Source organism: Phocoena phocoena, chromosome 17, assembly GCF_963924675.1.
Source record: "Phocoena phocoena chromosome 17, mPhoPho1.1, whole genome shotgun sequence".
Classification (NCBI taxonomy): Eukaryota; Metazoa; Chordata; class Mammalia; order Artiodactyla; family Phocoenidae; genus Phocoena; species Phocoena phocoena.
The window spans coordinates 64988931-65132797 of record NC_089235.1 but is presented as its reverse complement, the minus strand read 5'-3'; the positions used below and the strand labels follow the sequence as shown (position 1 = coordinate 65132797).

At 41.0% G+C, this 143867-nt stretch overlaps 4 protein-coding genes and 1 non-coding gene across 5 annotated transcripts in view; 3 read left to right on the top strand and 2 right to left on the bottom strand.

Annotated features, from left to right (window-relative positions):
* Positions 1-46663, top strand: part of ATAD2 (ATPase family AAA domain containing 2) — a 71156-nt gene extending 24493 nt beyond the window's left edge. Inside the window, exons 9-29 of the mRNA XM_065895228.1 lie at positions 6071-6188; positions 13342-13449; positions 15985-16093; positions 16331-16446; positions 20297-20471; positions 21346-21434; positions 25869-26028; positions 26898-26988; positions 28038-28352; positions 28696-28828; positions 29177-29363; positions 30436-30621; positions 36946-37081; positions 38227-38423; positions 38962-39121; positions 41095-41217; positions 41340-41483; positions 42661-43053; positions 44719-44852; positions 45690-45818; positions 46619-46663. Coding sequence (XP_065751300.1) covers positions 6071-6188; positions 13342-13449; positions 15985-16093; positions 16331-16446; positions 20297-20471; positions 21346-21434; positions 25869-26028; positions 26898-26988; positions 28038-28352; positions 28696-28828; positions 29177-29363; positions 30436-30621; positions 36946-37081; positions 38227-38423; positions 38962-39121; positions 41095-41217; positions 41340-41483; positions 42661-43053; positions 44719-44852; positions 45690-45818; positions 46619-46663 — 3248 coding nt within the window. The remainder of the gene's footprint in view (positions 1-6070; positions 6189-13341; positions 13450-15984; positions 16094-16330; positions 16447-20296; positions 20472-21345; positions 21435-25868; positions 26029-26897; positions 26989-28037; positions 28353-28695; positions 28829-29176; positions 29364-30435; positions 30622-36945; positions 37082-38226; positions 38424-38961; positions 39122-41094; positions 41218-41339; positions 41484-42660; positions 43054-44718; positions 44853-45689; positions 45819-46618) is intronic.
* A 19870-nt stretch (positions 46664-66533) lies between these two features.
* On the top strand, positions 66534-91241 carry ZHX1 (zinc fingers and homeoboxes 1). Its single transcript, XM_065895516.1, has 4 exons — positions 66534-66589; positions 74571-74687; positions 84264-87113; positions 89646-91241. The coding sequence occupies exon 3, from the start codon at positions 84489-84491 to the stop codon at positions 87108-87110; it is 2622 nt and encodes an 873-aa protein (XP_065751588.1). The 5' UTR covers positions 66534-66589; positions 74571-74687; positions 84264-84488; the 3' UTR covers positions 87111-87113; positions 89646-91241.
* Positions 91242-104066: 12825 nt separating this feature from the next.
* On the top strand, positions 104067-128316 carry C17H8orf76 (chromosome 17 C8orf76 homolog). The gene is made up of 6 exons (XM_065895620.1): positions 104067-104621; positions 107585-107680; positions 108393-108536; positions 112975-113432; positions 123752-123884; positions 127998-128316. Exons 1-6 carry the CDS (start codon positions 104400-104402, stop codon positions 128193-128195), a joined length of 1251 nt encoding a protein of 416 aa, XP_065751692.1. The 5' UTR covers positions 104067-104399; the 3' UTR covers positions 128196-128316.
* An 11161-nt stretch (positions 128317-139477) lies between these two features.
* On the bottom strand, positions 139478-139550 carry TRNAE-CUC (transfer RNA glutamic acid (anticodon CUC)). Its single transcript has one exon. It is a non-coding gene; the product is annotated as a tRNA-Glu (tRNA).
* A 2956-nt stretch (positions 139551-142506) lies between these two features.
* FAM83A (family with sequence similarity 83 member A) overlaps positions 142507-143867 on the bottom strand; it is a 21465-nt gene continuing 20104 nt past the window's right edge. The window contains exon 4 of the mRNA XM_065895621.1: positions 142507-143041. Within this exon, the coding sequence (XP_065751693.1) occupies positions 142507-143041 (535 nt within the window). The remainder of the gene's footprint in view (positions 143042-143867) is intronic.

Below are 143867 nucleotides of genomic sequence, written 5' to 3'. Positions count from 1 at the left end.
TCCATTTTGAGCTTATTTTTGTGTATGGTGTTAGGGAGTGATCTAATCTCATACTTCTACATGTACCTGTCCAGTTTTCCCAGCACCACTTATTGAGGAGGCTGTCTTTTCTCCACTGTATATTCCTGCCACCTTTATCAAAGATAAGGTGTCCATATGTGCATGGGTTTATCTCTGGGCTTTCTATCCTGTTCCATTGATCTATCTTTCTGTTTTTGTGCCAGTACCATACTGTCTTGATTACTGTAGCTTTGTAGTATAGTCTGAAGTCAGGGAGCCTGATTCCTCCAGCTCCGTTTTTCATTCTCAAGATTCCTTTGAAAAAAAACAGATTGCTTTGGCTATTTGGGGTCTTTTGTGTTTCCATACAAATTGTGAAATTTTTTGTTCTAGTTCTGTGAAAAATGCCAGTGGTAGTTTGATAGGGATTGCATTGAATCTATCGATTGCTTTGGGTAGTAGAGTCATTTTCACAATGTTGATTCTTCCAATCCAAGAACATGGTGTATCTCTCCATCTATTTGTATCGTCTTTAATTTCTTTCATCAGTGTCTTATAATTTTCTGCATACAGGTCTTTTGTCTCCTTAGATAGATTTATTCCTAGATATTTTATTCTTTTGTTGCAATGGTAAATGGGAGTGTTTTCTTGATTTCACTTTCAGATTTTTCATCATTAGTGTATAGGAATGCCAGAGATTTCTGTGCATTAATTTTGTATCCTGCTACTTTACCAAATTCATTGATTAGCTCTAGCAGTTTTCTGGTAGCATCTTTAGGATTCTCTATGTATAGTATCATGTCATCTGCAAACAGTGAAAGCATTAATTCTTCTTTTCCGATTTGGATTCCTTTTATTTCCTTGTCTTCTCTGGTTGCTGGGGCTACAACTTCCAAAACTATGCTGAATAAGAGTGGTGAGAGTGGGCAACCTTGTCTTGTTCCTGATCTTAGTGGAAATGCTTTCAGTTTTTCACCATTGAGGACGATGTTGGCTGTGGGTTTCTCATATATGGCCTTTATTATGTTGAGGAAAGTTCCCTCTATGCCTACTTTCTGCAGGGTTTTTATCATAAATGGGTGATGAATTTTGTCGAAAGCTTTCTCTGCATCTATCGAGATGATAATATGGTTTTTCTCCTTCAGTTTGTTAATATGGTATATCATGTTGATTGATTTGCGTATATTGAAGAATCCTTGCATTCCTGGAGTAAACCCCACTTGATCATGGTGTATGATCCCTTTAATGTGCTGTTGCATTCTGTTTGCTAGTATTTTGTTGAGGATTTTTGCATCTATGTTGATCAGTGATATTGGCCTATAGTTTTCTTTCTTTGTGACATCCTTGTCTGGTTTTGGTATCAGGGTGATGGTGGTCTCGTAGAATGAGTTTGGGAGTGTTCCTCCCTCTGCTATATTTTGGAAGAGTTTGAGAAGGATAAGTGTTAGCTCTTCTCTAAATGTTTGATAGAATTCGCCTGTGAAGCCATCTGGTCCTGGGATTTTGTTTGTTGGAAGATTTTTAATTACAGTTTCAATTTCAGTGCTTGTGATTGGTCTGTTCATATTTTCTGTTTCTTCCTGATTCAGTCTTGGCAGGTTGTGCATTTCTAAGAATTTGTCCATTTCTTCCAGGTTTTCCATTTTATTGGCATATAGTTGCTTGTAGTAATCTCTCATGATCCTTTGTATTTCTGCAGTGTCAGTTGTTACTTCTCCTTTTTCATTTCTAATTCTATTGATTTGAGTCTTCTCCCTTTTTTTCTTGATGAGTCTGGCTAATGGTTTATCAATTTTGTTTACCTTCTCAAAGAACCAGCTTTTAGTTTTATTGATCTTTGCTATCGTTTCCGTCATTTCTGTTTCATTTATTTCTGATCTGATTTTTATGATTTCTTTCCTTCTGCTAACTTTGGGGGTTTTTTGTTCTTCTTCCTCTAATTGCTTTAGGTGCAAGGTTAGGTTGTTTATTTGAGATGTTTCCTGTTTCTTAAAGTAGGCTTGTATTGCTATAAACTTCCCTCTTGGAACTGCTTTTGCTGTATCCCATAGGTTTTGGGTTGTCGTGTCTCCATTGTCATTTGTTTCTAGGTATTTTTTAATTTCCTCTTTGATTTCTTCACTGATCACTTCGTTATTAAGTAGTGTATTGTTTAGCCTCCATGTGTTTGTATTTTTTACAGATCTTTTCCTATAATTGATATCTAGTCTCATAGCGTTTAGGTTGGAAAAGATACTTGAGACAATTTCGATTTTCTTAAATTTACCAAGGCTTGATTTGTGACCCAAGATATGATCTATCCTGGAGAATGTTCCATGAGCACTAGAGAAAAATGTGTATTCTGTTTTTTTGGATGGAATGTCCTGTAAATATCAATTAAGTCCATCTTGTTTAATGTATCATTTAAAGCTTGTGTTTCCTTATTTATTTTCATTTTGGATGATCTGTCCATTGGTGAAAGTGGGGTGTTAAATTCCCCTACTATGAATGTGTTACTGTTGATATCCCCTTTTATGGCTGTTAGTATTTGCCTTATGTATTGAGGTGCTCCTATGTTGGGTGCATAACTATTTACAATTGTTATATCTTCCTCTTGGGTCGATCCCTTGATCATTATGTAGTGTCCTTCTTTGTCTCTTCTAATAGTCTTTATTTTAAAGTCTATTTTGTCTGATATGAGAATTGCTACTCCAGCTTTCTTTTGGTTCCCATTTGCATGAAATATCTTTTTCCATCCCCTTACTTTCAGTCTGTATGTGTCTCTAGGTCTGAAGTGGGTCTCTTGTAGACAGCAAATATATGGGTCTTGTTTTTGTATCCATTCAGCCCATCTGTGTCTTTTGGTGGGAGCATTTAGTCCATTTACATTTAAGGTAATTATCGATATGTATGTACCTATTCCCATTTTCTTAATTGTTTTGGGTTCGTTATTGTAGGTCTTTTCCTTCTCTTGTGTTTCTTGCCTAGAGAAGTTCTTTTAGCAGTTGTTGTAGAGCTGGTTTGGTGGTGCTGAACTCTCTCAGCTTTTGCTTGTCTGTAAAAGTTTTAATGTCTCCATCAAATCTGAATGAGATCCTTGCTGGGTAGAGTAATCTTGGTTGCAGGTTTTTCTCATCACTTTAAATATGTCCTGCCAGTCCCTTCTGGCTTGCAGAGTTTCTGCTGAAAGATCAGCTGTTAACCTTATGGGGATTCCCTTGTGTGTTATTTGTTGTTTTTCCCTTGCTGCTTTTAATATGTTTTCTTTGTATTTAATTTTTGACAGTTGGATTAATATGTGTCTTGGCGTCTTTCTCCTTGGATTTATCCTGTATGGGACTCTCTGTGCTTCCTGGACTTGATTAACTATTTCCTTTCCCGTATTAGCGAAGTTTTCAACTATAATCTCTTCAGATATTTTCTCAGTCCCTTTCTTTTTCTCTTCTTCTTCTGGAACTCCTATAATTCGAATGTTGGTGCGTTTAATGTTGTCCCAGAGGTCTCTGAGACTGTCCTCAGTTCGTTTCATTCTTTTTTCTTTATTCTGCTCTGCAGTAGTTATTTCCACTATTTTATCTTCCAGGTCACTTATCCGTTCTTCTGCCTCAGTTATTCTGCTATTGATCCCATCTAGACTCTCATTTCATTTATTGTGTTGTTCATCGTTGTTTGTTTCATCTTTAGTTCTTCTAGGTCCTTGTTAAATGTTTCTTGCATTTTGTCTATTCTATTTCCAAGATTTTGGATCATCTTTACTATCATTATTCTGAATTCTTTTTCAGGTAGACTGCCTATTTCCTCTTCATTTGTTAGGTCTGGTGGGTTTTTATCTTGCTCCTTCATCTGCTGTTTTTCTGTCTTCTCATTTTGCTTAAGTTACTGTGTTTGGGGTCTCCTTTTTGCAGGCTGCAGGTTCGTAGTTCCCGCTGTTTTTGGTGTCTGTCCCCAGTGGCTAAGGTTGGTTCAGTGGGTTGTGTAGGCTTCCTGGTGGAGGGGACTAGTGCCTGTGTTCTGGTGGATGAGGCTGGATCTTGTCTTTCTGGTGGGCAGGTCCACGTCTGGTGGTGTGTTTTGGGGTGTCTGTGGACTTATTATGATTTTAGGCAGCCTCTCTGCTAATGGGTGGGGTTGTGTTCCTGTCTTGCTAGTTGTTTGGCATAGGGCGTCCTGGACTGTAGCTTGCTGGTCGTTGAGTGGAGCTGGGTCTTGGCGTTGAGATGGAGATCTCTGGGAGATTTCTGCCGTTTGATATTACGTGGAGCTGGTAGGTCTCTTGTGGACCAGTGTCCTGAAGTTGGCTCTCCCACCTCAGAGGCACAGCACTGAGTCCTGGCTGCAGCACCAAGAGCCTTTCATCCACACGGCTCAGAATAAAAGGGAGAAAAAGTAGAAAGAAAGAATTAGTAGAAGTAGAAAGAAAGAAAGGAGGGAGGGAGGGAGGAAGGAAGGAAGGAGGGAAGGAAGGAAAAAAAGAGAGAAAGAAGATAAAGTAAAATAAAATAAAGTAAGATAAAATATAATAAAGTTATTAAAATAATTATTAAGAGAAAAAAAGAAAAAAATTAAAACAACAACAAACGGACGGATAGAACCCTAGGACAAATGGTGGAAGCAAAGCTATACAGACAGAATCTCACATAGAAGCATACACATACACACTCACAAAAAAAGGAAAAGGGGGAAAAAAACATAAATCTTGCTCTCAAAGTCCACCTCGTCAATTTGGGATGATTGTTGTCTATTCATGTATTCCACAGATGCAGGGTACATCAAGTTGATTGTGGAGCTTTATTCCGCTGCTTCTGAGGCTGCTGGGAGAGATTTCCCTTTCTCTTCTTTGTTCTCACATCTCCCAGGGGCTCAGCTTTGGATTTGGCCCCACCTCTGCGTGTAGGTCCCCGGAGGGCGTCTGTTCTTCGCTGAGACAGGATGGGGTCAAAGGAGCCGCTGATTCAGGGGCTCCGGCTCACCCAGGCCAGGGGTGGGGGGAGGGGCACGGAGTGCGGGGCGAGCCTGCGGCGGCAGAGGCCGGCATGACGTTGCACCAGCCTGAGGCGCGCCGTGCGCGTTCTCCCGGGGGAGTTGTCCCTGGTTACCGGGAACCTGGCAGTGGCAGGCTGCACAGGCTCTCCGGAAGTGGCGTTTGGATAGTGACCTGTGATCGCACAAAGGCTTCTTGGTGACGGCAGCAGCGGCCTTAGCGACTCAGGCCCTTTTAGCCGCGGCTCACGCCCGTCTCTAGCTCATTTTAGTAGCATCCGTAATCCCCTCTCCTAGCGAATAAGGATACAAAGGACGAAACTCTCTTGCCTCTTCGGCAGGATTTTCCCCGGACTCCCTCCCGGCCGTGGCGCGCTAAGCCGCTGCAGGGTGCGTTCATGCCGTGAACCCCAGTCCTCCCCCGGCGCTCCGGCCGAAGCCGGAGCCTCAGCTCCCAGCCCCGCCAGCCCAGGCCGGGGAGCAGACAAGCCTCTCGGGCTGGTGAGTGCCAGTCGGCACCGATCCTCTGTGCGGGAATCTCTCCGCTTTGCCCCCCGCACCCCTGTTACTGGGGGTTTCTTGCCTTTTGGGAGGTCTGGGGTCTTCTGCCAGCGTTCAGTAGGTGTTCTGTAGGAGTTGTTCCACATGTAGATGTGTTTCTGGTGTATCTGTGGGGAGAAAGGTGATCTCCGCGTTTTACTCTTCCGCCATCTTCCCAGAAGCCCTGTACTTTATTTTATAAGTTAGTATAAATAGGATCGCTTTTGATTTATGTTAAAGTTGTACCTTTATGCAAAGGTACAACTATATATGCAAAGCAAAGGTACAACTATATATGCAAAGCTGATAATCAGCTATTATGCATCAGTATAATCATAATGGTTGTTTATGGCCAGTGTGTGTTTTGGTTAGTTGTTGTCTATGCTACACATATATATTCAACAGCAACGTTGCAGGCGTAAACGATTTAAAACATGAACAGTAAAATATTCTACAGTAGATATGTACTAGTATTTTCATGGAAAGTAGCATCATTGTAAATATTTAGGTGAAGAGCAAAATTGTCTTTATACATATTTATATGTCACATACATATAATTTTTTTTTTTAGAACCTCGTCATCAGAGAAAGCCCAACATATTTTATAGTGGCCCAGCTTCTCCCAAAAGACCAAGATATCGATTATCTTCTGCGGGACCAAGAAGTCCTTATTGTAAACGAATGAACAGGTTTGGTTCTGAAATAGTGACTGATTTATGACAACATAGTTGTCTGTATGTTAAGGTAGGATTGTAGAGTCTTAGGATTAGGTGTATCAGGATAGAATTCTAGAATTGTATATTTGGGAGAGTTAGCTCTATGCCTTTGGTGTTCTAATCCCCACTACCACTGACTAGTTTTTGGTTTTGCTTCCACTGATAGGAATTGTTAACAACTACCATGGTAAGGTAGTTTATTCCATTGTTCCACACTAATAATAGAGAGCTACCTTCGCTTCAGTGTTTACTGTATTCCTGGCTTGGTGTTAAGCATTTTACATAGATTGTTTCATTTAATTTTCCCATTAAGTTAGAGTATAGGTTTAGTCTTCTCTTCACATACTGTCCTAGATATATTTTCTTACCATGACAAATTCTAAGTTACATAGCTTCTAGACTTATGACTGTGACCATCCATTTTTGGATATATTTTTCAAATTTGCTCTTCTTACATACTGGGAAACATTAATTTTCTATGACTATTCAAATTATTTGTGGGTTTCTTTTCCTTCTACATCCTAACACTTGTTGCCTGTCATACTTAAGTCTAAAGAGGTAATTCTTGTTATTTCTTCATTCTCCTGAGTAATAACAGATTTTCTGATGCATTAGAATTTTCTGGGTAATAGTAGCATTATAGTAGTTCATGAATGAGAAAGCTTATAGGGTGAAGCCTAGAAAGGCAGAAAAAAATGACACTCATGTGGGGAATGGTGCTTTTTTCCTAGTATTATTAATGTGCTCAGAAGTAAGACTGAAGTCTTATGACTTCAACTATTCGAACAGTTTTTAGAAGCCTCCTCATAGAAGCAGACTATATCTGATCATGTTTTGGCCATGGAAGGCAACACCTCTATAGGTACTGACAAATTTCTCTCTTCTAGGACAAATATGAACCCAGGGTCTTTTAATTTGATGTTCAGAGTCTCAAAATCACAAGTGTACGGTCTAGATTTCTTGTTTCTTCATCCCTTTTCACACAACCAGAGCCCAGAAGCATAGAGTATCAGAAAGACAACCTGTCAGGGCTGCCCAAGATAAACTGCACTTGAAAAGAGGCCAGTCACAACTACTGAAGCCCGCGTGCCTAGAGCCCATGCTCCACAACAGGAGAAGCCACCTCAGTGAGAAGCCTGCGCACTGCAACAAAGAGTAGCCCCCGCTCGCCGCAACTAGAGAAAGCCTGCGCGCAGCAACGAAGACCCAATGCGGCCAAAAATAATAAATAAAATTTTAAATAAATAATAAAATAAAATAGGTAACCAACAAGGACCTGTATAGCACAGGGAACTATACTCAATATCTTGTAATAACCTATAAGGGAAAAGAATCTGAAAAAGAATATATACATATTCTTACATATATATGTATGTATAACTGAATCATTGTGCTGTACACCTGAAACTAACAGAACATTGTAAATCAACTATACTTCAATTAAAAAAAAAAAGTTAAACACACACACAAAAAAAGAAAAGAGGCCAGGGACTTTTGTGATGGTCCAGTGGGTAAGACTCAGTGCTCCCAGTTCCGGGGGCCCGGGTTCGATAGCCGGTCAGGGAACTAGATCCCACATGTGTGCTGCAATTAAGAAGTCCACGTGCCACAACTAAGACCCAGTGCAGCCAAAATAAGTTAATAAACATTAAAAAAAAAAAAGGAGGCCATGCTGTCAGTACTTTTCATAGGCCCCATAGGATATTGTTAAAGACCAATATTTTGATAGTGTAATTTAATGATCTTCAGAAAATGAGAGTAAGGTGTAGTGCTCCCTGGAGTCCCCATCAAGCATAGGGCCCAGGGCAGCTGTCTTGGTTGACTGACTCACAAAACAGGCCTATGTTTGATCCCACAGAAGCGAGAGGCTGGCAGTTACTTTGAAATTTAATTTCTTTTCCCATATTTAATGTGTTTATATTTCTGGAATTAACATGCTTGTTGATTGACTTACCTCTGTAATCACCACCTACGATATATCTTGCAGTAGGGAGGAATTTTTTTTGCCTCTTTGGTGCTTGAGTTCCCATATTTGGTTCACAGGGTATACTCTTTCTCTGTGGAGAGTGTCTCATGTCATTGCGTAGCTCCTTGTGTACAGGATTTTTCCCCCTCCTATTATTTAACAAATGTTTGAGTACTACTATGTGCCAAGCACTATGGATATAAAAATGACTTAAGTCAGAATTCCTGCCCTTGGATCTCGGACTAGTGGAGGATTCTGACTCATTTAAACTATGAACCAAGAGGTTTAATCTGTACCCTGAGTCACATTATTTGACTTAATTACCTTGATGTTGGTTTTGATAATTCCCTTTAGACTTTTTCTTTTTGATAACAACTTTATTGTGATATAATACACATGCCATATAGTTCGCCCACTTAAAGTATACAATTCAATGGTTTTTATTCACTGAGTTGTACAACTATCACCACAATTTTGTTTTATTTTTTTAATATTAATTTTATTTATTTATTTATTTTGGCTGCACCAGGTCTTAGTTGTGGCACGTGGGATCTTTGTTGCAGCATGTGGAATCTTTTAGTTGCAGCATGTGGACTTCTTAGTTGTGGCATGCAAACTCTTAGTTGCGGCATGCGTGTGGGATCTAGTTCCCCTACTAGGGATCAAACCTGGGCCCCTTGCATTGGGAGAGTGGAATCTTACCCACTGGACCACCAGGGAAATCCCAACCACCACAATTTTAGAACATTTTTCTTGCCTCAAAAAGTAACCCTGGGGACTTCCTTGGTGGTCCAGTGGTTAAGACTCAGCTCTCGCAATGTAGGGGGCACAGGTTCCATCCCTGACCAGGGAACACGTACATGCACGGTGTGATCAAAAAAAAGAAAAAAGAAATGTAACCCTGTACTCTTGAGTTATCACTCGCCAATGCTTCCAGCCCTAACCTACCACTGTTCTACTTTCTGTCTGTATAGATTCTGGGTATTTCATATAAGTAGAATTCTTTGTGACTGGCTTCTTTTGCTTGGTATAACATTTTCAAGGTTCATCCGCATTGTAGGATGTATTAGTACTTCATTCCTTTTTATTGCCAAATAAGATTCCATTGTATAAATATACTATACTTAGTTTATCCCTTTATTAGTTGATGGACATTTGGGTTGATTCTACTTTTTGGCTATTATGAGTAATGCTATTATGAACATTCATGTACAACTTTTTGTGTGAACAAATGTTTTCATTTCTCTTGGGTATATACCTAAAAGTGGAATTGCTAGATCAAATGCTAACTATATTTAATGTTTTGAGGAATTGCCAGATTGTTTTTCCAAAATGGCTGCTGCACTTTACATTTCCACAAGCAATGTACTAGAGTTCCAATTTCTCTACACCTTTACTAACACTTGTTATTACCTGATCTTTTGAATGTAGCCCTTTAAACCTTTTTTTTTTTTTTTCAATTTCTTCACCATGGTAGAGTTAACATCTCATTCCTTCTAACAACTTTAATGGTAGTCATTTGGCTTATTAGTCTTTTTACTTTTTCTTGAAGAGACCAGCTTCTGTTTATCATTTATATCCTACTTAGGCAGGGAAAGAAAGCACACATCCAAAGAGTTGTTTGAACATTGCTCTTAGTGAAACTTGCAGCCACAATGTAGGATTTTTGAAGGGTCTTTGGCATACTTACATAGCAGAACTTCAGAAATGCTGCCTTTAAGTAGGATTTTCTTTCTTCCTTGTGATTGCTAACCTCTAGTCATCTAAGGTTTACTCTTTAGCTTCAGTTTGGAGTTTCTGGAACAAGCCTAGCCCCTTTAAACAAGAAGGTAACATAAATAGCACAATTGCTTCACCGGTATTACAAAGTACACATTACTGGTTGTCAAGGAACTAGAACTGGCAACTCTAGACACTCTGGTTAGGTTCAAAGTGCTGGTTCAGTGCTGTCTGTGCCAAATTTTTCAAAAGTTATTAGTAAAATGGAAAAAGGAAAAAGTGAATGTGGGTATATGTATTTAGAATTTTTTTTAAAAACTGAAATAATGGCCTTTTTACAGTGTAATTTTGAAGAACTAGGACTGCCTAGGTTGTGAGTTCAGCTCTACCACTTATTAATGACCTTTTCCAAGTTATTTATCCTCTCCATGCTTTAGTTTTTCGATCTGTAGAATGGAGACAGTAGCACCTATCTCATAGTATTGTGCAAATTAGGTGAGTTAATACCTATAAAATGTTTAAAATAGTATCTGGCATATGTTAAGTTCTGTATGCGTTTGTAACTATAATGTTCAAAAATAATCCCTGCTTTGCACATCAGACGTTGGAAACTTTCTCAGTCCACAAGGTTTTGTTGTTTGCTTATAACTTTATTGGTTTATGAAATAAACAACTGGAGATCATCAATGTGGTAGTGTACAGAAGGTGGATTTTTTTTAAATAGACAAAGGTTTTGAATTATACAGAATTGACTAATTCTGATATTTTAAGCAAGTTCTTTAAACTATGAGCCACGTTGGCCCCGACTGTATAATGAGCCTACTAATATGTACTTGTCCAGTTTTAATTAAGTTTGGTAATATGTCAACCACCTGGTACAAGAAACACTTAGTAAATGTTAGTCCTTTTTATTAATTGTTAGTCTTAATTATGTGAATACCTACTGAATTCACACACAATTATGTATATTACATAATCATAAGTAAGATTCTATTATAATATTAATGATAGTATTAAATAAGTTAGTCTTGCATATAAAACTGCAGACTTGTACTCGGTGGTTTTACAGGCAGATCACAAATATGGTCTTTGGACGTGTTTGAATGGGTAGATGGTGAAGGATTATTTTCTCACTTATATCTGTTTCCACAACCCCTTATCAAAACCCTGGGGCTGCTTTATATTTCAGAATTCAGATTTGGGGGAGCGATTTACAAAGAAAACATACAACATATATAATGTGCAATATTAACATTTGTAGGTGTGTCTGGGCCAGCACTGTATAATCAGATATATTAATTTTATAGTAAAATGTATGAATAACCATAGTAAGCAGGACAAATAGAGATTTTGAATTGCCTTTATGACATTTCAGGTCATGTTTTGCTGCTAAGTGAATAATGGAAATAGTTGCTTTCAGAGGTTTTTTTTAGGTATAAGATTCTGGACCTCAATTTTTCAGATAATAGATTGTGAACCTTTTATATTTTTGGACATACGTACTTAACTATGATTGTACTCTGACTCAGGAAATGCTCTAGACCCTGAGCCAATAGAATGATTAAAGGTTTTCCCAGCCAGATTCTGTTTTTATTCTGTGGGTCTTTGCAACTGTCCAAAGGCAGAAGTGATTTTAAAACTTTTTGAGTATTTGCAGCACTCAGCATTGTATTTTTGTTTTGAATTTTATTTATTTTTTTATACAGCAGGTTCTTATTAGTTTCTATTTTATACATATTAGTATATATATGTCAATCTCAATCTCCCAATTCATCCCACCACCACCACCCCACCCGCCATTTTCCCCCCTTGATGTCCATAAGTTTGTTCCCTACACCTGTGTCTCTATTTCTGACTTGCAAACAGGTTCATCTGTACCATTTTTCTAGATTCCACATATATCAGCATCGTATTCAATACTACCAACCAACCTACGATTTTGATTATTTTTATCTTTTTTTTTTTTTTTTTTTTTTGCGGTACGCGGGCCTCTCACTATTGCGGCCTCTCCTGTTGCGGAGCACAGGCTCCGGACGCGCAGGCTCAGCGGCCATGGCTCACGGGCCCAGCCACTCTGCAGCATGTGGGATCTTCTCGGACCGGGGCATGAACCCGTGTCCCCTGCATCAGCAGTCGGAGTCTCACCCACTGCGCCACCAGGGAAGCCCTATATTTATCTTTTTTTTCAAATTAATTTATTTTTGGCTGTGTTGGGTCTTCGTTGCTGCGCACGGGCTTGCTCTAGTTGTGGTGAGTGGGGGCTACTCCTCGTTGCGGTGCGTGGGCTTCCCATTGCGGTGGCTTCTCTTGTTGCGGATCACAGGCTCTAGGCGCGTGGGCTTCAGGGGTTGTGGCTCGCGGACTCTAGAGCGCAGGCTCAGTAGTTGTGGCGCACAGGCTTAGTTGCTTCGTGGCATGTGGGATCTTCCCAGACCAGGGCTCGAACCCGTGTCCCCTGCATTGGCAGGCGGATTCTTTTTTTTTTAATTTTATTTATTTATTTTATTTTTGGCTGTGTTGGGTCTTTATTTCTGTGCGAGGACTTTCTCTAGTTGTGGCAAGCGGGGGCCTCTCACTATCATGGCCTCTCTTTTCGCGGAGCACAGGCTCCAGACGCGCAGGCTCAGTAGCTGTGGCTCACGGGCCTAGTTGCTCTGTGGCATGTGGGATCTTCCCAGACCAGGGCTCGAACCCGTGTCCCCTGCATTAGCAGGCAGGTTCTCAACCACTGCATCACCAGGGAAGCCCCCTGGCAGGCGGATTCTTAACCACTGTGCCACCAGGGAAGTCTTTTTTTTTTTTTTTTAAAGTGGGAAAATTGAGGCTTATATGGGTTGAGTTAACTCATCCACATTTACACAACTGTTAAATGGCAGGTGTGAATTTAGAGTTGAGGATATACTATAGATAAAAGACCATCTCATTTCTCACAGTTTGTTAGCATATTTTAACCCTTCTTGATCCCCTTTGGTTTACATAAAATTCTCTTGTTCTCCTTTTAAGGTTGTTTGACATTTCAAAATAGTTGATTCCCTTCCAAGTGTAAATTATATGTAGTATAATGTTGAAAATACTTTCTAAAATTACAGTCACAAAGATTCTAAAACCCTCTTTATCCCGCCTTTCTCTTTGAGGGTAACTGATTTATATCAAGACTAAGAATGAGAGGTCACCCTGCCTGGACCATGTTTTGTCTTAATGAACGTTTGATTGTCAGCTCTACCACAGCCTCTTATCTTTTTTTCCCTTTTCAGTTGTCTTAGTCTTTTATTCCCTTCAAAAGATTCAACCAACAAAGCTTACTTCATTGATTCAGCAGATGTATTAATTTTATGATAAACATTTTTGGATTATTAGGTATTTCTAATGTTTGCATCCCGTAAGATGCCCTCTTTCTCCTGCCTTCGTCCATCATGATTTCAGTTTTCCTCTTTACTTTAGGCGAAGGCATGCAATCCACAGTAGCGACTCTACTTCATCGTCCTCTTCTGAAGATGAACAACACTTTGAGAGGCGAAGAAAAAGGAGCCGCAGTAGACCTATCAACAGGTTAGTGCATGTTGATTCCTTTAAAGCTACCAGCTTTTTTTTTTAAGTGGAAAGAAAGATGAATAATTTGGGAATAGGTGCAGCTTGGCTGAATTAAAAAATTATATGCCAGGTTAATATATAAACCAGGATGCCATATTGTTTGAAATATCTGCTGTTGAAACTAATAACAGGTTAGAACGTATGTTTTCTTGTAAAACCAAAATGGTGCTTGGTAAGCACTGACTTGAGGAAATAACTATTTTTTTCATTGAAAATATATTTTTTCCATGTATAATGATAATAAATTCTTATTGTAGAACTCTTAAGGAAAATTGAAAGGTTAACTCATTTCACAACTCCTCGTAGTGTAAGTTCACATGTAATAAATCAACTCATTTGTTTTTCACAATAATTATAGAAACGACAAGGATTATTCCCATTTTACAAACATGGGTGGGTAAATGAAAAATGCAGTGCCTGGATTCTAATATAATATTCTTAGGGTAGAAGACAATGCTTGTTAAAGCAATTGGGTCATAATAATTGAAGGGGCATGAAAATCAGTCATTCTTTTTATCCTAAGTTCTATGCTTTTTTTTTTTTATATCATGTTAGCTCTGCCCCATTCAATATGGTGGCTGCTAGCCACATGCGGCTGTTGAGCACTTCAAATGTAGCTCATCTGAATTGAGATATACTATCAGTTTTTGTAAAAAATGCACTCTTGGATTTCAAAGACTTAGTACAAAAAAGAGAATGTAAAATACCTTATTTATTTATTTTTGGCTGCCTTGGGTCTTGGTTGCTGCGCGTGGGCTTTCTCTAGTTGCGGTGAGTGGGGGCTACTCTTCGTCGTGGTGCGTGAGCTTCTCATTGCGGTGGCTTCTCTTGTTGCGGAGCACGGGCTCTAGGCCTGTGGGCTTCAGTAATTGTGGCACGCAGGCTCAGTAGTTGTGGCTCGCGGACTCTAGAGCCGCAGGCTCAGTAGTTGTGGCGCACAGGCTTAGTTGCTCTGCAGCATGTGGCATCTTTCCGGACCAAGGCTCAAACCCGTGTCCTCTGCATTGGCAGGCGGATTCTTAACCACTGCACCACCAGGGAAGTCCAATATCTTAATTTTTTAAATATTGATTTTGCATGATGAAATGATAATGTTTGGGATATATTGGGATATATAAAATACATTATTAAAATTAATTTTACTCTGTTTAGTGTGGTTAATAGAAAATTTTAAATTACATTTCTGGCTTGCATTTCGTATCTATGGACAGCAATGAGATCATTCAAAAGTTATGTACTTTGCCTTCATTTCATAAAAATGTGCATCTAACCTTATGGCTTTTTTTTTTTTTTAATTTATTTGGTTGCCCTGGGTCTTAGCTGTGGCAGGTGGGCTGCTTAGTTGCGGCTCCCCGGCTCCTTAGTTGCAGCACGTTGGCCCCGTAGTTGTGGCTCCAGGGCTCCTTAGTTGTGGCTCACGGGCTCCTTAGTTGTGACATGCGAACTCTTAGTTGTGGCATGCATGTGGGTGTGGGATCGGACCCAGGCCCCCTGCATTGGGAGCACGGAGTCCCATCCACTGCGCCACCAGGGCAGTCCCAATCCTATGGTTTTTATTATTATGCAGTTCTATTAAGAATTGTTTAAGAAATATCTTTTTAAAAGCCACAGCTGAAAACTTTTCCATCTTAGACTTTACAGTATAAATTCCTCGTGGAGTTTGAGACTAGCAAGAATTGTCACTTGGGGTGAGCATGGTGTGCTTTTACTTGTGTTCAGTTGGAGCAGGCATTTTTTGCTTAGGAATTCTGCTACAAGTATCTTAACTTTTAACATAAGTGTTTTCATTCTTCCAGCTATAAAACAAGCAGGTTTTTCTAGGTATATTTTTTGTAACCTACCATAACTGTTTCTGAAAGTAATTAGGAAAGTAGTGATTCATTCTTGCTTGAAAGGATTGATATGGATCCAGGTGCTGGTAGACTGAGTATTTTGCTGAGTAGCAGAGTTGTTGCAGATCTGGAGACACGCTGCTTGTATGTGATTCCTAGATTTGCCACTTCCTAGTTGCGTGATCTTGGGCATTACAGTTAACCTTTCTGTGCCTCGGTTTTCTTTTAAAATTGGGGAAATAATAATACCTACTTCATAAGAATATTGTGAGGATTTAATGAATTTATACATGTAAATCACCTAAACTAAAACAGTGTTTGGCAAATGGTAAACTCTCTGTAGGTCAGACAAGATTATTATATTGTATATTGATACTTTCTGAATTCTCAACCATGAATTACTTTATGTTGCTGTGGTATCTTGAAAACTGGTATTTTCATTTGATTGTATATCTTTAATAATAAAGGTTCAGATATAAATATTTCTAACACTTAAGTTCTCAACCTCTAAAGAAAATGAGGAACTTGAAACACATAATCTCATGATTTCCCCATTTGAAATTTTTTAAATTCTTAAGAAAAATGTATATATTCTAACATGGAATTTGGGGAAGGAAAGGGGGTTGATGAATGGGTTTTTTTTTTAATCTTTTTAAAATAGGTGCCTTCCACTAAATTTTCGGAAAGATGAATTAAAAGGAATTTATAAAGATGGAATGAAAATTGGAGGAAGCCTTGCTGATGTTGATCTAATGCAAGTAGATTCTTCAGTAAGTACAGTCTGAAATGTTATTTTTTGCTTCAGTTCAAAGTTAAAAAAGAAATCAATTGTTTTATCAGAAATTTTAATCTTTATAGATTCTTTTCTTTCTTCTTTTAATCTTTAGGCCACAACTAAGATCCTGTTACTCAGTTGACTGTGTGTGGCTTGGGTAGTTTGGGAATGGAGTAAGATTTTAATTTTGATTCCAAATTTAAGAATGTCAATGTTTCCCTTCCATTACCAGGTGCGGTTTGATAGTGTTGGTGGCTTGTCTAATCATATTGCAGCTCTAAAAGAGATGGTGGTGTTTCCACTACTTTATCCAGAAGTCTTTGAAAAATTCAAAATTCAACCTCCAAGGTAATTTAATTATACCTTTTATTTTAGCCAAAATCTGAGCTGTGCTATGTCCAGAAAGATAATGCTTCTCTGTTGAAAATTTTCAGGCCTACAGTAATTTGTTATACTTGCCCTGCAACATCCTGGGTGTCTCGAATATTTTACTTTCTTAATGTTTAACATGAAAAATGTTTCAAAATTGATTCTCCATTAAAAAAAATGGTTTTCCATGGCTTTTCATACATTTAGTAGAATTCCTCTCATACATACTCTTTACTTTTTTTCTTTCAGTTTTGTAATTTAGTTTTGAATTTATGTCAAAGTAATACATGTATGTAATTTTTAATATATTCTTTATTTTATAATGAAGTATAGTTGATTATATGCACATAATTTTAAAAGTTAAATAGTACTATAAGTTTTACAAAGAAAAAATGGTAGTAGTCCCTTCTGTTTTTTCTATTTTAGACATAATATATAGACTTCCTGTGAACAATGACTATTTGACTCTTACTTTCCCCACCCTCCACATATACACATTTTTCCCCCTTCCATATTTCCAGTAGTTTATTTATATATAGATAAACTTGATTTTTACTGTTTGCTTTATGACTATGTAAATATTTCTTGCAGTTTAGCCATGTATTATATAACTTCATTTCCTCTTTTGTATCTCTCCTCTCCCCACCATAAAACTCCTAGAGGAAAACATAGGCAGAACACTCTTTAACATAAATCATAGCAATATTTTTTTGGATCTGTTTCCTAAAACAAAGGAAATAAAAGCAAAATAAACAAATGAGACCTAGTTATATTAAAAGCTTTTGCACAGCAAAGGAAACCATTGACAAAACACAAAGACAACATATGGGAGAAAATATTTGCAAATGATATGACTGACTGATAAGGGGTAAATATCCAACATATATAAACAGCTCATATAACTCAACATTAAAAAACAAACAACCTGATTAAAAAATGGGCAAAAGAACTGAATAGATGTTTTTCCAAAGGGGACATGCAGATGGCCAACAGGCAGTTGAAAAGATGCTCAGCATCATTAATCATCAGGGAAATGCAAATCAAAACCACAATGAGATATAACCTCACACCTGTCAGAATGGCTGTTATCAAAAAGAACACAAATACAGCTTCCCTGGTGGCACAGTGGTTAAGAATTCACCTGCCAATGCAGGAGACATGGGTTCGAGCCCTGGTCCGGGAAGATTCCACATGCCATGGAGCAACTAAGCCCGTGCACCACAACTACTGACCCTGCGCTCTAGAGCCCACAAGCCACAACTACCGAAGCCCATGCGCCTAGAGCCTATACTCCGCAACAAGAGAAGCCACCGCAATGAGAAGCCCATGCAGCGCAATGAAAAGTAGCCCCCGCTCGCTGCAACTAGAGAAAACCTGCATGCAGCGACAAAGACCCAACACAGCCATAAATAAATAAATAATTTTATTTATTTAAAAAAGAACACAAATAACAAATGTGGGGAAAATGTGTAGAAAAGGGAACCCTCATACGTTGTTGGTGGGAGTGTAAATTGGTGCACTACTGTGGAAAACAGTATGGAGGTTTCTCAAAAAACTAAAGATAGAACTACCACCATATGCCCCAGTAATTCCACTCCTGGGTATATATCCGAAAAAAACAAAAACACTAATTCAAAAAGACACATGCAACCCAATGTTCATAGCAGCATTATTTACAGTTGCCAAGTTACGGAAGCAACCTAAGTGTCCATCAGCAGATGAATGGATAAAGAAGATGTGGTATGTATATACTCAATGGAATACTACTCAGCCATAGAAAAAGAATGAAATTTTGCCATTTGCAGCAACACTGATGGACTCGGAGGGCATTATGCTGAGTGAAATAAGTCAGAGGAAGGCAGATACTGTATGATATCACTTATATGTGGAATACGAAAGTACAATAAACTAGTGAATATAAGAAAAAAGAAGCAGACTCACAGATATGGAGGACAAACTAATGCTTACCAGTGGGGAGAGGGAACTGGGGAGGGGCAATATAGGGGTAGGGGATTAAGAGGTGCAAACTATTAGGTATAAAATAAGCTACAAGGATATATTGTACAACATAGGGAATAGAGCACGTATTTTCTAATTACTATAAATGGAATATAACCTTTAAAAATTGTGAATTACTATATTGTATGCCTGTAACTTAGTTAATATTTTATATCCACTATACTTGAATTTTAAAAATTAAAGTAAAAAAATTCAACAACAGATTCCTTCAATTTTTTCTCTTCATTTCCCCTTCCTTACATTTCCCCTTTCTTACATTTCTGCTCATAAAAAAATCAATATATGACTATGTTAAACTATTTTCATATGGTATGTTCTCTTTCCATTTTAATGGCTGAATAATATTCCATTTTGTGGATGTATCACATTTTATTTAATTGATTCTGCTATTTCTGGCTATTTTGTTTTCTCCTGTTTTCATTATCACAGATGTCAATATCATGAGCATCTCATTGCTTCCTCTTTATGGGAATCATTAAGTTTTTTCTTTAAGATACCATCTCACAAATAAGATTACTGTGAGATATATTTTTAAAATATATATATATATATATATACATATTTTTTTTTTTTTTTTTTTTTTTTTGCGGTATGCGGGCCTCTCACCACTGTGGCCTCTCCCGCTGCAGAGCAGAGGCTCCGGACGTGCAGGCTCAGCGGCCATGGCTCACGGGCCCAGCTGCCCCGCGGCATGTGGGATCCTCCCGGACCGGGGCATGAACCCACGTCCCCTGCATAGGCAGGCGGACTCTCAACCACTGCGCCACCAGGGAAGCCCAAAAATAGATATATTTTTAAAAATCTGTTTCTGTCTTGACTTTTGTACATTGAAATCACTGGTTTATTTCACTTGTCTGATTGTTTTCTTAACAATTGCTTTGTTTTTTTACCATCTGCATTTGATTATGTTCGTTTCTTATTATTTTTTATTTCTTTTGGCTGCAATGCATGGCTTGTGGGATACTAGTTCCCTGACCAGGGATTGAACCCGTGCCCTGGCAGTGCAAGCACCAAGTCCTAAACACTGGACTGCCAGGGAATTCCCTTATTTTTCTTTTATTTTTTTCTTGACTTTGAATAGATTTTATCCATCACTTGTGATTTTTTTTTTTTTTTTGCCATTCTTATTTTGTCATTTCTGTTTTTCTGGGATCTTCCTTAACTTTTCTTTTCAAGAGCAGTTATTTGATGATCATTTCTAGTAAGATTATGAATATAACCCATTTTCTCAGAATTCTGTCCTGAGAACAATGAATAACTTTGGAAATATGTGAAAAAGCTGTACATTACCCTATGACAGTGCAGTGATGTCACCAAAAATTATCTTGAATTCTTTGTGTTGTCCTAGTCCCTGTCACCCAGCCACTACTTCAAGTTCTCTCTTCTTTTATCTTATTTTCTCTTATGTCCATTCCCACTATTTTCTTGCAAAACTTTTGCTGTTATGTTACTGGTGCTCAGACCAAAGATTATACGTGAAATCTGCTATTCTTTCCCCTGATATGTTATAAAATTAAACAGTCAGGTCTTTTCAATCATAACTTTTATGCAAGGTAAGATAATATGATGAGCATGATGAATGAATGAAAGAAAATATGTTTCACATAAAGGGTTTTATTTAGTTTCAATATTAATTTTATAGTATGAATATTAATTCCTAGGTTTTAAGTTGTGCTTTGTGGATTGAAATGATATTTCACTTGTCTTAATTACATTCTTATTCATTAAATGTATTCATGAAATTGGTTTCTAAGTTTTTGCTTGGTCTGTTTTTCAGTGTAGTACTAAAATAATACTTATTCTTTTACAGGGGTTGTTTGTTTTATGGTCCACCTGGAACTGGAAAAACTCTGGTTGCTAGAGCACTTGCCAATGAATGCAGTCAAGGGGATAAAAGAGTAGCATTTTTCATGAGGAAAGGTGCTGATGGTCTGAGTAAGTGGGTAGGAGAATCTGAAAGACAGCTGCGATTGCTATTTGATCAGGTATGATATTCAAATTTACCTATATAGATCTGTAATCAGTGTAGATTAAGTATAAGGATTGGATAAACCTTGCATTTAATCACTTTTCATAGAAATAAACTCATAATAATTATACCACATATATACTCTTCCTAGATTATTTTCCTTTGTCATGTCATGATTACACCGACGTATGATGAACAGTTTTATAGTAAAAGGAGGAAGGAATAATTGGGTCTAAGTTCTCTGGAGTCTTAGGTCTCATATCTAAAGACTAGAGACAGAGTGGTAGTCTCACACTTAAAAGAGACGACAGTAGTGAGTTATGTTTCAGTATACGAGCTGAAGATTAGCTCTGCCCTAGAGTGGCTTTCAGTTTCATATCCCAATTGTATTGACAGTAAGTTGTGAGATAATAGCATTCTTAGTTACTGAGGCATATTGTTGCAAATGCTTTTACATCTCTTTGTAGAATTCACTGAGGTTTTTTTGTTTTAACTTTACTGAAATAGATTTTAAACTATGGCATCTTATTAAATGTTTTTTTCCTCCTGACATGGAGGAAAGCTATGTCACTGTCTTCTATTCTTTGTCTTGTTTCGACAGTTGGTCTTCAGTAGATATTTTTTGTGTCCCAATAATTGTAGCTGTATGAAATCTGAGGGATATAACCAGTGGAGTATATTGAATGTTTCCAGTTGAAAATGCAAATAAACTTAAATTGTATGCTGTTATAATTTATTATGTCTGAATCCTTAAAACATAGTTCTTGAGTTTATATTTTTAAAAACTTCTTATAAGCAAATAGGAATGAAAATGGATTAAAATGCTTTATATTAAGTCTATGTATTTAAGTTTTTCATGATAACATGCAATCACTGGACTTGCTTCCTAGGCCTATCAGATGCGCCCATCAATTATTTTCTTTGATGAAATCGATGGTCTGGCTCCAGTACGATCAAGCAGGCAAGATCAAATTCACAGGTAAAACTTGCTTGATGGTACTTCTGCCTTTCTTCCTATATTCTGAGCAGTATTGATATTGCATGAGGGATAGAATGTTAGATGGTGAAAGAAAGTTTATAAACCAGTGTTGTTTGGTAGTAGAAACCAATGTGTAGTACAGAAGAAAAAGAAAAAGTGAACCTGTTCTAAAGGGTAAGGTGTTCTCAAGCACAGTATTGGTTATAGATTTAACTTGTGATACAGACTTAAATGCCCATTGGCCAGTGAGGTAAGGCAAATAAAATGAGTGAGGCAGGCCAGTGATAAGGGTGGGTCTGGGAAATGTGGCTGAGTGTCCAATCATGAAGAGCGTGGCCAATTGTTTTTAGCTCCAGCCTATTACTGAAGTGCAAAAGCTGACTCAGACTTGAAAAATAAATTTTCTTTCCTAAATTTTATATTCAGATTTTTGCGTTAAATATCTTTTAGATGTTGCCAACTAATTCAGATGCTTTTTTTTTTTTCCCCCTAGTACTAGCCCAACTTCCTGATTTTCAGAATGGGAAAGTTGCATCTCCCCTGTGATAATTGCTTACCCAAGGGAGCAGTTTTCACTAGTACCACTGACTCAACCTGAATCTAAATTCATTTTGGTCCTAGTTCATCTTCAGTTTTTCACAGCTTCTTTTTAAATGTAATTATTTAATTAATTTGGGATACCCAAAAGCAAATGTTTGCATGCTTTCATTATGCCAGTATTGTTTTTCATTGTAGATAATATAAAAGAGAAACGAGACATAAAATTATGAGTGATAGGTAGGTTTTGGCTTTTCTAACACCTAACAACATTTACTATATTCTGGTCCTCTTCTTTGACTTGATACTATAAAATTTTATTTGTTCTGAGTAAATTAAAATATTTACTCCTATATGGTAAAAATAGTTGTGTGTGCACATACCCTACCAATAATCATACACACTTTTTATATATATGACACATTTCATTATCAGCCATACTGTATTCATTGTGTTGATAGGGAAAAATATATTTAACAATACGACCATCACTTTGCAATCAAGTAATTGAGTACTTACTGTATTTTGGAACAGTTCTAAAAGGGATTGGAGAAATTTTAACAGGAAATATAGAATAATTTCAGCAAACACTTATCATTTCAAATATATATTTTTAAGAGAACTTAGGTTTTTGTTTTTTCCAAAGACTTAAAAAATCTGAGAGAAAAACATTTTTGTTAAATTAAGCTTATTTATTTATTTATTTACTTTAAGGGAGTAAATCTTTTTCTTTTTTTTTTACAAATTTATTTATTTATATTTTTTATTTTTGGCTGTGTGGTTATTCGTTGCTGCGCGGGGGCTTTCTCTAGTTGTGGCGCGCAGGGGCTGCTCTTCATTGTGTTGCGTGGGCTTCTCATTGCGGCGGCTTCTCTTGTTGAGGAGCACGGGCTCTAGGTGCGCGGGCTTCAGTAGTTGTGGCTCACAGGCTTAGTTGCTCCGCGGCATGTGGGATCTTCCTGGACCAGGGCTCGAACCTATGTCCCCTGCACTGGCAGGTGGACCACTGCGCCACTAGGGAAGTCCAAATTCAGCTTTTTTAGAAGTTAGCACATTGAACATGATTAAACTATCCTCTTTATCTTATTGTTGGTAATAATTTTAAGGTAATGCAAATAAGTAAGTATGTGAATGCATTAGAAAATAAGATTTTTAGCCTAAGAAAAGAGGATACAAATATAAAGTAAATTAAATTAAAACCCTCAAATCGGGCTTCCCTGGTGGCGCAGTGGTTGAGAGTTCGCCTGCCGATGCAGGGGACACGGGTGCATGCCCTGGTCTGGGAGGATCCCGCATGCCGCGGAGCGGCTGGGCCCATGAGCCATGGCCTCTGGGCCTGCGCGTCCGGAGCCTGTGCTCCGCAACGGGAGAGGCCACAGCAGTGAGAGGCCCACATACCGCAAAAAAAAAAAAAAAAAAAAAACCTCAAATCTTTACTTGAATTAGAAATACCAGTATGAACTTACGATGAATTTTATTTTTAAAGAAAAAAATGATTCCTATCTCTGGACACTAAAAAGGCCTAGAAACAATTACAGTCCAGCGGCAATTCATACCCTTAGTAATCAGAGTGTGATCTCTAAATACTAGGATTCTTTAGTGGAGGAAGTGTTAGGCAGAACTGAGATGGGAAATAGCAAGACAAGCCTGGAACATATTGTAATTCCTGGAAGTGAAGAAGCAATCAAAGACTACTGGGGTCACATCAGAGTGACATAGCCAGTTTGAAGAGGTTTCCATTGGCCAAAGACGGGACAGTTTGAGACCCAGTATACTGAGTCTCTTAAATATGTATACACATTTTTAAGAGACTCAGTATATTGAAGTGTATCAAGTACACAGAAATCATCAGTTTTTAATGATCTGTTTAAAAAAAGAACTTAATTGGTCACTCCAAAGGTTGCTAAGACAGTGACTCATTACTCTGAAAATTGATGAAGAGAATGAAGCAAGCATTTCTTTTTCCTGTCCTATAACCATGATTCAGAGTAATTTAATAATAATGATAAAGAGAACTTTGTTCTCTGTAGAAAAATCACATTTAATAAATGCAAAGGAAATTATTGAATTAGAAAAATAACCATTTTGCAACCCCTTATGAAATAGTGGATCAAGAACTATGGTTTTCAACTGGGAGTGATTTTGCCCCCCAGGGGACACGTCTGGATATATTTTTGATTGTCAAAACTGGGAGGGGGAGTGCTCTACTGGCTTCAAGTGGGTGAAAACCATGGATGCTGTTAAATATCCTACAGTGGACAGGACAGCTCTCCACAACAAAGAATTATCTGGCCCAAAATGTCAATGGTGCCAAGATTGAGAAACCTTGATCTAAGCAATAGTTATTGGTGGCTGCTATGAAAGCAGATAAGTTGAAAAGGTTAATAGTAAAGTTTATGATGAGTGGAGTAACCTGATAACACCTCAACTAAACCCAACCTACCGATCTTAAAAATGAAAATATGGTATCACTTGCCTCCTGATGTATACAGTAGGAAGTACATGGTATCTTCCTGTGAAATATGCTATCCCAAATAGTTTAATCTATATTTATTAAGCTTGTAGATGTAACTACCAGTTTACAGGAAATATGAAAGCTAAAGGACAAGTTAAATGAGCCTATTAGGAAGCAATCAGCTCAATCCAGATGTGGGAGGGAAATTCTACAAAACAAATGAACCAGTTTCTTCAAAAAATAAATGGCATGGAGGAAGAAAAAATAAGTGAGGGAAGGGTGATGGGGAACTGTTATGGATCTGAGGGTTGTTTGACCAAGTGCAATGTGTGTAGATCTTGGCTTGAACAAACCAAATGTAAAAAGATATTTTGAGACGATCAGGGAAATTGGAATTAGTGTCATTTACATTGGTGTCATAGTATTGTGGGAGTTTTTAAAAGTCCTTATCCTCAGAAATACATATGTGAAGCACTTAACATGAAATATTTATGGGTTAAATGACCTGAGATTTTTTTGTTTGGTTGGTTTTTTTAAAAGCTATTGGGTGAAGGCAAAAAAGGAATACTGATAATTGTTGAAACTGAGTGATGAAGATGTGGAGATTGTTTTACTATTCTCTCTCCATAATGAAAAGTTTAAAATGTAATTAAAACTCTTTTTAAAAAAAATAAATTTATTTATTTTATTTATTTATTTTTGGCTGTGTTGGGTCTTCATTGCTGCGCATGGGCTTTCTCTAGTTGCGGCGAGTGGGGGCTGCTCTTTGTTGCGGTGCGCGGGCTTCTCATTGCAGTGGCTTCTCTTGTGGAGCATGGGCTCTAGGCACACAGGCTTCAGTAGCTGTGGCATGTGGGCTCAGTAGTTGTGGCTCATGGGCTGTAGAGCGCAGGCTCAGTAGCTGTGGCGCACGGGCTTAGTTGCTCCGCAGCATGTGGGATCTTCCCGGACCAGGGATTGAACCTGTGTCCCCTGCATTGGCAGGGGGGTTCTTAACCACTGTGCCAGCAGGGAAGTTCAAATCCTATGTTTTTATGCTTTATGTATATTCTGTTTTATTTTGGGGTCCTTTGATAATGTGTACACAATGAACCATTTTATTATTTTTACTTTCTGTTTGTCTGCCTAGTACTTGTATTTTTTTGATGTTGTATCCCTGTTTGAGAACTCTAAAGTTCCTATGTGAAATTATGCTTTATGAAATGGCTTCCAGGAACCATTTGTAGCATTCTGAAAGCTGTGTTTTCCATTGACTTTAAATGTCTATGTGCCATGTAGTATGTTATTTTACAGATATTCTTTTTAAAAAGCTTATTGAAAGTAGTGGAATGCTCTGAGAAAATTCAGTCACACATTTAATGTATTCAATCTTAGCAAAAAAAAAGAAATGATGTGTTCAGCTTCCACACAATTAATCTCTTCTCTCTTATTTTTAAATTTAGTTCAATTGTTTCCACCCTGCTAGCTCTTATGGATGGATTGGACAGCAGAGGAGAAATTGTCATCATTGGTGCTACCAACAGACTGGATTCTATCGATCCTGCTTTACGAAGGCCTGGTCGTTTTGACAGAGAATTCCTTTTTAGCCTACCTGATAAAGATGTAAGAATTTAACATCACTCAAATTTTGACAAAATTGATTGCCTTTATCATGAACAAGTCTTGGTATAGCGAAAAATTGAAGATTGAGTTTTGTATGTTCTGAAGCGAAGTTGTATGATTAACATTCAAACGTGTATGTATGTATTTTTAGGGAGGCATTATTTTATTTAAAGAAAATAACTTGGTAAATTTTTATTCTTTTTTTTTGGTTCCCGCGGCTTGTGGGATCCTAGTTCCCCGACCAGGGATGAACCCAGGCCACAGCAGTGAGAGTGCCAAGTCCTAACCACTGGACAGCCAGGGAACTCCCCACCCCACCCCCCTCCTTTTTTTTTTTTGTAATAAAATAGTGCCTCCCTAGAAATACTCTTAAAATTCTTTCAATTTGAGCACAACCTTTGCATGTTAATTATACAGCTTTATTTTGATTCAGAACACGTGGCCTAACAGTCAGTCCTTAGCCAATTCATTAGCCTTGGCTTTTTTCACGGATACAACCATATAATCCTATGCAGTTATTTTAAAGCTGCCTAATATTTTGAGAACCAAGTTAGAAAATATGGGTAGAGCTATCAGTACTCTTAAAAACAGTTCTTAATATGTACCAGAATAAACAATAGTCCAGCAGTTTCTTAATATCTCTCATTCACATTTATGATGACTAGAACTTGAGCTATAAATGTAGATCTGTTTAACATAAAATCCTCAAGCTCTTACAAATACATCTTTTTTTTTCATTTTTACTGTTTCATATTTCTGTTTATATTAGGTATTAAAATCTTTAAAATTTTAGATAAATTATTCTAAATTGAAATTAATCTGAATAGCACTTTATTATTATAGAAAAATTTAACTGTTTTTATTTGTAGGCTCGAAAAGAAATTCTAAAGATTCACACAAGAGATTGGAATCCTAAACCACTGGACATATTTCTAGAAGAACTAGCAGAAAGCTGTGTTGGTAAACATTGCTTTAAGCATTAAAAGAAATATTACATGCATTTCAAAGATGGAATAAGTTGTAGTTTTGCCAAGGTTATGTTTTAAAGAAATGCAAATTATATTTGTTTCTTATTTATAGTTGCTGGCATGTTTTTTTTTTTTTTGGCCGCGTTGGGTCTTCATTGCTGTGCGGGGTCTTTCTCTAGCTGCAATGAGCCGGGGCTACGCTTTGTTGCGGTGCACGGACTTCTCATTGCGGTGGCTTCTCTTGTTGTGGAGCACGGGCTCTAGGCGTACGGGCTCAATAGTTGCGGCATGCGAGTGTGCAGGCTTTTAGTAGTAGTGGTGCATGGGCTCAGTAGTTGTGGCTCACAGGCTCTAGAGCACAGGATCAGTAGTTGTGGCGCACAGGCGTGGTTGCTCCGCGGCATGTGGGATCTTCCTGGACTGGGGCTCGAGCCCGTGTCCCCTGCATTGGCAGGCGGATTCTTAACCACTGCACCACCAGGGAAGTCCTGTTTTCTTCGTATAAAGTCCTAGATATTATATAGAGGTAATTGATATTTTGACTGTCAGGGAATATCAGAATGAAGTTAGATCTTTTACTAACTGTTCACATTTTTGTAATTATCCTATTAAGCATTCTACATGTATTATTTCAGGTAATTCTTACATCAGTCCTGCGAAGTAGGTAGCTTTATCCCCATTTTACAGATGTAGAAATGGCTGAGAGAGCATAAATGAATAAAGAGAGCATAAATCTCTAAAGATCACACGTCTAGTAAATGACAAACTGGAATTTGAACCTGATTGATTTCAAAAGTCGTGCTCTTGACCCTTGTGCTCTACTTCATGCCTGCATATTTCACTCTCAAAAGTTGATTGATTTGTTAAGGGTTATTATCAACCATGTAAGTTCACTGGGGGAATGAGAGACATTTTAGCCTTATTACTCCTAAATATTTTGCTACTATATTGCTAGGCTGATTTTTAATTTTCTTTTAACCATGGTCAAGCTAATAGGGCGGTGGTTTACTTAAAAAAATTTTTTTTGGTTGCCTTGGATAGGATACTGTGGTGCAGATATTAAGTCAATATGTTCTGAGGCTGCTTTGTGTGCTCTGCGTCGACGCTACCCGCAGATCTATACCACCAGTGAGAAACTACAGTTGGATCTCTCTTCAATTAATATCTCAGCTAAAGACTTCGAGTTAGCTATGCAAAAGATGATACCAGCCTCCCAAAGAGCTGTGACATCACCTGGGCAGGCACTGTCCGCCATTGTGAAACCCCTCCTGCAAAGTACAGTTGACAAGATCTTAGAAGCTCTGCAGAGGGTATTTCCACATGTGGAAATCGGAACTAAAAAGGCATTAGACTCAGGTATGAAACTTGATTGACCATTTAGTTTTCATAATCTGTGAAACTAAATGTTTTGTACATCCCTGTACAGTAATGTTTCTTTATAAAAGAGCCTCTTGAAAGGAATTTGGCCATGCTTTGCCTAGATATTTGAAAGAAATTTACTTCACAGATTGCCCTAGACTTAATCTAAGTTTGGAATGCATTATTTTAATTTACTTGTTATTTATATCTACACAAACATTTTTGATTCTTATAAAAATGTCATTGAAGTTCCTTGGTTTGCTAACTGAGGCATTACATGAAGATTTACTTTGTAATTCAGAAAAGTTACTAATGCACACTTTTTTTGTTTACTTTATAGATGTTTCTTGTCCTCTTTTAGAAAGTGACTTGGCATACAGTGATGACGATGTTCCTTCAGTATATGAAAATGGACTTCCTCAAAAATCCTTTAATAAGAGAAAAGAAAATGTTAATTTTCTTCATTTGAATAGGTACACTTCCCTTGAAAATTAATATATTTTTTTTCTTGTGTAAATTCCCTAAAACTAAATGAAATGACGTTTGAAAAGATAAAAGAGGCCAGCCAATTGACTTTTTTAAAAAGTTAAAATATTAGAAAATTTTTTGTTGTTACAGTTGTCATGATGGTAGAAACTATACTGTATGAAGTATTCCTAAAAATCTGTAGGGGTTGATTCTTTCCAAAAACCATATGAACCATGATGTTATGACTGGCCATAGTGTCAAAACTTTTGACTTCTAAAGTTCATAGTTGGTAATTGGGAGGGAAATTTAAACTTTTTTTCCCTAAATCATAGGTTATTACTCATTTCTTTCAGAAATGCTTGTGATCAACCTATGTCTTTTCGACCAAGAATATTGATAGTAGGAGAACCAGGATTTGGGCAAGGTTCTCATTTAGCACCAGCTGTCATTCATGCTTTGGAAAAATTTGCAGTGTACACATTAGACATTCCTGTTCTTTTTGGAGTCAGTGCTACATCTCCTGAAGAAACATGTGCCCAGGTAATTCATTGTTGCCCAGACACATAAGTTGTAAGTCAAAGTAGTCTTCCAAAGACAAAATCTAGAATTGCCTCGTTCTTTTTGTACTGTGTTTTTTGTCTTTCTGATTTCTAACTTCAGGTTTTCAAAATAGAACTATGCATAAGTGCTTAGTTACTGAAGAGTGTGAGTTTAAATCCCTTTTCCACCACTTACTTGCTATGTGACTTAGAAAAGTTATTAGATCTCTCTGCCCCATTTTCCCCATTTGCAAAATGGAGATAATAATAGTCCTTACCTTGTATGGCTGTTGTGAGAAATGAGTAAAATACTTAAAACAGTGACGGCTATGCAAAATAAAATTTTAATTTTCTTCATTAGAATAGGTACATTTCCCTTGAAAATTAGTATATATATATATATTCTGTGTGTGTGTAAATTCCCTAAAACTAAATGAAATGATGTTTGAAAAGATAAAAGATGCCAGCTAATTGATTTTTTTTTAAAGTTAAAATATTAGAAAATTTTTTGTTGTTACAGTTGTCATGATGGTAGAAACTATACTGTATGAAGTATTCCTAAAAATCTGTAGGGGGTGATTCTTTCCAAAAACCATATGAACCTTGCTGTTTCTGTTTTTGCTATATTAAAATTTTTTTAATGTAAAAGTGTTTTATATTTGTATTTTTATTTTAACCTTGGTTGCCATAACAGAAAAGTCTTCTAGATTTCTTGAGCTGTTTTCTAATTGCTTGAAGCAATCATGTTTTTCTAAAAACGAGACTTTTTTTGTGTGTGTGGTACGCGGGCCTCTCACTGTTGTGGCCGGATTTTCCTGGTCCGGGGCACGAACCCGTGTCCCCTGCCTCAGCAGGCAGACTCTCAACCACTGCGCCACCAGGGAAGCCAAGCCCTAAAAATGAGAATTTTATAAAACATTTAAAAACAAGATTGTGGGATTGGGGAAGCATTTTTAAAACTTGAGGGTTTTATATGACAATTCCGGGAAATTAAACATTGTTCCAGATTAATAAAGCATATAACTAATGTGCTGACTCTCTAATTGAATGTAATTTTTTTCTCTCTCTACTAGATGATTCATGAAGCTAAGAAAACAGCACCAAGTATACTGTATATTCCTCATATTCACTTGTGGTGGGAAATAGTTGGACCAACACTTAAAGCCACATTTACCACATTATTACAGAATATTCCTTCTTTTGCTCCAGTTTTACTACTTGCAACTTCTGACAAACCCTATTCCACACTACCAGAAGAGGTAATTTGGGAGAAATTATTATATTTTAAAAAGAGATATACTTAAGTAATAAGAATTTATGGAAAAAATTCCAAGTGCTACAGAGGTGAATAAAATTATAAGGAAAAGTTTTCCTATTAAAGATACCATTGTTAGCTATTTGATACATGTGCTTGTTGGGCAGGATGGTATATGTATATGTGTATGTATATTGTAAGACCATATTGTAAATTTTTTTTCTCTAAATGGAATATGATGCATACTATTCTGTAACTTACTTTATATATCTTATGTGTTTTTTAATACATAAGTCTTATTTCTTTCAAGAGCAGCATAGCCTTTTCTGTTTTCTTGATATACCATAATTTATTTATCCAAATCCTTATTAATAGGATTTTAGTTATTTTCCAGTTTTTTTCCTGTTGAACTGCTACAGTGAGCATTCTTGGGTTTTAAATTATATGAGCATTACTATGTGGATTTTTTTTAACATGCATTCCTAAAAGTGGAATAACTATAGCTTAGCCAAAGAGTATGCACATTTGACATTTTTGATAGTACCAAATTACTGTCCTTCAAATTTGTGCCAATTTAGACAACTACCAGTGACAAAGTTCATTCTGCTTCTGCCTGTAATACTCTTCTCCTAGATACATAGAAAATAAAGATGTGATCCTTTATTTTTCTCAGATGTCTGCCTAGATATCACCTCAGAGGTCTTCCTGATCAGTTTCTCAATTACAGCAGTAACACCTCTGCCTATCACTCTCTTCTCCCTTACTCTGCTTTGTTTTTATCACTACTTGACATTAAATATTAATTCGTTTGACTCTATCTCTACTAGCAGAATGTAAAATACGTGAAATCAGGGACATTTTTCCACCTCTCCGTCCCCAGAATACATAATAAGCATGTTGTAGTCTTGTGTGTGTGTTTTTAGAACATTAGTAGGATGATAATTCAAATATTTTATTTTAAATATATTTACTGAGCACTTATTCTGTGACAGACATGGTTATAGGCATTGGGAATATAGCATTGAACAATATAGAGAAAAATCTGTATCCTCCTAGGGCTTACATTTTAGTTGAGGGAGAGACAAACAAAAATAAAATATAATACCAACCTACCAGTATGGAGAAAAATTTAGCTAAGCAATGCCAAAAGAGTGTGGTAGGGCCACAGTGTTAAATCCACTAGGTTAGCCTCACCAAGAAGATGACATTTGAGCAAATACCTGGAGAAGGTAAGGTAGTGACCCATTTGAGTATCTGAGGGACAGAGGTTCCTGGCAGAGGAAAAGCAAGTGCGAAAGCCCTGAAGGAAGAGTGTGGTGTGTTGGAAAAATCGTAGAAAGTCTAGAGTGGCTAGAACAGAGTGAATAAAGGACAGAGTAGAAGGAAATGATGTCAGGGAGTTATCAAAGGACCAGATTGTGTCCCTGATGGCAGTTTTGTAGTTGTTAATTCTTCAACTAAAACTTAAATAAACTGGGAAATGAACATTAAGTATATATTAATTACAGATTCTTAGGGTGGGAAGAGTCCTTAAAGTTTTCTACTTTAGTCATCTAGTTCTGGACTCTAAGTCTTTCTTTTGTATAGAACACCTTCACAGTTCATTTTGTTAGTTCTGACTCCTTAGAAAAATCAACTTATTTTGAGAGGCTTCCATTTCTTAATGTCCATTTGTTTCCCACATAAAATAGAGAGCCCGTCTATTCTGTCTTCATCATGACAAGCTCTTTGTATGTTTGAATATGGTTTTGTGTTCACTTCTATCTCCTCGCTCTGACCCAGTCTTCTTCACACTAAAAATTTCTTCTTCTATGATAAGGTATATTCCTTAGGAATATTAAATACAATAAAAGTTTATTTCTTGCTCACTTAACAATACCAGGCAGATGACTAGATTGGCGGGTCCACCCTCCACCATGTAGTCATACCAGACACTCAGGCTGAGAGAGCTTTCTCATTTTCATCATGTGACTTTCCAGGTTACTTTCATTCCACCCAGCTGAAAGGATTGGCCTTCTTGTGCCTGGTCTGAAAGTGATACATATCATTTCCTTTCACATTCCATTGGCTAAAACTCACATAGCCATACCTAACTGCAAGGGAGACCAGGAAATATGATATAGCAGTGTGCCCAAAAGGAAGAGAACATGGAGTGTGATAATAGCAGGCTCTGCTACACGTCACACATATTTTTAGTTTCCTCAAAATTCTAGTCACTCTCTTGAATGTCTTTCTCTTTATAGTCCTTTTGAAAGGCTGTACTCAGAATGAAGTAAGTACTCTAGCAATGTTCTGATTAACAGAGTAAAGAATTGCTGTTTAGTAGCCCCATTAACCATTGATTTATTGTACTCACTGTCAATTAAAACTTTGTTAATTATTTCAAAGTTTAAAACAAAGATAAGTTTATACTCTTGGTAATAAGTAAGGCAAACTAGCTGAACTTTATAAAGACGTAGGGAGGTTGAAAAGCTGTCATCAGTTTAACTTTATCAAGAATGTGGGAATTTTGGGGCTTCCCTGGTGGCGCAGTGGTTGAGAGTCCGCCTGCCGATGCAGGGGACACGGGTTCGTACCCCAGTCCGGGAAGATCCCACATGCCGTGGAGCAGCTGGGCCTGTGAGCCACGGCCGCTGAGCCTGCGTGTCCGGAGCCTGTGCTCCGCAACGGGAGAGACCACAACAGTGAGAGGCCTGCGTACAGCAAAAAAAAAAGAAAAAAAAAAGAATGTGGGAATTTTGTACTCAAAAAAAAATTTTTTTAAAGATAGCTTCTTTGTTTTCTTATGGTAATATTTCCTAAGCATATCACTGTAAACTGAGTAAAGTATCCCAGTATCACACTGTACTGTAGGGTGGAATGGGCACTGGACCAGGAATTGCTCATTTTATAAAATGAATAGTCTATGTGGATGCAAATAATCCAGTCCGCTTTGAGCCTTATATAGTCTATGTAGTCCTTAGTGATCCAGTGATATTGTCTATATAGCATTGGGCTATAATATGTGAGAAGTACTGTGTATACCATCATGAGCTACATTAAAGTTTGTCTATCTCAAAACTGCAGTCAGAGTATCTATATGTATGAGTACTAGTGGACCCTAACAACACAGCAGTATGGAAAAATGAGAAAGAAAGTCATCAGTGGATTAGAAACTTTGATGAATTGTGAAAGAAAAGCAGTGGGGATTAGATTGATACAGGTAACCACATTTTAAAGCATGTGCATGAAAGGACTGCTTTGAAAGATGGGAGTGGTTTCTAGCTCTGGTTCGGTGCTAGGAGGGAATTGAAAGAGCCTTTGGACAACTTTGGATTTTTTGGCTTTCTTCACTTCTGGCCATGCCAGACAGCAGTCAGCTGAGTTGTTTGTCCTCAGCTAGAGCAGTGAAGGTGGGCCCAAGGACTAGTGTGGCAGAGCAGTGACTTATGATAGGTACTGAATGGGAGAAGTAGGGAGACCCTGTGCCCAGAAGACAAATTACAGGCACATTCTGTGTCTAACATAGGCAAGCTTCTTTCATAATCACTGGAAGTAGAAGCTAGAATAAACAGAAAAGGCATCTGTGGACAGTTGAAGATTTCAAAGGCAAAGATAAATTTATAAGTAAGCTTTTGAGGAAGGACAGCTCCATGGAAAATCATATCCATGCATCAGCAACAGATTGTTGTGGAAAAGAACCAACTGAAGACATTATACATGAAATAACTCCCCCCAAATAAAAAAACCCCGCAGGGCTAAAAAGAAGCAAACACAGATAAGAGTGAATTAGCAAGATGGAAGACCATGAGATCAGAAATTCTTATAGTAAATAATAAAAACAAGACAAAGATTTGAAAAGTGAGGAAGAAGTTAAAGGAAACAGAGGACATAGATTCAGGTCTAACATCTGTTTAATGGGATTTATGGGAGGAGAAAAATGTACAAGAGAAAAATGGTCACATAATAGAACATTTCATAGAATTAAAGAATACCATAATGTTCAGTTTTAAAAGGTCCCCTGTTCTAACTGATGGGTATAAAAAGGCCCACATCTAGATAAAATTTCAGAACTCCAAAAGTATAGAGAAAAATCTAAAAATCTTCCAAGAGAATAAAACATTATTAGAAAGGACTGAAAATCAAATTGCTTCTATATTCTCACTGGTATAATACCAGCTACTAAGGAGGCAACTGAGCAATATTTTCAAAGTTAGAAGGAAAATAATTTTGCACCTGTAATTTTCTTCCCAGCAAAGTTAGCATTTGAGTGAAAGAACAAAATAAAGATATTTTTGAACATGCAGTGCCTAAGAAGCTATTACCCATAAACCCCTGACTGAAATAATTATTAAGGGATTATTTCTCCTCTTGGATTTTTTTTATTTTGCAGAAGTTGCATATAAGAAGCAGTGAGCAAAGAAAACAGTAAAACTCGTCACAAAACTGTGCTAGTAACATTTTTTTAAGGACTGTAAATCTAAGTTGATCTTGGTTCTGAACTCAAAACGGCAGGAAGGACATAGTGAAGGAGGATGAGGAAGTAAAAGCACATTCAGATTTGTATCTGATATGTAGATATTATTAACTTCACAGTTTGGTAGGAAAAGAAGCTTAGAGATATGTCTGTTAAAACTTGTAACAATAAAAGAATAGAAATACAGCATACAACTTCCAGGCCACCAGAAAGGGGGAAAAGGTACAAACTGCAATAGAAATATCAACAAAATAGATTCTAAAATTTAATGTAGAAGAAAAAACTGCTTGAGGGACTTCGCTGCTTGTCCAGTGGTTAAGACTCCGTGCTTCTACTGTACAGGGCACAGGTTCAATCCCTGGTTGGGGAACTAAGATCCTGCATGCCACGTGGCATGGCTAAAAAAAAGTTCTTGAATTTCCAAGAAAATTTTGAAGAAGCCCTCCAAATATGGTAAAGCATACCACAATGTTAGTGATTAAAACTGTGCATTTGGGCCAGAAATGGCAAATTAATGTAATACAGTTCATTAGTAGACTCTTGTATACATAGTAGTTTAGTGAATGGATTAGCAAAAGGAGAGACTTATTTCATAAATGATGTTGTGTATGTAGTCTTCGTAAGTTTGGAGCATGGAAGAACCTACAAAGCAGAAAATGCAAAAGCTGTGAATGTAAATTTCTCTGTATCATAGGTAGGCTGAACAAAGTACACAAACATCATACAAGGAATAAACATTATCATCCTCTAATAATTCTTGGAAAGATCTAGAGGTTTGTTTAGAAGCATCCTTTTGAGACCTGTTTTGCCTTTATTCTTTTTTTGGTGGTAAAATATACCTAATTTACCATTTTAACCATTTTTAATGTACAGTTCAGTGACATCAAGTACATCGCTTTAAGTTCGTTCATGATGTCGTGCAGCCATCACCACTATCCATTTCCAGAACTTTTTCATCAACTCAAACAGAAACTCTGTATCCATTAAACAATTATTCCCCATTCCTTCCTCTCCCAGCCCTTGGACACCACTAGTAACTTCCGGTCTCTTTGAATTTACCTATTCTAGGTATCCTCATATAAGTGGAACATAAAGTATCTGTCCTTTTGTGACTAGCTTATTTCACTTAGCATAATGTTTTCATTGTTCATCCATGTTGTAGCAGGTGTTCAAATTTCATTCCTTTTTAGGTTGAATAATATTTCATTGTAAGTACATACCACATTTTCTTTATCTCTTTATCTGGTGATGAACATTTGGATTGTCTCTACCTCCTGCCTACTGTAAATAATTCTGCTATGATTATTGGTATACAAGTATATGTTGAGTCTTTTATTTTTTTTCTTGCAGTTTTTTTGAATATACTGGGTTACATGATAATTTTGTGTTTAACTTTTTGAGGAACCATCATACTGTTTTCTACAGTGGCTGCACCCTTTTACATTCCTACCAGCACAAGGGGTCTAACTTCTCCACATCCTTACCAATACTTATTATTTTCCAGCCTTTATTCTTACTGAAGAACCACTCATTCTCATATCTCACTTTGGGTTGTGAAGGTGAATTACTTGATCTCAACAAAACCATTAAGTAAAATATCACCATATCAGTTATTGTATGAATTATAGTTTGGAGCCTTGAGTTCTAAAGAAGATCCCATGTTTTTAGTTCCTTATCTATTGCATACATGGTTTCTATAATACATAAGTTCAATATAAGTAAAAGGTTTAAGAAATTATTTCTTTATTACACAATTTAGATTGTCATTAAAAACATGTACAGTAACCTACTGTGGCATTGAATGATTGATACATAGTAATGTGTGTGTATACATACATATGTATATAAAATGCATCTGTTTTCTTTTTTAAGGTACAAGAATTATTTATCCATGATTATGGAGAAATTTTTAATGTCCAGTTGCCTAATAAAGAAGAACGGACACAATTTTTTGAAGATTTAATTCTAAAGCAAGCTGCTAAGCCTCCTATATCAAAAAAGAAAGCAGGTTAGTTCTTGTATCAAAGTTAATATGTAATAATTTTGAGAAAGTGGAAATGAAATATCAGTTAATGGCATTGCCATCTTCTAATATCAGAAGCTCAAAACCTCAGTTGAGGTTGATACCTCTTACTTACCTCTTAAAATCCCTATGTTTCCCATTAAAATAGACTAGAGTTCTTATTTATTTATTTGTTTGTTTGTTTATTTAGGCTACGTCGGGTCTTAGTTGCAGCATGCAGACTCTTAGTTGCTGTATGCATGCAGGATCTAGTTCCCAGAGATTGAATCCCAGCCCCCTGCATTGGGAGCTCAGAGTCTTACCCAGTGGGCCACCAGGGAAGTCCCTAGACTAAAATTCCTGAAGCATACAAGGCCTTTCATAGTATAGCCCTAGTCTATGTGGAATTGGGGCTAGAATTCATAGCATAGCCCCAATCTGTCTTTCCAAGCACACCTTCGGCACTTTTCTCTCCCCCACCTTTTTCCTTCCAAAGCACTCTATCTTTAAACCATATACAGCATGTTGTGTCTTTTCATAATTTCATTCATACTTCTTTCTAGTATAACTTATTATTTCTTCCCTAACATCTAGACAAAATTAATTTATTACCTTTATGATGCACTGTACTTTCTTCATGCTACTACTGTGATACCACAGGGATGTTGTAATTATGTCTCTTACTCCCTTTATTGACTGCCTGCTTATTGGGGCAGCACCCTCATATTCCCTCCTTTATCCTTATTACTTATTAGTGCATATCTGTTTAAACAAAATTAAATTTTTGTTATATTTGAAACATGCCACAATTTTTTTTGTTAGTTTAAAAATTAACTAGTAAAAATGACTTTTTAAAAAATTAGAATATTCTTGTCTTGGAAATATGCATTTTCAAAATTTTAATAGCCTCTTAAATGATCTTAAAATGGTAATGATTTAGGAATTAGCACTCCAAATTACAAGTTAGCGATTATTGCTGGGGGTGTTGTAGAGGTCGAGATTATGGTAGCTGTTTAGTATTCCAAATCCTCTGATTCCTGGCAAATACGAGGAGGATAATCCCTGGGAGCTTGTCTACTTTGTGTACTGAATTGTTTATTACCCTTGATACGGTGGGAGAGTGGTAACTAAAATCTTCCATTCATATAAAGTTTTGCAGGCCTTGGAGGTACTCCCTGTAGCACCACCACCTGAACCAAAACCACTGACAGCAGAAGAAGTGAAACGACTAGAAGAACAAGAAGAAGATACATTTAGAGAACTAAGGATTTTTTTAAGAAATGTTACACATAGGCTTGCTATTGACAAGCGATTCAGAATATTTACTAAACCTGTTGACCCTGATGAGGTATTAATTTAATCTTTGGATCAAAATGCTTCAGAATTAGAGACTATTTGACTAGTTTATGTGGTTCCCTCTGTATACTGTGATCTTGTTTTCTGTATTTGGAAACATACCAAGTAGTATCCTAAGCACACAGAGGCTTCAAGAGCTACGTAAAGCATTTTCCTTTCCTGCAGAGCATAGACAATTAACTTTGCCCAACTCAAATGTTGTAGAAGTAATTTGAGAATGTCTTAATGCTACATGATATTACTGTGACCTACACAGTTAAGAATGAGGTCCTAAGTTGACATTGAAGGGTGGGTGGCATTTGGATGAGGAAAGAGGTTTAGAATGTTACTGGAGATATAGGTGCCCAAGAATAAGAATGAATACAAAACAAAACTCGCCTTAAATAGAGTCACAGTTTTGTATTAATATATTTTCATTATATCTTATGTATTTATTCTCTCTCCTTTATTTTGCCTGGTAGAAAAACTTGACTCAAATTTTTTACTGTTCAGAGTTAATTTAGTGATTTGGTCATTTGCTTGAATTTTAGGTTCCTGATTATGTCACTGTAATAAAGCAACCAATGGACCTTTCATCTGTAATCAGTAAAATTGATCTCCACAAGTATCTGACTGTGAAAGACTATTTGAGTGATATCGATCTAATCTGCAGTAATGCTTTAGAATACAATCCAGATAAAGATCCTGGAGGTGAGCATTACTGGTTTTGTTTTTCTTCCTCAGAGGGTGGAATGGGGGCTGCTAATGCTTAGTGGCGGGTGATTTCATACTAGGTGCTATATTATAAACATTTTATATTCACAGTGCCATTCAGTCCTCAACAACGATATCCTCATTTTACAGTTGAGAAAAATGGAAGTTTAGAGAGGTTAAAAAACTTACTCAAGGTCATACTATCAGGAAGTGGCAGAGGCAGAATTCAAATGCAGGTTTCTTTCACTCCAAAACAATTATATGATGTAGCCTCTAATGAAACACAAAATTGCATAACAACTTAGCTTGTTTCCTTTGTTTATCAGTGTTCTTTCTCAAAGTAGAAAAATTAAAGCTCTCTGTAATAAAATGTTTGAAAGGATTTTCTTAGTTAAGACCGTTATAAATTTTATTACAAAAGTAATATAGCATAATTCTTGCTAACAGTAATACTTAAAAAACTAAGTCACCCATTTCCTTTCTCCGAGGGTGGACACTGTTGTTTGGGGATATCTTTCCAGATCTTTTCTATGCGTAGAATGCATTCACGTTCTACCTCACGTACCCAGTCCATTAAATAAAATGTATAAAGTGAAGGATTTTTAAGTGATATATTTGTTCATATTTATAATGATATAGTCAAATATCTATATGTTTGTTATAAACGTGTTCATTTCCAAAAAATATTCTCTCAGGTGCTTTTTCCTAGCTTCCTATTCTGGCTTTATGGATGCTGTGCCCTTAACTGTCTTAGTGGATAATTTTTTTTAATAGTTCTATTTCCTGCGTTGGCTCTCTCCTCTAGTACATTGGCATTCTGTTTTTAAATTTGTAGTCCTTATGAATTAGATTGATTTCCACCACTAAGCGTTTCCTCAACAATTTAAAAGTTCACTGTTCTTCCCTTGCCAGTCTTCTGCCCACACCTTCCCTAGACTTTATCCCATAGTTCAGAGTTTTGGAGGTAAGCAGTGGGAAACAGCCTACCATGTTGGGAATACCCCTTAACTGTAGAAAGAAGGAAGCATTTATCCTGGAGGAAGAGGGCTTTTTCTGTTTCATTGCAGTCATACTGCCGCTGCTTCCCTTTTCATCCACTGTGACAACCTAAAATTACTTTAGAGCAGTGGTGTTCACACTTTAGCTACCATCAGCATCTCCTACGGGACATGTTAAGATGCAGTTGCTGGGCCTCACCTCCACAATTTCTGATTCTGTAGATGCAGGGCCTGAGAGTGATGTGCATTCTGACAGATTCCAAGGTTTTGCCGATGCTGCCACACTCCAGGAACCAATGAACGTCGCCTGGCCTTTCTTCAGGCCATGTTAGAAGCCCCCAGCAACATCCCTTCTGTTATTATAGCTGTTCCTGTCAACTATAAACTGAATATTGTGTGAATTTTGCAGCCTGCTGCCCTGTGAGGGGGACTGATCCAGCCGTTCAAGCAAATTTGCGTTCACTTATTATCTGCCTGTCGCCTCAAGGCATTTTCCAGTTTACAGTGCTTAGGTTCAGTTTTGGATGTTTTTCTAGTGTTTCTCATGTAGGGTTGCTGTTTCATTGTCTTTGTTTAGTTTCTCTGTAAATGTAATAACATCCTCTATATCTCTTCCAAAATTGTTTTACATCCCTGGTTCACTCATGACACTGATAGCCTTCCTTGCTGTTTTTGTGTCATTATGTTGTTTAGTTTTGCTACTGATTGATTCTTATATTTTCTCTGGTATTTCAAAGGGATCTGGATAGCACAGGGCAATGAAATTAGGTTGAGTCTGTCACGTTGAATCAGATGTCCAGAACATTAGATTAACATCAAAAACAGAAATAACACAATTCCAGTAACTTTTACTATTCATGGTAGAAGTAAAAAAGGAATTGTAACAGCTATAATCTTAGCCCAACATATGGTGTTAATTTTTGTTACATTAGCAAAAGGAAAACATTTTAAAATTCTTTATTCATTCCATAGATCGTCTTATTAGACATAGAGCCTGTGCTTTAAGAGATACTGCCTATGCAATAATTAAAGAAGAACTTGATGAAGACTTTGAGCGGCTTTGTGAAGAAATTCAGGAATCTAGGAAGAAGAGAGGTAGGAAAATGATTTGATATCAGAAAAAGATGCTTTAGATGTACTGAGTCCTTTTAATTAATTGTTCATGTAATTTTCAAATCTGGAAATTTGATTTGATATTCCACGTGTCTGTTTATAAGGTTGTAGCTCTTCCAAATATGCCCCATCTTACTACCATGTAATGCCAAAGCAAAATTCCACTCCTGCTGATGAAAGAAGACCAGATCCAGAGAAAAATGAAAAGCTGAAGACCCCCAGTACTCCTGTGGCTTGCAGCACTCCTGGTAAGTGCACTTATGTAATTTTTACTTACGAAACTATAGCCTTTATTCTCCTCTAATGCTGTTTACTTTTTCCATCAGTTTCCTTTGTCTATATCGATGCAGCGAATTATGTTGATTTCATTAACAGTAAGGCAACTTTCATTCTTGAAATAAATCCAGGCTTGCAATAAAGTACCACTTGCAATCCCAGTTTACCTGTCACCTCTCAGGTCACAATCTAATTGTGGTATGACTTGATTTGAAACTGACTTTTATTTCCTATAAATCCTAGTCTGTTTCCTGTTCCTCTTTATTCTTAGAGTATAATTCCATGGAGTACCAACCCAAATCCTGTGGGGTTCCTGAGGCCTCTCTTCTTTGGCAAGCTCTTAATTCCAGTTTTTGCCCTTTAAGCTCCATGAATTTCAGACTGTCCTCAGCTTCTTAGTCTCTCAGCTATTCATTTGTTTTCCCAGATTTTGGTGCCATAATTCCTCAATGCTTTTAAACAGAATGTTCATAGAGGCAGTATTCAATGGGAGCAACCCAGTGCAGATCAACAGCAGAATATGGAAAAATACAGATTATTATACAAAAGTGAAAATTATTAAACTTCAAGTACATACAACAGTATGGATGAGTCTCCCAAACATAAGGTTGCAGTGTGGTTATACTGCATCTAGTCTAGGCAGAATGTTGAATCTCTGTATACTGTAGTTTCTTCATCTGTAAAATGATGTCGATAATGGTAGCAAACCTGATCAGGTTAAAGTGGAATGTCAGTGAGTTAGTACATATAAAGTCCTTAGAAGAGTTCCTACTATATGGTAAGCACTCAGGAAGTATAAGCTATTTTTAGTCTCACCCTTCCTTCAGTTCATTCCTTGTACTACTGCCAAAGCGACCTTTGTAATATATGCATCAGACAAGTCATGTCATTGCCCTCCTTAAAGTTATTCGATTTTTTAAAAAATTATTCAAGATAAAATCCAAATTCCTTAGAATGACAGGTCATTGACCACTTTCTGCCTTCTCACAGAACTCTCTACTTTTGTTTGTGTATTCCAACCATACAATACTATGGTGATATCTCAGATTCTCCCCTTAATATCGCAGGAGGTATTTTTTTCTCCCACTTACTTGGACTTTAAAAAATTGTTGAATGTTCTCTTACCCTTTTTCTTTAAATTATTTGAAGCTCCGTTGAAGAGAAAAATCCGCAGAAAGTCGAAGTGGTACTTAGGCACCATAACAAAACGAAGGAGGATTTCACGGGCAAAAGATGTTGGCCAAAATGTCGTAGATGACAAAATTGAGAATGATACAGAGGAAAATCAAGACACAAGCGTAGACCACAATGCGGCTGGAAACACAGGGGAGTCTTTAATGGAGGAAACTGAAAAGCAGCAAAATGCCTCTGAAAGCAAAATGGAATTGGGAGATAATTATTCAAGTACTTGTTTTGAAAATCAACTTGAAGAATCTGGAAAGACTATAGCATGTACAGAATTGAGGAAAGATAAGATCACTTGCAATGGAGATGCTTCTAGCTCTCAGATAGCAGATACTTCTGATGAAAATGAAGCAAAAGGTAAGTCTCAGTCAAGCGACTTAGTAATTTTAAAAGATGTTTCATTCAAAGTTCTTAAATAGTTAATTACCATCTCAGTTTACTCCTTTTTCCTTGTCTTTCAGAGTACAGGAGTTAATTAGGGAAAATAGCATTATCTTTAATAACTGTTGAGCTAGTAAAATCACTGTTGTTAAAAGCACACTACAGCATCAAACAGTAGTTTACTGCTTAGTAGCTTGTGACCTCGGTCAAGATTCTTGACCCATCAGCGTCAGTTTTCTCATTTGCAAAATTGGGGTAGATAGTTGCTGGGTAATAAGATATTCTGAGGATTGAATAAAGTAATTCATCTAAAGCATGTAGCAAAGTGCTTGGCTATACAATTTTTAAAAGCTGGCAGGATACCCTCTCATTTTTAAGCAAGATAAGCAGTTTCTTATCCTGTGATTTCTTGCTGAGTGATGTAGAACAACTGTTACCCACCCCCATCATTCCTCTATTCCTACTGTAGGTTTAGCCCAAGGTTATTTATATTTATTCTAATGATCCTGCTCCCAAAGTCTTTCATGTAGAATTGTTTCCTGTCTGCACCTTTTTGGACCTTTGGCATTAGATTTGTTTGGTTTTTGGAAAAGCCAAACATTATTTAGTCTTACAAAGCAAAAAAAGGGTAACAGGGTCAAAAATTTATTTTGGTCAAAAACAAGTATTGACTGAGTTAATGAGACTGGTTTTCTTCAGTGGCTTATATGCTGTAGATAAATCTTTTCCAAGGACTCCCTTAAAATGAGTTCTCGTGTGTTTGAGTAATCTTAGAATGGTCTATTTTAAATGTTAATCCTCTGGCTGTATAATTTAGTATGTTTTGTTTAGGTTCGAAGTTTATTTTTTCTTTTATCATTATCTTTTTTTAAAAGGACACTATTTAGTGAGACAGGTACCTGTTTCCATGTCAGGAGATTTGGGTTCTTGTCCTGGCTCTTAGAACAGTTAGGTATGTTGACCATAGAAAAGTCTTCACCTTTCTTTGGCCTCATTTTTCTCATCTCTCAGTGAATAGATTGTTCTAGATCAGGGATAGGCAAACTTTATCTGTAAAGGCCCAGATAGTCACAACTATTCAACCCTGCTGGAAAAGCCACATTGACACACATATGTAAAATGGGCATGGTTGTGTTCTAAGAAAACTTTAATTATGGATTAATTAAATCCATATTTAGCCTATGTGTAGTAGTTTGCAACTCCTATTCGAGATTACTGAAGCCCCTTCCAGCTCTTAAATTCTCAGTTTTATGCCTAAGTAGGAGACAGTCTAATCTGTTGAGGATCCCTTGAAATACTCTATTTGAGAAAATATTTCTGAAATGTCCTTAATTTTTTTTTTTTTTTTTTTTGGCCGCGCTGTGTGGCATGCAGGTTCTTAGTTCCCCGACCAGGGATTGAACCTGTGCCCCCTGCAGTGGAAGCTCAGACTCCTAACCACTTGGACCACCAGGGAATTCCCTGTCATTAATTTTTGAGTGTGTAAATGGCAGCATCTTAATTTTACAGCAGAGTCAATAAACCAGAACAGGGGTTTGTGTCTAAGTAAATATGTCCTGCTATTTAATCTGCCTAATATTTATCTTAGGTATTATAAAATGTCTATGAAACAAATAATAGTTATTTATTTTTTCATTCTAGAAATGTGTGTTCTGCGAATGACTCGAGCTAGACGTTCCCAAGTAGAGCAACAGCAGCTCATCAGTGTTGAAAAGGCTTTGGCAATTCTTTCTCAGCCTACACCCTCACTTGTTGTGGACCATAAGCAATTAAAAGTATGTAAATTGAAATCATAATGCTTTCATTGTGCAGGTTAGAAACATAACCCACCAAAAAAGGGGTTGTAATAGTACATTGCATAAATTTGGCATGTAATAAATAGTGATCTTTTATGAAAGGATAAACTTGGTATAGAATAACTTTCATAAAGGCAGTGGTTGGAGATGGCTAGTATGTTGGTATTATTGTTTTTAACATACTTATCTATGTCACTGATCCCATACATTGTTTTTATGACCATTACATATGGCCATTTTAGTTGGTTTTTACTTAACAAAAACATGCAACCGTGGTTAACTATGAGGTAATGGAATATCAAGGTAAGACCAGACTTGAAGAATCACAGAAATTTATCAATAGTAAGTCCATTTCAGTCATAACAAAAAAACACTGAGTGGATGGAAATTCCTTTTTGTAAGAAAAGAACCCTGACGTGGTGAGGTCATTTATGTACTGTCTCTTTTAATTTCACATAACAGAATTGATTATAATGTACTCATAGTGCCATAAAATATTCTGCAAAAATGTTGCCTTATTTCCTGTTAGTCTAATTTGAGATTATTTTTTAATTTGTGTCTAGTGATGTATGGCTAGAATTGAAATTGGCAACCTCCTCAGCTGTAGTTTTTAGGATGAGAGGCCAGAGTCATAGACTGTAGATAACATTAACTTACAGCTGAATGTCAGAGTCATTATCAGAGGCTGCAGTGTCTCATTAGATGACTTGGCCTGCCTTCTCTCTGGCTTATATTCTAAAAATGCCCCCACATCTTCAAAATTAAGATATCTCAGGGAATTTCTCTCACATATGTAACACTTACGTTTTCTTTTAGAATCTTTTGAAGACTGTTGTTAGAAAAAGTCAAGAATACAATATTTTTCAGTTGGAAAATTTGTATGCTGTAATCAGCCAGTGTATTTATCAACATCGCAGGGATTATGACAAAACGACACTTATTCAGGTAAACTAATATATATAAGTTAACACATTATAAAAAATTTTAAATACCATTTTTTAATGTGTGGATTATGGATTATTTCTAGGTATAACTGTGTTCTGTGCTTTTTTAAATCTAGCACTTAAATTAGTTTGTGTTTCTTTAATGAGCAATGGAACACTAGTATCTGTAAACTATGAAAAATCTATTTTGTGTGTATATTGATGAAGATATATAGTTCCTTTTTAAGACAGACTTAACATAGACCTATTTGTCTTTACTTAATCCTGCTTTACAGTGGGCATTCAAGTACTAATGTTTAAAATAGAGTTTGGCTGATACCTATATAGTATTTTATATATATATATATATATATATATATATATATATATATATATGACTGGTATCTACTATATACCTATTAGCATGTAATATATATAGTATTTAGTATATCTAATAAAGTATACTATGGTACCTTCACAGAATAATATATATGTAAAGTAGTACCTACAAAATATAAAGTATCAATATCTATATGTACACCAGTGCCTTGATTAATAACTGTATGAATTTAATGTAAGATGAAAGCATCTCAGACTTACTTCAAAGAGGTTTAAATAATGAAGTCCCATCAGTGATACCAGTCTATGTGATAGTCATAAACACTGGACAAAGTTTCTGTTTCACTATCAGATATATACATGGATAATAATATCCTTAAGGTTGTTTACTGCAAAAAAAAAAAAACCCAGCAATGGAGTCATGTTTCTTTGATTTTTTTCCATATTGAAACTTACTATTTTTCCTTCCTACCCTTTATCTAGAAAATGGAGCAAGAAATAGAAAACTACAGTTGTTCCAGATCATGACGTTATGGTACCAAATATTCTTTATATTCCGTTCCTGTTTAATTCACCTTTGTCATGCTGACATAACTGATGCAAGATGAAATCCTGTATCTTTAAGGAAAAGATTAAAATAGTAAATAAAAATATTTAAACTTTTCTGGTATTTATGTACATGTGTAAGATAACTTACAGAGATAACTGATAAATATTGGAATTTTCATTGAGTCACTGTAGTATAGTATTCCTGTGCTTATCAGTAGTTAAAATGTGGCCAACTCTTAATAAAGTTATTTCGATAACTAATGTTTATGGCACTTAAGAGTAACTAGTGGGCTTCCCTGGTGGCGCAGTGGTTGAGAATCTGCCTGCCAATGCAGGGGACACGGGTTCGAGCCCTGGTCTGGGAAGATCCCACATGCTGCGGAGCAACTGGGCCCGTGAGCCACAATTATTGAGCCTGTGCATCTGGAGCCTGTGCTCCGCAATAAGAGAGGCAGTGATAGTGAGAGGCCCGCGCACCGTGATGAAGAGTGGCCCCCGTTTGCCACAACTAGAGAAAGCCCTCGCACAGAAAGGAAGACCCAACACAGCCATAAATAAATAAATAAAGCAAACTGTCAACAAGTAAAAATAAATAAACACTATTATATTTAAGGGCAGTCTGTTCCTTTAAAAAAAAAGAAAGAGTAATTAGTGACATTGACATTCTTTTGTTTTAAGCACTTTTAATTTTATCCTTCCTAAAAATAGTTTGTTGTGTCAGACTAGAAACTTATTTAACCATTGTCTCTTTGCCATCCTTTGTCATCTTTGTTTTCTTCAATGCCCATCTCCCATCTGCCTTTAGCGTCCCCGCCTGTTCACTTAAAAGCTAGTGTTCGAGTAGTGATTTGCAGGAGGTCCCTTGAACAACTTCTAGCTGCACCACAATTCTGTACTTGAAGGTCAAAATTAATGCTTTTTAGATAAACATTTTTTATAATTCTCATTTGGATTAATAAAAATTTTAAATATTTTTCGGTTTACTTTTATGATTATATATACAACAAATGTATTAATGACTACTTTGTTAAACATCTTTTTAATAGCACAAAATTTTTATATTTGAAAACTATTTATATCCTTCTAAATGTGTTTAGGTTGTATTCTATAGATACCTTTTATATACAATTATGTAAATATTATAAATTTTGTATTAATGATATACCAAAAATACATTTCTTTCTTAAAGAAATAAAAACATTCACTGCCATGCATATTCACTCCCTTCCCCCCCTGCCCATGTTTTTCCTTTTTAGGAGACATTCTACTATTAGTTTGTGAAATAGCTTCTGTTAGAAACTTCTTTTGAGGGGAATAGGGGATAATGATCTCATATGAGAGGTTCTGGATTCTAATACAGTTTCTGAGTTAAACTGCCTTTTGTTGTCATTTTATCTGGATATTGTATTTAAAGCCTTCTAAAACTCAACTCAGATACCTTAATTAGTAGATACTGTCTTATGTAATGCGTGATGCAATGCAAGTCACTGAAAACGTTTAAGTACCTGTATATTCCTGGATTCGCCTACACACACACGTACTCATTTTTAGTGAAGTTTATTATAACTTATTCTAGATGCATTTTTTATAACTAGGATTTTATTTTATATTTATAGCTTCTGTAATAAATTTTAAAGGTGAAAATTGCTTCTCAATGTTGTTTCTGTTTCTTAATTATTTTAAAATAATTCAGTGCAAAACAGTTGCAAAAATCTGTTTTATTACTGTGCATAATTTAAAATGCTGTTGACACTGAAATGTGTATATTCTTTAGCTACAAAGACTAATCTGCTTCCTGTCCTTTTCATGACACACTGTCTGCAGACGTGGGAAGTAATATATCTACATTCCTATGTAGACTTTCAAAACCATGCTGAAATTGCAAACCTGGAATTTTTTTTCTCATTTTTTTGCTTAAAAGTGCAATCAGGCTATAGTAATTAGGCAAGAAAAAGAAATAAAAGGCATATTCACAGATGATCTTATATATAGAAAATCCTAAAGAATCCACAAAACATGGGTTAGAGCCAATAAATACCGCAAAGTTTCAGGATAGACTATCAGCATAAAAATCAGTTGTATTTCTGTATACTAGCAATGAACGATCCAAAAAAGGAAACTAAGAAAGCAGGTCCATTTACAATAACACCTAAGACAGTGGAACACCTAGGAATGAATTTAACCAAGGCAGTGTAAACTTGTACACTCATGAGTAAACAATGTTGCTGAAAGAAATTAAATGAGACCTAAATAAATGGAAAGAGATCCTGTATTCATGTATTGGAAGACTTAATGTTGTTACAATGGCAACGTTCCCCAAAGCAATCCGCAGATTCAGTGCAATACCTTTCAAAGTCCCAATGGCCCTTTTTTCAGAAATGGGAAAGTCAGTCCTAAATTCATAATGGAACTGCAAGGGACCCTGACTGGCCAAAACAATCTTGAAAAAGAAGAGAAAGTTGGAAGACTCATACTTTCTTTATTCCAAAACTTACACGAAGTTACATTCACAAAACAGTCTGGTACTGGCATAAAGGACAGACAAATTTAAGAGCTAAAACTATAAAATACTTAGAAGAAAACAACCTTGAATTTGGCGATGATTTCTTAAATATGACACAAAAAATACTCTAGCAACTAAAGGAAAATTAGATAAATGGTATTTCATCAAAATTCAAAACCTTCATACTACTTCTGCAGATAGTATCTATACTATAATTATTATATAATTATGTAATTTAATATGATACTATCTTAAAACTCAACAAGAAAAAGACAATCCAGCAACGGATGTTTCTGATGACTTAACAGTTTTGAGGAGTACTGGTCAGGTATTTTGGAAGATCTCCCTCTCTTGGAATTAGTCTGTTTTTCTCATGATTAGACTGGGATTATGGGTTTTGCGGAGGAAGATCACAGAAGTAAAGTGATCATATCAAGGTTACTTACTATCATGGTGAGTTATGACTGTTGATTGACCTTGATCACCTGGCAGAAGTAGTGTTTCTCAGGTTTCTCCATTGTAAAATCACTCTTTGGGTACTGTGCTCTGGAGGAAGGTCACTGTATACAGCCCAGTCTTAAGGAACGAGAAGTTATGCTCCCCCTTCGTCTTTGTTTTTTGTTTTTGTTTTTTTTTTTTACTGTTTCTATCAGAGATCCCTGTAACTGTACACCATGGGATCAACTGAGATTATTTCAGTCTCACTTATCTTCTCTTCAGTACAGCCTCCCTGCCACATAACACACACAGAATACATTTTTGCTCAAAGTAATGCAATTGAGAGATTTCCCCATAATAAGAGGGACTTTATTAGGACTTGAGTGTAAGGTAACTACTTGCTGAGAGATACTATATGTGGGGGTAAAAACTCTATTTATTTTTTACTGACGTAGAGTTGATTTACAAAGTTAGTTTCTGGTGTAAAGCAGTGATTAAGTTATACATATATTTCTGTGCATCTGTGTTTCCTTTTACCTGGTGCCTGGAAAAAATTCATATTTATAGTTTTAAAATATATATTATTATATGTATTAAATATATATATAAGCACAGAAGGGCAGAAAATGCTCTCACCCCTTTCCTTCCAGAGACCTTTCCTAGAAATTGTGCACACTTCCCTTTTTTATCTCACTGGCTGGAACTTAGTCACATGGCCCCATTTTGTTGAGAGAGAGAGAGAGAGAGGGAGAGGGAGGGAGAAAGGAAATAGCTGGAATTCCAGAAGCTATCTTGGACTGTGAGGTGACCTTAAAGATGGAAAGATTCAGGGACTCTAATATTTTTTAATTCAGGATTTGTTTCTTATAGGAAGTAACAGCTGAAAAAGTAAGGAGCCACTGAGTCCTTGAGCACACAAGTGGCATGGTCAAATGGACTTGAAAGCTTTTCTGAGATGGTCTAGAAAAGTGACAGGCTAGAGGCAGGAAAGTCGAAAGAAAGACTTAGAAGGCATATTTGTAAAGGCTTAGTAAGACCTTGATTAGTAGTACAGGGCATATTAAAGATAATTCCATAGTTGCATACATAAGCCCCCTGGGGATTGGTGGGGCTATTCACAGTAATACAGAAAAGTTGCCAGTTTCAGAAATGAGTTGAATACAATTAAAAACATTTTGATTTTCAGGTAATATGGGGAGGCAGAAGAGAGTACAGTCTTTTTTTTTTTTTTTTTAACTATTTATTTATTTATTTATTTATTTTTGCGGTACGCGGGCCTCTCACTGTTGTGGCCTCTCCCGTTGCGGAGCACAGGCTCCGGACGCGCAGGCTCAGCGGCCGTGGCTCACGGGCCCAGCCGCTCCGCGGCATGTGGGATCCTCCCGGAGCGGGGCACGAACCCGCGTCCCCTGCATCGACAGGCAGACTCGCAACCACTGCGCCACCAGGGAAGCCCCGAGAGTATAGTCTTTATAAGTCCATATTTTGAACATAATTGTTGTGGCAGGCTGAAAAACGGCCACCAGAAAGGTATCTTCATCCTAATCCCTGGAACCTGTGAATGTTTCCTTCTATGGGAAAACAAAAAAGGAAAGGGTTCTTTAGATATAATTAAGGATCTTGAGATGGGGAGATTATTCTCGATTGTGTGGACCCTAAATGCAATTATGTATCCTGATGAAAGGGAGACGGAGATTTTAAAGAGAAGGCAGTGTGACCATCAAGTCAAAACTTGACATCAGGGACTTCCCTGGTGGCACAGTGGTTAAGAATCTGCCTGCCAATGCAGGGGACACGGGTTCGAGCCCTGCTCCGGGAAGTTCCCACATGCCACTCTGAGCCTGCGCTCTAGAGCTCGCGAGCCACAGCTACTGAGCCCACGTGCCACAACTGCTGGAGCCCGCATGCCTAGAGCCTGTGCTCCGCAACAAGAGAAGCCACTGCAATGAGAAGCCCACGCACCGCATCAAAGAGTAGCCCCTGCTCACCGCAACTAGAGAAAGCCCGTGTGCAGCAATGAAGACCCAGCGCAGCCCAAAAAAAAAAAAGAAAGAAAGAAATTGACATGATGTGGCCACAAGCAAGAAAATGCTGGCAGCCAGCCACCAGAAGCTAGACAAAGCAAGGAACAGATTCTCCCCTCGTTCCTCTAGAGGAGTGCAGCCCTGCCAACATTTTGATTTTGGCCTAGTGATATTGATTTTGTACTTCTTGCCTCCAGAATTGTAGGAGTTATAAGTAAATGATGGTGAGAGGGGCTTCCCTGGTGGTGCAGTGGTTAAGAATCCGCCTGCCAGTGCAGGGGACACGGGTTCGAGCCCTGGTCCGGGAAGATCCCACATGCTGCGGAGCAACTAAGCCTGTGCTCCGCAACAAGAGAAGCCCTCAGTGAGAAGCCCGCGCACCTCAATGAAGAGTAGCCCCCGCTCGCCGCGACTAGAGAAAGCCCTCACGCAACAACGAAGACCCAACGCAGCCAAAACTAAAGTAGAATTAAAAAAAAAAAATGATGGTGAGAAAGAGCAACTCATCTTCCCTTGAGATGCGTCTTCCTCAGAAGATGAGGTGGTCATAGGAGAGTAAGATGAGGAAGGAAATTAAAGAGGTTCTGAATCAATTTTATATGAAGGGGAATTTCTCACCTTGGAATAGGAGTGCTACAAGTTTCAAAGCAAAAGGAAGGAGGTTTCTGCATTTTAAAAAAATGTTTGTTCAGGGAGAAGGGCATGACTGGAATAGGGCATAGCTGGCTGCTAAAATGCTTCTTCCACCTGCACTCACTAAGGGGATGAGTGACTGCCTTTTTGCTGAATCAAATGTGCACTTCTTGGTCTTTTTCTTACTCTACTTCTCAGCACCATTCTATGTGATAGAACACGTATATGTTTTGAAACAATTTTTTTCTCCTGCCTGTTGGACACTACACCCATGTGGTTTTCTTTCCAGATTCCAGAGCTGCTCCTTTTTTTCTTTTTTTTTTTTCCTTGTGGTGGCCTTCTTTCTCTACCCTTACTCTTCATGTTGTTCTCTAGAGCTTGGTGCCAGGCTCTCTTTTCACTCTGCACTCTTTCTCCACATGGTGTTCCTTGCTTTTAAGGCTTTGAATATCACCTGTATACTACCAACTACTCCCAAATTTATATCTCCAGGCTGTATCACTTTTCTGAACTAAAGACCAATATTTCTTGATCTTTCCCTGAAACCTGCTGCTCCTCCAGAGTTCCTTTTATCAATAAATGCCGCTAGCATCCATCCCAATGCCAAAGCCGGAAACCTCAAGCTTCCCTCCCCTTCAGCTTCCAGTCCATTGCCAAGTCCTGATTTTCTGCCTCCCAAATATCTCTCAATTCTTTCCGCTTCCTCTAGTAGCTCTCTCAACCCACTGAAATCACACGCCTGTACTACTGCAAGAGCCTCCTGATTGGTCTGGCTTCTAATCTTGCCCCCTGCCATCCATTCTCCACTCAGTAGCCAAAATATTCTTTTAAGGAACTCAAATCTGATACCATCATTTTTTCATACTCAGTGTTTCCCATTGCAGATCTGTGTTATGGCCCCTGCCTGCCTCTCAGCTTCCTCTCTCCACTCCTCCCCTGGCTCATGACACTTTAGCCACAGACTTTTTTCACTTCTTTTTTCCTACCTCTGGGCTATTTCATGTATTGTTCCCTTTGTCTAGAATGCCCTTCCCTTCCCCAGTGCATGTCTAACTCCTACTCCTATCCTTTACTTCTCAGCATGAAAGTAACTGTTTTAAAGAAGTTTTCCTGACCCCCCTCAATCTAAATGCAGTTTCCTATGTTAATCTATCATTTAATCTCTAATAGTCTTACATGACACTTACAATTTTTGCTGTATATTTCCTAATGTTTATCTCACCACAGATCATAGGCTTTTTAAAGTCAGGAGCTAAGTTTGTTTCGTTTTTATGATTATAGATCTAGCACTTACATAATAGGTTCATGGTTGACAATAAATAATCAGTTGACTTAATGATGTAATGGATAAGCAGAGCAGAAGATTTGGGAGCAGAATAGGAAGATATGAAGTTGTTAGAAATAGAGGCCCATGGGGGCTACGGTAAGGGGAAGCCTACATTTGAGAAAAGGAGAGGGATCTAGCTAATAGCATCTAATTTTTAGAAAGATAAAATCATGTTTATATTTTTAGAAGCTGCTTCTGTTAGATTTATCCAATTTCAAGGCTATAAAAAGAGCAGATTTTCACTTCAATTTGCTGGTAGTTAATTGTCCACATATTGGGCACCCTCATGAGATTGAAACCCATCTAATTAACGATTGTATATTCTTAGCTTTGCATAGTCAGAATAAAGAAACTGAATAAAGAAACTGAGGCTTAGATTAGGCAATTTATTCAATTTCACACGTAAGTGGGAGAAGCAGGACTCCACTAGGTCTGTTTGATCGAAATCCATGTTCTTAGTCACTTTCCCTGAACACATACTGTAGGTGCCCTACTCATAGGCTCTTGGCATTCAACATTCTGGTATATGCCATGGTTGGCAACCTGCAAATATCTATAACCCCACCTGAGGGTGTTCTCATGATCCATGCTGGATGTAGGCTGGAAGTGACAGGAAGTTAACATCCCTGGGAATAGCTGCCAACCACACAAAAGTAGGAGTCAGCGAATAATACCCCAGCTCCCTTGCCCCTTGGGTGGGACAACTCTGAGGTGTGTTCTACACTTTGTCTCTAAGTTCTCCATGGAGGTTGAGCCCTAGGTCTCAGAGCAATAACCTGCTTGAAACTGACTCTGTTAGCTTTCTTCCCTTCTCTGTCTCACTTCACTCCCCTGCCTGTACTTCTTGGCGTCACCTCCCAAATAACCACTTACTCACATGCTTTACTCCAAGTCTGCTTTAGGAAGAATCCAACATAAGACACTCGCTCCATTTATAAGGTAAAGGAGAAAATGTGAAATGCCCCAACAATAGCTATAAAATTTTTTTAGTTTTCTCAACTATTATTGAACCTCACAAACCAACATTAATTTCCTCAGTATTTATTGTGATAGCCTAAACAATTTTATTTTCAAATTCCTTCCCATTTTAAAGATTGTCTTAGTTATCTTATAACAATGTTAAATTATGTTTTTACTCTGTTTTTAACAGGAAAAATCTGGAAGCTTCATGTTTAGGCTATGTAATTTTAGTATGCAAAGGTTGGAATTGAAATCACTATATTTGAGCAATCAACCCTGCCAACATCCGAGCTCTGGCTGAGAGTCAGAGAATAGCACTTAACATGCAGTGAGAGGACTCTTGGAATACTACTACCTTCAGAGCACATGCCAAATCAAAATGATTTAAACGTCCAAAAGATATGGGACTAAAACATTTAATGGATCAAAAAGTGCCAAACGTGGGTACCCTGGACATGCAGACATTGTGAGCTACAAGTACCATTGTGAAACTTCAACTGGCTTAAAGATTGACTTGGGGAGAAGGCGGGTGTTGCTCATTGCAATAGATAATGTATTCATGAAATAATTTGGAAACTGATTACGTGTGATGAATCCTAATTATAGCTATTTACTGTGGTGAATATTTAAGAAAATCAGGGTCTTAAAAAAAGACACTAGCATCTGCTTTAATTATTTAGGAAGAAAAATAAGTTACCCCCCAATCTTACGTTCTGTAATTATTTTTTACATTCAGTTTACGTGTTTTATATTTAGGACCACAGCATATGTCCCTTTTCTGTTTCTTCCTTAAATTTTCCTTAAGACTCCTTCCCCAACCCATCAAGGAGAAAATGTAAATGACCACCATCACTCAAATAAATTCCCTGGTTTCTTCTGAACCTTCACCTCACAGCTGTTGCATGAAGTATAATCACTAAAGTACTAGCTAAATGAAATTGTCTATCCAAAATGACAGTTTTCTAATATTCTTATACCAAGTAACTTTTCAGGAGAAGAAACAGATTATTAAACACATTTTTTTCCATCTAAAAATAGCTGATCTGGAAATACAACAAAATGCTAATAGTGGTTAGGAAGGGAGAAGCATGAATGAATTCTTATCTTTCTTAAGTCTCTGTGAAGTGATTATTTTATATTGCCCCGCTACTGTCTTTGGGCAAATAGTTCTCAGAAAAGTTGTTAAAAGTCTGCAGATCTTATCTGTGTGATCAGAAAGGAGGTATTCAACCTTTGGGTACATGCATAATATAGGCATAGCATTATATCACCTTGCTGGCTACAAACTGTATACCTCTCACCCAGCTATGAAACAGGCGGGAAATGTGAAAGGAAGAAGTAAATTACAAAATACCTGAGCTACAAAGTAACTGAAAAGTTAACAATGAGAAATCCAAGCTAATTGGCCTACATTTTCAATTTATAACATTCATAATTAAAATGAGATAATGATAGTTAAACTACATTACAAATGACAAGACACAAAATGAAGATGTTATTAGGATATTTTAATTGTAGTCATGAGGGCAGGGACTATGTGTCTTGTCCAATTAATATTTACTGAATTTATATATTTATGTATGTATCCTAATACCTATAAGGCATTAGGGAGATTTTTTTTAAAAAGAATGAGAGGGCTTCCCTGGTGGCACAGTGGTAAAGAGTCTGCCTCCTGCCGATGCAGGGGACGCAGGTTCGTGCCCCGGTCCGGGAAGATCCCACATGCCGCGGAGCGGCTGGGCCCGTGAGCCATGGTCGCTGAGCCCGCGCGTCCAGAGTCTGTGATCTGCAACGGGAGAGGCCGCAACAGTGAGAGGCCCCCCGTACCGCCACAAAAAAAAAAAAAAAAGAATGCGATATGGTCCCTGCCCCCTAAGGAATGTGTAATATGGTGAAATTACATGTTAACACACCCAAATTGCCTCATACCTCACTAAAGAATATGGGTTTGCCTTTACTTTATCATCCATGGCACAGAAGGACAGAATGTAGGCGTCACTGTGCAGTGGAGAAGCAGAGCCTGTGGAGTCAAACATGGGCTTCAATCTTCTTGAAGACGTTCTCCAAAAAGAAGCCTTTTCTTACAGTCACATGGCAGACATTTACCACTCACCAAAATGTCCTTGTGCTCCCTCACATTTCCTGTAACTAGGGCTGATCAAAGAGCTCTAAGCAGAAGTGCCATGTGTCACTTCTAAACCAAAGCATTTAATAGCTGGCAGAAATCTCTCTTCCCCCTGCCTCGGCAACCTAGAAGAAGGGTATTCCAAATGATACAGCCAAAGAGAGGAAACAGCCTGGATCCCTGAGTCACTTTTTGGTAGACGTTGCCCCGGAGAGTCACTAAGAGCTATAAGAAACCTTGATGAATAACGAATAAATCCGTATATGTTAAACAGAGGGTATTTGGGTTTGTTCCAGCAGCATTGCCTAGTCTGTTCTGATAAATAGAGATAATACATTCACTTGATGATTGGTGAGCCAGTGATGGAAGAATCAGCATGAAGGCAAGACTATGAGATCTGCTTTTTAAAAGTAGCCAAGGGATTCCCTGGTGACGTAGTAGTTAAGAATCCGCCTGCCAATGCAGAGGACAAGGGTTTGAGCTCTGGTCCGGGAAGATCCCATATGCTGCGGAGCAACGAAGCCCATGCTCCGCAACTACTGAGCCTGCGCTCTAGAGCCCGCGAGCCACAACTACTTTAGCCCGCATGCCTAGAGCCTGTGCTCCGCAAAAAGAGAAACCACTGCAATAAGAAGCCTGCGCGCCACAACGAACAGTAGCCCCCACTCACTGCAACTAGAGAAAGCCCGCGCGCAACAACAAAGACCCAACACAGCCAAAAGTAAATATATAAATTTGTTTAAAAAATTAAAAGTAGCCAAAACTGCTGTGTCTTTCTGTGCTGATTCACTTCACAACAGTGAAAAAGGCCTGACCAACCTCCAGACCTAGACAGGCCCCTGCTACCCAATATTTAAACCCAAATAAACTTTTGGCCTCCACAACTTTTGGGATTTTATCAAAGCAAACAAAGACCCAATGCAGCCATAAATGATAGGTAGACAAGTAGATGGATAGGTGGATGGATAAAATCATTAGAGAAGTTTTGTTTTGTTTTGTTTAAGTTATTTATTTGGCTGTACTGGGCCTTAGTTGTAGCATGCGGGATCTTCCTTCCAGCAGGTGGAATCTTTAGTTGTGACATGTGGGATCTAGTTCCCTGACCAGGGATGGAACCTGGTCCCCCTGCATTGGGAGCACGGAGCCTTAGCCACTGGACCACCAGGGAAGTCCCCGTGAAGCTCTTTTTTTATAAAAACACTGGACACATGCGTGTCTTTTTTTTTTAAAACAAATTTATTTTATTTATTTATTTTTGGCTGCGTTGGGTTTTCATTGCTGTGCACAGGCTTCCTCTAATTGCATCAAGCAGGGGCTACTCTTCATTGCGGTGCACAGGCTTCCTCTAATTGCATCAAGCAGGGGCTACTCTTCATTGCGGTGCACAGGCTTCTTACTGCAGTGGCTTCTCTTGTTGCAGAACACGGACTCTAGGCACACAGGCTCCAGTAGTTGTGGAGCGCAGGCTTAGTAGTTGTGGCTTGCAGGCTCTAGAGAGCAGGCTCAGTAGTTGTGGCACATGGGCTTAGTTGCTCCGCGGCATGTGGGATCTTCCCGGACCAGGGCTCGAAACCGTGTCCCCTGCATTGGCAGATTCTTAACCACTGTGCCACCAGGGAAGCCCTGGGAAGCTATTTTTTTTTTTTTTAAATAATACCTGTATCCCACCCTAAAACAAATAATCAGAATCTGTGGAGGTAAGGCTGGGGCAGATGTTTTTTAAAAGCACCACGTGATTCTGTTGTCCAACCAGGGTTGAGAACTATTGCCTTAGGCAATGTGTAGGCAAAATATTTGATTACACATATTTTAAAATAAAGCCTTTATCATCGGGCTTCATCATCATCTTAATAATAGAAAAAAAACTTCAAACAATACAGAGAATGGCCACTTTTTCACAGACTTGGAGCTTTAAAAAAGGCTTATTTATAAATGACGGACACGGAGTCAATAAGTAGTTACTAGATGCTGTCGGGACTGAAGGACCTTCTGATAAGCCCAGTGATGTTGCAATGGAAAGAACAGGCTCGAGATACTATTTATGTTGTTTATAGTGATGACTGTTTTTCTGTTGTTATGGGCTGAATTGTGTCTCTCTCTGAATTCATATGTTGAAGTCCTGACCCCAGCACCTCCTAATTTGTATCTGGACGTAGAGGCTTTGCAGAGGGAATTAAATTAAAATGAGGTCATTAGGGTAGGCCCTAATCCTATATGATTGGTGTCCTTATAAGAGGAAGTTGAACACGTATAGATGGAAGATGATATGGAGACACTGGGTAAAGATAGCCATCTGCACATCAAGGAGAGAGACCTGGGACAAATCCTTCCCTTACAGCCCTCTGAAGGAACCACCCCTAACAACGCCTTGATCTCGGACTTATAGCCTCTGGAACTATGAGAAAAATAAATTTCTGTTGTTTAAGCCACCCAGCCTGTAGTACTTTATTACAGCAGCCATAGCAAACTAATATACCTGTGTTATAGCTAAAGTGTGTGGTAGGTTTTTGGTGAGTGGGAGGGAGAAATAGCCACCCTGCCTCTGTTTTATTAAGAGATGTTCAGAGAGAAGATGGGGTTTTTGTAAGGTTCCTGAAGTTGAGTACTTCGAATATTTGATAGGAAGGTAGTTTTAATTAGAGAAGGCCAGGAAATGTGAATCATTGTGTCTTCTGGCTCACAGCCTCTGTTGCCCACATAAAGCTGCCCTTTTCCCCCACAAGAGTGCCTACCCCTCCTGCCATGGCAGATTGGACTAAGCTGACCTTTCAAGAAAAGATGTGCTGGACCAATCAGATTCTCTCTTTAGATTTTGGAATTGCAACATTGAGAACCAGACCATTTAGCTCTAATGAACAGAGTTGAACAGTCATATTGGACTCCCTGGCCAAGGCCACTTGGCTGGGCCATATTCTAGAAAAGTCTTAAAAGGTGAGTCGAGGGAGGAGAGGATAAAGTAGACATGCAGGAACAAACAATAGATTTGACTTCTTTAGTGGAGCTAGCTTGAATGGGTTTCTGTACCACAAACAGAAGAGTGTTAACTGGAACATCATGAAATCAAGAGTGAGAACCTTGAGGCCAAAGCCCTGCCCTGAGGGGCCACTAAAAAATCAGCCTAATCTCTCTTCTGTGCAGATACAGAAGATTTTCAGGCTGGAAAAACCCTAGAGGACAGCATCAGCAGCATCATGGCTACTGTTTTCTGAGAAATTAAGATAAGCCAGGCCCTTTGCATGAACTGTCAGCTTTTGAGATAGGGCATGACAACAGATGAGTAAAAACAGAGAGGTTAAGACACCTGCCCTTAGTTGTATAGTTATTGTGGTAAATTGATTACAAATATGGCCACAATTATTTGCCCTTCCTGTATCCTCCCCCTTTGCAATGTGACTTTATAGCTGCTGTCATCAAGAGGGAGAATCTGGGCTGCCCCTGTGACTTGCTCTGGGCCAGTAGAATGTGGCATAAATGACACTGTCAGTTCTGAGGCTAGGCTTAAGAGGTCTTAATGCTGCTTCTTGATTTCTTAGAACCCTGTACATGTGAAGGAGTCCAGGCTACTCTAATGAAAGATGAGACACATGTGGTCCAGTAACCCCTGTGATCAATAGCCAGCCAACCAGTGGAGGTGTGACTGAGGCCATCCTAGATGAGTCAGCCCCTAGATGATCCCCTGACACTCGGCCGACTAACAGACGTATGAATGAGGCCAGGCAGCTCTGGGACAACCCACCTGCTGACTGTGGATGCATGAGTGAGTCCAGCGAAGATCAGCCGAGCCACCCAGCCAACTTCACAGAGTTATGAGCTAAATAATTACCTTAGACTTTTAAGCCACTAAGCTTTGGTGGGTTTGTTACGCAGCAACAACTGCTGGTGCTGAGGGTCTGGGACCTGAACAGAAGGGCATCTGACTTCCACACGGGTGTATGCTCTCAAATCCTGTGCACGCTGTAGCCTGGCCAATGCATTCCCTTCCTTCGGAGAAACCCTATATGTAGCATCTTCATTAGATTGCAGGATTGGTCTGAGTGAGTTCAAAACCCACTTTACTTTGCAGGTTACTGGGCAACTGTCTGGGCAGATTAACTTGTCCAAACCTTGGCTTCCTCATTTTGTTAACTGCAAACAATACCAACTACCTCACAGAGACACCAGGAAGGTAAAATGAGATAGTACATCTAAAGTGTCCAGAGTTTAGCAGGCCATGAGGTTTCCTGGAAGATGGAAGCTTGCAATGGGGGTGGGAGCATCAAAAATTTCTTAGTAGCTGAAGCAGAATTTCACTTTCAGTGTTGATGTTCAACCAACTGGCAGTTTTAAGAATGGAAATCTCTTCTTAGAGATACTGACTCTTGGGGAGGGAACTTCCCTGGCAGTCCAGTGGTTAAGAATCCACGCTTCCACTGGTTTGATCCCCGGTTGGGATACTAAGATTGCACGTGCCGTGTGGTGAGTCCAAAAAACACAAAAAACAACCGACAGATACTGACTTTGATATAGCTTGTAACCCTTAATTCTAAAAGAATGCAGTAAGTTTTTCCCCCAATTATAAGCTTTTTTCTAGCTCAGCATTTCTCAAAGTAAAATCTACAGGTCACTCACGTGAGAGTCACCAGCTGCCTGTCAAAGGCAGATTTACATCCTCATCCCAGACCTACTGAATGAGACACTCCTGGGAGCAGGGTCTGAGAATCTACATTTTAAACAAAGTGCCCCGATAATTTCCATGCACATTAAAGTTCCTCTGCTAAGACTTTTTTTTTTTTTTTTTTTTGCGGTACGCGGGCCTCTCACTGCTGTGGCCTCTCCTGTTGCGGAGCACAGGCTCCGGACGCGCAGGCCCAGCGGCCACGGCTCACGGGCCCAGCTGCTCTGCGGCATGTGGGATCTTCCCCGGTGGGGGCACGACCCCGCATCCCCCGCATCGGCAGGCGGACCCCCAACCACTGCGCCACCAGGGAAGCCCCCTCTACTAAGACTTTAAAAACGGGGACGCAATGCAAACACATATATATGGAATCTAAAAAAAAAAAAAACGGTACTGATGAACCTAGTGGCAGGGCAGGAATAAAGATGTAGACATAGAGAATGGACTTGAGGACACGGAGGGGTGGGGTGGGGAAGCTGGGGTGAAGTGAGAGTGACGTCGACATATATACACTACCGAATTAAAATAGCTAGCTAGTGAGAAGCAGCCGCATAGCACAGGGAGATCAGCTCGGTGCTTTGCCATGACCTAGAGGGGTGGGATAGGGAGGGTGGGAGGGAGGCTCAAGAGGGAGGGGACATATGTATGCATATGGCTGATTCACTTTGTTGTACAACAGTAACTAACACAGTATTATGAAGCAATTATAATCCAATAAAGATCTATTTTTTAAAAAAAGTTACATTGGAAAAAAAAACAAAAACCAAAAACAGACGCATTGCATGTTCTCACTCTAGTATTGCTTTCTAGTTGGGTATTCCCCTACGGTTGTTTGTGTCCTAAGATTTTAGGTCAAAAACTAATACCTTTTTTGCAGAAGTAGTGTTGACATAGCCACTAACTTTTTGGTGGAAATAGAGGACACACCAATGAATGACCCAACCCAGATGACACCATGATTTTTTTTTTTTTTTTTTTTTTGCGGTACACGGGCCTCTCACTGTTGTGGCCTCTCCCTTTGCGGAGCACAGGCTCCGGATGCGCAGGCTCAGCGGCCATGGCTTACGGGCCTAGCCACTCTGCGGCATGTGGGATCTTCCCAGACCGGGGCATGAACCTGTGTCTCCTGCATCGGCAGGCGGACTCTCAACCACTGCGCCACCAGGGAAGCCCCGACACCATGATTTTTTTAAGTGTATCAACATATTACTCTCTGAATAAATACTGGGAAATCAGTTTTTCCTGTTTTTCTTGTTTTGCATCTATAATCTTTATATATGGACTTATGCTAGTTACAGAAATAGGGGAGGAGAAGAGTGGGGAGGGCATTTACCAAAATACTAATTTGTTAACAAAATTAACTTATTTTTACTGTTCTTATCAATTACATTATTATTTTCACAAAACAAGCACTAAGAGGAATAGGAAATGACTTGACCTTAAATTGACTTTGAAAGTTTGTGCAGTCTGAACTAGCTTTAAGCAGGAATGTTTTTGTTCACCTTCTGAATGTAGCCATTAGAGGGACTTCCCTGGAGGCGCAGCAGGTAAGAATCCACCTGCCAATGCAGGGGACACAGGTTCGATCCCTGAACCGGGAAGATCCCACATGCCGCGGAGCAACTAAGCCCACAACTACTGAGCCCACGCACCGCGTCTACTGAAGCCCGCGTGCTCTAGAGCCCGTGCTCCGCAAGAGAAGCCACCACAATGAGAAGCCTGCGCACCACAACGAAGAGTAGCCCCCCAATCGGCGCAACTAGAGAAAGTCCGCACGCAGCAACAAAGACCCAAAGCAGCAAAAAAAAAAAAAAAAAAAAAAAAAAAAAATCGTTTGAAAGTAGCCATTAGAGAGAGTAGTGGGAGTATTTGACTAGGGCTAAATTTTCAGGTTCACCTAGCTCTAGTTAAAAGTGTCTCAGTTTGATGTCTTTTTGGCTGATCTGTTTCATGGTATCATGTTTTTTAGAAACCTTTTCACCAAAAGTAGAAAAAGGAAAAATAATAACAGAAGGAAACAACTTCAAAAAGTAGTGGTCGAAGTCTATTCCTCTTCAGATGACACCAGTCCTTAGAACTTTTGATTCAGAGCTTTTCATTTCCTACAAATATTTTTTTTCACTGTTCCAAAGGTAGAAGTGGCTCTGAATAGCAAAAATTCTGTGCTTTTAAAAATCTGCTGGACAACTTCTCATCTCTAAGAGTACTGAAGTTTTGCCACACCAGACTGTGTATGACAAATCACAAAACATATGCATAAAGAAATCTAGACTCTTCTAATTGTGCCGATCCGTGGGTAAAAAACTTACTTCTGGAGCCACACAGCTGTTGAAATCAGTCATATTTACAATTTTTACAAATGAGTTTATTTTAATAAAAACAAGTTACTCTGTGAACATGATCTCTAAACAGATTTATGTGGGCTGGCACAATCTGCTATGCTAAACATATATTCATATTGCTTAGGTCTGCAACCAGTTTTTTGCTTTGGGGGTTTTGGGTTTTTTTTATTTTTTTTGTTTTTTTGAGTGGTGGTGATAACAGTCTTGCTTTGTACAAGGATACAAATAATTGGCAGCAATTCAGCTAAGGACACTGTTCTCAGCACTGAGCTGTTGAAATTGTTTTCCTGGACAGAACTGCCCTCTGGGCATGGCCCTAAATTGGGAGGACTCTGGGCTGCTGGCACTGGGCAGTGAACCAGGCAGACAGCTTATAGACAGAAGAAGATGACTATAAACTGATGCTAAATAAGAGGAGGGGGAGGGGGAGGGGGAATGGGAGGATGGGTCGGAGGAAAGGAAGAAAGGAAAAAAGGGTGGGAGAAGGAGAGAGAGGAAGGGAGAGGTGAGATTTACATTCATTAGTCCATACCCTTAAGGGGTCTCTATGTATTTCTCCTTGATCTTTCTGACTGCCCACATTGCTTGAGGTTTTTATGCTCCTGTATTTTGCTTGGTTGTTAGACTGTAATCTCCTTGAAGACAGAAATATTGCCTGACTCAGCTTTGCATCTTCCACAGTGTCTGGCATACACTGGTGCTCAAAAAACTAGTTGTTAAATGCATGAACAAAAGAATAAATTTCCATATCTAAAGCCTTTCCTTTCCTTAGAGATAAAGCCTAAGCAGTTCTCAGTGGGCACAGCAGTGCCCCTAGGGGGCATATTGAAATTTTGTTGGGGCAAAATTTTGTACTGTAGTTCTCGTATTGGTGCCAGTTTTTCCATAGTGAAAAACACATTATTATTTTTATTGATATTAGTATAGTATTTTTTAATAAATTTATTTATTTTTATTTATTTATTATTTTTGGTTGTGTTGGGTCTTCGTTGCTGCTTGCAGGCTTTCGCTAGTTGCGGCGAGCGGGCGCTACTCTTCGTTGCGGTGCGAGGGCTTCTCTTGTTGCCAAACACAGGCTCTAGAGCGCGCGGGCTTCAGTAGATGTGGTGCGCGGGCTTCAGTAGATGTAGTTGTGGCTCGTGGGCTCTAGAGCGCAGGCTCAGTAGTTGTGGTGCACGGACTTAGTTGCTCCGCGGCATGTGGGATCTTCCCGGACCAGGGCTCCAACCCGTGTCCCCCTGCATTGGTAGGCAGATTCTTAACCACTATGTCACCAGGGAAGCCCAATATTAATACAGTATTTTTAAAGACATTACTTTCGCTTATTTCACCTTTGTATAATTAGAATATTACAGTGTTTTCTTGCAGATAGTTTACATTATCAATAAATTTAATTCCGGAGAGTAAAGTGGTGTTAAATTTTTGTTGTGTTGAGTAATAATATACAGGGTGTTGAGTATGGCAGGATTGAATACTTACGTTTACAAGATTAAGCTTTGCTTGCTTCTGCTTCCACACGTTCTAGGATTCTAGGACGAAACATGCAAGTAAAAGGAAGCTGGTGTACATTGATTTCAACCATCAGGCTTTCACTTTAAGCAACTGCATGTTTTAGGATTCAAGTGGCTCAGTGGAGCGCTGTTGTCAAAGCACAGAGGGTCCATGACTGGGATGGGGGCTGGGAATGAACATCAGGGCACCAGAGAGTTCTCACACGTCCTGGCCCGTGAATCTACGCAGAGTAGCTTGAAGGATGAGACGTTTCTCTTTGCTTTGGTCTGTACTTTTCTCCATTTTAAAAATGATGGGGGTGGGGGCTGCAGAGAGAAGGAGAGAGGTGGGAAGGGGCCATTTTTCCTAAAGCCTGGGTCCTTCTCTGGCCTCTGCGCGGCTAGTTCACATTGACGCCATCTGGATTTGAAGACCACAGCTTGAAGAGAAAACCCTCCAGAAGAGTGACTCGTAAGGGGGAAAAGGAGGGTTTTCGGGGAGCAGAGGGCGACTCCGTCTAGCACCGCGGTTCTAAGTGAAGTTGAACCGAACTTTTGCTGTCGGCGAGTGGAGCGGCTGCTTTTGGTAGAGTAGGAGGCGAGAGGAGGCGGGACGGCAGTTGACAGGAGGTGGGGCTTCGGGGTAGAATCGAGAAGGGTCTCAGGAAGGCGGGGCTTCTGTTGACAGTGGGGGCGGTCTCCCGCCTAGAGGGGCGGGGCTTGGATCGTACTGCCGCCAAATGGGGCTTATGATGACAAGGGGTGTTTCTCACGATCTGGCGGTGACATTAGAAAAGCGGAGCGCTCAAAGGGCAGGGCCACAACTAACAGAGGGCCGGGTGCCTTCTGGATTGACCTGAGTGAAGACCAGGCTTCTGCCAGTAGCGGGCGGAGCTATCACCGGCAAGGGGCGGGGCCACTTCGGGACCTGGAGAAGGCGGGGCTTCTGTTGACATAAGGCGGGGCTTCCGTAGACCTGGGCGGGGCTTCTGTTGACAGAGGGGCGGGACGGTTCCCTACCTCCCGCCGTGAGGCAGAGGCCCGCAGAGGGCCGGGTCGAACCCCAGGGAAGCAGGAGGGTCCGGGAGTGGAGAGCCAGGCGCTGAGCGGGGTGGGGGCGCGCGGAGGGCGCGCGCGCGCGCACGTGGGAGGGCGCCGCCTGGGCCGGCTCTTCCCCTCCCCCCGCTCCCGCCCCCGGTCGGCTGCTGGGGCGCGCGCCTCGCCTCGCACCCCCACCCCCGATTCCCTACGCTCCGCGGAGTTCGCAGAGCTTCCGAAGCGTGAGCCGACCCGCCGAGCGGTTCCGGGTGTAGGGTTCACAGGTCAAAGTTGACTCCCTGAAGAGTGCAGCCGGTTTGAAATGCAAGATGGCGGCGGCGGGGCTCTGAGAGGCACGGCGGCCCCTGCAGGTAGCAGCGCGAGCGGGCTCCGCGACCAGCGGCCCAGGGCGTCCGGGGCTACGGGTGGGGACCGGCGGCGCAGAGTCCGCGGCCGGCGCGGCGGGCCGGACGGGGGAGGGCGGCCCCGGGGCAGAGACCCCGGAGAGCTAAGCGCGCTCGGCGCGGCGGGTGGCCGGGCGGATGGGCGCGGGGCGTCCAAGGGGCAGGGACCTGGCCTGCCTGGGCCGGGATCGCCGCCAGGGGACAGACCCTGAGCCTCCTTTGCGCTCTCGGGGTCTCTGCGGCCGCGGAAGGAGCTGGGGTGGGCTCTGTAAGGGGAAATTTCAGCCCTCCTGCCTACGAGAGGGCTGAGCAACTTGGGATTGTTGAAGGAAGTGAGGACTGGGTCTCCCTAGAAGGGGGGCAGGCGCCGCAGTGATGGAACACCCTAGCAATGTTGAGGGTCCTGGGGGAGGTCGGGAGCCCTGCCCTGCAGGGGCGTGTGGCCTCGTGGGGACTTAGTCTCCCTGAGAGTGGGGAGAGATTCTCTTGCTGGAGCTGAGCGCACTGGTATTGGGGTTGGAGCCCGGAGAGATCCTTCGGGGAAGGGCTGTACCTCACTTCGGGTAAGGCTGGGCACCCATTTCGGGGCAGGACTCAGAGCTGAGTCCTTAAGAACTATATTAGCTTTTGAGGGAGCCCTGGGACTTAGGGAGAAGTTGATTAGAGAGAATGGAAATGTTATCCGTCCCTTTCAGGAGGGAGAGAGGGAGGCTGACCATGGACCGCTCCAAGCCTTAGGGCCTGAAGGGAACAACCTCCCGGTCTTTGCAGGGAATGAAGGGCTAGGAAGGAGCTGTGAGAGGAAGGGGGTCTAATGGCAGCAAAGAAGAGCCCTGGCGGATGCTCTTTCCCTGCGTATTTACACCAAAGTTCTAGGAAACAGGACTTGAAATTCTTTGTTTCAATACGTCCCTCCCCACCTCTCTGTGGGTAACAGTAAGGGAAAAGCAAAACCCTGGAGAAGAAGAAGGAAAACAAAAAAGATTAAAAAAATACAAGAAAGAAAGAAAGAAAGAAAGAAAATAAAGAGGAGAAAAAGGTTCCGTTGGATATCCTTAGCTTATGTTAGTGCAGGATCCAGCTCTCTGGCAGGTTTCAGTGAGAGACTCGGGTAGGAGAATTAGGAAGTGGGAGAGGGGATGGATAGAGGAGGCATATGGGGAAGAGATTGGGCAGAACGGGAATTCTGCAGGGCTTTTCTGTCATCTCACCCCAGCTCTAAAGAAAAACATGAGAAGAGGCTAATCTTTGTGGGGAGAAAAAAATGTCAGGAAAACTAACTGATAGAGAATTTGTAATGTGTTTAGGTTGGGATTGCATGTAACTTGAAACGAAGAAGCAATTCTCTTGGAGAGTGAGAGGATAGCAAAAAAGGGAAAATCACAGGATTGGGAAATAGAGTAGTTCCCAGTTAGGGAGGAAGAAGCAGCTATATCCCAGGAATAGTGACTATTTGTTGGGTTGGAGTATATGTTTGTGTATAACGTACATGAGTGCACCTTAAGATTTGTCGGTATTGGTCACTGTTTCTCAGTCTTTGTCTGAAAGCTTTAACTTGTGTTATATGGTGCTACGTGAATTATCCTTGCTTCTGAAAAATCATCCTGAAAAAGTCGTTTGTTTTTATGCCAGTGGTGAGGATGAACAGGATTTGGTGTTAACAAAGATACTGACCCTAGCGCATCTCATAGATTTTTAAAAAAAATTTCTTAAGTAGCAATTCTGACTCTTGATTTTAAGCAAAAGAAATATGAGTGCTGCCAAAAACAATAATGCTGTAACAGGATATAAAAGAAAAAGGGCTTTCATGAATATTTTTTCCTCTTAGTTTTTCCCTTCTTACTCTAAGCATTTTAGGGCTAAGCAGACTAATTTTGTGCAAAATAAGTTGTCAAACCTTGGGTCCTTTCAATATAGAATTGATAGCATTTCATTTATCAAGGACTCTTTTTGTAGAAGAATCTCTTCAAATGCTTTATTTAGTGATCAGGATTAAAATGAAAAAAAAAGAATTAAAGTAAGACTTGGGTAACTGATGACAGCTCTGATTCATATAGATTTCTTGAACCATTCTAGTATTTTTTAAAAGAGATTTAATGTCTTCAATAGAAATGTTTTTAAAAACACATTTCAAGTATAAACTAGTTTAGAGCTGCATGTTTGGAACATTGTTATTCATGTGTGCTGTTCTTTGGTTTCCCCAAAGTGCGTAGGTCTAGTTTTATATTCAATTCTGACCAGATTAGGCTGGGTGAACCAGAAAGGCATTGCTGCCAGATGGTTTGAAAATATGCTAAGGCTGAAAACATAAATGTGCCTGTGCTGGTGAGCGCTCATTAGTAGATGTCTCTCCCTTATAGTGAGCTGATTATTTCACTGGATTGGAGGACAGTTCATGAATGATGCAGCAATTATTTCACCTTTAATGATACTTGTGTTATAAGTTCTTTTTTTCGATAAATGTGAAAAAAACTTTTACAATTATTTTATTAATGAACTTGATAGCATAGGTGAGGTGGCTCATTTTGGAGATTTTCTCCCTTTTGTTATTATATTTCACATTGAGACTGAAAGGTGATGTTATGATATACTATACATTTTCCTTCTTGTAATGGTAAATAGGCACAAAAATGTGATATTTGGGACTTAAATGGAAGTACTCTTAAAATTACTAAAATGATTACAAGTGTAGCTGAGGAAATAGCCTTTTTATGTACGTTGCAGCATTGTGGATTTGGGCTCAAAAGACTCTATTTAGGGCTTCCCTGGTGGCGCAGTGATTGAGAGTCCGCCTGCTGATGCAGGGGACACGGGTTTGTGCCCCGGTCCGGGAAGATCCCACATGCCGTGGAGCAGCTGGGCCCGTGAGCCATGGCCACTGAGCCTGCGTGTCTGGAGCCTGTGCTCCGCAACGGGAGAGGCCACAACAGTGAGAGGCCCGCGTACCGCATAAAAAAAAAAAAGGCTCTATTTATCTGAATATTAACAGTTTTGAAATTTCAGTGCCTAAGCTAGTTTTTAATCTAATATCATATTCAGTCAATTCAGGGAGGTGTCCAGAAATATCTATTGCACTGTTTGTGGTAATAGCCAGTATAGCACATTCACTTTTATGTTTAAGTTTTTTCTAACTTAAAATCCTCTTAAGTCATCCTATGTAATTTCAAAAGTAATTTAAATTACATTTATTTGAAGGGAAAAAAAACTATGGCACTAGCCTTTGAATAATAGCCAGTGTTTCCCTAATATGATTGTATACTGTTGCTCTGATATATTAATAGTTGTAGTCCGTGAGTAACCAGATTTGCATGACTCAGCTGCTGATTAAATTACTAATCAGGATATACATTTGCATTTACATTTTGGAGATCTGTGTTTTATACAGTTAATTTTTTTTAATATAGATTTTATTTATTTTTTTATTTATTGGCTGCGTTGGGTCTTGCATGGCTGTGTGCGGGCTTTCTCTAGTTGCTGAGGGCTTCTCATTGCGGTGGCTTCTCTTGTTGTGGAGCACAGGCTCCAGGCGCGCAGGCTTCAGTAGTTGTGGCACACGGGCTTCAGTAGTTGTGGCTCGTGGGCTCTAGAGCGCAGGCTCAGTAGTTGTGGCACATGGGCTTAGTTGCTCTGCGGCATGTGGGATCTTCCCGGACCAGGGCTCGAACCCGTGTCCCCTGCATTGGCAGGCGGATTCTTAACCACTGTGCCACCAGTGAAGCCCTATACAGTTAATTTTTTTTTTTTGGTACGCGGGCCTCTCACTGTTGTGGCCTCTCCCGTTGCAGAGCACAGGCTCCGGACGCGCGGGCTCAGTGGCCATGGCTCATGGGCCCAGCCGCTCCATGGCATGTGGCATATTCCCGGACAGGGGCACTAATCCGTGTCCCCTGCATCGGCAGGCGGACTCTCAACCACTGCGCCACCAGTGAAGCCCTATACAGTAAATTTTTAAAGTAAATATTTATGTAAATTTTTATGTAGGTTGCCACGTTTTGGTCTTAAAGGGTACTTAATCTTTTCAGTTTATATAATCAGTATCCCATAATGTATTTGAAAGGTATAAAGATGGTGTTATGTACCTTTGGTCTAAACAAATATGATGATATACTTTGGAAAACAAGTATATATGAGCAGTTTAAGAGTGACGTTTTTTCAAGGGAGTAAAAACTGAGTAAACCACTTTTTATACAGGATTTTTGTTTTCAGTTTTAAATTTAGATTTTTTAAAAATCATATTATCAAAGCTTATGTAAAAATTTAAACCATTAAAGCGGTAGACATATACATATTTATCATTTAAAATAAAATAACTTTGTCATTAAATTTTAGTGATTTAATATTTCCCTTAGGACTTCTGACTCCCTTTTTCCCCTTCCTAAAGGTCTTTCTCTTTTTTTGATTGTTGTGAGGAATGAGAGGACATAGGAATATTCTGATATTTCTAAGCACTTCACTCATAATTATGTTTTTCTTCTTTACTAAGTTTATTCCCTTTTACCTTCCGATATTGTGAAAAAGAAGTTTGTTAAAATTTGTCTGGGGGCTTCTCTGGTGGCGCAGTGGTTAAGAATCCACCTGCCAATGCAGGAGACACTGGTTCGAGCCCTGGTCCGGGAAGATCCAACATGCCGTGGAGCAGCTAAGCCCGCGAGCCACAACTACTGAAGCCCGTGGACCTAGAGCCTGTGCTTCACAACAAGAGAAGCCACTGCAATGAGAAGCCCTCACACTGCAACGAAGAGTAGCCCCCGCTCTCCACAACTGGAGAAGAGCTCACTCACAGCAACGAAGACCCAATGCAGCCAAAATAAATAAATAAATAAATAAAATAATAATAAAAAAACTTGGCTGGGCTTGGACTCTACTTGGGAGTGGGGGTTGGAAAAAAAGAACACTCACTGTATTACTATGATAAGATTTATATCAGAAGTTTGTGAGTTCTATGAAACACCCCTTAAAACGTGTCATATATTAGTGATTCATCTTGAAGCTAAGGTCAGAGAAAGTATGTGCATGTTGGGGTGGGAGGTATAAATTATGATTGATTAATGTCTACCTGCTAAAGCCAGCCTATTCTATCATTGCTTAATATGCTCAGAGGTCTGAAATGGAAAATAAAATGGATTGTTTTGTGGACTTTTAAAATATTTTATAATGTTTCAACATTTAGCAAATTGTATGTGTGTGTGATAAGAACTCCTAGGGTTTAGTCTTTTGACAACTTTCGTATATAACATAGAACAGTGTTAATTATATTTATCGTGCTGTACAGTACATCCTTAGTACTTATTTATCTTATAACTGCAAGTTTGTACCTTTTGACCACCTTCATCCAATCCCCCCTCCCCCCAGTCCTGTATCCTGCCTCAGTAACCACAAATCTCATCTCTTTTTCTATGAGTTTGTTTGTTTTTTGAAGTATAACTGACCCAGAACACTATGCTAGTTCTCAACATTTAGCAAAATTTAAACAAAGACTTTCTTTGTTGTATAACTTAGTTAATACCTTAAATAAGAGTCAGAAAAATCTAATTGCGGACTTACCATGGGCCAGGAAATAGTCCAAGCACTTTACATGTGTTATTTCTTTCAATACTTACAGCAACCCTATTAAATAGGTACTATCATTAGCCCCATTTTACAGATGACGGGGCTATGGCACAGTCAGGCTAAGTGGCTTATCCGGGACCACACAGCTAGTAAGTGACAGAGCTGGGACTTGAACCCATGCACTCTGGTTCCAAAACCCAAATTCTTCATCTTTATTTCCAGTCCGTCCTCTACTGCCAAAATAACTGATCTGTTTTATTACATAATGTATATGGTTGAGATGACTTATTTAATTTTCGAAGTTCACTCTGTTCCTAAATTTTAAAATGATACTTTGAATTTGAGAGGTGTCCTAAAGTACTCCCAGTATCAGGAACTGAACTAACATCAGGCAAGTATGCTTTTCATTCAGAAATGCTGAGGAACTCATTTGTTGCTCCTCTAGTTGCCTTGTGCCTTTGCATGTCTTGGCAGCTCTTCTCAGAGACTCTGGTTCAGGAAAACATCTTGCAATTACTGTGTGATTTAAGAATGGATTCAAATAGGTTACCAATTTCCTATAATATTAATAATTCATTTTGGAAAATAACCTCCCCGCTTTGACAGCTGTTTCCTATCCTCTCTTCTAGTCCACATCTTGTAGATGGATGGCTAAGGAGTGTCCAAACAAGGAGATACCAGGAAATGAAATTGTAGAATCCCAGGCTGCAGACAGAACAGGATGCTCCACTGGGTCTACCAAGAAAATGCTCTTTTGCTTTTCATGAAAATAGTGTAATTATTCAGCCTAAGCTTTAACTTACCCTACAAGTATTTTACTAAAGGACTGGTATATTTACATGATTTCTCAATTTAAGTGGGCTCTTCATAAGCAATGCTAGAATAGGCTGGCTCTAGCAGGTAGACATTAATCAACATGCACCCCAACACCCATCCCAACGTGCACATAGTTTCTCTGACCTTAGCTTCAAGATGAATCACTAATATATGACACGTTTTAAGGGGTGTTTCATAGAACTCACAAACTTCTGATATAAATAATCTTATCATAGTAATACAGTGAGATTGTTCTTTTTTCACCAACCCCCACTCCCAAGTAGAGTCCAAGCCCAGCCAAGTTTTTTTTCTTTTTCTTTTTTAACTTTTGGATGCGTTAGGTCTTCGTTGCTGTGTGCGGCCTTTCTCTAGTTGCGGCAAGCTGGGGCTACTCTTTGTTGCGGTGCACGGGCTTCTCATTGCGGTGGCTTCTCTTGTTGTGGAGCACAGGCTCTAGGCGCGCGGGTTTCGGTAGTTGCAGCACATGGGCTCAGTAGTTGTGGCTCGCGGGCTCTAGAGTGCAGGCTCAGTAGTTGTGGCACACGGGCTTAGTTGCTCCACAGCATGTGGGATCCTGCTGGACCAGGTATCGAGCCCGTGTCCCCTGCATTGGCAGGTGGGTTCTTAACCACTGCGCCACCAGGGAAGTTCCCAGCCAAGTTTTAACAAACTTCTTTATAAAAGTTGTATGTAATAATAGCAGGAATCAAAGGATAAGGTACTGAGGGAAATCATCTTCCTTAATATTCATTCACTATGGTTTTCAGAGTTTCACTGCTTAAAGAACAATAATAAAAATGCTTCAACCCTTCAAAAGCATTATTTACTTTTATTTAATAAGACAAACAATTATAGTTTTTACTTAATTTTCCTGACTGGTTTAACAACTGTGAATAATATACCACAACATTTTTAGACACAAATCTGAGTTTTCAGAGAATTTTCAGTTTGCTTGATTTTGTACCATCTAATGCTTCACAATGCACTGATTGAAAAACCATTCAGTAGTAGCTTTCTTGCAAAAATGAAATAACCACCAATCATTCTATTAGATATACCATATGTTTAGGGGTAGAATACCACTAGTTTATTTAAGTAGTATTGGCATGTCCCCAGCATTAATGATCCACTTCATTCCAATTAATATGTAGTAAATTAGGGTACAAATATCACTAGGCTTACGTGTAAACATACAAACACACACCTCCTCCCAACTCTTAGTTTAACTAAGTTGTCTATCGTAACTTTTGTGTACTAATTTTTTGCAATCCCCAATTTCTTCATCTCAGCTTTCATATTATAGACTGCATATATTCACCTTTTGAAAACTTTTATTGAAAATAGTACAATAGTGACTTGGTTGTTTTATAAAATATAAAGATATTTTGAAGTGTAGTTTTCAGTTTTGAATTTCTTACTAAGATTGAGTTTGGCATTTCGATGATTCTTTTAAAAGTTCTGTGAGGAAATGAAATTTTTTAAAAATTACATTTATTTTTAAAAAACCAAAGCATAAGCTTAAAGTTTCCGAATAAGACTGAATTGTATCTAGAATAATAAAGCGATATTACTTTTTTTGTAGGAGATGGCAGATAGGTACTTTGGACCTGTTGGTAATGATGGCCTGAGCTAAACATCTCCTAATTTGAGGGGACACCCTTCTGTGTCAAAGAACAGAATGCGAAGGAAGCTATGGCAAGTATGTGTTTCATCGTTTTGGTATGGTAAAAACTCAGATACTGAATGTGCTCACTTAATATAGTGATACTATATTTGGCTAAAGTTTTAAAAGCTTTTCTTTAAAAAGCAGCAGATATATTCTTAACTCTTTTTCAAGAAATGTACTTTCAAACTTGAAAAATATAGAAGTATTGTCTGCTTTAATTTCAAAGGAAACAGCATCACACTTCATAATAAATCTGTGGTATATTTAGAATTGATTTTTCAATCTATTCAATACATTTGCTGACATCCACTGTGTATCAGGCACTGTACCAGGTGCTGTGGTAATAGTGGTGAAACAGACAAATGAAGGTCATGAGGGTAGAGACCTTTTCTGTGGGGAAATTGATCTAGAAATTTTACTATTCTTTTGCCTATATCCAGAAAAATGCTTCAAGACTTACAAGAACAACTTCTGAAAATATGTTTTCAGTATACAGTCCTCTAAGAATAGTTAATTACAATTATAAAATTTAAGATATTAATAATTACTTTGATTTAGGTTAGGCATACCACTATTTAAATATTTGAATATATTTTTACTTAATTACTTTTATATTTTATTTACCTGATATAAGTTGGCTTTTATAAGAAGCATTAGATTACATACTATACTGTTGGAAATATTTATTTAGTCCAATTGTTATTGTATATGATTCCAGAAAGTACTAGGAAAGATTCCATAACCATTAATGTGGTGGTTCACTTTCATTTTTTGTGTTCTTACAAGTTGACATTACCAATACTAATTACTGTTATCCTTCAAAGTATTTTTTAAATTAATTAATTAATTTTATTTATTTATTTTTGGCTACGTTGGGTCTCGGTTGCTCCGCGTGGGCTTTCTCTAGTTGCGGCGAGCGGGGGCTACTCTTCGTTGCTCTGCGCGGGCTTCTCATTGCGGTGGCTTCTCTTGTTGCAGAGCACAGGCTGTAGGCACGCAGGCTTCAGTAGTTGTAGCACGCAGGCTCAGTAGTTGTGGCTTGTGGGCTCTAGAGCGCAGGCTCAGTAGTTGTTGCGCACAGGCTTAGTTGCTCTGCGGCATGTGGGATCTTCCTGGACCAGGGCTTGAACCCGTGTCCCCTGCATTGGCAGGCGGATTCTTGACCACTGCGCCACCAGGGAAGCCCCCTTCAAAGTATTTTAAAAAATTGAATGATTATATCCAGAGTGAAATAGGTAACAGTTACTTTATTTTATAAATGGGCAAGATAATGGACAGATGAATGGCTTTTCAGCCTTTCAATGATAATCTCACTTAGAATCAAGAATAGCATTCTTGTGTTAGATTGTCTGTGAAAGATTTAATACACTTCCTTGAGAAAAGTAGGGGAAAATTATTTTCAGCCGAAAATTACTTTTGGATCCTATTCACAAACTTGAATAATAAAGACAGGAGATTTCATTATAGGGCTAGTTTGTATATCACTCTCATTATGTTACATACCGACCTACATGCCAGCAGAAGGTAGAACATCAGGATGTTAGTGTCCTAGAGACCATTCAAAAAGACATTTCACTTCTCAAATCTGGGGTCAGAGTTTACCAGGAGAAATCTGTCCAGCTTAGATTCTTCTTTTAATCTTTAGCAGCGTTAAAGTTGGCTTTCTCGGGTAGAAAAAAAAACAGGTAGAGAGGATAGAGTTTCTAACTCTTTAAGCCTTAATTAGCATTAGCAAAGGGATCTTCTGAAATTAGATAATCTTTGGCCACAGTTTCTTAGATGCTGTTACTTGGATCACATTCACTCCTGTCTGTATTCACCTTGATACTTGAATTTTTATTATTTTGAGACCATTTTGGCAATTTTCTTGAGACTTATCTCTTAGGTAATAATTCTAGGTTACAGTAATTTTTACAAACGTTTGTTGTGGGTACAAATTTGGGTTGACAAATCGCTCATTTAATTTTTTTTTTTGAGAACTTGACTCTTGTTTCTAAATATTTTTATATTTTAGCTTTGAAAAATGCCTCAAGTGTGTAAAGACCAAAGAAAAATTTTGTAATTAAAAAAAGTATCCTCTTGGACACCTTTTTTTAAAAAAAACATGGTAGATAGCATTTGTTTTAATTTGAGTCCATTATTCTTTGTTCCTACTATTATTTCAGGCATTCTGTGATTTTGGTGGATTTGTAACTTTTAGTTTGAATACAAACATGTAAAAATAAGTATTTTCAGCTGGCTAAACAGAACTCTGACTCAGAGAGGGAGAAGTGAAACTAAATAGAATACAGAGTCCTAAGAGTTCTCAGGATAGGTATAAATACACATTTCAAAGGATTCTTAGTTTGTATATTTTAGTTGTCCTAAGAACAGTTTTACTTAGTTGGTACTCGGTCAAAACTAACACAGTACTTAAAAATCATAGTTATCTTCTAAATGTTCTTATTTGACCCAGAATTGGCCTAAAAACAAAGTTTGTTTTTATTCGCATAAAATCTTACCAAAATAACATGCCTTTGTGGCTAACTAGGCCAATAAACTGTTAATCATTTAATTTAAAGTACAAGACAGTCAGAAAAACAGAGGCTTGGAAATTCAGTGTAGCTATGGACCTACTTAGTTATAAAATTTTTGAAACTTTTTTTTTTAGCACTAAGCATAGAATTTGAAACAATTCACTAACTTTTTATAGTGTATTACATTGAGAACCTGTTTTTAAATCTCTTTAAAAATATAGGATATCATTAAAATATAGTTTTCTCTTATAGAGAAATAATGATTCTAAGTTCAAATTTGCATTTGCTATCTTTATAAGAACTGTGCCTTTTCTTCTGAATTCTACTGCAGGACTAATTCTTTGAATTTATCATCCTTGTTTCATTTTTATATAGTCTACAAATATAGATATACACTATTCACACATAAAACTGATTTGTTATGGTAGAATTATAGATATTGGTAAATATTTGTTGAATATCCATTGCTGTGTTTTAATAAATAGAGTGTTTTATATTTGAGCATGTTTTCGTATTCTAGGGACTAAGGTAATTTTATTAGTAAGGATTTTACCAGTGAAAGTACTGTAAAGCGAGCACAGCTGTTCTTTATAGCTCCTCTATAAATGAGTGCTTAATGAAGTAGAATGTAGGTTATAATACACAATACACATATATTTTAAAGCTTGTTTTTTCCGCAGCAAATATTATTGGGGCCTTAATGGGCACTGTTTGGCCCTGAGAATATAGTGGAAAGCTAAACAGACATTCTCTCTGACAATGTAAGAAGAACTAGAACTGCTTAGATTTTTATTCTGTGATGAAATAAATTTTGCTTTCACTAAATGCTTTTCTGCAGAGAAAATTTCATGTAATTATTTTCATGAGTTAAGAATCATGAATTGATTAAGGAGCATCCTACCCTCCGGAGAAGAACCAGTGCGCAGATAGAACCATGGAAATTGGCTTGGCCTAGATCTACACCCTGGAGATTATGTGTGGTCTTGCGGGCTCTTAGAACCAGTCTGACTTCTCTACCGTGGGGCAGCAGTCCCCAAAGACGTCTGGAATACCCCTGAATGCTGTACACACTCAGATTCTTCTTCCTCCTGAAAAAACCTTTATGTAGCACATGTTTTTGCTTTAAAAATAGAAAGTAAACTTTGTTTCCAGCTTGAGACAAATGACCATAGAAATATTTTAGTCTATTTGCAGTTTTAAGGCCTTGAAACTATTGTTTGTTGTATTTACAGTAAAGCAATGTCATAACAATATTAAAGAAAACTTGTAGATACCACACATAAAAAAATTTCACCCATAATCTAATGTGAAAATTTCATTTTTTATGTTCTCATCTAGTCTTTGTCCACATGCATACATATTTTCCCATAGTTATTTTATAATCAATATACAAATTTTGTTCCGATTTTTAAAAATTTAACAGTAAATGGATACTTTACCATATTCCTTAATTACTTTTTTGAATATCTTTTTTTTTTGCACGGTACGTGGGCCTCTCCCTGCTGTGGCCTCTCCCGCTGCGGAGCACAGGCGCTGGACGCGCAGGCTCAGCAGCCATGGCTCACGGGCCCAGCCACTCTGCAGCACATGGGATCTTCCCGGACCGGGGCACGAACCCGTGTCCCCTGCATTGGCAGGCGGACTCTCAACCACTGTGCCACCAGGGAAGCCCTGAATATCATTTTTAATGGCAGTGTAATGGATTTGATCATTTATTTTTTTAACGTATTTCTCTACTGAAAGATTAACTGAAAATAGCATTCAAATATAATTATATTTACAGTGCTGGATGCATTTAGAGCATGATTTTTTCTTTTATTGGCAGACTTCACTTTAATTATGTTTTAACTGCAAAGCCACCTAGCTCCTCAGTTGTGCAACTAAACTCTAACCCTCTTTTATAGGTAAATAGTGCAAGCTTCCGCAAATTGATTTTAAGCTTTTTTGAGTTGACTTTCAAAGGGAGGATGAGATGCCTGTCGGCTAATAGAAATTTCTATATGGCAGTTTTCCTGTTTCAGCTCCACTGCACTGTAATGATGAAAGGAGATGAATTGAAACCACACCATGGAAATTCTTATTCTGTATTTTTAACCCCTTTTGCTTTTTCATTCAACTTGTGTGCCTTGTCAGCTGATTATGTTGCTTGAGAGATAGAAAGAAAGAGAATAATAGTAAATAAATGGTATTTATTCATTCCGAAAAGAATTTTTCAGGGACTGGGGGGAAAAGCATTAATTAGGCACCTGCTGTATATCAGAGTGTGTGAAGCATTTTTATTTGATCAGCCTCTGAGGTAGGATACCAGTATTCTTATTTTCTCCAGGGCAGCCTTCTCTGCTTCTTTTCTAGAAGCCTCCTGTAGTGTGCTTATATAGTTCCCGATACTTCCTCTCTCATTGCATTGATCATAGTTAGTCTAAGTAATTGTTTACTGCCTGTTTTCCTTGCTCAACTGCTAGAATCTGGCAGAGCAGAGATGATCTGTCCTGGTCACTGCTGTAATCCAAGTGCCCAACACAGTGCCTGGCACGTAGTTGACCTTCAACAAATAGTTGTTCAGTGGATTTGTTGAACTGAAGAATTTTGGTTTTATAGGTGAGAAAACTGAGGTTGATATGAGGTTGATATTGGGTAACTTTTCCAGTCACCTAACTACTAAGTGACAGAGGAGACTCTAAAACCTGTGGTTTTACCCTACACCACAAAGCCTCTGTGAACTAATCCCCCTGGGCCTGGGTTTCTTCTTCCATAAAAAAATGGGACGATTGGGCTTCCCTGGTGGCGCAGTGGTTGAGAGTCCGCCTGCCGATGCAGGGGACACGGGTTCGTGCCCCGGTTTGGGAAGATCCCACATGCCGCGGAGCGGCTGGGCCCGTGAGCCATGGCCGCTGAGCCTGCGCGTCCGGAGCCTGTGCTCCGCAACGGGAGAGGCCACAGCAGTGAGAGGCCCGCGTACTGGTAAAAAAAAAAAAAAAAAAGGGACGGTTGTGCTGAGGACCTTGCTTCTCCCCCAGATCATGACTTTATAATAAGGACCACGAGGATGCCCTTGTTTGTGCTTTGATTTATTTTTAGGTTATATCATAATAATAGAATTGAGCCATTGGACCAAATCTTGAGGCTCTTTTGGAAACTCTTAGTCTCTCTTTGGAAATATGTTAAATAATATATTGACTCTGGTTTTGTTAGCAAAATGTGAGCAAACAGTTTTAGAAGTGAAGAGGAAAGAGTATTTCTCAGGTCTATGTAGTTGAGTATAGAAGTAATCCAGGTTGAGGCAACCTAGGCTACTCAGAATAATCAGATTTTTAGTCTTTTGCATTACTGAAGATTTTTTTTAAGCCTTTCCTTTTTTTTTTTTTTTTTGCGGTATGCGGGCCTCTCACTGTTGTGGCCTCTCCTGTTGCGGAGCACAGGCTCCGGACGCGCAGGCTCAGCGGCCATGGCTTACGGGCCCAGTCGCCCCGCGGCATGTGGGATCTTCTCAGACCGAGGCACCAACCCGTGTCCCCTGCATCTGCAGGCGGACTCTCAACCACTGCGCTACCAGGGTAGCCCTTAAGCCTTTCTTTTAAGTAGCTTATTTAAATTTAATCATAATTTTCAAGTTACACATTTAAGTTAAAATATTTAATTTAAATAAATTTAATTTAAAATTTTCAAATTCCTTTCAAAGACCAGTGTTTTCAAAGGAAAAAGCACAATTGTGTGTATATATCATTAGATAATAATACATGAATATTTTGTAATTTTCATGACTTTAGCAAAAAATAATTAAGGTTTTAAAATTTTATATCTGTTTCAGTTCTTACAAACTGACCATCCTGAGCTAGTGAACTATAAGGAAAAGAAATAAAAGTAATAATTTCGTAGCATATTCCTATTTTTATACTAGATAGGATAAAAAGTAAGAAGTTTAACCCAAGAGCTAGAGAACCAGAATAATAAAGGGATCTGAGCTCCTCAGGTTTCTCTTCTGTATCTTTTTATTAGTATGGGTTACTCTGTTCTACTCCTGGGCGCTCCAGGCCTGCCTTTTAGAGTGAAACAACCTGAAAGTACACATTAAATTCACTTTAGCTTTCACATTTCACTTAGCACTGGCAAGCTGAGGATTTTTGATGAAAGTATTTACGTTTTTTTTTGTTTTTTTATTGCGGTACGCGGGCCTCTCACTGCTGTGGCCTGTCCCGTTGCGGAGCACAGGCTCCGGACACGCAGGCTCAGCGGCCACGGCTCACGGGTCCAGCCGCTCCGCGGCACGTGGGATCTTCCCAGACCAGGGCACGAACCCGTGTCCCCTGCATCGGCAGGCGGACTCTCAACCACTGCGCCACCAGGGAAGCCCCAGTATTTACGTTTTTAAGGCAAAGGCTTCAGACACATCTCAGAACCCATCAGAGGTGGAAGTAGGGATTGTGGGGTCCGTGGGATGGGGTCAGGAAGTAGTTTAGCTTCTATACTTCTCCGACCAGTGGCTATATTCTTTAGTCAGTTTTGCACTTAGGCGTCTCATAGAATTTTGTTTGAAGAAAGGGCTGTCCTGCTTACAACAAAAAGTTTGAAAACCACCATTTTCAGGAAATGTAGTTTCAAGAAAAACCCCTCTGTCTTTGGCTTCTGGCTGTTAATATACCCTAACTAAACATAATCTAAGATTCTATGAGAATAACAGTCATAAAATAGCTTACTCCCCTGCCTTTCAGCAATTCTCCTTCACTGTCAAAAATGTGGGTGCTGCTCATTGGTTACTGTTCTGCTTAAAGTCTTATTTGAGGAATTCCCTGTTTCTAATGAGGAAAAAATTATAAAAACAGTGGTGTTCCTTATTGAACTGAGTAGGAGAGATGGTATTATCTTAGTTTATAACATTTAGTTAAGAAATCATTTTAAATTTCAGTGATTTCTTTATGTTCCCTTAGAAATCAAAGTTTTTTGGTTTTTTTTTTTTTTTTTGCGGTACGCGGGCCTCTCACCGTTGTGGCCTCTCCCGCCGCGGAGCACAGGCTCCGGACGTGCAGGCCCAGCGGCCATGGCTCACGGACCCAGCCGCTCCGCGGCATGTGGGATCTTCCTGGACCGGGGATTGAACCCGTGTCTCCTGCATCAACAGGCAGACTCTCAACCACTGCGCCACCAGGGAATCCCCAAAGATTTTTTATAGAAAAAAAAGAACACTAACACTTTTGAGAGTGAGGTTTGGATTGTTGATACCATTATTATTACTAAGCTGATGCTCTTTATTTTGTAATATGGGAAATCAGGACATTTAGTCTGACTTTTGGTCCAACTTTCCACCTGTTGCTTGGATCCATCAAATGGATATGTAGTATATATTTGAATAATCCCAGTGAGGAGGATCTTACCACCTTCAAAGGCAGGACATTCTCTCTTTGGACAGCTCTGTTTCCTAAAAATATTTCTCCCTTTACTGAGTCATGGAGACCTAGTTTTGCTATAATCTTTGAAATAAACTTTTTCTCCTCAGTTCAGCTAGGACAAGGATTATGCTAGTAAATGAAAATAGTTCCAATTCGTGGTACAAAATAAGTGATACCACTTATTGTATTCATTTTCATTTGGTTTAGAATTTAGAAGCACACCAACTTTGATTTAGCATCAAAATTGTATTTTAACTATTTTGGGTGCAAAAGTATTAAAATGTATTTGTATGAACATATCTCACTTTTTCTTGATGATTCAAGGTCATTCTTGTGAATTTCAGCTACATTTTCCATGGTGATGCCCTTAGGGCATTTTGAATTTTACAGGACTCTTTTTCTATTCATTCTAGTTCAGGTTGGAAGTAGTTTTTTTGTGTGTGTGTTGGGGGCATGGATCTTAGTTCCCCAACCAGGGATTGAACCCCGGGGCACAACAGTGAAAGCGCTGCAACCTAACCACTAGACCACCAGGGAACTCCCTAGTCCAGGTTAATAAGCATTTAGTGAGTCTCTACTTCCAGGCTTCTGTATGCAAAAGGAGATAGAGAAATGTATGAGAAGTCAGCCAAGATAGCTCAGCTGGGAGAGCTTAGATTGAAGACATAAAGGAAATTGCCTCCATTCAGAGTTTCAGGAGCTTTGCTATGTCTCAAAAAAGCTATTACTTTAAAAAAGAAGGAAAAAAATGAATAAGGAAACTGGAGGTTTCGGGACAAAAGTGTAACGTTCCTCTGGTACAATATGGTAAGTTCTAGACTAGAAAATAAGCCGGGGAGGAGGCTGGGCCGAGCTAAGGGGAGCAGGTGATTTATCAGGCAGATTTATAGAGAGGTCATCACACCCAGCGCACAAACAAGTGTCCTGGCACAAGGAATGGCCTGCACTGAGAGTCCTTAGAATAGCAATCGTTTTTGCTCTGTGCCTAAAACATAAAGAAATAGGAGTCAGGAGGGAGATGGTAGGAAATTGAGGTTGCAGCCAGGATGTGAAGAAAACTACATGTCGCTTAAGGAGTTTGAACTTCATTCTTTCAGCACTGGGGACCCATCATAAGCTTGAAGTCAGGAGACTGACATGATTAGATATGTTTTACCAATTTTGATAGCATTGTGGAGAATGATTAAGATAATGTTTCTGAAACGTTGATCATTTATATTCTGCCTTTGTTGCTTTTGCCATACTTGGGCATGCTTTGGGGATAAGACAGACCAGGAGGAAGAAGCGGGCATAACTGATGGATTGAATTTCTTATATACTTAGTGGTCATAGTCTTGAGTATCTGTGGCTGCTTTTATAGTTTTAAAGTTCCTCCCCTGTTAACAGATTATCATTTCACACTGATACTAGTATGCCTGCCGAAGCAGACTCTTTTTCCCCCTTCCCTTCCAGTGTATAGCTGGCTAGATGAAAAAATCCAAATAAACAAGCCCGTGGGCTGACCCATGAGGTACAGTACATGACCTAAAGTGAGTTGGCTTGGAGACATCTATTTTGACCCTTAGAGGACTTTTTTCCTGGTCTGGTCTTATTCTACATCTTTATAACTGAGCTCTCCAACAACTTCATGTAAGTGAAATATAACTGTAATTTGCTTAATAGATCATAATCACTCATTTAAAAACATTTTTTAATTTATCTTAATGTAGGTGATTGGAGTTGTGCTTCAAAAATTTCAGCAGTTCAGCAGTATTTTATTTGCCAACCATAAGCTCTTTACTTGATAGCACCATGAAAAAGCTGCTAATGAGACTTGTTGAGCACAAAGACAGACTTGAAGAACCAAAAGCCATTGTTTTCAAATGAAGAATACTGAACAGTTTTAAGCCCCAATGCTTTTTAATCACCACTGAGATTTTCCCCATAACATCAGAATGGCAAGCAGGCGAAAATCCACAACACCCTGCATGGTCCTTGCCAGTGAACAGGATCCAGACCTCGAGCTGATATCAGATCTGGATGAAGGTCCTCCTGTACTTACACCTGTAGAAAACACCAGAGCAGAGAGTATCTCAAGTGATGAAGAAGTTCATGAATCCGTAGACTCTGACAATCAGCAAAATAAAAAAGTTGAAGGTGGCTATGAATGTAAATATTGTACTTTTCAAACTCCAGATCTAAATATGTTTACTTTTCATGTGGATTCAGAACATCCCAATGTAGTGCTAAATTCATCCTATGTTTGTGTCGAATGCAATTTTCTTACCAAAAGGTATGATGCACTTTCCGAGCATAATCTGAAATATCACCCGGGAGAAGAAAATTTCAAGTTGACTATGGTGAAACGAAATAACCAGACAATCTTTGAACAAACAATAAATGATCTGACTTTTGATGGTAGTTTTGTTAAAGAGGAGAATTCAGAGCAAGCTGAATCGACAGAAGTTTCTTCTTCGGGAATATCTATCAGTAAAACTCCTATCATGAAAATGATGAAAAATAAAGTGGAGAACAAACGGATTACAGTTCATCATAATTCAGTTGAGGACGTTCCAGAAGAGAAAGAGAATGAAATCAAACCAGACCGTGAAGGAACTGTGGAAAATCCAAGTTCTTCAGCTTCTGAATCGAATACAAGTACTTCCACTGTAAACAGAATACATCCAAATACTGCCAGCACAGTTGTGACCCCGGCAGCAGTTCTTCCTGGGTTAGCACAGGTTATCACTGCTGTATCAGCTCAGCAGAATTCCAATTTGATTCCCAAAGTCCTCATCCCTGTTAATAGCATTCCTACCTACAATGCTGCATTGGATAACAACCCCCTTTTGCTTAACACCTACAACAAATTCCCTTATCCAACAATGTCAGAAATTACTGTTCTTTCTGCCCAAGCAAAATATACAGAGGAACAGATCAAGATATGGTTTTCAGCCCAACGTCTAAAACATGGTGTTAGCTGGACTCCCGAGGAAGTAGAGGAGGCGAGAAGAAAACAATTCAACGGAACAGTCCACACTGTACCTCAGACCATAACGGTCATCCCCACCCACATTTCCACAGGGAGTAATGGTTTACCATCCATCTTACAGACATGCCAAATAGTTGGCCAGCCAGGTCTGGTCCTTACCCAAGTGGCTGGCACGAATACCTTGCCAGTAGCAGCACCTATAGCCTTGACAGTGGCAGGGGTTCCAAATCAAACAAACGCACAGAAAAGTCAGCCCCCGGCCACTCAGCCTACTGCAGAGACCAAGCCAGCAGCAGCAGGAGCCCCATCCTCTCAGCTTGTGAAAAATGAGACTGCAGTGGCGAACCCTGATGCGTTCGGCGTTCGGGCAAAAAAGACTAAAGAGCAACTGGCAGAATTAAAAGTTAGCTACCTAAAGAATCAGTTTCCCCATGATTCCGAAATTATCAGACTTATGAAAATCACAGGGCTGACAAAAGGAGAGATTAAAAAATGGTTTAGTGACACAAGGTACAACCAGAGAAATTCAAAGAGTAATCAGTGCTTACATCTCAACAATGATTCCTCCGCCACTATTATCATAGACTCCAGTGATGAAACCACGGAATCCCCAACTGTTGTTACTTCACAGCAGAAACAATCCTGGAATCCTTTTCCAGACTTTACTCCCCAAAAGTTTAAAGAGAAGACGGCAGAGCAGCTTCGTGCCCTACAGGCAAGTTTTCTCAACAGCTCCGTACTTTCAGAAGAAGAATTAAATAGGTTAAGAGCGCAAACCAAACTTACCAGAAGGGAAATTGATGCTTGGTTTACAGAGAAGAAGAAATCAAAAGCTTTAAAGGAAGAGAAAGGAGAAATAGAGGAAAGCAATGCAGGTAGTTCCAAAGAAGAAACTGGAGAAACTTCTCCTGGAGATGAGTCTAGTGCACCTAAGTCAGGGAGTACGGGCAAAATATGTAAAAAAACACCCGAGCAGTTGCACATGCTTAAAAGCGCATTTGTCCGAACACAGTGGCCGTCGCCAGAAGAGTATGACAAGTTGGCTGAAGAAAGTGGGCTTGCTAGAACAGACATAGTTAGTTGGTTTGGGGACACCCGTTATGCTTGGAAAAATGGAAACTTAAAATGGTACTACTACTATCAAAGCGCCAATTCAAGCAGTATGAACGGTCTGTCTTCTCTTAGAAAAAGGGGGAGAGGGAGACCCAAAGGAAGGGGAAGAGGAAGACCTCGCGGGCGGCCCAGAGGAAGCAAGAGAATGAACAACTGGGACAGGGGGCCGTCCCTCATCAAATTTAAAACTGGAACTGCAATACTTAAGGATTATTACCTGAAGCACAAATTTCTTAATGAGCAAGACCTCGATGAACTCGTTAACAAATCACATATGGGCTACGAGCAGGTCAGAGAATGGTTTGCTGAAAGACAGAGAAGATCAGAGTTAGGTATAGAATTATTTGAGGAAAATGAGGAGGAAGATGAAGTTATTGATGATCAGGAAGAGGATGAAGAAGAAACAGATGACAGTGACACTTGGGAACCCCCACGACATGTGAAGCGGAAGCTTTCTAAATCAGATGACTGAAATGTAAGTTGTTAAGCTGCGTGTGCATTCACCAACCACATACATTTAGCACAGTCACCTCGTATTTGTCATCGTCACTTTTGACGGATTTTTTCTAAAATAGTTTCTCTTATGCCTCATAAGAGGACTAGGTGCCATGAGTATAGCCAAGAGATACGATTATCACGTGTAGTCTGATTCTTGTGATGGTTATGTTTATTATGTAGAGTTTAATGTTGCCTTAATTATTTTTTATGTGAAATGTTCTTTACTTTGTTTTAAGGGAAAGTTACCCATTCTCTAAGAAGGAAGACTGGTGGGCGGGTTGGGGATTCACACATACTAAAGATAACTAAAATGTATTTCTTGCAACCCTCCTTCACTAAAGCTTCATTTTTTGCCTGTTTAAGGAAAGAATTCAAAAACGAAAACTAAAAAGAAGGGGAAAAGTATACCGAAGGAAAGACTTACCACAGGGGTGAAGATTGCTCAGTTTTAGGAAACTAGGTGAAAATGGCTATCTCTCTTTCTTTATTCATTGTATTGCCCCCCAAACTATTAGATTTTTAACTAGAGTTTAAAATGCTTTAAGTATTAAAATTATTCAATTTTTTTTTCTATTAAAAGCCAAAGGTCTGTTTTAAGCGATATATAAATTCATGTTTGCTTAGGTGGCATCTGTCTTTGAAAACTGTGATATAAATTATTTCTGTTTTAGGGATCAGTGGTAAATAACAGATTTTATATTAAATTAACTCAATTGCCTGAAATGTCTTTTCCTTATTTGATATAAAACAAACCTGCTACCAGCAGAAACACATTATTAAGTTAAAAATACCTCTCTGTAGGCATAAAAGTGCAAGTATATATGCTTTAAATTTGAAAGGTTTGGCCTGTTCCTTAACTCTTAATTCTTTTATAGATTGGATTAATTAAAATTTCACTGTAGTTGCAAATCCAGATACCTGATTTGGAGTTAGAACTTGAATTCTTAATACTTTTGGAATTCAGTAGCATAGTTTGCTTCTTTTCTACTCTCTGTTTTGGAGTGTTCTAGGATAAGACTGTACTTTTTTTAAAAACAGTGCAGTTGTCATGAAGTGTTTGTATCTGTCCATCAGTAGTCCAAAAGCACCTTGTTGTCAGAAATCACTGCAGTGTTCTGAAACAGCAGGGGAGGAAAAGAGGCTTAGACCCTCATCATGTGAGCATATTTATTATACTTACTTCCATAGCTTTTTGCATCCCTACCCCATCTGCTACTTTTATGCTCTCTTATTCTACACAGAATTTCTTTAATTTCCCCATGCCTTCCTCCCTGGTTTTATTTATTTTGTTTTAACAATTATTTATAGAGCGCTTAATATGTACCAGGCACTATTCTTATTGCTTGGCAGTAAGCAAGATATTCTTTTTTTCCAGATATTCTTTTCATTAACAGGTTTTTTTTTTTCAGGCAGAAAAACAGATGAGACTAAAAATGCACCTATTTTAGAATGAATCTCACTCCAGGTTATAGAGCATAATGTATCCTTGTGAGTCACAAGAAGTTAAACAGTCTTGTACGGCTTTATCGTGAAACACAGCCCTCCATTTCCTTATGTCAGAAATCTTCAGGACAGGCTTTCTTCTGACCCAGATGCAGAAAATATTTTTTACAGGCTTTTTTGTTGTTGTTGCTAAACACAAGAATGTGCACTCGGCCAAGACTGAATCAACAAATTAGTTGCTGCAGTGAATTGTTGTCGTTGTTGTAGTAGTAAGCTCTGCAGTGATTTTGGAGGAAGTTGTAATCTCATTCTAAAAATAATGTGAACTTTGTTGTACAGCTTAGTTTGACCTTACTTTAAGTTTGTGTGGGTAATTCTTAAGTAATATATCAATACGCTAATGGACACTAGGGTCAGAAAATTCACACAAAGCCATGCATGGTTTTTAAAAAATTGTATCATATATGTTATACATGTACTTTTGTGGTACCTATATTGGCATGCTCTAATTTTAAAATATGCAAAAGTCTAAAATTATAAAACCCATTAATTACCAAGTTATCACTGGCTTAACAAAATAATTTTTCATCTTATAAAAGGATTCACCATAAATTTCCTCTAAACAGTTACTTCTTCATTTAGATACGGTTTAATTTACCAAAAAAAAAGTAACCAAAACCTTTCCAAAATAGTTACTGCAAAAAAGTGATAAACACATATGTCTTTTGCACAAGCTAGCCCCATATATAAATAGAAAAAAATACAAGTCTTTAGATTTCGTAGTCTATTATGAATACAATGAAATATATACTTCCAACTAATATTTTTTTATAAATTATTACATGTAGGTAAAAAATGTCTATAAGCAAATCTGGTATATGCAGAACATATACACTGGAGTTGCACACAAAATCTGCATTACACAAGATACATATGGCAAGTGATCTCAGGATTAATAAGCGAATACAGAGGATGTATTTTAATCGTTTTTGTTTCTAAAAGTGGTAAATGTTAAAATATGGTTATCTTTAAAATTTTAGTTTTTTATTATGTTTTTCTTTTATAGCTGCCTAAAACGTTGGAGGAGAATCAATTCTTCAACTCCAGATGTCTGATTTACTGTGAATGGGCTCAATCTTTGATGACACTGAAAACGTTTGGGGGCATACACAATCTCAAAAAATAGGATCCAATACCCAAAAACAGTGGGACTCAATGTTGTGTCAAAGTTAAACTGCTGCAGACGGCAGAAGTCCTGCAGTGCACACAGGACACTAATTAAAACAACTTGTAAGCAGTCACATTTCAATGAAGTGCATTTTTATTCTGATATGATGGAGACATTCTGATTCTTAGACTTTCTGAGGGGGTTTAATGACCACTAGAGCTTGTCCTCATATTCTGTTCAGCTTAATACTGTATGTCTCGTAAGATGGGCCTTATTGCCTGTATTCTTTGATATATGATTAAGATTATAGCTTTGAGTGACCAAACATTTTACAGAGTAAAACTTGTTTGAAGCAGGAAAAAGAAAAATCTGATTTATTTCTATATCTCATTTCTCAGGCCCTGCACTAAGATTAAGGAGTTGTTCATGGGTTTATGTAATTTCAGCGTAAGTGAAAAACAGGCTGTGGACATATTGGAGCAAGAAGATTTTGTGGTATCATTGGCGCTTAATGATTGGATCTTTCATTGAACACATTCATGGATACCACTATTACTACTTGTAATACTCTGTTACTTTTTTTCATTAGAAATTGAATTAGCTTTTTCTTAAACCGAACATAATCAGTACTGAAGAAGGGAAAGAAACTGGCATAAGAATTTGGATAGGGTGAAACTCTGAAATAAATATTGTACCAAAAATGTGAAAAAGAACCATGTAGTAAATATTAACTTAGTGTTTTCTTACAATCGTATAGAAATCAGAAATTTTGTACAGGTGTCAGATCAGAATTTTCAAGAATTATCTTTTGGTGAAATTCTACTTTGTGTAACAACTTCAATGAATAAAGAAAAAAATTCTGAACTGATCAGAATGAGGTAAAACTTAGCTTTTCACTTATGAACATGGCAGTGTTCACTGTTAACTCTTGCCATTTCAGGAGACTGAAAGTTCCTCCTAACTCAAACTTTGTAAAGACCGGTGCTGTTCATTCGTGTTGAGAAGGACCCTTTCCTTTGTGACTACAGGACCATTTTTCAAAATGTGCTTTCTTCATAGAAGAAATGTTCAGTTTCATTAGCTTTGGATTTTAAAATGTTTTTCTGAATGACCAGATGTAGTGGGCTTGGCCAGTTTATTTTATCTAATTTAATGAATAATAAATATTAAGCTCTTGTTTTTACCTAAATGTTTGTCATCTAATGAAAATGTTATGAAAAAGCCTTGACTATGCATGCTGCTTTCATTTTTATAAACTTTTCATTTTTTAACTATAGCTTTATTAGTAATTCCAAAATGCTGCAATTTAGCTTATTTCTTCATTCAAACAGCTGGCTTTGTGGGTGGCTTTTTCTTACTACTGTTAACTTTTTTTAAGAGAAGCAATGTAAAGACAGTAACGATTTAATGCACTAAACTGTTCTTTCTTTTACACGTTTAAAAACTTCTTAAAGCACTCTGTATTATAATGATTAAATTGCTCCCTTTTTTAAATCATTGCTAATGTGGTCTGAGTTTTGTTTGACAATAATTTTAATGTTTTCAAAATTTGAAATGTCAAGTATTGGAAATGAAACCTTTGAATATATTTATATTATGTTTCCCTTGCAATATGTTAACTTTGTATAGCTGTAAATAACTATTAGTAATTTTTCCCCAGTCTCTTAAGACTTGACACTTAAATCTGCTCTGATGTTTGCTAGCTTTTAAATATATTTATTTGACAGAGCAAAGAACCCTCTTCTCCTGGTTAACTGTGTCCTTGAATACAAAATAAAAGTTAGCAGTGATTAGTAGCTTTCAGTGATTTTTTTTTCATTTTATTAACTGAATTTTCAAAAAATCATGGTAAAATATAACAAAAGTTGCCATTATATCCATTTTTAAGTTCAATGGCATTAATTATATATACAGTGTTGGGCAACAGCATCCACTATTTCCAAAACTTTTCATCATCCCAAACAGAACTCTGTAACTGTTAAGCAATAACTCTCCATTGCCCCCTCCCTACAACCCCTGGTAACTTATCATCTACTTTCTGTTTCTATGAATTTGCCTATTCTTGATATTTCAAATAAGTGGAATCATACAATCCTTGTCCTTTTATGTCTGAATTATTTCATTTAGCATAGAGTTTTCAAAGTTCATTCATACGGTAGCATATATCAGAATTTCATTCTTTTTTTAATAAATTTATTTATTTTTATTTGGGGGGGCTGTGTTGGGTCTTCGTTGCTGCGTGCGGGCTTTCTCTAGTTGCGGCGAGTGGGGGCTACTCTTCGTTGCGGTGCGTGGGCTTCTCATTGTGGTGGGTTCTCTTGTTGCAGAGTATGGGCTGTAGGTGTTCGGGCTTCAGTAGTTGAGGCATGTGGGCTGAGTAGTCGTGGCTTGCGGGCTCTAGAGCACAGGCTCAGTAGTTGTGGTGCTCGGGCTTAGTTGCTCCACGGCATGGGAGATCTTCCCGGACCAGGGCTCGAACCCATATCCGCTGCATTGGCAGGCGGATTCTTAACCACTGAGACACCAGGGAAGCCCTCATTCTTTTTTATGGCTGAATAATATTCCAGTGTGTATGCCCACGTGTGTGTGTATTCATCTGTTTATGGATGGACACTTGGGTTGTTGTCACCTTTTGGCTAGAAAAATGCTACAGTGAACATCAGCATACAACTCACAGTGTGAGTCCCTATTTTCAGTTCTTTTGGGTATGTATCTAGGAGTGGAATTGCTGAATCTGGCAATTCTGTGTTTAACTTTTTGAGGAACCATCAAACTGTTTTCCACAGTTGTCTGTAGCCACTTTACATTCCACCAGCAATATACAAGGGTTCTAATTTCTCAGTATCCTCACCAACACCTTTTATTTTCAGTTTTTAAAATTATTGTTATCACCATCCTAGTAGGTGTGAAGTGATATCTCACTGTGGCTTTGATTTGCATTTCTCTAGTGGCTAATGATGTTGAGCATCTTTTATGTGGTTAACGACCATTTGTATATCGTCTTTGGAAAAATGTCTGTCTGAGTCCTTTGCTAAGTTTTTTTTTTGTTTTTTTTTTTTGCGGTAAGCGGGCCTCTCACTGCGGTGGCCTCTCCCGCCGCGGAGCACAGGCTCTGGATGCGCAGGCTCAGTGGCCATGGCTCACGGGCCCAGCCGCTTCACGGCATGTGGGATCCTCCCGGACCGGGGCACGAACCCGTGTCCCCTGCATCAGCAGGCAGACTCTCAACCACTGCGCCACCAGGGAAGCCCTGCTAAGTTTTTAATTGGGTTGCCTTTTTGTTGTTGAGTTTTAGGAGTTTTTCATATATTCTGGATGTTACACTCTTATCAGATACACGATTCGTAAATACAGTCAATCCTCATTTACAGATTCTATATACGCAAATTTTACTCGTTAAAACTTAACTGTAACCTCCGAATCAATATTCATGGCACTTTAGTGCTCATTCATGTGCTTGTGCATAGTGGCAAAGATATTTGAGTTGCCCAGTGTGTACATTCCCAGCTGAGGTCAAAAAAGGTGACGTTTTGCCTCTCGTTTCAGCTCTCAGACTGTAAAGAAGCCTCCTTTTTGTAATGTTTAGTGCCACTTTTAAAATATTTTTGTGTTTTTTGTTGGTGATTTCACTGTTTAAAATGATCCCCCAAGTGTAGTACCAAAGTGTTGTCTAGCATTCCTAAACGCAAGAAGGCTGTGGGGTGCCTTGTGGAGAAAATGTGTGTTAGATAAGCTTCATTCAGACATGAGGAATAGTGCTCTTGGCCGTGAATTCAACGTTAATGAGTAAACAGTATATATCAATATCTATTTAAAAAGGTGTCTTTAAGCAAAAACACATGAAGCAAGGTTATGTATTGACTGATTGATGAAACTTATGACCAGAAGATCCCAGGATCTTTTTAAATTAATTAGTTAGTTAATTAATTTATGGCTGCGTTGGGTCTTCGTTGCTGCGTGTGGACTTTCTCTAGTTGCGGCGAGCGGGGACTACTCTTGGTAGTGGTGCGCAGGTTTCTCATTGTGGCGGCTTCTCTTGTTGCGGAGCACAGGTTCTAGGCACACGGGCTTCAGAAGCTGTGGCATGCGGGTTCAGTAGTTGTGGCTCATGGGTTCTAGAGCGCAGGCTCAGTAGTTGTGGTGCACAGGCTTAAGTTGCCCCACGGCATGTGGGATCTTCACCGACCAGGGCTCAAACCCATATCCCCTGCATTGGCAGGTGGATTCTTAACCACTGCACTACCAGGGAAGTCCAGATCCCAGGATCTTAACCCTAGGAGCATCTGTTCAGTATTCGTGGTGACTTCATAGAACATAACTACTGTAAGTAATGAGAATTGACTGTACTTTATCCCCTTCTGTGGGTTGTCTTTTTCACTTTATTGATAGTGCACACAGAAAAATTGATGCACGCACAGTTTTAATTTTGGTGAAGTCCAGTTTATTTTTCTTTGTTGTTGCTTATGCTTTTGGTGTCATATCTAAGAATCCATTGCCAAATCCAAGGTCATGAAGATTGACCCCTATATTCTAAGATTTTATGGTTGTAGCTCTAATATTTAGGTTAATCCAGTTTGAGTAAATGTTTGTATATGCTGTGAGGTAGGGGTCCAACTTCATTCTTTAGTGTGTGGCAATCCAGTTATCCCAGCACTATCTGTTGAGGCACCTATCTTTTCCCCTTTGAATGGACCTGGTGCCCTTGTCAAAAACCAATTGGCCATATATGTAAAGGTTTATTTCTGGGCTCTCAGTTCCACTCCATTGGTCTATATGTCTAGCCTTATGCCAGTACCACACTGTTTTGACTATTTTAGGTTTGTAGTGCCTTTTCAAATCAGGAGTATGAGTCCTTCAGCTTCCTTGTTTTTCAAGACTGTTTTATTTGGGGTCCCTAGCAATTCCATAAGAATTTGAGGGTTGGTTTTTACATTTATGCAAAAAAAGTTGTTGAAAGTTTGAATTATGAATTATGGAAGGAATTATGTTGAATCTTTAGATTGCTTTGGGTAGTACTAACATCTTCACAATATTAAGTATTCCTATATATGAACACAAGATGTTTTTCCACTTATTTAGGTCTTATTTAATTTCTTTCAGCAATGTTTTGTAGTTTTCAGTGTACAAGTCTTTCTTTCACCTCCTTGGTTACATTTATTGATAGGTATTTTATTCTTTTAGGATGTTATTGTTAATTAGAATTGCTTTCTTAATTTCCTTTCAGATTGTTCATTGCTGGTGTATAGAAACACAACAAATTTTTTTTGTTGATCTTGTAACCTGCAACTTCTCTGAACTTGTTTATTAGCCCTAGTAGATTTCTTGTCGATTCTTTAGAATTTTCTATATATAGGATCATGTCATCCATAAATAGATGTTGTTCTACTGCTTTCCAATTTGGATGCCTATTATTCTTTTTCTTCTCTAATGGTTCTGGCTAGAACTTCTAGTACTGTGTTGAATAGCAGTAGTGAAAGAGGGCATCCTTGTCTTGTTCTTGATCATAAAAGAAAGCTTTCAGTCTCACCATCAAATATGATGTTCTCTGTGGGTTTTTATTAAATGCTGTTTATCATGTTGAGGAAATTGTACTCCTAGTTTTCTAAGAGGTATTTTTTTTAATTTATTTATTTATTTATTTTTTGGCTGTGTTGGGTCTTCGTTGCTGCACACGGGCTTTCTCTAGTTGCGGTGAGCAGGGGCTACTCTTCGTTGCAGTGCGTGGGCTTCTCATTGTGGTGGCTTCTCTTGCTGCAGAGCACAGGCTCTAGACGCACGGGCTTCAGTAGCTGTGTCTCGGGCTCTAGAGCACAGGCTCAGTAGTTGTGGCACACAGGCTTAGTAGCTCCGTGGCATGTGGCATCTTCCCGGACCAGGGTTCGAACCCACGTCCCCTGCGTTGGCAGGCGGTGCCACCAGGCAAGCCCAGCAGGCAGATTCTTAACCACTGCACCACCAGGGAAGCCCTCTAAGAGGTTTTATCATGAAAGAGTTTTGGCTTTTGTCAAATGCCTTTTCTGCATCGATTGAAATGAGCTTACTTTTTTTTTTTAAATTAAATTTATTTATTCATTTATTTTTGGCTGCATTGGGTCTTAGTTGCTGCACACGGGCTTTCTCTTTTTGTTCTTTTTTGGGTTTTTTTTTGCGGTACGCGGGCCTCTCACTGTTGTGGCCTCTCCCGTTGCGGAGCACAGGCTTCGGACGTGCAGGCTCAGCAGCCATGGCTCGCAGGCCCAGCTGCTCCGCGGCATGTGGGATCTTCCTGGACCGGGGCACGAACCCGTGTCCCCTGCATCGGCAGGCGGGCTCTCAACCACTGCGCCACCAGGGAAGCCCCACGTGGGCTTTCTTTAGCTGTGATGAGTGGGGGCTACTCTTTGTTGCAGAGCGCGGGCTTCTCACTGCGGTGGCTTCTCTTGTTGTGGAGCACAGGCTCTGGGCACGCAGGCTTAAGTAGGTGTGGCATGTGGGCTCAGTAGTTGTGGCTCACGGGCTCTAGAGCACAGGCTCAGTAGTTGTGGCACACAGGCTTAGTTGCTCTGCAGCATGTGGGATCTTCCTGGACCAGGGATCGAACCCGTGTCCCCTGCATGGGCAGGTGGATTCTTAACTGCTGCACCACCAGGGAAGCCCTGAGCTTACTTATTTTTCCCCTTCGTTCTGTTAACATGATGTAGTACATTGATTCATTTTCTTTTGCTGAGTCACTCATATTCCTAGGATAAATCCCACTTGGTTATGGTGTGCCATATTTTTGATATGCTGTTGTATTACGTTTGCTAGTATTTTGTTGAGGATTTTCACACTTATATTCATAAGGGATATTGGTCTATACGTATCTCTTCTTGTGATGTCTTTATGACATATGGTAAAAGTATGTTTAGTTTTGTAAGAGACTGCCAAACTATCCTCCAAAGTGGTTATACCATTTTGCATTCCCACCAGGAATGAATGAGAGTTCCTGTAGCTCTGCATTCTCACCAGCATTTGGTGTTGTCAACATCCTGGATTTGGGCCATTCTAATAGGTATGTAGCGGTATCTCACTGTTGTTTTAATTTACATTTCCTTGATGACATATGGTGTTGAGCATCTTTTCATGTGCTTATTTGCCATCTGTATATCTTCCTTGGTGAGATTTCTGTTAAGGTCTTTGGCCGGCTTTTATTTTTATTTTTTTTGTGGTATGCGGGCCTCTCACTGTTGTGGCCTCTCCCGTTGCGGAGCACAGGCTCTGGATGCGCAGGCTCAGCGGCCATGGCTCACGGGCCCAGCCGCTCCGCGGCATGTGGGATCTTCCTGGACCGGGGCACGAACCCGTGTGCCCTGCATTGGCAGGTGGACTCTCAACAACTGCACCACCAGGGAAGCCCTTTGCCCTGCTTTTAAATCAGTTGTTTGTTTTCTTACTAAGTTTTAGGAGTTCTTTCTATATGTTGGATAACAGTCCTTTTTTTAAAAAAAATTCTATTTAATTTTTGGCTGCATTGGGTCTTCCTTGCTGCATGCAGGCTTTCTCTAGTTGCGGTGAGCGGGGCGCTACTGTTCGGTGTGGTGCGCAGGCTTCTTGTTGCAGTGGCTTCTCTTGTTGCAGAGCACGGGCTCTAGTTTTGTGGGCTCGGTAGTTGTGGCTTGCACGCTCTAGAGCGCAGGCTCAGTAATTGTGGCACATGGGCTTAGTTGCTCCGCAGCATACGGGATTTTCCCAGGCCAGGAATCGAACCCGTGCCCCCCCTGCATTGGCAGGTGGATTCTCAACCACTGTGCCACCAGGGAAGTCCCTGGATAACAGTCCTTTATCAGATTTGCCTTTTGCAAATATTTTCACCCAGGTTATGGCTTGTCTTCACATCCTTTTGAAACTGTCTTTCATAGAGCAGAAGTTTTTAATTTTAATGAAGTCCATTTCATCAATTATTTCTTTCATGGATTATGCCTTTGGTGTTGTATCTAAAAAGCCATTGCCATACTGAAGGTCATCTTGGTTTTCCCCATGTTATTTTCTAGGAGTTTAATAGTTTTGCATTTTACATTTAGATCTATGATCCATTTTGTGTTACTTTTTGTGAAGGGTGTAAGGTGTGTGTCTAGATTCTTTTTTTTTTTTTTTTTTTGCCTGTGGATGTCCAGTTATTCCAGCACCATTTTTTGAAGACTATCTTGAAATACAAAGTACCTTAGTGGAATTAAGCTCTCTTTCTCCTTGACTCCCTTTGCACTTTATATTTCTCTTAAAGGGTTCATTACTTTCGATCTTGTATTATATTCAGGCCCTTGTTCATTAACTGTTTTTTACACAGGTACACGGCTGCTTTGACTGAAATAATACATTTATGGTATTCCTTCTGTCTGGTTTGTTCTTCTGATGTCACCACCACAGTTGCTGCCCCCTTGAGGCCTCCCTCATTCCCTTCCTGCTCTAGTCAGTACTGACTGCTCCCCCTACATCTACCCAGCAGGTCCTAGTTGACTCTGTATGTACATCTATTTCACTAGCTTATAGCACTTCAAAGGCAGAAACCACATTTAAAAAAAATTTTTTTAAGCTAACATTTATTGAACACTATGTGTCAAGCACTGGATTGAGAGAGTTACATGATTTATTTCAATCCATGGATGATCCATGAGGTAGATATTATTATTACCCCCATGGTATAGATAAGGAAAGCAAGCCTCACGAAGGCTCAAATTCACATACCTAGTAAGTGTTGGAGGCATAAAACATGAACTGTCTCCAGAGCTCTCACCCTTAACCACTGCCTCTAGTGCCTAGCCTTGTCTTCACAAAATTGTTGCTCAGTAAATGTTCATCAAATTGCACTGAAGATTGCAAGTTTGGGAGCCAGGAGAGAAAAAAGCAATGCCGGCTGGTTGTGCACGTAGCCGGTGTTGGCAGGCAGTGTTTGTGTTTGGGGCAACAGCCTGTGATACTGGAATGAAATGATCTCAGCAAGAGACAGTACACTCCACAAGTCCTGAGAAAATTTCATTTGGCTCAGGAGTTGCTGACCTGAATAAAAGGGCATGAAATTGAGTTTTGCAGAGGGAAAGAGGAAAGAGGCCAAAGTTCAGCGACAGAGTCAGATCATATGACAACCGAGGGAGTGATGGCAAAGTAATGCGACATCAGGGGCACCAGACACAGTAAATACAACAAAATACAGCCAAGAAGCTTATGGGTACTGGCCACTTGCCAGATTCTGCTCCCCCAGACCACTGTCTCCCAAAAAGGAGTGTCATCTGGGACCTACCAGGCTGCACTGAATCGATCTGGTTGTGCCTTACACACACACACACAGGCATAATGATTGATTGCTTAGAATGGGTTCCTCTAGGATTACCTTTTTTTCTCTAAGTTAGTTTTCTCTTTAAATTTAACCTTCAGTTTTGAGTCACTTAGTTGGCTGCTGCATCAAATGATTCTTTGGTTTTATAGGTTGTCTCCCAGTGATGCCAGATGGGATCAGCACAGCCCCAGGTGCTAGTTGCTAATGCCTATAAAATACCACCCACCCCCGAAAAGGAGAACCATTGAACAGTTCTTTGGACTTCATCTTCAAAAGTAGCCAAAGAATTCAAGTGACAGGTTACCCCAGAAAATCTTTTGCAATCAGTGAACTTACGGTATAACTAAGAACATTCAGAATACTACACACAGAGTTTAGATGATCTTGGTATAGTGGTAGGACAGCAGTGATTATAAAATGAAAGTAACATGTACATGCTCTGTTGGGGGAGACTAAAGGGAAAGAGGTGTTCGGCCTAGAAAAACATTTCTCAGTGGATTTCCTATGAAGTCAATGTGTCTTGGGTTTAACTTTGAAACAAATTAAAAAATTTAAAAACTGAAAAAAAAAAATACAGCCAAGAAGCTAGTAAGATGCAATACTTGAAGTCTGGGATCATTAGATCATTCGTTCTTTCAATAAACATGTGTTGTGCACACGATTTGCTCCCTGCCTGGCTACCCACCCTCCCGTCTCAGGCCACACAGCAAGCTCTACGGCACGCTCACGTGGCCTCGGTGCCGTGGCTCGCATCCCACTCATTCTTGCCTTGCAGTTTTTCAGATACTCTTGCTCCAGATGTCCTCTTGGCCAGCTCCTTCTCTTCACTCCAGGCCCAGCTCTTCAGAGGCACCTTCCCTGGCCACCCTACATGAAGGAGTCCCTTATACATCATCCCTCAAATTTTTTTTGTAGCACTTAACATGGTCTAAAACTACCTTGTTCGTTTACTTCCTTGTTTATTATTTGTCTGCCCACTAAAACTGAAGTTCCATGAGAGCAAGGATCTCACCTGTCTTATTTATCACTGTATCCTCCACTCTGAAAACAGTCCTTGCTTATAGCAGGTACTCAACAAGTTTTAGTTGAATCAATGAATGTACCTACGATAAAAATTTACAGAATATGGGAAAAAAATGAGCAAGCTTAACACGGTAATATAAATTAATAAATACTTGAGAATTAGTGGGCTGGAACTCATAACAGTAATGGAAGGGTATGCTTTGCTCAAAAGAAACCAAAAGAGATGGAAAAGGAGGAAAAGCAATATTTACAAATATCCATGGAAACTGAGAAAGGGAGGTCAGAGGTAAACTGCTTGGGTAAGAAAAGGAGAGGAAGAGATGTGATTTCATCATGGAAGATGTTTTACACCTGCTAAGCCCTGTTATTCTCTATCCTAGCACTTCGCCACAACCTGTAATTAAATAATTTGCTTGCTTACATGTTTATCACCTGTCTTCCCCACTTTAATTTAGGCTCTTTAAGAGCAGGGACCATGGGTGGTATCCTCAGCCCCTGGCACAGAGCAGGCCCTCAACAATATATTGGGTGGCACACAGAATGCAGAAGTGAGTACTGTGGACCAAGTGTTTCCCTAGAGGACGAGGGGACAGTGGACAGGGGAGAGAATTCTGTGCAAATAGCTAATGATTAATCCATTCAACAAACATGGAGTGAGGGCCTACTGGGTGCCAGACACTGCTCAGTGCTACACACAGAGAGAATGACGCAGTCCCTGCGTAGAACGAGCTCACAGTCTCCTGCAGGTGATGGACAAGTGAGCAAGGGCCAAAAGGCGAGCTTGGACAAGAGCTATCCGGGATGAGAAGCGCCCTGTTAGAGGAAAGCACGTGGCACTATGTGAACCCAGATAGGGGCTATGTAGCCCAGACTAGGGGATCAGGAAAGGCTTCCAGGGAGTCAGCCAGATGGAGGGCACTGGGAGGGACTTTCCTGACAAAGGAAATGGTGAGCCGAAACCTGGTAAGCAGGGAAGGTTGCAGGATGAGGGAAAGACTCAGGGAGAAGAATCTGGGAGGCGGAATCTGGGTAGGACCAGCCTGGGTGTAGAGCAATGATTCAGTTAAGGGGATGGGGAAGAGGGGGGCGGGGATGAATTTTCAGGGGTGATGCACGTGTTCATCACCTTGACTTTGGGGAAGGTTTCACAGGTGTATACTTATATAAACTCCTCACTTTCAATGTGTGAAGTTTACTGTTCCTCAATTATACCTCAATAAAGTTGTAAAAACTAAAACACTAAAATAATAATAATGAAACAGTATTGGTTAGGTTGGCAACAGGTTGTAGATGGCTTTGATTGCCTAGCTAAGGGGTGCGTAGTTAGAAAGGTGTCAGGCTTTTTCAAAGCACCTCCAACATCTCCTTTGGGCCAGGGAGGAAAGTGCTAACCTCAGACACCCATCCTTGAGGGCTGGATAAGAACTTCCTCAGGCTCCCTCTTGCCTCACAAAGGTCTGTATTTCTGGACAATTCCAGAAGTGCTCTGAAGACAACCAGTCTTCCCACCTTTGATTAAAGATGATATTTTGGTGTTCTGCAGGGGAGTGCCTTTGAGAGGCAGAGGTGGAAATTGAGAGGGGCCCGATGCTGGGAGGGGCGTGAAGGACTGCAACTGCTAAGTACAATTGCTAAGTGAGAACAGTCCTGTCCCTGGAAGCACCCCTAAGAGTGATGTGCTCAGGGCCTCCCAGCCAAGGCCAAGGCAAAGATCCCAGTGGTTGTAAATCCTGTAGACTACGCATCTATGTCTATTTGGCTTCCCTGTCACCTCCCAGCCCCACAGCCTCTTCTGAGCAACCAGCAAAGCACCAGAGCCTTCAGCTCTTTGAATGGAAATAATAACGTCTAATTCAGAGAGAGAGAGAGAGAGATTGTGAGGATTAATTAAAATAAAGCTATAGCACAACCTTGTTCGTCACAGATGCTCAATAAATGTTCTCCCCTCCCCCACTCATAGAGAGGACATGAACATGTGACTTACAACTGAGAAATGCTCCTGTCTGCTCCTTCTGCCATTTCTATCCATGCAACAGGCATTGATTGAGCTGCTCTGGGCCAAGCCCTGTCTGGGGGCTGAGTTTACAAGAGTGAAAAAGACACAGTCTCCAATCTCCAACAGTCCACGGTGTGATTAATGCCACAGTGGATAGAAGCATGGGGAAATTACAGGAAAGAGGAAGGCGGGCTGCCTCGAGGAGGTGATAGCTACCTTGCCTGGGGAAACTCAATCACACCCCTCTATCTAAATTCAGATTTTTATGGATACAAATATGTAGAAATCAACTTTTATCACTTTTATCACCATCCATACCATTTTAGATGCTTACAGAATTTCCATCTACTCCCTAACACCTGGCATTTCCTAGGTATGTAAGATGTATTTAACAGTTACAGAGTGCTCTCCTCTTTTAAAAAAGTATTCCAGGGCCTATCAATTGAGGTGGTGGTTTACAAGCTGGGGTCCCAGACCCCGGGTCCTCAACAGTGATAGGGGTCTTTGAGCTGTTTTCATTATTGCCAAAGACTCAACATCAATCACGTTTAACCTTTCCTCAGGCTTCCCAGGGTCCTTTGGCAGTTACTTCTTCACTTTCATAGAATCCTAACACACAGCGAGGCAATGCTGATAGGCTCAGGCTGGGCAGAGGCTTGGATTGGCTGTTATACAGGATTTGGATTCAATTATTTTTGTAAAGGAAAATGAAGCAAGCATTGGTTAATAAATGCAGTTTTACTGCATACACAAACCCTCCACTACTCTGGGGGAAAATAACTAAAAGGGTTCTTAGTGGTAAAAAAGCTGGAAACCCCTTAGCTCAGGAAGCCTGAGTTCAAAGGGCAAAGAACTCTCTTTTACCCGTAAACTGCCCTTCCGTGACTTCCTGACCATTTCCGGAAAATATCTACCTCAGTTAGTTGTTGGGCCAGGAGGTCAGACCTGGGGGCACCTCAGAACAAGAGAGGGTGGAAGTTCCAAAACCAAGGAGCCTTCAAAAAGAGAAAGCTGAAAAAAATCTCCCTGCCTGCCTTTGCTTTTCTCTTTGCACTTGGAACAGGAATTTTGAATGAACATGTATTACTCACTCGCTGACAGGCACCTTACATGCATTATTTTAATCCATGCCCACTTCACGGATCAGGTCACACAGTGGGCGAATAACTGAACCAGGACCACGAATCCAGACAAATCTGGTGCTTGAGGCCCTTTGACACTATGCTGTATTGCCTTTTGGTAGGACAAGGGCATATTAGAATTAGAGCAAATAGGTTTACCTTCTTTAGACGTCATTGCTTCTCGGTGACAATATTATGGATACCTTTTTTCCTTCACTTTTCTATAAGTTCTAAATTTTTTCTAAGAACTTTTTCTTAATGGCTTTTCTATGGATGGATTCATCAGTAGTTAATGTCTGGAGGCTGTTCTGGTGGAGCTTTCCACCAAGGATATATGAGCTGCTTCTAGATTTGGGGAGTCATCAGCAGAGAGACGGGTTCTGAAAAATCGGGGAGTGAATTAGGTTCCCCTAGGGTGAATGTGTGGAGTAGAAATTTGGGTTGAGGAAAGAATCCTGGAAGACAGTTGGTGGAAGAGGAGCTGGTGAGAGTGAGGAGAAACAGGAGGAAAGCCAGAGAAAACCTCCATGTCTATTACCTTCTGTGTAATATGGCACAGTAATACTGTGCTGTGGAATACTGGCCGGTGTTCTGTCAACAATCTCTACCTTCTTGTCTCAAGGAACATCTTGAAGGTATAAGAATTCTAGTAAATGTTGGTGTTAGAATTCTGGGATTTAGTGTTTTTCTAGGCAGAATTAATGCTCCCTGATGGAGTCCCCAGAGTAAATCTCCATGTCCTCTGTTTTACAAGTGCGTGAATTACTGTACCCTGGTCTTTATCATTGGTGTGTCTCTTCTATGGAGACACGGGGGTATTACTGACTCGATTCTTTTTTTCCCAGCTCTTTGCCACGTAATAATTGATCCTGAGCAAGATACGTAACCTCTCTAAGCCCCGGTTTTTCATGAGAATCATCGTGCCGTTCAGAGGTTGTTAGGAAAGGATACAGTAAAATGGAAGTAAAAAAAAAAAGCGCTTAACACAGTGCTAGGAGTACGGTCAATAGTGAAAAACTGGTACCTACCAGTTTTGAACAGCTATCCTGAGGCTAGTGCTTTTTGACGCGTGCACGTAAGGATCGCTCTGTCCATCTCCAGAAACAGAGAAGTCAAGTTCTGTCCTCGCGTCGTGAACCAGATAAAATCTCAGCTCAACGACTCCCAACTTGCCGTGGGCCAAGTCCCGGTCTGGCTCCCGCCCAAAGACTACAAGTCCCAGCATGCCGCTCGCTGGGCCTCGACGGCCCCGCCCCTTCCGCGTTGGCCCGCACGTGGGCGCCGCTCTAGGCACCGCCTCTTCTCGATGCTCCTGTCCTGGGCGCGCAATGGAAACCGGCTGCTGGTTGCTTGGCGGCGAGTTCGAGGACTCGGTGTTCGAGGAGAGGCGGGAGAGGCGGCCTGGACCGCTTGCGTGCTACCGCGCCAAGCTCTGCGAGCCGCAGGTGAGAAACCGGGGCCTCTCGGCCTCATCCCAGCCCCCGGGCCTCGCGCTCCCGGGTCCCGGCCCGACAGCGCTTCAGCGCCCCAAGGCCGCGTGGCCTACCCCCGAGCCCAAACTCTCCCGGCACGAGCCCTGGGTCCACGCGGACTCCCTGGTGTCCCTTCCCCTACTCAAGCCGCAGCCGGCTGGGCCCGGTCCCCTCTGCCCCCGAGGGAATCCCCGCGCCGTCGGCCATCAACTCGCACCTAGCGTTCGGCCTGCCTCCCGGAGGCTCGCTGGCCTCACGCCCCTGCTCTAAAATCTGTAGTAGCTCCCGTGGAGCTTCACTGCTTCTGCTGCCGGGCAGTCAGGGCCCCCAGAAATCCAGCCCCCGCCCACTTTTCAGACCTCAGTGTTGTCTGCTCCCTGAACCGTGACGTCCCACCCACGGGCCTGCCCTTGTTCACTGAGTTCCCCCTGCCCATGTTAACCCCGTTCAGATGGTCACAATCGTTCAATTACAGACATTTCTCAAGGCGCACCTTAAATGCCACCTCCTCCAAGAAGTCTTTTCTGATTCCCTCTTCCAACCACATATGTTTTGACTCCTTTTCCCTCTTTTACCTACTAAAGCAATTGTCAGTATCTCTTAAAACTCTTAGACCCAGAATGCTTAATGATCACAGGAGCGTGCGTGCTTAACTTTATGTCCTCCACAGTGCCTGGCAGTTTTTGTTCATAGTGGGAACTCCGTGAATATTTTGAATAAGTAGAGTATTAACCTGGTATTCTTTCATGTGTGTAAATCTCATCTCACCAATAATAATTCCTTTCTATCAGGTAGTGTTCCAGGCACTGGGCAGGGTTCCTTGACACGTGTTGTCTCATTTTTCCTTAAAACCCTTGTACTTACAGATGTCAGGCACTCAGAAATTACTGAGTTGTATGTTTGCTTTATTTCACTTACATTTTCTCCTTGCCACATGCAGTCTTTCAGAGTGACCTTTAGTACTTGATCGTGTAGACTAAAAGCGGGGAATGGGCTTTCAAAGTCATGGGGTACCGCATTAAAAAGCCACGGGTGTGAGATAGGACCCTTGCGTTCCAGCGTTGGCTTTACCAGTTGCCTTTCAAAGTGTCAGTTCCTTATTTGTCATTTGAGAAAAAATAATGTTTGCTGGCTCACAGGTTTATTGTGAGAGTAGAATGAGATAATACTTCGCCAGGTGTGGTATGCTGTATACTTATAAAGTAAAATCCCCAAATCACTTGTCATTAGAATTTATTTGGTAAATGGTAACTGCTCATAAATTCAGGCCCCATTCAAGTCCTCTTGGTTTCCCCAAGTGTAAAACCAGGAGTTTGGGTTAGAAGATCTGTGTTCCCTGCCTATTTGGTGTGGGACCAGGTGTTTTGCCTTACCAGCACTTCCCTTAGTCTCACCCTTGTTCACAGCTTTTCCCTCCTACTCTTACCAGAATGGGGTATTTAAAGCCATCCCCATCTGCGCTCTTGCGTTTGAAAGCCAATTTTGCTTGATCATTTCCCAGTAGGATGATGAACATTGGATGGAGGTTTGCAGTTATTCAGTTATTGTTCAAGAAGTTGGGATTGGCCGATAATCTAATAGAGTATGTGACTGGAGAGCAATAAAGTGCAAAGGAAAATTATGGGTTCAGTATATAGGCTGTTGTTGGGTTACACAGTACTTCAGGGAGAACAGAAAAACAGTGGTTGCTAGCTTTCTCCACAATGATGAATCAGGCTAAGGAGGGAAACGATTGCTAATTAACGATATTACTAATTAACAGGGGGGCAGTGATACCCAAGCAACTCTTTTAGAAATAGAACCAAGAAATTTTGATGTGATGGTGGAGCCATCACAAATGCAGTTACGTTTGAATTAATAATAGTGTGTAACTGACTTCATTCAGCCTCAGTGTGTTTTACTCTGAGTAAAAGGGAGGATGGGGGACTTTCCTGAGGTCACAGTGGTTGAGAATCTGCCTGCCAATGCAGGGGACACGGGTTCAATCCCTCATCTGGGAAGATCCCACATGCTGCAGAGCAACTAAGCCCGTGTGCCACAGCTACTGAACCTGCGCTCTAGAGCCCGTGAGCCACAACTACTGAAGCCCGCGCGCCTAGAGCCTGTGCTCTGCAACGAAGAGTAGCCCCTGCTCGCTGCAACTAGAGAAAGCCCATGCACAGCAACAAAGACCTAATGCAGCCAGAAATAAAAAAATTTTTTTAAAAAGGTGGGAGGGGAGGAGGATGAGATACTTCTTTGGAGCTGGAAAACTGGCACACAGTGCTTCTTGTAATTCGTGTTTTCTCATCTTAATGTTCTTTATGCAATAATCAAAAAAGATCTTTCTATCCATAGGGTTTAAATCAGTAGAAAAGTGAATAAAATATTCCAGATGGGCATTTCCTGAGACTTTTCTCCTATAGCACTTTGGCATTTGATTGCACGGAAGCCACCTTTCAGCCTTCATCTCTGTTTCCTCTTTGCGTCGATTCTACTTTTGGCTTTTACACTTTCATAATAGCACTATAATGACAGTTCTTCTTTTCTATGTCCTCTCCATAAAGAGTTGTCAAACCCTAGTCCGTCCACCCTAAAAATTTCTCTGCAGGAAAACATCTCAGTCTAAAGAACCATCGTGAACTGTGCTAGTTAAATGTAGGTTCCCAAGCATCACCACCCCAAATTGGAAATGCTATAGATAAAAGCATACACTTTTGTGTTTTAGTTAAGAGGTATTGTATTATTGGTATATTTATTACTTGTGATAATTTTCATAAAAACTGGGCCACCATTAAAATTGTCATTCTTCTTTGTCAGATGTTTTCCTGAGTCTTATCCTGAAGAATTATGTCTTTTTTGAGGTTTAATCAATTATATATGGGAAATTGCTTCTGAGTAGGGAGTGGAAGAGTGTAGTTTCATTCTCTGTAACATGCTGTTTTCACAATTTCTAGTGGTTTTATGAAGAAACGGGGAGCAGTGATGTTGTTGAAGCTCTGACTATCCAGAAATTCAAAGGGGACCTGGCCTACAGACGGCAGGAGTATCAGGTAGAATTTAACATATAGAAGATTGCACTACTCGAAATGGGCTTTTGTTCTGTCCATTACAGTATATTTAAGTAACAGTATACTAAGTTATGAGTGTGTTGTTTGTGAAGATGAATTTAATCTTTTGTGATATGTGTTTGTAATCTTAGAATCCCAAGTTTCTAGCTCTGTATAATTTGTTTTGTTTCCTGTAACTCCAGTATAGAGAGCTTGTTGGGATCCTTGTAGGTCTGTTTCCCCAGGTTCTGTATCTCCTAATTATGTGGGAACCTCTAGCACAGATACCTCATGGGGCCACAGGAACAAAGCACCCGAAAATGTGTAAGAAAAGGAAAGAACTAACAACTAGATTAGATGTCAGCTTGCTTTATTTAGAGACTTCATGTCATCTTCACAAGAGTCCTGTTGTTATTTTGCTGAGGTGAAAAGGTTATACAGCAAGTTAGTGGCAAACCCAGGATTCAAATTCTGGTCTTTTGGGCTCCAGGATGCTTTATTTATAGTCTCCAGCCATTTTTTCTCTACCTTTCAGAAAAAGAGTACTGACTAAATGCTCAAGTCTTCCTTTAGTTCATTGTGGGGTCAGTTATAACATTACCTTCTGCCTAGGAAACACGTCACCCCCATGACTGAATTCTTTTTTCTACTGTGTTTTCTGCCTTTCTTTTCATCCCTTCCCTTCATTTTCCTTTATTTAACAAATATTTGCCAGAAAGCACTGCAAGAGTATTCCAGTATCTCAGAAAAACTGCCGTCTACGAATTTTGCCATGAAAAGGGATGTCCAGGAAGGCCAGGCTCGGTGTCTCGTTCACCTGGGAAGGCACGAGGAAGCCCTGGAGATTGCTACAAACTTGGTGAGTGGTTTCTGTACGTATTTCCATTTGCTTCCCTAGGATGGCTGAATGGTTTATTTTGTAAAAAACAAAACAAAACAAAAGACAACTTGTTGCAGCTAAATCTGTGTGTTTGGTTAAGCAGAAGAAAATTGTCAGTGGTGGAAGAACTTTATTATGATGAACAGTTTGGAGGTCTAGACATAATCATTTGCTTGTAATATTTTTTCCTGTGTTATGCTCAAAATTTTTCATTGCCTGAAAATCTCACTTGCAAAGGTTTTTTTTTTTTTTGGCTGTGTCAGGTCTTAGTTGCGGCATGCAGGATGTTTCATTGAGGTGTGCGGACTTCTCTTTAGTTGTGGTGTGCAGGTTTTTTCTCTTTCTAGTTGTATCACACAGGCTTCAGAGCATATGGGCTCTAGTTGAGGAGCGCGGGCTCAGTAGTTGTGGTGTGTGGGCTTAGTTGCCCTGCGGCATGTGGGATCCTGGTTCCCCAACCAGGGATCGAACCCACATTCCCTGCACTAGAAGGCAGACTTTTTAGCACTGGACCACCGTGGAAATCTCACTTGCAAAGGTTTTTACTCTTGTTAGGAGTAAATACTCAGAGTGGAAGGATTATGTGATGTGTTTTCTTCTTTAGGTGTTTTGCTGTTGTTTAGATTTTTATTTTCCAAAATTTCTACAATGAACATATATTACTTTTATAAACAGGAAAAACGTTTACCAAAAAATGACTAAATATCATACTAGGCCAAGCTTAATCCTTTTTATTCTTAAATGGAGTCTGCAGAATTTTTTTTTAAGGAATGTAATAAAAGCAGGTTTTTTTGTAATTCTATATCCTGCTTGTTTTTGTTTTCAGATTAAAGCACCTACAGTTTTTAGTGTAAATTTTATATGGGGACAAGTCTAAGTCGACCAGTCCTAGTTTATAGATGACCAGTTTTCTTCCTCAGAGGGACTTAATGAGGCCCTGAGGCTCTGATCTTGAATCCTGTGGATCTCGTTGACCAGAGGTCAGCCTGAAGTACGCAGCCAATTGAGTTGTCCTCCTCCGTTTCATTAACTAAGAGAAATCCCACAATTTGCTTGCCGGGGTTCATTGCATAGGACCTCAGCCTCTTGCAGTGAGAGGAACCCTTGGTGGTAATTGTCTTCGGAACATGGAAAACAGCTGTGTTTTGTTCACTCTTTTTCTCCCTTCTGCTATTTGTGGGTTAATTCTTAAGCTGGAAGATAAGATTACCCTGTTAAGGAAGCACATGGCATGAACACAGTGAACTTGGCGGGGTTTAATAGTGTTCAGTCTCCCTGGTCTGAAAATTAACAGCAACTTCGGTTCTTTCAGTTGCTTTTTCTAGACATCAGTCACCCGTCCTTCGTCACTGTTCTGCTCTCCCATCGCCTCTCTCTTCCTCACATCACCTGCATATCACTGTTGTGCTTTGTCTCCCCCCCAGACCACCGAAAGCAGTGACAGGTAGGTTAGTGTCGGGGGCTGGACTGGCTCTCTGGTTCCTTCTAGCTTAGTGAGTCTCTGCAGTTGTGGCTCAGAGAAGGATTTGTTGCCAGCAGATGCCATCCAGAGCTTGGGATGCTTACCAGGCAGGAGGAAGGACCAGTCAGAAGACCTTCAGCTCCTCTGTCAGGACTTTGAGAACTGGTCCTTGGGCTGCGGGCACCCTGGTGGGCAGGAGTGTTGGGGAAGAAACGGCAGCATAGGCTAATAGGTCTCACCCCTTTCTTTGGGTCTCTTCACATGATCTCAGTGCAGCCTGCCCATTTGCATGGTTTTCTCATTTCCTGATGCCCTGTGTTTTGTTTTCTTTTTCCCCACTTGTAGGTCCTCTTCTTGTTACTCGCTCTTGCCCGTTTCTGGGTTTTGTCCCAGTGGTTATTGCCCCCTCGTGCTCTGGAGTGGGCAGGTCATGACTCAGCATTGAACAAAACACAGTGAGTCTTGGAGTGCCCAGCAGGATATGAACACTTTATGCTCACAACTTCTACTGAAGTTTATTCACCTCTCTTCTTAATCATTTTTGGATAAAATTTGTAATGGAACTTATTTCTTTCTTTTTATTTTATTTTATTTTGGCTGCCAATGCAGCCAAAATTTTGTTCTTCGTTGCTGCGTGCAGGCTTTCTCTAGCTGCGGCGAGCAGGGGCTACTCTTTGTTGCAGTGCACGGGCTTCTTATTGCAGTGGCCTCTCTTGTTGCAGAGCACGGGCTGTAGGCTCGCGGGCTTCAGTAGTTGTGGCGCACGGGCTTAGTTGCTCCACATGTGGGATCTTCCCTGCCAGGGCTCGAACCCATGTCGCCTGCATTGGCAGGTGGGTTCTTAACCACTGCGCCACCAGGGAAGCTCTGGAACTTATTTCTTAAACAAATAGTTTAAACATCTTATAGCGGCTGATAGGCTCATGTGATAAACTGTGGTAAGGAAACTGCTTTTTGACAGTTACTGACTTTTTTTTCCATTTATCACTTCACAAACATTTATTTCAGTCTTACCATGTGTGCAGTTCTGGGTTCGGTGCTAAGGAGACAGAAAAGCACGTCCATAACCTGCCCATACATTGCTGACCTAGTGTCTAGTGGGAGAATCCTAAGCCAGCTAACACGCGTCAGCTCTTCTGAAGTACCTTTTTTCTGTGACTTCTAGTGGGACCGATGGTAGCTCTGCTACTTACTAGCTTTGTGACGTCAGGCAGCTTATCTGACTTCTCTCTTAGGACTCAGTTGCCTCAACTATAAAATGGGGATAGTGATAGAGTCTATTTTAAAGGATTGTCAGGATTAAATGAGTAAAGCACTTAGAGTAGTGTCTGGCATATGGTAAGCACTCTGTAAATGTTAACTCTCGTCATCATCATTGCATTATAGAAGGAGTTGCAGTACTGTGCACACAAACTCGTTTAAATGGAATTTAGTTTCCAGAGAGTTCTTTACTAGCTAGGCCATCAAAACCATGGTCTGCGTGCTCCACCCTACCCCACCACATACTTGCTTCCGCAATCTGAAAATGTTTGTAAACAGTATAGAGCGCTATAGACTGTAGAGGAAAGGTAGCGTTTGCTGTAGGTAGTTTATACGTGTTGCTTTCACTATTATAAGTAAAAAACATAAAGATGTATTACTCAACAGTTATTAGACATCTGCTATGTCTGAGGTGCTGTGCTCTCTACTAGGAATTCAGCATTGAACAAAAACTTCTGGAACTTAATGGTCTCTGGGGAAGGACAGAATACTGAACAATAGTAATAATAAAACCAGATCAGATCTGTCATCGGGAAGGTATAGTATGACTGAATAGGTTACATGAGGCTTTATTTCCTGTCTTTTCACTCAATATATGAATATTTAGAATCCTCCTCAAGCTTTCACTCACTGGTCAGCCAGTTTCTTCCAGCTGCCTGCTGGGTAGTTTTTTTTTTTTTTTTTTTTGCGGTACGCGGGCCTCTCACTGTTGTGGCCTCTCCAGTTGCGGAGCGCAGGCTCAGCAGCCATGGCTCACGGGCCTAGCCACTGCGCGGCATGTGGGATCTTCCCGGACCGGGGCATGAACCCGTGTCCCCTGCATCGGCAGGCGGACTCTCAACCACTGTGCCACCAGGGAAGCCCCATGCTGGGTAGTTTTACTCATATTTCTTGCTCAGTTCTATGCAGGGGCTTGATCTGAATACTAGTAGGCCAGGTTTTCCTTAGACTTAAAATGAACTGAATCTCTACAGACTTTAACTTAGAAAAAGGAGGCTTGTTTCCCTAACCCACAGGGCTTTTGCCATTTGGCAAGTTAGGCAAGAGGTGATGGCTCTGATTAAGGAGACTTGAAAAGGATTTTCTGATCAGAAGGAAACCAAGCAATCCCCTCCAACCAGAAATAATTGGCCCTGCTAATAGTTACCAGAGAGAGCATTTGGATTCAGTTATGCATCACGAAACACTGAGAGCTGCAGGGCCATCCTGTTTAGGATATCTACGCCAAGTAAAATTTGGAAATAGAGTCCATTTGAATCCTCAAGGAAATTACGATTTGGATTTTTAGAAAGCCTGGAATATTAAAATGGAACCATTAGCACAGGGTATAAAAAAGTTGGCTTGGGTCTTTCAGATATCTGGCTGAAGACAATAAAGATTATAATACAAATGGAAAATAAACTGACACAGAGGTTTTTGGTGCTGAACTTTGCCAGGCCACTATCACCTGGATTATGTGACTGTTGTGACATTAGGGTGTTTGGGAATGACTGGTGATTATTTTGTTAGGTTAGTTTATACTTCTCTAGGTTTATGGTTTTGAACTGAGATCTATTGAAAAATATTTAGTTCACCCTACTTGTGTGGCTACTTGTCATTTATAACATGTACAACTTGGATTTTTAGGCATCTTCATTTTTATATGGGAAACATTCCATAGTTTAAACTTCCTAATCTTTTTTTTTTTCTCCTTAGGAAAATAAGGCAACTAACACAGACCATTTAACCACTGTGCTCTACCTCCAGTTTGCTATTTGTTCAAGTTTGCAGAACTTGGAGAAAACAATTTTCTGCCTACAGAAACTGATTTCTTTGCATCCCTTTAATCCTTGGAACTGGGGCAGATTGGGAGAGGCTTACCTGAATCTGGAGCCAGTGCTTGCAGCATTGCTTGCGTCATCTCAGAAACAGAACAGTTTCACCTCGAGTGAAAAGGCTATCAAATCCTCTTGTCCCCACTCAGGAAAAGACTGTCTTTTGTGTTTCCCTGAAATGTTGCCCGAGAGCTCTGCGTTATCTGTGGAAACGAGCAGTGGTAATAACCAGAAGAATGAGAAAGCTTTAAAAAATATTCAAAACTGTATGGCAGAAGAGAGAGCAGCAGTGTTGCTAGAAACTCAGATGAAAGCCTGTGCCTCTTTTATACGAGCCAGGTAAGCTGAGAGTGAATTAAACACACATGGTGCTAAGCTCAGAGTAAAGGTTTTAGTTTTCTAATTTTAAGCTTCTAAAAGTTCTAGGCCACACACTTAGTACACGTTTTTAAGATTTTTCCCATGGTCTAGATAGAATCCTTTGAATGCATCCTTTTAGCATGTAAGATTTAAAAACAAAACCATGTTTGCTCAAAAATACAACTTGTATCATCACTCAAGATAAAAAGTTAAAATTGGCAGCCATTAAAATTAGGAAAGAAAATTAAATGTGTAAAACATTGACAAAGGGGGAAGCAATACATATATATATATATTTTTTAACATCTTTATTGGAGTATAGTTGCTTTACAATGGTGTGTTAATTTCTGCTTTATAACAAAGTGAATCAGCTATACATATACATATGTCCCCATATCTCTTCCCTCTTGCATCTCCCTCCCTCCCACCCTCCCTATCCCACCCCCTAGGTGGTCACAAACACCGAGCTGATCTCCCTGTGCTATGCGGCTGCTTCCCACTAGCTATCTATCTTACATTTGGTAGTGTATATATGTCCGCGCCACTTTCTCACTTTGTCCCAGCTTACCCTTCCCCCTCCCCATGTCCTCAAGTCCATTCTCTGGTAGGTCTGTGTCTTTATTCCCGTCTTGCCCCTAGGTTCTTCTTGACCTTTTTTTTTTTTTAGATTCCATTTATATGTGTTAGCATATGGTATTTGTTTTTCTCTTTCTGACTTACTTCACTCTGTATGATAGACTCTAGGTCCATCCACCTCACTACAAATAACTCAATTTTGTTTCTTTTTATGGCTGAGTAATATTCCATTGTATATATGTGCCACATCTTCTTTATCCATTCATCTGTTGATGGACACTTAGGTTGCTTCCATGTCCTGGCTATTGTAAATAGAGCTGCAGTGAACATTGTGGTACATGACTCTTTTTGAATTATGGTTTTCTCAGGGTATATGCCCAGTAGTGGGATTGCTGGGTCATATGGTAGTTCTGTTTGTAGTTTTTTAAGGAACCTCCATACTGTTCTCCATAGTGGCTGTATCAATTTACATTCCCACCAACAGTGCAAGAGGGTTCCCTTTTCTCCACACCCTCTCCAGCATTTATTTTTTGTAGATTTTTTGATGATGGCCATTCTGACCAGTGTGAGATGATATCATTGTAGTTTTGATTTGCCTTTCTCTAATGATTAATGATGTTGAGCATTCTTTCATGTGTTTGTTGGCAATCTGTATATCTTTGGAGAAATGTCTGTTTAGGTCTTCTGCCCAGTTTTGGATTGGGTTATATGTTTTTTTGATATTAAGCTGCTGTAAATTTTGGAGATTAATCCTTTGTCAGTTGCTTCATTTGCAAATATTTTCTCCCATTCTGAGGGTTGTCTTTTCGTGTTGTTTATGGTTTCCTTTGCTGTGCAAAAGCTTTAAAGTTTCATTAGGTCCCATTTGTTTATTTTTGTTTTTATTTCCATTTCTCTAGGAGGTGAGTCAAAAAGGATCTTGCTGTGATTTATGTCATAGAGTGTTGTGCCTATGTTTTCCTCTAAGGGTTTGATAGTGTCTGGCCTTACATTTAGGTCTATAACCCATTTTGAGTTTATTTTTATGTATGGTGTTAGGGAGTGTTCTAATTTCATTCTTTTTTTTTTTTTTTTTTTTTTTTTTTATGCGTTACGCGGGCCTCTCACTGTTGTGGCCTCTCCCGTTGCGGAGGACAGGCTCCGGACGCGCAGGCTCAGCGGCCATGGCTCACGGGCCCAGCCGCTCCGCGGCATGTGGGATCTTCCCAGACCGGGGCACGAACCCGTGTCCCCTGCATCGGCAGGCGGACTCTCAACCACTGCGCCACCAGGGAAGCCCCTAATTTCATTCTTTTACATGTAGCTGTCCAGTTTTCCCAGCACCGCTTATTGAAGAGGCTGTCTTTTCTCCACTGTATATTGTTGTCTCTTTTATCAAAGATAAAGTGACCATATGTGTGTGGGTTTATCTCTGGGCTTTCTGTCCTGTTCCATTGATCTGTATTTCTGTTTTTGTGCCAGTACCATACTGTCTTGATTACTGTAGCTTTGTAGTATAGTCTGAAGTCAGGGAGCCTGATTCTTCCAGCTCCGTTTTTCTTCCTCAAGATTGCTGTGGCGGGCTTCCCTGGTGGCACAGTGGTTGAGAGTCTGCCTGCCGATGCAGGGGACACGGGTTCGTGCTCTGGTCCGGGAAGATCCCACATGCCGCGGAGCGGCTGGGCCGGTGAGCCATGGTCGCTGAGCCTGCGTGTCTGAAGCCTGTGCTCCGCAACAGGAGAGGCCTGTGTACCGCAAAAAAAAAAAAAAACAAAAAAAAACATTGCTGTGGCTATTCAGGGTCTTTTGTGTTTCCATACAAATTGTGAAATTTTTTGTTCTAGTTCTGTGAAGAATGCCAGTGGTAGTTTGACAGGGATTGCATTGAATCTGTAGATTGCTTTGGGTAGTATAGTCATTTTCACAATGTTGATTCTTCCAATCCAAGAACATGGTATATCTCTCCATTTGTATCATCTTTAATTTCTTTCATCAGTGTCTTATAATTTTCTTCATATAGGTCTTTTGTCTCCTTAGGTAGGTTTATTCCTAGATATTTTATTCTTTTTGTTGCAGTGGTAAATGAGAGTGTTTTCTTAATTTCACTTTCAGATTTTTCATCATTAGTGTATAGGAATGCAAGAGATTTCTGTGCATTAATTTTGTATCCTGCTACTTTACCAAATTCATTGATTAGCTCTAGTAGTTTTCTGGTAGCATCTTTAGGATTCTCTATGTATACTATCACATCATCTGCAAACAGTGACAGCTTTACTTCTTCTTTTCCAATTTGGATTCCTTTTATTTCTTTTTCTTCTCCGAGTGCTGTGGCTAAAACTTCCAAAACTATGTTGAATAAGAGTGGTGAGAGTGGACAGCCTTGTCTTGTTCCTGATCTTAGTGGAAATGCTTTCAGTTTTTCACCATTGAAGACGATGTTGGCTATGGGTTTGTCATCTATGGCCTTTATTATGTTGAGGAAAGTTCCCTCTGTGCCTACTTTCTGGACGGTTTTTATCGTAAATGGGTGTTGAGTTTTGTCGAAAGCTTTCGCTGCATCTGTTGAGATGATCATATGGTTTTTCTCCTTCAGTTTGTTAATATGGTGTATGACATTGATTGATTTGCATATATTGAAGAATCCTTGCATTCCTGGGATAAACCCCACTTCATCATGGTGTAAGAGCCTTTTAATGTGCTGTTGGATTCTGTTTGCTAGTATTTTGTTGAAGAGTTTTGCATCTATGTTCATCAGTGATACTGGCCTGTAATTTTCTTTCTTTGTGACATCTTTGTCTGGTTTTGGTATCAGGGTGATGGTGGCCTCGTAGAATGAGTTTGGAAGAGTTTGAGAAGGATAGGTGTTAGCTCTTCTCTAAATATTTGACAGAATTCCCCTGTGAAGCCATCTGGTCCTGGGCTTTTGTTTGTTGGAAGATTTTTAATCACAGTTTCAATTTCATTGCTTGTGACTGGTCTTCATATTTTCTATTTCTTCCTGGTTCAGTCTCAAAACGTTGTGCATTTCTAAGAATTTGTCCATTTCTTCCAGGTTTTCCATTTTATTGGCATATAGTTGCTTGTAGTAATCTCTCACGATCCTTTGTATTTCTGCAGTGTCAGTTGTTACTTCTCCTTTTTCATTTCTAATTCTATTGATTTGAGTCTTCTCCCTTTTTTTCTTGATGAGTCTGCCTAATGGTTTATCAATTTTGTTTATCTTCTCAAAGAACCAGCTTTTAGTTTTATTGATCTTTGTTATCGTTTCCTTCATTTCTTTTTCATTTATTTCTGATCTGATCTTTATGATTTCTTTCCTTCTGCTAACTTTGTGGTTTTTCTGTTCTTCTTTCTCTAATTGCTTTAGGTGTAAGGTTAGGTTGTTTATTTGAGGTGTTTCTTGTTTCCTGAGGTAGGATTGTATTGCTATAAACTTCCCTCTTAGAACTGCTTTTGCTGCATCCTGTAGGTTTTGGGTTGTCATGTTTTCATTGTCATTTGTTTCTAGGTAATTTTTGACTTCCTCTTTGATTTCATCAGTGATCTCTTGGTTATTTAGTAGTGTATTGTTTAGCCTCCATGTGTTTGTATTTTTTACAGATTTTTTTCCTGTAATTGATATTTAGTCTTATAGCGTTGTGGTTGGAAAAGATACTTGAGACAATTTCGATTTTCTTAAATTTACCAAGGCTTGATTTGTGACCCAGGATATGATCTGTCCTGGAGAATGTTCCATGAGCACTTGAGAAGAATGTGTATTCTGTTGTTTTTGGATGGAATGTCCTATAAATATCAGTTAAGTCCATCTTGTTTAATGTATCATTTAAAGTTTGTGTTTATTTATTTTCATTTTGGATGATCTGTCCATTGGTGAAAGTGGGGTGTTAAAGTCTCCTGCTATGATTGTGTTGCTGTCGATTTCCTCTTTTATGGCTGTTAGTATTTGCCTTATGTATTGAGGTGCTCCTATGTTGGGTGAATAAATATTTACAATTGTTATATCTTCTTCTTGGATTGATCCCTGGATCATTATGTAGTGTCCTTCTTTGTCTTTTGTAATAGTCTTTGTTTTAAAGTCTGTTTTGTCTGATATGAGAATTGCTAGTCAAACTTTCTTTTGATTTCCATTTGCATGGAATATCTTTTTCCATCCCCTCACTTTCAGTCTGTATGTGTCCCTAGGTCTGAAGTGGGTCTCTTGTAGACAGCATATGTACGGGTCTCATTTTTGTGTCCATTCAGCTAGTCTATGTCTTTTGGTTGGAGCATTTAATCCATTTACATTTAGGGTAATTATTGATATGTATGATCCTGTCACCATTTTCTTAATTGTTTTGGGTTTGTTATTGTAGGTCTTTTCCTTGTCTTGTGTTTCCTGCCTAGAGAAGTTCCTTTAGCGTTTGTTGTAAAGCTGGTTTGGTGGTGCTGAATTCTCTTAGCTTTTGCTTGTCTGTAAAGGTTTTAATTTCTTTGTCAAGTCTGAATGAGATCCTTGCTGGGTAGAGTAATCTTGGTTGTAGGTTTTTCTCCTTCAACACTTTCAATATGTCCTGCCTGTCCCTTCTGGCTTGCAGAGTTTGTGCTGAAAGATCAGCTGTTAACCTTATGGGGATTCCCTTGTGGGTTATTTGTTGTTTTTCCCTTGCTGCTTTTAATATGTTTTCTTTGTATTTAATATTGACAGTTGGATTAATATGTGTCTTGGCGTCTTTCTCCTTGGATTTATCCTGTATGGGACTCTCTGTGCTTCCTGGACTTGATTAACTATTTCCTTTCCCATATTAGTGAAGTTTTCAACTATAATCTCTTCAAATATTTTCTCAGTCCCTTTCTTTTTCTCTTCTTCTTCTGGAACCCCTATAATTCGAATGTTGATGCGTTTAATGTTGTCCCAGAGGTCTCTGAGGCTGTCCTCAGTTCGTTTCATTCTTTTTTCTTTATTCTGCTCTGCAGTAGTTATTTCCACTATTTTATCTTCCAGGTCACTTATCCGTTCTTCTGCCTCAGTTATTCTGCTGTTGATCCCATCTAGACTCTCTTTCATTTCATTTATTGTGTTGTTCATCGTTGTTTGTTTCATCTTTAGTTCTTCTAGGTCCTTGTTAAATGTTTCTTGCATTTTGTCTATTCTATTTCCAAGATTTTGGATCATCTTTACTATCATTATTCTGAATTCTTTTTCAGGTAGACTGCCTATTTCCTCTTCATTTGTTAGGTCTGGTGGGTTTTTATCTTGCTCCTTCATCTGCTGTGTGTTTTTCTGTCTTCTCATTTTGCTTAAGTTACTGTGTTTGGGGTCTCCTTTTTGCAGGCTGCAGGTTCGTAGTTCCCGCTGTTTTTGGTGTCTGTCCCCAGTGGCTAAGGTTGGTTCAGTGGGTTGTGTAGGCTTCCTGGTGGAGGGGACTAGTGCCTGTGTTCTGGTGGATGAGGCTGGATCTTGTCTTTCTGGTGGGCAGGTCCACGTCTGGTGGTGTGTTTTGGGGTGTCTGTGGACTTATTATGATTTTAGGCAGCCTCTCTGCTAATGGGTGGGGTTGTGTTCCTGTCTTGCTAGTTGTTTGGCATAGGGCGTCCTGGACTGTAGCTTGCTGGTCGTTGAGTGGAGCTGGGTCTTGGCGTTGAGATGGAGATCTCTGGGAGATTTCTGCCGTTTGATATTACGTGGAGCTGGTAGGTCTCTTGTGGACCAGTGTCCTGAACTTGGCTCTCCCACCTCAGAGGCACAGCCCTGACACCTGGCTGCAACACCAAGAGCCTGTCATCCACATTGCTCAGAATAAAAAAGGAGAAAAAAAAGAAAGGAAGAAGGAAGAGGATAAAATAAAATAAAATAAAGTTATTAAAATAAAAAAAAATAATTATTAAAAAAAATTTTTTTTAAGTTATTAAAAAACGGACAGAACCCTAGGACAAATGGTAAAAACAAAGCTATACAGACAAAATCACACACAGAAGCATACACATACACCCTCACAAAGAGAGAAAAAGGGAAAAAAAAAATATATATATATATCGTTGCTCCCAAAGTCCACCTCCTCAATTCGGGATGATTCATTGTCCATTCAGGTATTCCAGAGATGCAGGGTACATCAAGTTGATTGTGGAGATTTAATCCCCTGCTCCCGAGGCTGTGGGAGAGACTTACCTTTCTCTTCTTTGTTCTCACAGCTCCCTGGGTTCAGCTTTGGGTTTGGCCCCGCCTCTGTGTGTAGGTCGCCTTCAGGCTTCTATTCTTCGCTCAGACAGGACGGGGTTAAAGGAGCAGCTGATTCCGTGGCTCTGGCTCACTCAGGCCGTGGGGGAGGGAGGGGTACGGAGTGCGGGCGGGCCTGCGGGCGGGCCTGCGGCAGAGGCCAGCATGACGTTGCATCAGCGTGAGGTGCGCTGTGTGTTCTCCCGGGGAAGTTGCCCCTGGATCCCGGGACCCTTGCAGTGGCGGGCTGCACAGGCTCCCAGGAGGGGAGGTGTGGATAGTGACCTGTGCTTGCACACAGGGGAAGCGATATTTTAAAGAAGGAATTTTTCACTCACATTCCACAGAAAGCTACCGAAGAAGGAAATCTGCTTGTGTGTTCAAATCATTATTAATAACACAAATAAACAACGTTTAATTCATTCTACAGGGAATTCCCATGGTTCAGGGACTCCCATGGTTTTGGATCCATAGTGTATAAGAGTTTAGGGAGAGGGGAGAGTACACTGGACCAGTTCTGTAATTTATGAGAGAAACAGACTCTCTTAGGTCTCAGATAATACCAAAAAACATAGCATTGGGTTTTGTTTTGTTTATTTTTATTTTTTTTTAACTCTGAAGAATTCAGGAAGTATTGATGTTAACAGTGAGTCTTACTGAAAAGCGGTATCTATTTGGCAGATTTTAAACTTCCTTCAGCGGATGTTTATTTAGCATTGCCTATATCACTTTAATTCAGAAGTGCATTGAACGACATCTGGGTTCCAGGCACCTGCTGGGGCCTGGGATCATAAAGATCATCAAAAAAGAGTCCCTTTCCTTACACTACTCAGTGTATTGAGGAAAACATATGAGCAGTCGGTGACCGGCAGCACAGGTGCTAAACAGTGTGTCAGTGGCAGAGAACCCTTCAGGGACCAGTACCTGGGAGCTGTGCAGAGTGGCAGGAAGAAGGACCTCCACAGATGGAATGGGGCTCTTGGGAACATTTGTCAGTTGTGTAGATGAATGTACTCGATGCTGTGTATACATTATTTCATTTTAACCCTCACCACTCTCTGGGGTACATGTTGGGATCCCAGTGTACAGACTGGGGAGCTGATTTGGAATCATGCCCAAGGTGGCGCAGCTGTGAAGTGCTGCCAGGATCTGGACCCAGATCTTTGACTCCAGAGCCTGTGTTCTTGCCAGGATATCTTGCGAGAGAGAAAGCACGGCCCAAGGAGTGGAAGGGCTGGTGTAGCATGGTGGTGTCACATGGTCCGGTGCAGTGAGAGCAGCTTTGGTGGCAGGAGACCGAGAGGTGGGCTGTGGACCCCGAGACCAGAACAGCGTCATGAGCAGGAGGCGGGACCTTGGAGTCAGATCCCGTTTTAAGGGACCTAATAACTCATTGTTATTGAGGGAATTAGCCTGCACTTCTGTGCTTGCTCGCTCACCGTCTGACCTTGCACAAATTACTTCAGCTCTCCGATCTCCAGTTTCCTCATCTTGACAGACGGAGAAATGGGGGAAATGCCTACTTTGTAGAGTTGTGAGGTTTAAAGTCTCTGAAGCACTTATTGTAGTATGCATTGTGCATAAACATTTGGTAAATGTTGTACATCTGCTGTTTTGTTTTTATTAGCACAAGGTGTTAAATGTCATCTTAAAGAGTTTGGTCCTTATGCCGAAGGTCTGAAGAATATTTAAATGTTTAAGTGGTGTGACAAGAGTTCTGATTTCGAGGGAGATCTGGTGGCTAGGAGGACGTATTAGAGGAAGGAGTTTGGATCCAGGGACACAAGGGAAGGGGCTGTGGACCAGTCAGTGGATGGTGCCGAGGCCCTGACCTAGCACAGTGCGCTGAGAATCAAAAGGGGAAATGGATGGCACTGAGGATGGAACAGACAGGACTCGGTGACGAGCTGAATGTGTGCGTAGGCCAGGGTGGGGAGGGGAGGACAGAAGAGTCAGACAACCCTGAAGAGTCTGCCTTGTGGGTGAGGGTGGATGGTGGTGCCTCCACTGAGACAGGACAGGGCTGGAGAGCAGAGCGGATCGAGGGTGGGAATCCAGCTGGAGTTTTCCATTAGAAGTGGGAGCTGAGCTCAGAAGAAGGGAAGTGTAGAGGTTGAGCTCCAGGAAAGATCAGCGATCAGATGGAGTGAGAAGAAGCTTTGAAGGCAAGAGGTCTTGTGAGACCTTTGAGAAGGCACTTTCAGTAGCCATGCGGTGACAAGGCAGACTGCAGAGGACTGAGGGTGAATGAACATGAAATGGAGGCAGCAAGGGGGTAAGCTGTATTTTCAGGTAACTTCAGGAGCGCGAGAGAGAAAGCAAGGACGTAAAGAGGCCACGCGTGTAAGTGCCTCCAGAGGCCAGGTAGGTGAGGTGAAGAGTCAGAGTGAGGGCCAGTGAGGTCATGTTCTTATAAAACTCCGGCGGCTTCCCATTGCACTTAGGTAAACTGCATGTTTCTTTCCGTGGCCTGCAGGGGCTTATGTGAGTTGGCCCTGCCTGTCTTTTTCTCCTCTTTCACTACAGTTTGTTTTCTTCTTGGCTGTGTTCCGGCCACAGAGATCTTCCTGATTTCCAGACTCGGCAAGCTGGTTCTTCTGGCAGGGCCCCCTTCCCCTGGCCGAGCCCTCTTCGCGCCGTGTGCCTGCGGCTGGCTGCTCACCATCTGAGCCTTAGCTTGAGTGGTAGCTCAGAAAAGCCGTCCGTCACTGCCCCGTCTGAGGTGGACGCTTCGTCCACCCTGTCTTGAATTTTTGTTTCATAGTCTTCGTCACTGCCTGAGGTGATCTTATTTGCTTGTGCTTTGCTCTCCTTCTGTTCCTTGAGGCAGAAACCTGTCTGTTTTGCTCACCAACGTCCCTCAATGCCTAGAGTAGCGTGGGGGGCGTTTCTCAAGGCAGGAAGTGAGTGAACAGGAGAGCTGAGTGCTTCTGGACGCGTAGCAGTGAGGCCTGAGGGGAATTGGAAAAATCTGCAGTCAGCATTTTAGAAAATAGAGAAGAGCAGGAGGTGTGGGAGGAGAGAAGAGGAGACCAGGCCAGGACCATGACGAGGAGACCGGGGTGAGCCAGGTGCAGAGTGGCCTTGCGAGGGCCGTGGAGGGGATGGCCCTGCTGTGGGTAACGGAAGCGTGCTAGAGATCCTGTTAGTCCTTGAGGCCCAGGGAGATGGAAGGGTCGTAGAGCACCGACTTCAGAGAGCTACATCCCGACACTTCTGGGAGGAGCCTTTGATGGGGAGGTTTGTTCTTTTCACTCTGCATTGTTTGTGCTTTTCAATCACTTGACTTCTACAGGAAGCTCTTTTGAGGCTTGCTCTCTAAAGATTCCTTTGAGAAGTTTTGGTCTATGAATTTTAGAAAAGATAACTCTCCAGTGTAAAGTTGGGCAATTTGTTGAGAGTAAGGAGCTTTCAGGATTCAAATGAAGGTGAGGACCTTCTCTTTAGCCGAGTTGGACTCACATCCAGCCCAGTTCCAGTGCTATGTATGAACATGTCCTCACTGCTGTCCTTTATGTGAGCCTACACATTGGGACTTTCTGTTTTTCAGGCTTTTGCTTCAGCTCGCCCAATCTCAGCAAACATCGTTTGCTTTGGAGAGGAACTTAAAGACTCAGCAGGAAATTGAAGCTAAAATGAAAGGGTTCAGCTTCAAAGAAGACACTTTGCTGTTGATAGCAGAGGTGAGTGTGTCCTCTAGGGTTTATGTGAAACAAAGTATCATAGATATTTTTCCTGGCTCCGAGACCATTTTTTAAAAAACAGGGCCAAATTGTGTCTTCTGAAGGACTTCTGTCTCCCTCCTTTACGTGCCTTTTGATCACTTAACCCCCGAAAGCGGCCTCTTCATCCCCTCTGAGCAGTAGCGTGCTGTGAGGCAGGGGCTGTGTTTCGTTTACTTGTCAGTGCTTGTTAGTACCTGCCTGCTTGAACATCAGAAATGCCCAGTGATTTGTGAATGCTGAATAAATGAATGAATGAGTGACTTGACATTTGGGCAGCTCTTTTGTCTGTTTTTTCTCCTGTTCATCCTCAGAACAGCCTGTGGGATGGGGGGAGCTGGAGTGAGGCTCATAGAGGCTGTGACTTGCCCTAAGGTCAGATTTTAAGTGGCAGAGCTAGTTTGGAACCCATCCAGCTCCAAGTCCATTTTCTTTCTGCTCCACCCTGTTACTACTTTGATGGTTGCAGAGAAATTCAGATGTCAGGTTTTTTTTTTTAACTTGGTCTGTGGCAGTTTCTCTCTGAACTCAGAGAGTGATTGCTGGAATAGATAGCTCTGTGGGGCCCCCCAAAAATTTAAAAATGTCTTTTCAGCTAGATTTTAAGTTCCTTATAAGTGAGACATCCTTACAAGGTGTCTTAAACATCTTCATATTCTTCCCCATGTGTGACTGGAATAGTAGTCCTCTGCCTGGACAATGCATGGGGAATACCTGCATTTAAAATAGCTTTTTAAAAAAGAAATGTCTGGGCCCTCTTTGGATGATAATGTGCATTTCATTTTGTGCTGTTACTTTTACTTAACATTGTGACATGAGCATGACCCTGTATCCTTAAATATTTCTTAATTACATACTTTTTTCTTTTTATAGTTTTATTTGAATTAGGGTCCATATAAGGTCCACATACTGTGTTTGATTCTTTTGTCTCTTACATCTCTTTAATGTTATAACAGTCCCCCTTCCCCCTCTTTTTTTTTTTGGTGATAAAAAATACATCTAACATAAAATTTGCCATCTTAATTGCTGTTGAGTGTACAGTTCAGTGGCGTTAGTTACATTCACGATGTTGTGCAGCCACCAGCACTATTTCCAAAACGTTTTCGTCACTCCAAATAGAAACACTTTAACCCTACCCCAACCTCTGGTAACCTCTAATCTGCTTTTTGTGTCTATGAGTTTGCCTGTGCTAGATATTTCAAATAGTGGAATTATACAATATTTGTCCTTTTATGTCTGGCTTACTTCACTTAGCATAATGTTTTCAAGGTTCTTCCATATGTATCAGAACTTCATTCCTTTTTATGGCTGAATAATATTCCATTGTGTATGTGTGTACACACACACACACACACACACACCCCACATCCTATTTGTCCATTCATCATCTGTTGATGGGCACTTGCATTGTTTTCTACCTTTTGGCTTTTGTGAAGAATACTGCTATGGACATTGGCATACAAGTATCTGTTTGAGTTCCTGATTTCAGTTCTTTTGGGCATCTACCTAAGAATGGAGTTGCTGGGTCATCTGGTAATTCTGTGTTTAACTTTTTGAGGAACTGCCAAACTGCATTTTGTTTTATAGGCTGATATTTTTACCTACATTGTGGTATGATCATGACTCTGTATCCTTAAATATTATTTGAGTGCATAATTCTTAATGACTGGATAGTAGTCCAGTTACAGCTTTTGATGAGCTATCATTTATTTGCTTAACTCCTATATTGGACATTTAACAAATATTCAGTACCGACTTTAATAAGTCTTTGCAAAAAAAAAAATCAGTTTTTGTGTTTGTTTTAGAATAGATTACTGGAAATAGAATCACTGGGTTAAAGTATATAAACATTTTAAAGCCTCAAAGCATGTTTCCAAATTGTCATTGAGAAAGATTGGTTCCGGGAATTCCCTGGCAGTCCAGTGGTTAGGACTCTGGCTTTCACTGCTGAGGGCTCGGGTTTGTCCCTGGTTGGGGAACTAAGATCTTGTAAGTCACGCGGTGTGGCCAAAAAAAGAAAAAAGAGAGAGAAGAAAGGTTGGTTCTGTTTATATATTCTCCAGCAGCATAGGAGAATACTGATTTTCCTTCTCCAAACCTAGGTATTAGGTTGAACCATGTGAAATTGTCAATATTCAATCATTTTGACCATAAAACCAGAATTTTATATTGAACAACTTAATATTATTACTTTTTAAAATCTGTACTTTCATTGGTAAAAATAGCGCTTTTTAATATTACTGTTTACTTGATTACTAATAAAATGAACAATTTTTTCACACATTCATTGGCCATTTATATTTTGTGAAATACCTAGTCATGCTTTTTCTTCGTTATTTATGTTTCTGCTTTTCTTATTAATTTTAAGAGCTCTCTCTACACTAGGCTTACTAACCTTTTATATGTTGTTTATATAAATACTGTACTTATAAATACAGTATTTCAGTATTTTCTGAAGTTTATGATACTTTTGATATATAGAAGTTTAAATTTTTATTTGGCCAAAGACTTCTGCAGATTTTTTGACACCTGTGAATGATATACCTGCCAAGCCTGCTTTTTGGAATATTGCATTGTTTGAGTATTACTGTTATTCAATTCTCTTTTTTTTTTTTGTGGTACGTGGGCCTCTCACTGTTGTGGCCTCTCCTGTTGCAGAGCACAGGCTCCGGACGCACAGGCTCAGTGGCCATGGCTCACGGGCCTAGCCGCTCCGCGGCATGCGGGATCCTCCCGGACCGGGACACGAACCCATGTCCCTTGCATTGGCAGGCAGACTCTCGACTACTGCACCACCAGGGAAGCCCCTCTTTTTTTTTTTAATTAAAAAAAAAACACTTTTGGTGTTATACCCCAGATTTTAAAATACTGTATTTCATTGAGTCCAAGTAGTCATCAGTCATTAAGAGACATAATTATTTGATGTGCCACTAAAAGAAAAACAAGATGCTCTTTACACTGTGATATACCAGTGGGTATAAGATACATCTTGATTTCAGAAATGTTAAAATACAAAACCAAAAATTGTCTTTGAATTGATGAAAATAACATGCCTTAATAAATCCTGACAGTTGCTTGCTGTTCATCCTGTCAGCTCTAGCCTCAAACAATAAGTAGTCTTTGAAGATTTAAAGCCAGTGGAACCTGTTCTTTGAGTGGGTTTCTAATCCATTATAATTTGAGTATTCATGGACACATAGGAGGACCTCAGGGTTTGTAGGAAACCTAGGGACCATCTAGTCCAAATCCAAGTGACAGATTCCCTCTACAACATCCCTGCCAAATGGCTCCCTAACTTTTCATGCCGAATCATGGGAAATGTTTTGGGACCTAATTTTAGTTCACTGTCCTTACCAAAGATGGGCTGATCACTTAGCGAGTTCAGATGCAAGCTTCTTACAAACTTAACTTTGTGGGTGTCTTGTCAAAGAGAAGCTAACGCAGAACCTGGACCTGGATCTGACCAGTAGGGAGCAGTATTGTGCCTTTAGAGTGTGGGGCATGCTCTTAAGTCCCTGAGGTTGCTGTGGTAACCTTTCTGGAGGGATGGAGTCTCTCTGGATCAGGGAAGTGTGGACTCAGCTACTTGCTGCTCGACTGTTTGCTGCCTTTGACTTCTTTGGAGAACTTCTAAGAGAAGGGATCTGTGCTCTCTACACAGCAGCAGTTACATTCTGTGCAAGTGCTGCTTTTCTGTCGTTTACAAGGAGGGAGGATCACTGGTGGTGCATTTCTTGTGAACTGCAGATGCTCCATATGACATAAGAAGGTTAACTCTCGCTCCCTGTAGCCTGAATGGTACTGCTGCCATGCTAGTGCTTTGGTGATTTGTTTGCTCAGGGGAAGATGAGACTGGAAGTAGGGGATGTTTTACAAATGTGGTCTTGGATCACTGCTTCTGAATAAACATCCTTTCGATATGTTGAATTGCTAGAGTTGTCACCTGGCTGCTAAAGAAATCCTGTACGAAATCATTTACACTTGATAAATAGCGTGGTCTTCATCCCGTCATTCCGTGTCTGCTTCCCCTGTTACTGGGACAGGGTTGGTTTTTTTTTTCCCCTCCTACTGCAGGTTATGGGTGAAGATATCGTCCCAGAAAAAATAAGAGATGAGGTTCACACAGAGGTGAAGTGTGTTGGCCCTGCAGCCCTGACTGCCTTGGTGATCGCGTCTTCGAAAGAATTTGAAGACAAGTGGTTCAGAAAGATCAAAGACCACTTCTGTCCCTTTGAAAATCAGTTCCATACAGAGATACAGATGTTGGTTTAGTGGTCCCTTTAAAAACAGAACAAAACATCTTGTATTAATTGTGCTGGTTTACTTCAGACAGTATCCACTGCTAATCATGGAATATACTGAATTAAAAATAATTATTTATGTCTTATAAAAATAGCTTCTCTCCCAGCTTATTTCTACTGTGTTCAGTTTTTTGGTTTTTTGTTTTCTTTTTAGATTTTTGTCATTCACTTACATGAGGCCTACTGCCCCTTTAGAAGATAATCTGTTGGGAAAGTGTATAAAAGAGACTTAACAGATTTTATTGTCTTTTAAAAACAGTTATTATATTATAATCAGTGATGTAAGTATTACGTTGTTTAGGTAAATTCATCAAGAATGACCAAGAATGCTACAGTGTGATAGTAAACCATTTCTAGGAAGGGTGCATCAAGGTCTGCGAAGGCTCTGAGACTTTACCACACCTGTCAGCCCGTGCATTAACCTGCCAGTGTCATAGATGCTGCAGGAGACTTGATTACTCGTGGCCCAGGGAACAGGATAAGCTTCAGCATATTTGTATCAGTTCCTTTGCCTCCAAGTCCCAAGGCACGTGACACATATGAGCCCAAACGAAAGAGTGTACGTGCAGTGGGGTGCGTTATAGGAGAGGAACCCTGAGCTTAGGAGACACAGATCCTTTATAACGAACAGTAAGCAGGCCTGCCCTGTGCTCCAGGGGAGAACACTCTCTTTTTTAAGGGTGTTTGCTTTGCAAGCATTGTTGAGAAGATAGTCTGGAATGAAGGGCTGTAAGTGCCTTGCTCACAAGATGTACAGAAACACGAGACCCATGGAGCTCTGTCTCAGGTGATTATCCTCTCCTTTCAGCCACATCATCTTCAAATGCAAAAGGCTTACTTGAATTATCCAGGGTGGAAGAGCTCCCTTATGAGAAGTGAAATTTAGTAATAGACCAAAAACTTCATCAAGTGTTGTCCCACATAACTTCTTTTTTCCCCCATGGCTAATATTTTATTTACTTTAAAAATGTTTATGGGCTTCCCTGGTGGCACAGTGGATAAGAATCCGCCTGCCAGTGCAGGGCACATGGGTTCAAGCCCTGGCCTGGGAAGATCCCACATGACGCTGGGCAACTAAGCCTGTGTGCTACAATTACTGAGCCTGCGCTCTAGAGCCTGTGAGCCACAACTACTGAGCCCACGTGCCACAGCTGCTGGGGCCCGTGCGCCTACAGCCCGTGCTCCGCAACAACAGAAGCCACCGCAATGAGAAGCCCACACACTGCAACGAAGAGTAGCCCCCGCTCGCCGCAACTAGAGAAAGCCACACACAACAACGAAGAACCAAAAAGCAGCCAAAAATAAATAAATAAAAATAAATAAAAACGTTTATGCCTTTGTAAATTATTATAATTACATTTAAATGTTATATTCTTTTTGTTAACATTTTTATTGGAGTATAATTGCTTTACAGTGGCGTGTTAGGGTTTCTGCTTTATAACAAACTGAATCAGCTATACATATACATATATCCCCATATCTCCTCCCTCTTGTGTCTCCCTCCCACCCTCCCTATCCCACCCCTCTAGGTGGTCACAAAGCACCGAGCTGATCTCCCTGTGCTATGCGGCTGCTTCCCACTAGCTATCTGTTTTACATTTGGTAGTGTATGTATGTCCATGCCACTCTCTCACTTTGCCCCAGCTTACCCTTCCGCCTCTCTGTGTCCTCACATCCATTCTCTACGTCTGTGTTTTTATTCCTGTCCTGCCCCTACATTCTTCAGAAACTTTTTTTTAAGATACTATATATATGTGTTAGCACATGGTATTTATTTTTCTCTTTCTGACTTACTTCACTCTTTATGACAGTCTCTAGCTCCATCCACCTCACTACAAATAACTCAATTTCGTTTCTTTTTATGGCTGTGTATATGTGCAACATATATTGTGTATATGTGCCACATCTTCTTTATCCACTCATCCGTCAATGGACACTTAGGTTGTCTCCATGTCCTGGCTATTGTAAATAGAGCTGCAGTGAACATTGTGGTACATGACTCTCTTTGAATTATGGTTTTCTCAGGGTATATGCCCAGTGGTCCCACACAGCTTTTAATTTTTTTTTTTTCTCATTAGAGGGAAGAAAATTCCAGCCCTGGGCAAAAAGGTGAAGTCATCAGGATTTCCTATCCACTTCACCAGCTCGTTTCTCCCTTTCCCAGGCCCCTTCCCAAAACAGACGAAGGTCTGGTTTTGTTTATAGTTTGAGACTCTTTTAGTATGAGTGAGAACGTGACTTAGCGATTGCAGGTTTAGTCATTTATCTCTAATGTGAAACAAGACTATATTTAACAGGCATTTCAATTTTTAGGAACCATTAAAAAGTATGGAAACCCCTTTACCGCTCCCCACTGCCCCCCATCCCTTCATTGAGTCATTAATAATCACTTACTGGGTCCTGTTAGGGGACAGGCATTGTGTGGTTGCCATGGAGACACTGGTTACTGTGGAGTTTATGGTTTGGTTGTGGGTGGCCTGCAGGATAGAGCCCAAAGGGACCGTGGTTGCCAAGCCCTTCACGACACAGCCTTTGGCTCCCAGGGGCTTCTCGTCTTTCCCCGCTCCCAACCTTTGAATGTGCCCTATTTGTCACCTTTACGCTTCCAGGCTGGCAACTCAGCCTGGAACCTCTCCCCACCCACTGCCCTCATGTGGCTAATTCGTATTCGTCTCACAGGCGTCCGCCTGATTTCAGCTTCCAGAAGTCTTGATCCCCAAGTGGTGGTAGGTTTCGCGCTGCTCTTTGACCCCTGTATTGGCCCTTATTATGCTGTCTTGTCATAGCCTGTTTGTTTTCCATGAGACGCTTTAAACTTTGTAAAATCAGGACTGTCTTGTTCATATTTGTATCCCGAGGGCAGAACACCTGGCATCTCGCCAAATGTTTGTGGAGAAGAATCCCTGAATTAATCGGCCAGCATCTTTCTTTGCACAAAAGGTTAATACCCCAAAGGTCTGACAGTACTGAGACAGTCCGCTCAGAAGCGTTGCCCGTTTCTCTTTCTGTAGCTGAAAGCCCTTCCTCCCGTTCATCTCGGCCTCCTGGATATGCCCTTTTCCCTCGTAACTTCTCTAGGTTTCCCGTCTCATCCTAGTTAGTCCCCTTCTAACTTTGCCCAGACCTCTAGCTTGCAGCCCCTTGGCTTTCCTCCCAGACCCACTATCAACGCTGTCCTGCACCGCTGAGTGGTCTCCGTGGATCTGCCCACACCCTCACTCCCGCCGCACCTCACTCTCCTGGCAGCAGCGCGTCCACCCACGTGAGAACCCAGCCTCCTGTACCCTGTACTCCTGTATACCGGAGCTGTAACGCAGGGCAGGAAAGGGCAACCCAGGAAGCCTGGGCATCTCTGGGTGTCATCACACACAAGTCATCTTGATCATTTCCAGCACAGATGGTGAAGGTAATTAACTGAGCAATGATTATGGTAAAGACATCTTGCGCCTGCCTCCTAACCCCACCCTCTTGTTGATGAACGAATCACTCAGAAGGTGAGCAAATGTGAAGCACAGAGATGTCTGTCTGCCCTCCAGTGAGTGGGATGGGACCCAAGGGCAGTTCTTGCCTCTCCTGACTCAAAAGGCCTGTCTTCAGTGTTTTCTCCCAAGGGGGCATGGTCATGCCCAGAATTTGAGCTGTTGAGAGTCCTTTGTCTCTCATATGCTGACACCCCTGCAATCTGTACTATAGCCAAAGAGATCTGATACAAATAAAGATTGCTCTCAGAGTCCTTCAGTGATTTCCCCTGAGGCCTGGGAGGCCCCGTGTGGTCTGGCCCTAGCCCACTTCACCCCAGCTCACTCTGGTTTCTTCTCATGTCTTTGAACTCGGCAAGTGTCCTCCCACCCAAGCCCTACGCCCATCCAGTTACTTTTACTCGGAACACTCCTCCCTGTGGTCCCTCAACCCTGCCATAAACTTGCCCTTCCTACAGATCCCAGCGCAAAGGTCACTCTCAGACAAGATGATTCTGAGTCCAGACTTGCTCAGGTCCCCCCTTTAAATGTTGTCAGAGCGCCTGCTTTTTTATTCACCCCGCAAGGTGCTTAATGGAATCGTAATTGAATATTCTTTGTATGAATCCTCCTGGCTACGTCATAAGCTCCAGGACTGTGTGTCTGCTTTGCCCCTTCGTGGCGGAGCTCAGCTTCCTGGACGTGCCGTGACTTCTGCCCAGTGCTGCTTTGCTGGAGCCCCAGGCACTTGAAGAGACGGCCTGAAGCCCGGTGAGCCCGCAGCCAGTCCGTACAGAGCTCCACTGCCAGCGCCACAGGTGCCCCCACCTGTCTGTGAGGTACTGCATTTCAACAAAGATGGGCTTCATTTTAGGAAAACCTAGGGAGGAAATCTATGAAGCAAATCCAAGGCCAATGTTTATAAAAATGATTATTTTAAATAGCAGCTTTCTAGTGCTTTTGAAATTTCATCTATAAAAGTAATTTATACACGATTTTCCAAGGTCTTAATCGTGAAAACAAACAAGCAAACAAAAACCAGAGAGGATTATACAAAAGAATCCAAAGCTCGAGAAACAATGGTCCTGATGAGTCACAGCCTAGGGCTGCTCCAATCCTGTCTTCGTAATCGAAGTGTCTCCACCAGGTGACTTTGCTAATGAGGTCAGAGAAATAGGACAGGCATTTGTTTGCTTGGGGCCTACTGTTCCTTATCCTTTCCTCCTTCCTCGGCACAGAATGACTTGGTCACTTAAAAGTTTGATGTTGTGTCTGCTCAGCCCTTGGGCTGACGACCACCCTGCCCCCCATCTCTGGGATCTCTGGGAACTTGGCAGCCATATTTGTCTTCACTGCCCCTAATGATGGGAGAGAGGAAGCAGGGTTTACCTGACCTAAGCTGAGCCAGTCAGGATCTCCCCTAGAGATGTAGAAATGAGTCTTCTCTTGTCTGAAACTGGGTCAAAACTGGGGGGTGGCTGTGTTTGCCAAATGGAATGGGGGATAGAGCAGGTCTGCAGAAAGAGGATGAAAGAGATGCCCAGAAAGGGGCAGAGGGACAGTCTCTGCTCTGCTGCCTCCTGATTCCAGGCCCTTCCTGTTCTGTAGGCCCAGCTACAGTCTTGGCTGAGGCCTCCACGAAACACCTGGAGTGTGGTAGGCGAAATAATGGCTCCCAAAGATGTCCTCGTCCCCCAGGGTGTCCCAACCTGTGAATATGTTAGGTTACAATGCAAAGGGGAATTAAGGTTGCTTATCAACTGACCTTAAAATAGAGAGTATTACCCAGGTGAGCCCAGTGTAGTCATTGAGATCTTAGCAAATGGAAGATGGAGTGTATTAGGACTTGCCAGAGAAACAGACCCAATAGGTCTGATACAGATGCATGTGAGAGGAGATTTAGTATAGGAATTAGCTCAAGTGGTTATGGAGGCCAAGAAGTCCCACCAGCTGCCTTCTGCAAGCTGGAGAACGGGGAAAACCAATAATACCATTCAGTTGAAGTCTGAAGGCCTGAAAATCAGGGGGCTGATGGTGTAAGTCTTGATCTGAGTCCAAAAGCCCGAGAACCAGGAGTGCCGATGTCCAAGGGCAGAAGGTAGATGTCCCAGCTCAAGCAGAGAGCACAAATTCATCCTCCCTCTGCCTTTTTGTTCCATTCAAGCCTTTGACAAATGGATGGTTCCCACTTGCACTGGGGAGGGTGATCTTAATTCACCAGCTCAAATGCCAGTCTCCTCCAGAAACACTCTCAAGACACACCCAGAATAATGTTTTAGCAGTTATCTGGGCATCCCTTAGCCAGTCAAGTTGACATAAAATTAGCCATCACACGGAGGCAGAAGGAGTGGGTCAGGGTCAGAGAGATGCTGTGCGGCTGGCTTTGAAGATGGAGGAAGAGGCCATGGGCCAAGGAGTGCAGGCGGCCTGTAGAAGTTAGAAAAGGCAAGGAAACAGATTCTCTCCTAGGGTGTCCAGGGGGGAACACAGCCCTGCTGACGCCTTAATTTTAGTCCAGTGAAACCAATGTGGGAATTCTGAACTAGAAACTATAAGGTGATACATTTGTGTTGTTTTATGCCATGATGTTTGTGGTCATTTGTTATAGCCGCCATCGGAAACCAATATACAAGGTAACCTACCCATAACTTAAGATTGCTTGAGCTAGTTTCAGTTTCTGCTACTTGCAACCAAAGAATCCTGGTATGGACCACTTGGGTCCTTTCAACCTTGGTTTAAGAATAAGACATTGTGTCTCAGAAGGCTATTTCTTTTTTAAATGACATTCTTTTGTAAAACCTTGATAGAGCATCGCTGTAGGAGATACCAAAGATAAGACACAACACCTATTTTCTTTTTTTTTTTTAGAATTTATTTTAGCCATCACCTTTCTCCAGAATACTTCCTGTCTCTCTAAGTCTCAGTTTGGATCCCTTTCTACGCGCCCCCTTAGTACCCTGTGCTTACCTCTGACATTCCACCTGTGACACGTTTAACTTTTCTGTCCTTTTCATTAGGCAGTGAGCTACATGAGGATAGTGACAATGTCTCCTTTCTTTCCAAATCATCAAACATAGCCCTTGATACATAATCAACCCCGGGCAAAGGCTGAATGATTTTACTGACAGTAAGGCAATCTCTATAGAAGCTGGAGGGAAATGAGACTTTGAATGGAATCCCTAGGGAGAAGGACCACAGAATTGCTTTATCCTAAACAAAAGGTGCAAAAGTTTTCCTACTCAGGTGTGATCCACAGGTGAGAGAGAGATTGTAAGTAAAGAGTCTAAGCTTTGCTGTGAACAAAGACTGCTGGGTGTGCTAGAGAACAGTAAGGTTGACAGAGAACCAAGGACTTAAGGTTGTTTCTCATGCTTTGCATGGCTAAAGGGGATCAGTTTTCTCCTAGTAACTGAGGTTTTTTGGTTTTGTTTTTTTAAAAAAACAAAGTTTCAGAATATCATTGATCTGTTCTTATAACTGGTGTTAATCTTCAGAATTGGAATGACTTGAATCAAATGGTAAGGACTTCATTTCTGATTTCATTAGTAATTACCAGGAATTCATAATTCTGTCTCTGGCAAGTCATCTAATAGAGCCCAGGTTTGTGGAAGGGCCTTGGCTTGGTATCATGGACTGAAAAAGCTTGAGAAATTCATTTTGTTTTTAATTTTTATTTTTTTATACAGCAGGTTCTTATTAGTTATCCATTTTATACATATTAGACAAGACCTATTTCCAAGGAGCTTCCATCTCTAGTAGACGTAATAGGACATCCACATAAGTGGCAAATAAGGATCAGGAGGGAGGACTTGACAGCACAGGAGTGCAGAGGAAGGGGGTTTTCACGAAGGCGGTAACATCTGAGCTGGACCTGGTGAGGGGGTGGTTTGTAGCAGCCTCGTCAGAGAATGGAAGGCAGGCCTGCAAGGTTTTGCAGTCGAGGGATGAGAGCAGCCAAGGCCTGGAGGACATGAAGGCTGGTCATCCAGGTTAGCGGGTGTGAAGGGATGTGGTGGGTAATGAGGCTGGGCGGGTAAACCGGTGTCAAATTATGGATGATCTTGAGTGCCTGGTAGGGAACTTGACTTGGCGTGGATATACTGAGCTATGAAAGGTCTCTGAGCCCGGGAATGGCTGGTTTAGGGTTGTGCTTTAAGCCGATAAATCTGGTTTCACTTTCTACGTGTTTATTCGTGCAATATGTGTTTTCTGGGTCTAGGAGATAACGAGCACTAACGTGGAGGGTGGAGGTGAACTCAAGTCACTGAGAGCTCCCAACGCTTTGGGGAATCCACACTGTTGCGGAGTTTGTTACCCTGAAGGGCTTTCCCACCTGGAAAAGGCCAAATTCTTGATGGCTTTGCCCACTGCCCCTCCTGCCTTGTGCACAGGTGAGTCCTCCTTACTTTCAGGTCTCAGCTCGATCTCTCCTTCCGCCTTCATTCCCTTGTAGACCTAGCAAACCACCGATCAGGGAACTGCAAACGCTGGAGGCAGGGAGGCTCTTGGCACCATCACATAAGCCCTCTGGGAGCTGGGACACCGCTCTTTCCATCCATGCGGGCTGCCCAGCCCCTGGCATACTGGGGGACAGGGTTGGGGGCAAGCGTGTGGTTAAATACATGAATTCAGGCCCTTTGGGAATGGAAGCCAGGGCTGGCCTCCAAGGACGGGGGACAGAATCATTCAGCCACGGGACTCTGAACTGGATGCTGCTTCATACTGTGGCCACAGGGAGGGCTCCCAGAGCAGCAGTGCTGGTGTGCTTCTCACAGGAGCTGCGCTGGGAGGACAGCACAGCTGTGGGCGTTGGGGGGAAAAATCGGGGAGCTGGCCCTGGGACCTTTCCACTTTAGGGCCGCCGTTCTCGAAGAGCAGCCGGCTACCAGAAGCAAGCGCTGGCTCTGCTGGTAGAGAGGAGCAGTTTGTATTGAGAAGGGCCATCTCCGGAGGCCCAGCTGAGGTGACGCAGGTGCCCGCTGTCCTGCAGCGCGGCCGGGGAGTGTGTGGGGGCGGAGGGCGAGCAGCTGCAGGTGGGTGTACAGAGCCGGGGCTCCTCTGGCCACGTGGGCCGACACGGGAGGCCTGCCTCTTATGCCTGATTGTGTCCCCCTAAAAGGCATACATTGAAGCCCTAACCCAGTACCTCAGAATATGACCGTATTAGGAGATAAGACCTTTAAGCTCCTGGCACCAAAATCTGTATTAGTCAGGATTCTCCAGAGAAACGGAACCAATAGGATGTGTGTATCTATAGCTGTATGTGTATCTGCATCTCCGTGTCTATATTATCTGTCTATATCTATAGCTACTTATGTACAGAGAGATTTATTATGAGGAATTGGCTCACACAGTTGTGGAAGCTGTCAAGTTCCAAGACCTACAGGTTGAGTCGGCAAGTTGGAGACCCAGGAGAGCCAGGGGTCTAGTTCCAAAGACCAGCAGGTTCAAGCCCCAGGAAGAGCCAGTGTTTCAGTTTGAGTCTGATGGCAGGAAAAACCTATGTCCCAGTTTGAAGGCAGTCAGGCAGGAGGAACTCTCTCTTACCTGGGGGAGAGTCAGCCTTTTTGTTGTCAGGTCTTCAGCTGATTGGGGAGGCCTACCCACGTTCGCAAGGGCAATCTGCTTTACTTACGCTACCATTTTAAATGTTTATCTCATCCAAAAACACAGAAACACCCAGAACAATGTTCAGCCAAATACATGGGCACCCCATGGTCCAGTCAAGTTGACACATAAAATAAGCCATCAAAAGTCCATACTTTGTCAACTTCATCTCCTTAAATTCGTAATCCAATTTGACTGGTGTCCTTATAAGGAAAAGAAATTTGGGCACACACAAAAAGACACTAGGGGGCTTCCCTGGTGGCGCAGTGGTTGAGAGTCCGCCTGCCAATGCAGGGGACATGGATTCGTGCCCTGGTCCGGGAAGATCCCACATGCCGTGGAGCGGCTGGGCCTGTGAGCCGTGGCTGCTGAGCCTGCGCGTCTGGAGCCTGTGCTCCACAACGGGAGAGGCCACAGCAGTGAGAGGCCCGTGTACCGCAAAAAAAAAAAAAAAAAAATACACTAGGGATGCATATGGACAGAGGAAAGACTACATAAGCACACAGCAAGAGGATGGCCATCTGCGAGCCAAGGAGAGAGGCCTCAGGAGAAACCAGTCCTGCTGACACCTTGATCCCGGACTTCAGCCTCCACAACTGTGAGAATATAAACGTCTGCTGTTTAAGTCACCGAGTCCGTGGTATTTTGTTACGGCAGCCCTGGCAAATAAATACACTCTCTTCCAAACAAGGGATGTTCCCATCCCCTGAGAGGACTTCTTACTCATTTCTTTTTCTCTCAGATACCTTCTATGCTTATGACCTTTTGCTATAGATTGCATGTTTGTGTCCTCCCAAAATTCTCGTGTTGAAACATAATCCCCAAGGTGATGGTGTTAGGAGGCAGGGCCTTTGAGAGGTGATTAAGTCATGAGCATGGAGCCCTCATTATTAGGATTTGTTCTCTTAGAAAAGAGGCCCCAGAGAGCTAGGTTGTCCCTTCCACCATGTGATGACACAGTGAGAGGTGACCATCTGCAAAGCAGGAGGAAGGCCTTCCCCAGAACCCAACCATGCTGGCACCCTGATCTTGGAATCCCGGCCTCCGGAACTGTGAGAAATGTCTGTGGTTTATAAGCCACCCAGTCTTTGGTATTTTGTTATAGCAGCCCCAATGGACAGGTCCTCACCATTTCTGAAAAGTCAGTGGAGAGGCCTGGCTTGTGCGCTTCAGGATCACAGGGAAAATGAGGTTCAGAGAGCTTGGGGCTTCCTCATTAGCAACCATTTCAGTGGGTGGGTTTAGAAACTCTGTTCTCAGAGCCCAGCCCACCGGCCTAGAAGGTGTCTGTGTGAATTTGCCTGGCGCGGTGAGCAGGCAGTGGAGGAAGGTGGCCTTGGCAAGCACGCTTATGAGGGCTGGGTTCCACCCTCCCCTCACGTTTGGCCTTGCGCACACACTGCAGCCTCACGCCACGCCACCTCCTCTGGGCCTCTCTGTCCACTCAGGCTGGCGCATCGTCGTGTGGACACCCTCACTCACCACACCCTGCAGAGGAGTGGAGTATGGAGCCCCTGGGATGCAGCATGTCTATCTCAGTGGATATGCAGTGAGCAACCAGGGAAAAAGGTCGTTTATACTCGTACGTGTGTCTGCAATATTTACATTCTCTGATGACAGTTTTTCCTCTTCAGGAGGAAGCTGAGAAAATGAGTGACAGTTTCTCTGTGTCCAACAGCTTTTTGGACTGAGTCCAGAAAATGAATCACGTGAAGATGCGGCTCTAGCACTTCTAGGCCAGGCCAGCAGGGCCAGCAGAGGAGAGGCAGGGAGCCCAGGTCAAGGTGAGGGCAAGTACAGGTCATCCTGGGGGATCTGAATGTTTGACCCCCTCAGGAGCAAAGCTCCTTGACCAGTCAGTCAGCATCCATTGTGTGTGGGACCACCCACGGGGGGCCTGCAAAGATGCCCTTGGCCTCTTACAATACAGATAGGGAGATCTGGTGAGGACCAAATGAATGCCACAGATCATTTCTAGGAGAGGGAGGCCTGAGGGGAAGGGATGATCATTCCAATCAACACCCCAGTCCTGGCTGATAACCCTACAGGTGGGTAATAGTATCCCAGATCCCTGGTTGGGGACTGTGTTTCCACCGTGTCCCCCCTTGAACATGACCATACAATTTCTTTCATTCTCTTATGTTCTTTTTTTGGGGGGCAGCGCCTCGCGCAGCTTGTGGGATCTTAGTTCCCCAGCCAGGGATCGAACCCGGGCCCTCGGCAGTGAGAGTGCAGAGTCCTCACCACTGGACCACCAGGGAATTCCCATTCTCTCATGTTTTTCATGGTGGTGGTTCTCGTGGGCACCGCCCCCAGCTGACTCTGGCATTCTCCAGGACAGACGTGAGGCTGGGTCTCTTTGCCTGTTGCTGAAATCTGTTTGGCACACGATGGGCACTCCACTGCTGTCATTGAATTTCACACTGTAGGAGAGACTCTGTACGTCTCAGGATGGCCCCCAGCAAACAGGCCTGCCAAGGCAGTTGCAGGTGTGAGTCCCGCCTGGAGCAGAATTAAAGCTGGGCAAAACTAGGTTTGGGAGGATTGGAAACTTGGATAAGGACTTGCTTTGGCTTTCAAGCACTGCCTTGCCAGGTGTGTAAAAGCCACGTAGTCCCCTGGTGGAAATAATGTTTTGGCACAAGAGCCCAAGGCTGGGGGCCCTGGAGAGTCCAGTCCCACAAAGGAACGGCCCAGCCTCACATCAGTGGGTCCCGAGATTTTCTCAGTCAGGCTAGGCTGGATCATGGTGCAGTAAGAAACAGCCCCAACTCTCAGTGGCTTAAACAGCAGAAGTTTATTTCTTGCTCATACCACTTAGCCACTGCAGGTCAGTGCGGTAGGCATGTCCTGTTCTTTGTAGTCTCTTAGAAACCTGGGCTGGTGAAAGGGGCTCCATCTTGAGGTAAGGCCATCTGCACCCAAGTGCTTAAAAGCTGGAAGCAGTCCTCAACACTTCAGCTCGCATTCCACTGGCCAAAGCCAACCAAACCTAACTTCCTGGCTGGCTGGAATCACGAGGAAGTGACAAGGTGCTCAGAGGAGGAAAAACAATACTCGCAAACCCCTAAGACGACTGCAGAGGGGAAACTGGCCGCTGGAGGAGGAGGGCTTGTTCTGGCTGCAGACCCCCTCTCCACCCAGACCGAGCCGGATGCGGGGACAGAGCCCACCTGTGGAGCTCTTGGCACCCCAGTAAGCTTTACCTTCCCAAAGCTTTCTCATCAGGCTGTGAAATCAAGCTTAGGACACTCCACAGCCCTGGTCATTCTAACCTCATGACGGCGGTCATCAGGACCGGGGTTTAAAAAACCTTCAGGAGGGGCTTCCCTGGTGGTGCAGTGGTTAAGAATCCGCCTGCCAATGCAGGGGACACGGGTTCGTGCCCTGGTCCGGGAAGATCCCACATGCCGCAGAGCAATTAAGCCCGCGCTCCACAGCTGCTGAGCCTGCTCTCTGAAGCCCGGGAGGCACCACTGCTGAAGCCAACGTGCTGCAACTACTGAAGCCCACACGCCTAGAGCCCCTGCTCCACAACAAGAGAAGCCACCGCGTGAGAAGCCTGCACACCTCAACGAAGAGTAGCCCCTGCTCGCTGCAACTAGAGAAAGCCCACGTGCAGCAACAAAGACCCAAGGCAGCCAAAAATAAATAAATAAATGGATTTATTTTTTTTTTAAAAAAAAAACAACCTTCAGCAGCCAAAGGGCTTTTGGTGTTATTGTTGGGTTTTCAGGAACTAAGGAATAAAAAGGTGAAGTGAGGACAGAAACACAGTTTAAAACAAAAGCAAAGATGCCTCTGCCTCTGCCTCTGCCAGGAGTGTTGGACAAATACAAACAGGGCTGGGAGGCAGGGAGATGCCCTCTGCAGAGCACGACTCGGGATGCCATGTGCATCAGGATTCAGAGGCCACCAGGAGGAAGGATTGTCCCTCCAGCCTCCGCAGCAAAGGCAAAGCTTCTGAGCCGGAGAAGGGCAACAGGAAGACATTTGCTGAGACAACTTGGTGGCGGGGGAGGACATGGAAACCGAAAGACATGTGTGGGGCTTTTGCCCCTGCTTCTCTTGGACTGAAACAGCCCGAGTCGCATCCCTCGCCCCAGCCATACAGCCTTGTTCCTTAGGTCTTGGGTTACCTGTCGCTTCTCTGGGAAGTGTCCCCTGGCCTCCCAAGCTGGGCTGGCGGGCCCTCCTTTGTGCTCCCTCAGCATCCCGTGTTCTTTCTACCCCAGCAACGCTGTGGCCTTAGCATCTATTACCACCCCAGCAACAAACAGGACGTGCTGTGACTCTGAGAAGGAAAGAATGATGAGACTGGTGAGGGGCCTGGATCTGGAGGTAGCGGACTATGCCTGGGAGCTGCAAGGTAATGCGGGATCCTCATTGGTTGCTCAAGGCTTCCTGAAGCACTGCTGCAGGGCCATTCCCAGATCTGACAACTCAAACCCCTGGGTTCCAGCCCAGACTCCAGGGACCTCCAGGCCAGCCCAAGGCTCTTCAGAGCAAAAACCTGAGCTGCCAAACTGCCTTGTCCATCTCCATCCCCTAGATGCCTTGGTTTGCTCCACCCTTGGTGGCCACCCTTTCAACCAGCCACACATAACTTACAGTGGCAGGTTCTGGGGCCTCATCCCTAATTCATCGGGCCAGGGATACTCTAGTATTATGCTCTTCCAGGGAGGAGGAGTTTCCCTCCCCTCCCAGAAACATCTAGAATGTCCCCATACTTACTCCTGAATCTGTCTCTCCAGAATCTCTGGGGAGCAGACCACCCCTGGGCACTGGGACACAGGAGTACTCTGGTCACACCTATCCCCTGCCTCTCACTGCCTCAGTTTATCCATATGTAAAACTTGGGCTGCATCAGCCCCTTCTCACATTACAGAGATTTGGAAAATGTTAATATGAAAGCACTGGCTGCTCTTTGGAGAAAGGGGCTCTATTTTCATGATTTTGTCCTCTAGCTCCCTGCCCGCCACCTCCCTGGAAACTTCTGGAATGTGCTGCATAGGCCATACTAGAGAGGGGAACCCAGGGAAGTGTGGGGGTCAGCAAGCGAACGGTCTGAGGCCTGGGAACATTCAAACACAAGCAACGGTTTCGTCCAAGTGCCTTTAGTTCAAAGGGCCACTGGTTAAAGTAGGGTCCTTGAGCCAGAAAATCCAAGAATGCCCAGCTTTGGCCCTGGGGAGGTCAGCTGGAGGAAGGGACCCTTCAGAAATTCGGGGAGGCCTGTAGAAAGGGCCTCCAGGTGTGGGCCACCCTGGGCACCAGGCCAAGCTGCTCGACCTGCAGCCGCATAGGCCTGTAGCCGTTGAGGTTGCTGTAGAGAGCAAACAGGCCATCATGGGGCCTCGGGGAGAAGTGGGCCTGTGAGGTCAGGGCCCTCCAAGGGCCATGATAGGGCTGGAACCTGGGGGCCAGAGGTGGGTTTGGGGCCAGGGGGCTGCTGGGCCCCGAGGACGTGGACAGACTCCGGTTCTGGGGGTTGCTGCCTGTCAACAGGCTGCTGAAGGGGTTGGAGGACGTGCTGTCGCTGGTGGAGCAGCCACTGCCACTGAGGCAGCCGGGTCGGGGGTCGGGGGCTGCTCTGGGCTGGAGGGGTGCGGCCGGCCTGGGCGACTTGAGGCCCATCACGGGCTTGGAGGAGGCGTAGAGGTGGCAGAACTCCTCGTCAAACAGCTCCACCGCCTGGCCCGTGAACTTGGAGAGGATGTTCCTGTGCACGTGCCCGCAGAGCCAGGTGAAGCTGGAGGCGAGAGGAGAGAGAGTGAGGGCTGGGGATGGGGAGGGCTCGGGCACCCTGTGCCCGAAGGGCCACTAACGCGTGCCCACCGCTTCTCCGCACCGGCTGCTTCCACCCAGGCCCAAACCCTCCCCTCCCACAGATGGGAGAACTGAAGCTCAGAGACCAGCAAATGTTTGCAGGGGAGTAGCTAAGATGCAGAGTGAATCCGGGCCTCTGGTCAGTGTTCCCTCCTGGTGCGCAGATTATGGCCCTTTAGAAGATCCCTGTGGAGGCCCAAAGGGGCCGAGTGCCAGTGTCCCCAATTCTGTGCTGATGTGAGTCACCAGCTGCTGGGGCCTTAGCGGCTCGACCTGTGACAGGTGTGACACCTGCCTCTTCTAACCAAATAGGTTAGCAGTCTGGGGCTGCTCCTTGGAAGGAAGGGCTGTATTTCCATGAAAAGCTGAAGGGTGTAGCCCAGTTTTCAGGCAAATGGGCCGGAAGGGGTGTGAGTGGGGGGAAGACTCCTGTGCTCTTTGGAGGATGGAAAGGAGAACACAGGGGTGAGCCCACAGGATGGGAAAGAGGCCGCATCAGTGGGCTTGCCCAGACACCCACGGGAGGCCGCCCTTAAGCAGAGGCCTTGGCCTTCTCTCCACACATTTTAAATGGAAACAAAATGTTCAAGGCATTTGTGTGTCACTTTTTATGATTCCCTAATTTAAACAGATTCCTTTCTATCTCTGATGGGAAACTCCCCTCATCACCCCACTCCCCGCAAAAAAGCCTGGCGGCAGCGCAAGAGACCCACCAAGAACATCATTTGAGAGGTTCCTGGGTCCCTAAC

Bases quoted from the DNA above. Each gene is read 5' to 3' on its own strand.
- ZHX1 (XM_065895516.1), top strand. From the start codon at position 84,489: ATGGCAAGCAGGCGAAAATCCACAACACCCTGCATGGTCCTTGCCAGT.
- C17H8orf76 (XM_065895620.1), top strand. From the start codon at position 104,400: ATGCCGCTCGCTGGGCCTCGACGGCCCCGCCCCTTCCGCGTTGGCCCG. The intron at 107,681-108,392 runs GTAGAATTTAAC...AATATTTGCCAG, and splicing joins ACAGACGGCAGGAGTATCAG to AAAGCACTGCAAGAGTATTC. The intron at 113,433-123,751 runs GTAAGCTGAGAG...TCTGTTTTTCAG, and splicing joins GCCTCTTTTATACGAGCCAG to GCTTTTGCTTCAGCTCGCCC.